Source organism: Cervus canadensis, chromosome 32, assembly GCF_019320065.1.
Source record: "Cervus canadensis isolate Bull #8, Minnesota chromosome 32, ASM1932006v1, whole genome shotgun sequence".
In the NCBI taxonomy this organism is placed as follows: domain Eukaryota; kingdom Metazoa; phylum Chordata; class Mammalia; order Artiodactyla; family Cervidae; genus Cervus; species Cervus canadensis.
Genome location: NC_057417.1, coordinates 35,682,288 through 35,805,039, shown reverse-complemented (window position 1 = coordinate 35,805,039; position 122,752 = coordinate 35,682,288). Strand labels below are relative to the sequence as shown.

The 122,752-nt window shown below is 50.0% G+C and overlaps 5 protein-coding genes and 1 pseudogene across 6 annotated transcripts; 1 reads left to right on the top strand and 5 right to left on the bottom strand.

Annotated features, from left to right (window-relative positions):
* Positions 1–2,008: 2,008 nt before the first annotated feature.
* On the bottom strand, positions 2,009–10,704 carry NAGPA (N-acetylglucosamine-1-phosphodiester alpha-N-acetylglucosaminidase). Its single transcript, XM_043456302.1, has 11 exons — positions 10,546–10,704; positions 9,987–10,442; positions 8,889–9,028; positions 7,822–7,930; positions 6,648–6,776; positions 5,989–6,194; positions 5,837–5,884; positions 4,659–4,787; positions 4,369–4,500; positions 4,219–4,282; positions 2,009–2,801 (listed from the first exon to the last, which is right to left on the bottom strand). The coding sequence occupies exons 1-11, from the start codon at positions 10,629–10,631 to the stop codon at positions 2,591–2,593; spliced, it is 1,710 nt and encodes a 569-aa protein (XP_043312237.1). The 5' UTR covers positions 10,632–10,704; the 3' UTR covers positions 2,009–2,590.
* A 789-nt stretch (positions 10,705–11,493) lies between these two features.
* Positions 11,494–25,863, bottom strand: C32H16orf89 (chromosome 32 C16orf89 homolog). The gene is made up of 8 exons (XM_043456107.1): positions 25,650–25,863; positions 21,858–22,007; positions 20,565–20,715; positions 18,726–18,843; positions 16,277–16,412; positions 15,170–15,274; positions 14,486–14,572; positions 11,494–11,845 (listed from the first exon to the last, which is right to left on the bottom strand). The coding sequence occupies exons 1-8, from the start codon at positions 25,855–25,857 to the stop codon at positions 11,715–11,717; spliced, it is 1,086 nt and encodes a 361-aa protein (XP_043312042.1). The 5' UTR covers positions 25,858–25,863; the 3' UTR covers positions 11,494–11,714.
* A 3,637-nt stretch (positions 25,864–29,500) lies between these two features.
* ALG1 (ALG1 chitobiosyldiphosphodolichol beta-mannosyltransferase) lies at positions 29,501–43,533 on the top strand. 2 transcript variants are annotated; one of them, XM_043455861.1, is made up of 13 exons: positions 29,501–29,745; positions 30,715–30,792; positions 31,121–31,224; positions 32,421–32,569; positions 34,790–34,879; positions 35,510–35,620; positions 36,356–36,477; positions 36,630–36,668; positions 36,977–37,036; positions 38,182–38,292; positions 39,757–39,871; positions 40,732–40,807; positions 41,929–43,533. In XM_043455861.1, exons 1-13 carry the CDS (start codon positions 29,538–29,540, stop codon positions 42,058–42,060), a joined length of 1,395 nt encoding a protein of 464 aa, XP_043311796.1. In that variant the 5' UTR covers positions 29,501–29,537; the 3' UTR covers positions 42,061–43,533. The 2 variants fall into 2 exon arrangements, with proteins under 2 accessions (XP_043311796.1, XP_043311797.1); XM_043455862.1 differs by lacking the exon at positions 29,501–29,745 and adding an exon at positions 29,827–30,099.
* Positions 33,221–33,857, bottom strand: LOC122433523 (annotated as a pseudogene).
* EEF2KMT (eukaryotic elongation factor 2 lysine methyltransferase) lies at positions 42,704–54,328 on the bottom strand. The gene is made up of 8 exons (XM_043455863.1): positions 54,038–54,328; positions 52,003–52,065; positions 50,584–50,664; positions 49,897–49,998; positions 46,594–46,727; positions 46,215–46,510; positions 44,906–45,055; positions 42,704–42,964 (listed from the first exon to the last, which is right to left on the bottom strand). The coding sequence occupies exons 1-8, from the start codon at positions 54,131–54,133 to the stop codon at positions 42,864–42,866; spliced, it is 1,023 nt and encodes a 340-aa protein (XP_043311798.1). The 5' UTR covers positions 54,134–54,328; the 3' UTR covers positions 42,704–42,863.
* On the bottom strand, positions 54,324–92,451 carry LOC122432909 (ectonucleotide pyrophosphatase/phosphodiesterase family member 7-like). The gene is made up of 6 exons (XM_043455209.1): positions 92,202–92,451; positions 73,321–73,466; positions 64,521–65,147; positions 60,110–60,347; positions 58,638–58,727; positions 54,324–54,574 (listed from the first exon to the last, which is right to left on the bottom strand). The coding sequence occupies exons 1-6, from the start codon at positions 92,449–92,451 to the stop codon at positions 54,324–54,326; spliced, it is 1,602 nt and encodes a 533-aa protein (XP_043311144.1).
* Between the last annotated feature and the right edge of the window lie 30,301 nt (positions 92,452–122,752).

Genomic DNA, 122,752 nt, shown 5'->3' with positions numbered 1-122,752 from the left:
TTCCCGCTTTCATGCCCCTTTGCAGCTTTTCATCAAGGGGTGAAGCTTCAAGAAGCAGCTTCACATCTCTGCCTGGATCCCTGTCTCCACCTTGATCCCAAGCCTGAACTTGATCCTGGAGGATGAGGCATCAGAGCTATGTCCGCAGCTGTGGTCACTCTAGACCAGGGCCCACACTGGCCCATTAGCAGATGGCAGAGACCTGAGTGAGCCCAGCTGGACTCACTGATTCTAGTCCAGGTTAAGAGAATCACCAAGCTAACCCTAGAAGCACGAACAACTACTGTTTTTTTGTGAGAAGCAATGACTGGTTGTTATTTTAAGCCACAAGTTTGAGGCTGGGTTGTGGTGCAGCAGTAAATGACCACTACTGTTACTGGGGCTTCCCAGGCGGTAGAGAACCTGCCTGCCAACGCAGGAGACATGAGACACAGGTTTGATCCCTGGGAAGACCCTCTGGAGGAGGATATGACAACACAGTCCAGTATTCTTACCTGGAGAATCCCATGGACAGAGGAACATGGAAGGTAGTCCACATAGTTGCAAAGAGTTAGATACGACTGAAGTGACAGCACATTTGGTGAGGGCCTGCTGCCTGGCTTGTCGACGGCCACCCTCTGCCACGAGCTCACGTGGCCTCGTTCTCGTGTGTCGCGTTGCAGAGGGTGCTCTCGTCTCCTCTTCTTGTAAGGTCACCACCCTCACGATCTCACCTAAACCTCATTTAATGAAACCAAACGCCCCACCTCCTAACACCATTGCACAGCAGGTCAGGGTTTCAACATAGAAACCTCGGGGGATGCAAACACTCAATCCACCACGCGCCTGGATCTACTTGAGGACCTGCTGGAAGCAGCAGCAGCTCCCCCCATGTACTCTCCGCATAAGACTGCCAAGCACACAGTGGGGTGTATTACGAGGCAGGGTGTTGCCAGGCACTTCCTAAAGACCCTGAGAGGCCACAGGTTACAAACTAATCTCACAAGGATGCAGGTCACAGGCAAGGGAAGCCAACCGCTGGGGCTGCGATGAGCTGGAGAGGACACACTCAGATGGGGACCGGCCACTCTTGGCTTGGACAACTTATCTCGCTGCCTCTGAGGGCGTCCTCCGATGCTGGGACGTCAAGCTTTTTAAAAAATATTTGCTCATTTGGCTGCATCTGGGGTCTTAGTTCCCTGACTGGGGCCTGAGCCTGCGTCCCCTGCATTGCCAGGTGGATTCTTAACCACTGCAAGTCCTTCTCTCACTCTTTTCAAAGAGAAACCAGAAACCAGAATTCTGGAGTTGTTCCTCTCTTGACTTGTAACTGTTGGTAACTAAATTTTACTAAAAAACACAGAGCAAAGTCACAGAGCGCAGTCCAGACGCCCACAGCCATCACCTGGGAGCTCGGTGAGAGCGGCAGAGTCTGGAGCTCTTTCCAGGTGATTCAGTGAAAGTCAACGTCACTTAGTTGTGTCTGACTCTTTGCGACCCCATGGACTATACAGTTCATGGAATTCTCCAGACCGGAATCCTGGAGTGGGTAGCCTTTCTCTTCTCCAGGGGATCTTCCCAACCCAGGGATCAAATCCAGGTCTCCCACATTGCAGGCGGATTCTTTACCAGCTCAGCCACCAGGTGATTCAAGGACACTTGAAAGTGAGAACCCCTCTGCGTGTCTGCTAAGTCGCTTCAGTCGTGTCTGATTCTGCAACCCTATGGTCTGTAGCCTGCCAGGCTCCTCCGTCCATGGAATTCTCTAGCCAAGAATACTGGAGTGGGTCGCCATACCGTCCTCCAGGGGATCTTCCTGACCCAGGGACAGAACCCACATCTCTTATGTCTCCTGCATTGACAGGTGGGACCACTAGCGCCACCTGGGAAACCTCTGGATTAAACAAAATAGATCAGGGAGCTGATGTGCCATGGGCACATCCTGACTCTGACTCTGGTTAAGCAGTCCCCCACGTGTTAAGGCCTAGGAGCCCCTCAAGTCCACGACTGCTAATTCAGATAAGGTTCATTTATTATATCAATTTATCAATTTATTCAAGTGGTAGAAAAACCCTCTCAGCGGCAGGGCAAAATAGAGAGCCTGTAAACATGATTTCACCCCTCCTCCCTTCTAAGGAGCTTCCCGTGACAGGAAACACCATTCCAGTGGGCAAGTTCAGTGGTGAAGTCTGTAAAAAAGGGTCCCGTGATGTGGCTGTTGTCTCTTCAATCCACCCCTCATCCGAGGGGAACGGCTGGACCCTGCCACTTGGCTGCAGCATGGTCATTGCGAGCTCCGTTCACAGCAGCTCCGGCCCCGGGGGGCGGAGGCTCTTTGGCAGCAACGGGCAGGCCCTGGGGCGGGGGGCAGGCCCCGTGAGCAGCAAACACAGGCAGGCGGGGACAGAGGCTGGCCCTCTGGGAGTGCTGGATTGCATCTGCCACGGCAGGTGGCCAGGGCGGGGCTGAGGCACGTTGCTGTCGGAAGCCTGGCTTGGCACCCAGGTCGCGACTACCCGGATGGGTCGGTGGCCTTGGGACTTCCTCTTGCAAAAGTCAGAGCTCCTGGAGATGAGCCTCAGGAACAGGACACGACCGGCAGTGGGAGGCTTCAGTCCTTGAAGGGGTTACAGGAGTCACCCAGCTGCTCCTTCTCTGCGGCCGGGGGCTCCCCGTTCACCTCCTGCAGCGGGTGGTAGACGTAGGCCCCGTCCAGGTGCCGGCTCCGCGCGGCCCTCGACCCCAGGAACAAGGACACATTCGCCACCGTGCTGAGCAGCAGGAGGAAAGCCAGGGCCAAGGTGATGGCCAGCCAGGTGGTCCTGCGGGTGGGAGAGAACCCGCAACAGGGATGCTGGATGCGATTCGGGCTGAGGCGGCGCTGGAGGGGCTCCCTCCTTCCCCCCGCTTTGCTCCTCCTCCCAGAACAGGCGCACAGCATCACGGGCCTCCAGGGACCACACAGCGGGGAGCAAACAGGCCTACTGGGGTGAGGAGCGTACCCCACACACGTTCCGGAGCAGTGCGGACAGTTTTGTGGAACAAACCTTGCCTGATATCAGGCTCCCACCTTGCCTGGTACTTCAAGAGGAGTAGGGAAAAACAAAGATTTTGATGTGCTCCTCCCTGGGTTTCAGATGCTGCTAATAAATGTTATATTGTACATGCCACAGAAAACATAGCTGAGGACCTAATCCATCCCAAGAGGCAGCAGTCTGCATCCTGGGTTCCCGAGGATGTTGGCAACAGAGGGTGGGCTCTCTCCAGGATCCTCAAAGCAGACAGAGCAGCGAGGACCCACACCCCCTCTTCCCAGGCAGGGAGCTGGTGGGGATGTGGCAGGGTAGGGGTGGGGGGAGGGGGGCGGTCCTCCAATGATCTTTCTTCATTCGTGTCATCTTGGTCTGAAATCCTCAACGCAGAAGAAGACACACGCTGACTGCCCGGGGGGTGGGGCCTGCAGCCTGTCCCTCATCCCCCCGCAGCTCCCCCCCCATTGCTGCGGGACCCCGTGATCTCATACCTGAGACCTGAGCTGGGGGTGCAGGGCTCCTGAGCGCCCCCATCCCTGCTCCGGTGCGTTTCCCAGCACACCACCCGGGGCTGTCCTCCCAGCCCTCACCTGATCACCAGGTCAGGATCTCCAGGAAGGACCTGGGATCTGAGTTTTGTGATGAGCTCCCAGGTGCTGCCTCCAGGCCAAAGCCAAGGGGTTTTTCATTCACACCCACACCTGGTTTCCACCTGGAGGGGGTGGGCCAGGCACTGCCCTGGGCCATGGGAGGCGACAACCATGTAGAGAGGTTCTCCAAGGGGGGCTCCCAGACCGACAGCACTGGTTCTTGAATCCAGCTCTGTCTTCTAATACACGCCCCCTACCTGGACGTCGAGTTGAAGACCTGCGCTAGAAAGTAAAGGCCCCACACGAGGGGGAACACGCCCGGGGGCCAGAGAAATGACGTGAATTGCTCAGAGCTTCTGCACCAAGAGCTGAGAAAGCAGGCCCACACCCAGCCCCCTGGACTCCGCTGTGGGGGTGGCCAGGGTCCTCGGCGTCTCCCTGGACACTCGGGGGGCTGCATCAGCTGGGACTCTCCCTGAGCTTAAGCTGGAGAATCGTCGCCTGGTGCCCAGCAGCCACCTCCTAGCCCTGCCTGGGCCCAGAGCAGAGGCCACACCCTGAAGGTAGAAGGAGGCGCTTCCTCCCGCCCCTGCCCCTGTTCCAACTGAAGCACCTACCTGGTGAAAAGGGAGAGTTCTCCTGCCCTCACGGTGACCTCGGGAGGTGGGAAACACTCCTTCACTGCAAGAGGCCAGGGAGAGGCTGAAGGCTGGGAGAAGAGGGGTCTGCCCTCTCCTGCTCCCGGGGGGGCCCTGGGAGGTGCCTACCTCGGGAGAAGAGGCTGCTCAGGGTGGGTGACCAGTTGACACTGCAGTTGCCAGTCTGGGGGTCGCAAGGACACTGGTGCTCACACTTGCAAGGGCTCTGGCAGCCTGGCCCGTACCAGCCGAGCGGACACTCTGCAGGGAGGAGCCAGGACAGCGGTGGGGGCCTCGGTGGCCAGGCCTCTCTCTGCACTGCTAGGATGCGCCCGGGTGTGGGCAGAGCCGGGCTGACGCAGAAGCGCACCCCCCGGGTGGGGCTCCCTCCAGGCTGATTCAGGGACCTTCCTGCTTACCCTGCACACAGGTGTCTCCAGTGAAGCCAGGGGGACAGGCGCAGGTCCCCTGCACTGGGTCACAGGTGGCTCCATTATGACACTGACACTTCTGGGCACAGTCTTCCCCGAAGAAGCCACTGGTGCAAGCTGGGGTGGGCGAAGGGGGGTCTCTGTCAAACCTGGCCCTGCCCTCCCATCCCAGGCTGGGGCCCAGGGGATTGCAAACACATCTTCAGCACTCCAAGCAGCCCTATCGGCTCACGTGTCCGTCCAAAAGGCGGTTCCAGAGAGCTTGCCACGTGGCAGGCCTGAGGCCATGGCCTCATGGAGCCTCTGCTCTGTTTAGGGAGAGGCTTCTGGTCTAGGCAGCCAGTGAGCCAGAAGGCATGTGTCACAGGATGAGTGAGGACACACGCGCTGGAGGGAGGGGAGCGGGTGCGGCAGCAGCGAGCACCGAGGTGGGGAGGTAGAGGGGCCTCTGAGGACCTGATCTGCAGGCCTGGAGGGTGGGGGGTGGGGAGGGGGGCATGGCCGGAACACCCGGGGCCTGGCATGTCATGCTGAGGAGTTCAGACTTTTCACTCAGTGCCAAAGAAAGCCACTAAGGATTTAAGCCACGGGTGACAGTAGTCCTGTAGGACACATCTGAACTGTGTCCTCCCAGAGACAGGTTCCAATTGCAGAACCTGTGAACGTTGAGTTTATTTGGAAATACGGTCTCTGCACATGCAATTAAGGATCTTGAAATGGGGAGCCTTGGGTCCGTGTAAGAGAACGGAGGGGGAGACTGGACCCGAACAAGGGAGGAGGCTGTGCCTGTGAAGTCAAAGTCAGAGACTGGGCTGAGGCAGCCACAAGCCAAGGGACGCGGGGGCCACCAGGAGCTGGAAGAGGCAGGGAGGATCCTCCCCCAGACCTTTCAGAGTCAGCGCGGCCCTGCTGAGATGGAGTGCTGCCCTCCAGAACTGTGAGGGAATAAAGGACTGTGTCCATCCTGAGTTAGTGGACTCTTGCTGCAGCAGCCGCAGGATACTGACATGGTGATTTACACGTGGGGCGAAAGCGTGAGACAAGAGCGAAGAGACTAGCGGACCAGGAGGCGGGGATGAAGGCAGCTGAGGCTTGCAGCTCCCAGGATCGCCCCTGCCGAGAGCCCCACGGGGTGCCAGGGAGGAGGCTGGCCTCGGGGCTATTACCTTCACTGCAGTTGGACCCTGTCCATCCAGCTTCGCAGCGGCAGCCAGCTGCCAAGACAAGACCGAGAAAGCCAGGTGAGGGCCGGGCCGGGCTGGGGCCGTGAGAGCGGGGCACCCGGGCTGGAGCTGCCTCCCGCAGAGCCAGCACTCACTCTCCGTGCAGAGCCCGTGCTGGCTACAGTTGGCGGGGCCACAGTCCAGCTCGTCGCAGGCAGCACCCCGCCAGAAGCGCCCCGTGCACTGGCAGTGCCCCTCCACGCAGGTCCCGTGGCCGCTGCAGTCTGGCGGCTGGCAGCGGGGCTCGTGCACACACACCACGGTGGACACGCGGCGGGGACAGCGCCACATGTTGTCCTGGCTGCAGGGGGACAGGAGCGTCAAGAGAGGCTGAGGTGCTGGCCACCCCTCAAGATCACCCACTGCAGGGCTGAGGGCTGCCTCTCCTCATCGTCTCTTCTCCAGCCTTTTATAGGTTCTTCCCACCCCAGGGCCTTTGCACACACTGTTCTGGGCCCAGAAGGCTCTCCCACTCTCGCCCAGTCACCTCCGCACCGTCCAGCTCTCAGCTCATGCTTCTCTATCCTCAGGTCTTTCCTCATCATCACCCGCCCCTCCCATCGGCCCTGGGCAGTGCTGGTACGCTATGTATACCACTTCCTGTAAGCAGCAAGAAGCAGGCATCTCAGCTCCTCTTGCTTCTCTACTGAACCCCCAGAGCCTGGCAAATGACAGGCACTCAGTATTTGTTGAATGAGACAGCCGGGGACAGGCCTGGCCTTGGACCTCAGCAAGGGGGCTCTGGTGGGCTTACCAGTGATCAGACGGGTAACTGGCCAAGGTCCCGTTGAGCACGAAGGTGGCAGAGCCTCCTCCATCCAGGTTGATGGCGTTGACCACGTCCTGTTTCAGCAGGAACTCCGCCATCTCCCACAGGTTAACGCTGTGGCACAAGACGAGCGCTGCTGACCTTGTGGCATCTGCTTCCAGGTTAGTGCACCTTACTTTCCACAGTGGACAGTATCACACACCCGCTATGGCAGGCAAATTTCTAAGTGCTCCCCCAGCTCAAGTGGCCTGTCCCAATCCTTGGAAGCTATGACTGTAACCAGACATCATCCTCATGATTGTGTTAGGATACACAGCATAACCGTCCACATGTGGGGACCCTGTCCTGGATGATCTGGGTGGGCCCAACGGAATCACAGGAGTCCTTAAAAGCAGAGAGCTTTCTCAGGCTAAGGCAAAAGACGAAGTGAGGGAGACTGGAAATATGAGGGGGTAGATGGATTTGACACACCTCTGCACCCTGAAAATACACAAGAGGAGGGTATACACATGAGGAGGAACGTGGGCGGCCTCATGAGTGGGGAGGCCCCCAGACAGCAATGACGCAGAGACCTCAGTCCAACAACTCCAAGGACTGCATTCTGCCAACAACCTGAGTGGGCTGCCAAGACAATTCTTTCCCAGAAGCTCCAGATAAGCCCCCCATCTGGCCAAGAACTGGATGGTTTCTGTGGGACACCCTGAACAGGAGAACCTAGCTGAGCACTGGTCGCTCTCCACCGACTCCCGACCTCCAGAGCTCCGATCTAGCAAATCAGTGCTGCCTGTGCTAATCTGTCACACAGCACACTCACTTTACAGAGGAGGAAATGAGCCCAGAGAGGTCAAGTAACTTGTCCACTGCCACAGAGCCAGCATATGGCAGAGCTAGAATGGGAACCAAGGTCTACTCCCGGCTTTGTGAGTAGATACTTTGTGATAATTTCGTTTCACCCCAACCAGAGCTCAGGAGAGATGAGACCCTAAGGAGACTGAGAGCAAATGTGAGGAAGGTGATGAGTTCGTCGAAGTAGAACAGACCTAGGGACCCTCTGCCAGTGGGAAGACAGGGGACAGGTGGGTGTGACGATCCCCAGGGAACACCTGAGGGTCAGAGAGGCAGCTGATGGTGGGCTGAGGCTCCTCAGAGCAGGACTCACCCCCGCTGCTCCGTCTGCCCATCCACGTGCAAGAGCACCAGCTGCCCCTTCCGGTCGTGGCCCACGGCTGTCCTGGCTGAGATCACGTTCACAAATCTGCTGAAGGAACCTGAAGGAGAGGCAGCCTGGCTGATTGCCTGGCCCTTCAGGAGGCCTTCTGGGCTCTGCCTGCCACTTCCTGCCAGCCCGACACCACTCTCCACCTCTGGGTCTGTGCACCCAGCTATCTGCCTGCCCCCTAACCCCGTCCCAGTCCATCTCCACAGAGCAGGCAAACAGTTGTTCTTCACTGTAAACCAAGCAAGGTCAACCTCCAGGTGAAAACACTCCAACGGCCTCCACTGTCCCAAGTTCAAAATCCAAATGCCTTACCGAAGCCTGGCATGACTTCCCTGGACTGCTTACTCTACCCCATCTCCTGGCAGTCTCCCCGCAATTCCATGCAGACACTTTCTGTTCCTTCTGGCTGACTGGGCTTCTCCCCAGCTCTTCCCATGGCTTGCTCCTTCTGAGCTACGTCACCTCCTCCACGAGGCCTTCCCTGACCGTATAATCTAAAACAGCCTGTTTAAACATCTAGGCCATGGCAGACCTTCCCTGTCCCAGTATTTCACATCTCAGTGGTTCTCAAAATTCAATGTCAATCAGAATCACCCAGGGAGCTCCTTAGAACACACACTCTTGGGCCTCACCCCAGGGATTCTGATGCTGTGGCTTCAAGGCAGAGCAGGAGGGACTGAAGTTCTGAGTTTACAACAAGATCCTGGGTGACGCTGATGCTGCTGGTCCACAGACACTTTAGGAACACTCCTCTACTGTGCCTTGTTCATAGCTCCATTCCTTCAACTTCTGTCTTAGCACTAACCACCTCTTTTTAGTATACTATATATTTATTTCCTTTCTTACACATTTCATGAAGCAGGGATCCCCACTGATTCCCAATACCTAGACTGGAACTTGTGGAAAGACTTCCCCTACCACCCCACCTATCCAGGTTTTCAAAAGACTTATTGCCAACACCCCCACTCATCACCCACATCTTATGGTACTCGGCGCCCCCTGCCCACCTGTCTCTTGAGTATCCTCACACTCAGCCGCCTGACTCTCATTAATGTAGATGCTGCCACTGCGAATCAGCCACACGACCCCACTCAGCAGCTGCACAAACGGATTCTCAGTGTCCAGCACCTCCTCTTCAGACAGGTATCTGGAAATAGGGAAGCAGTGAGATTCAGTCAACAGCAGTGGCAAACTGTGGGTAGTGGGGGTCCCCATCCCCACCCCCTGCCTGGCTACTGGATTCCTCCTGATGCCCAGGAACCTGCCTGATCCTAGAAGCAATCTTTGAAAACAGTCCACATATCCCAGTCCACACTTCATTTAACAAAAACAACCAACCCCAATAGATCTCAAGCCCACCTATAGCCCTCAATCTCTCAGGCCATCACCCCAGTCAAATTACCATCTGACACCTGCAACAGCCTCTTAACTGGCCTCCTTGCTTTCCACTATGGCTCAGCCTATTTAGTGTCTGGCAGGATCAGATCAAGCTCTTAAGTGACCAAAATCAGTTCTGTCCTCCTCTGATACTTTCCTCCTTCCTTCCGTCCCTCACACACCAAGCCCCTCTGCACCTCTGAGCCTCAGCACCTGCTGTCCCTTCTGACAACAATGCTCTTCCTCCAGTTTTGACCCTGGTTGACCTGTGATTAAATTTCACATTAATTTTCTCATGTGATTAAGGTCACCTTCTCAGACCAATCCTTCCTGATTACCTTCCCTAAACTCAACGCTCTATTTACAGTCACTTCATCCTGTTCATTGCTTCACTGCTTATATACAATGTAAATTAACTTAATTATCTCTCTGGATTTTGTTGAATTTTTCACCAGTAACGGAGGCTATGTGTGTCCTCTTTTGAAGGCAAAGACTGTTTGCTTGTTCACAGCCATACCCCCGCTGCACAGCACACAGACCGACACAAAGCAAGCAGCATACCAAACTGAAAGACAATAAACTCTACGAGGAAGGTACTACCTTCCCCTTCCTGGAGTTGCGGAAACGGAGGCTCAGCGTGGTTAGGCGACTTGAATACAGCGGCACGGCTACATCTCGACTCTCAGGCCCTCTGCCCTCAACAGTTACCGGACACCCTGCCTCCTCACCCGGTGACCAGAGTCCCGTCGCGGCGGATCCCGAACTGCGCGTTCTGCAGCCCCCCGGCGCTGCTCACCCGCCGCCCGCCGCTCACCACGTTGCCCAGGCACTCGCCCGTCTCCATGCGGAAGAAGCCGCCGTTCTGGGCGACGGTGCAGCCGGCCGGCCGCGCCGTCTCCTCCACAGTGGCGCGGCGCCTCGACTCGCAGCCGCCGGATCCTCCGGGTTCCAGGACCGAGAAGGTGCGCAGGGGCTCGGGCGCTCGCGTCAGATGACCTGGCACCGCGCGGTCTGCGAAGTACGAGACGAAGGTGCGCACGGAGGGGCGGTGGGCGCTGGCGGTCGGGGCGGCCGGCGGCCAGCTCTCGTGCTCCAGGCGGCCGGCGTGCACTCTTGTGCAGTCCCGGGGGAGGCGCGCGCGCGCGCGGGAGTAGGGCAGGAGCACGTCGTCGTCGCGGGAGGCCCTGCGGGGAGGGGGGGCACACGAGAGTTCGGAGTGCTGTGCCTCGGGCTGGGGGACCACCCCCCCCACACAACCGGACTTGCCCCCGCGAGAGCTGTACTCACCCCGAGCCGAAGTCGCCGGATGCCTCCAGTAGGCAGCCGCGCAGCCCAATGAAGAAGAGAAGGAAGCGACCCATGGAGGACGCCATGTTGGAGTCGGACCTCCGGTCACGTGAGCCTACCACACGTGACCCAGGGCCACGCACGGTTGACAGCTCTTCGCTCTGAAGCATTTGTACTTCTTCGGATATCGCGAGATGTAGTCCTGCTAACTTGCTGTGTTAATTTTTTTAGAGGGGGCGGGGTTCTGGGATGGCGGGAACGTTTTACGTTGTTGTAATATTGAAGTCTACGGGAAAGTTGACAAAGTAGTGTAAAGAACCTCTGTGTACTTTTTACTTGTCTTTACCAATTGTTAACGTTTGCGCTTTATTCATAATACACATTTTTGGAACCATTTCAGCCAAGCTGTGGACACCATGAAGTGTAGACACGTCTATGTACCGCACTATGTACTGCACACTTTATGTATCCTCTGTGAGGATTTTCTTACATAAGCACGGGTCAAGTAAAATTAGGATGGTTCCTACCAATAAAATTCTATTAACTAATCCACAGGTCACATTCAAATATTTCCAGTTGTCCACGTAATTTCCTATATAGCTAGCCAAAGGCAGCGTCCCGGGTTAGGTGGCCTTTTGGTGCCTTTGTGACGCACAAGGCATGCAGGAGCCAGCACAAGTGTTCAAGTGCCAAAAATTCATCAGCAGACAAGTTGGTCTGCTGCCAACTTCCCGGAAACCCTCTGTTCTCAATGAACCAGGAGTTGCGGGTGGCAGGCAGTCTTTGGCAAGTTTCTGACTTTTACTCTTCCCCCTACTTAGATGTCTGTCGCTCCATTGCCAAGTTGTTATAAGTGCAATGTGCGTGCATGCGTGCTGTCACTTCAGTTGTGTCCGAATTGGAGCCCTAGAAGTCTGAAAGGCTGAGAACCAAGACCCAACGCCCAGCTCAACTGCAGTCTACGTTTATTCATCTGCTCTCACACCTGGGTCCATCCCGGCCCCACCTCCCCAGCCCGGCTCCCCGGGGCGAGGGGGACAGCGGCGACCCCGGGTTCTTTGCTTCAGCTGCTTCCGCCTTAGGATGTGACCTGCACCCCAGGACTTAAGAATAAGATGGACTAAAGGTGTGGGCTTCATCTTCCTGGTGGTGGCAGGCGTGAAACTGTGTCAGTGGCCGGCGGGTGGTGTCATTGTGGGTGGCCGCAGCTTCCCCTCTGCTGGGGGGTATTCCGCCAGGACATAGAGGAAGCCACCCAGTGCTGCAACAGCCATGGCTGTGTTGTGGGAGGAGCAGCCGTCTGGGGAAGACAGACAGAGGTCCCGTTGTGAGTCCAGGGAGGGGGGCGCAGCAGGCAGTCACTGATCCATTGTGAGGACTTCTCAGATATTCTCTCGGCCAGCCTGGTGTCCCCAGATCTCCCTTGCAGGGCTGGGCACCCACCTGCCAACCTCCGTGAATGTTGGCTGCTAAAGTCTCCCCTCTGGGAAGAAATGTCTTCAGCCAGTTGGAACCTCCTCATCTGGGAGGTTATGTTTTGTCTGAAAGACTTCCTTACATGGGCAGGGGTGACTCTATGTTGTGATTCACCCTCCAGAGCCCCTTCCTGGAGGCCACACCCTGGTCCAATTCTTTCCACCTTCCCCTATGCTCAGGACCTGCGTGAGACCTTCTAGAACAGCACCCAATGGCCCCATTTCACAGATGGGGAAACTGAGAGACTGGGAGCAGAGCTGAGATCCCAACCCTGGAGACTCTATAGCTCATTTCTTCTATTTGACAGCCTCCCTCAGTCCTGCCTGGGGCCCACCTGGTCCCATGTTTGCCCAAACAGCAACCTGGGCCAGGAGCTCCTTTGACATCATTTATAATGTCCTCTTATTTTGAGTCCTCTGAGCTCAAAATGAGCTGTCCACCTTTAGTTTCTGAGCAGGTTGGAGGGAGCCATGATTTTCCTTTCCTCTGGAGAAGGGAAGGCCCCTCCGAGGGAGAGATAATGCAAACTTCAAGGAGCCTAATTACTAACCCTGGCAATCCATGCTTACTGGTGACCTTCATAGGAAAAATGTGGGAAGCACGTTGCATGATGATCTGAAATTAACCCCCCAAAACCCCTATGAATGAGGCATGGCTTGGTTCCCGTTTTATAGATGGTGAAACTGAGGCTCAGAGAGATTGAGCAACTCCCACAGCAAAGAAAGGCAGAAGCTGATTTGAACCCAGACAGTCTGACTTCGAATCCGGTGCCCTTAGTCAACAGGTGTGCATGTCATAAATGAAAGAAGGAACATGCCTCTCCCAGCTTCCCAGGCTGCTGGTCAACCTGCAGGGGCCCCAGGAAGGACCTCAGGCTGTGAGATTTCTGCAGCTCCCTCTCCAGTCCTCAGGACGGGCCTAGTTTCCAGGTGTCAGTCTCGAGGGAGCAGCCAGATCTCCGGAAGTGCACAGCAGGTCCCCTACCGCTGGCTACAGGCAGCCCGAGCCCCTGGGTCAGGCAGACCTTGCCAAGGCAGGGGGCCCCGGAGGTCTCATGAGAACTCTCCCCCCACCCCGCCCAGCCTTTGGTGGCAGCTATGAAACAAACCCATCATCACTCTCCTCTCTTGTTACTTGCAGGTAGATGATGAAGCCATGGTGGGGTTCCTGGGGAGACGTTTAGTTGTTGGAATCATTCCCCAGTGTGTGCTGGACATCTCTGTGCTGGCCGGCTCACCTCCCTTCCTGCTCTTGCCTTGCAGTTATTTTAATTTTTATTAATAATCATAAAAGAAATCTTTTTTGTGCTCAGTGGCTTCAGTCATGTCCAACTCTTTGCGAGCCTATGGACTGTAGTCCGCCAGGCTCCTCTGTCCATGGGATTCTCCAGGCAAGCATGCTAGAGTGGCTTGCCGTGCCCTCCTTCAGGGATCTTCCCAACTCAGGGATCTAACCTGCACCTCTTCTGTCTCCTGAATTGGCAGGCAGGTTCTCTACCACTAGCACCACCTGGAATGCATTAATAGTCATAGCCCGTTCTCTGTTTCTCTACACTCATGCACTGGCTACATAGCGAACTCATCTCAATTAGGACACATTTGGCAGGGAAGGGGGCGCTGTTCATAGTGGCTCCAGGGAAATTCTCTGGAGGTCCAGTGGGTTAGGACTCTAGGCTTTCACTGCCAGGAGCCCTGGTTGGAGACCTCGTCAGGAAACTAAGATCCCATAAGCCATGTGGCACAGCCAAAGAAAAAAAAAAAAAGAACCCCAGGATGACATGTAAACTGGGAACACCAGGACTGTGCTTGTCCCTTGTCCACTGGCTCAAGGATCCCGCTTCTGCCCTTCTTTGCTCCAAATCCCAGTGCACCAACCCCTCCAAACTATTCAATACGTTCACCAGACTGCCTTGCCCACCACAGGCAGGCACAGGTGGGATGAGGGGAGAAGCTGGGTGTCTCTCCCCCCCCACCCCCATCTTCTTTGCATCCAGCCTCCACAGGCTCCGCTCCTCCCACGGTCCCTCCAGCTTTGCCTCCAGGGAGGATGGGGGCGTCCTGCAGTGGCTAACCTCTGTGTTTTCTTACCTTTTCTGTTTTCAGCTCTTGCAGCATCTCTGAGATGAGTTCCCTATATTCAGTTCCCTCTGCTGAAGTTCCCAGTTCAGGGTCTGTTTTCCTGAGTAGACTTTGACCGAGAGGGTTACCTCAGTGACGTTCAGTGTGAAATACACTTAAACATCTCTTTTATGTTCCCTTCACTGGAGACAGCATCTCTGGACTCCCCACTTTCAAAGAGGAGGGCATCAGCGATTCCTACCCTTCCCTTCAGCTCCCAAACACAAAGACATTCCAGTCCGGCCCCTTAGTGATGCTGGCACCCTCAGTGATCCTTGAGGGTGAGCTGTGTGTATCTCTTCTAGGCCCTCTTGACAAGAAGAAGGTCCCTTGGGTATTTTCATTACCTGCAAATTGTTTTTCTCGCCTCTTCACTCTTCTCAAAAAATGCTGTTGGTACTGAATGGCTTCAGGTAATTCTTCATCTTCAGCAGCTGGGAGAAGAGTACAAGGTGAACTTCTCAAGATGGATTTTTTTTGTATTTCTGTTTTCCCTTTTTTCAATTGGGGTATGATTGCTTTCCGATGTTGTGTTAGTTTCTGCTGTACAGTGAGGCAATGGGTTTTAAACATTATTGGCTGGGACTTTCCTGGTGGTCCAGTGGCTAAGACTTTGAGCTCCCAGTGCAGGGGGCCTGGGGGTTCCATCCCTGGTCAGGAAACTAGGTCCCACCTGCCACTACTTAAAGATCCTGCATACTGCAACTTAAGATCCCAGGTGTGGCAAATAAGACCAGGTGCAGCTAAATAAATAAACTCTGAAATAGCTATTGGCGAAGCCCCCTCCTCTTCACAACATCTCAAGCAACACAGGTCTCCTGAATCTGGAGGCACTACTGGAAGTTTCCACGAGCACCTGTCTGCTGCCACGTCCCCAACATCTGTGTGTCTGTGTGCATGGACAGGCATGGTGCATGTTGCACGTCCCTCTCCACACCCCTAACACCACGCATCCTTTCCCCACCTGGCGTGGAAGCCTAGCACCCTCCCGCCCCACGCCCACTCCCAGTCAGGGAGGAATTGCAGCTCACCTGGCTCCCCGAAGCACCCTTCCCGAGGCTTCTGCCAGCTGAGAATGGCCTGCAGCCACCGGAGCTTGTAGAAGTCGGAGAAGCCACTCATCCCACACAACACGACTGGAAGCAAAGACAGGGGACCCTCTGCAGGCCTGCCTCCCAGGCCCACCTCCTCCCCCTCCCCAAGGCCACCATGGTGCCATCTGCTAGAGAGAAGCAGCACCAGGAGGTGGGCACTCAACACCGTGGCTGGGGCTTCCCTGGTGGTGCAGTGGATCGGAGTCCGCCTGCCAATGCAGGGGACACCGGTTCAATCCCTGGTCCAGGAAGAGTCCACATGCCTCGGAGCAACTAAGCCCATGTGCCACGACTGCTGAGCCTGGGCTTGAGAGCCTGCGAGCTGCAACTACTGAAGCCTGTCCCTACAGCCCGTGCTCTGCAACAAGAGAAGCCACTGCAATAAGAAGCCTGCAAACTGCAATGAAGAGTAGCCCCAGCTGACTGCAACTAGAGGAAGCCCTTGCCAAAATTTAAAAAAATGAGTGAAGACCCAGTGGAGCCATAAAACAAAAATGAACAAACCCCACAGTGGCTGGAAGGAGGCCCTGAGGGCCTGCCTTAGTGAGCAGGGGCCCCCAGACCTGAGTCCTGCTTCCACTTAGGGCCTCAGTCAGGGCTGCTCAAGAGTCAGGGTCAGTACGGGGGCCTGGACACCCAAGCAAAGGAGCAGTCACCCAGGGATTCCTCTTTCAGTCTCCTCTCTCAGGCTTTCAGGGTCTGTTTGCCAGTCACATAGTCAGTCTGTCCAGAGCTCCACCACTGGGTCAGCTTTTGGGGGCAGGAAGCAGTCAAAACAGTGGCAGAAAAAATACAGAATGCGCACTTAAATTTGAGTTTCAAAAGAACGATGAATTTTAAAAAAAGTTAAGTATAGCCCATGCAATGTTGGGGATATACTTATACCAAGAGTGTATTCATTGTTTATCTGACATTCAGATTTGCCTGGGCGTCCTGTATTTTCATTTGCTGAGCCTGGCAGCCCTACTGTGTTTGTGTGTGTGTGTTTGCCTGAAATCAGGGACACCCTGCAGCTCTGTTGCTAGAGTAGAATGCGGGGCCCACTGTTCTCCATGAAGACATCCCGGGTCGGGTAGGCATATCCGATGGCATCAGCTCTCCGGTTCAGGTCCATCATGTTGGCACAGAAGATGTTCATGTAGTGCTGGCTCTGGCGGAACAGCCCTTTGGTGCATCCCCTCTGGGGGAACAGAGAGACAAGTCAGAGAGTGGGTGGCAGATGCACGCTCTGTTACAGGGAAATACCTGCTATTCTGAAATGGTTTTGCAAGTGGCTGCCTTTGACAGCTGAAGGAAATGGCAACCCACTCCAGTATTCTTGCCTAGAGAATCCTGTGGACAGAGGAACCTGGTGGGCTGCTGTCCATAGGGTCGCACAGAGTCAGACACGACTGAAGCGACTTAGCATGCATGCATGCCTTGGAGAAGGAAATGGCAACCCACTCCAGTGTTCTTGCCTGGAGAATCCCAGGGATGGAGGAGCCTGGTGGGCTGCCGTCTGTGGGGTCGCACAGGGTCAGACACGACTGAAGCGACTCAGCAGCAGCAGCAGCAGCCTTTGACAGCAGATCTTTCTTCTTTTCCCCCAAATTTCTTCCCCGTCTGCGCTCCCAGCCCATGGGAGACTTAGTCACCGAGGGACCGAGAGAGCTGGGTTCAAGTCCCGACTCAGCCACTTAGGAGCTGTGGGACCTCTACCACCTAAGTTAACCTATTATGAGCCTCAAGTGTCTTCATGGGGAGAAGAAAGTGATGCTGCTGGGAGCTGCACCAGAGGGGTGCTGGCATGGGGGGGGAGTGCCTGACACCAGGGGGCGCTCTAAAGCTGTTAGCTGCTGTCACTGCAAGCTGATTCCAGCCTAACCGCACTGTGGCAGGCAGCTACAGCGCTTCACAAGGAAAAATAACTACTATATGGCCCAGCAATCCCACTACTTGGGCATACATCCTGAGAAACCCACAATCCAAAAAACGCACATGTGCCCCGGCATTCACCGTAGTACTATTTACAATAGCCAGGACATGGAAGCAACCTAGGCGTCCATCGACAGATGAATGGGTGAAGAAGGTGTGGTAAAAATATACAGTGGAATAGTACTCAGCCATCAAAAGGGAATGAACGTGAGTCAGTTGTAGTGAGGCGGACGAAACTAGAGCCTGTTATACAGAGTGAAGTAAGTCAGAAAGAGAAAAACAAATATCATATATTAATGTATACATATGGAAATCTAGAAAAATAACACTGATCAACCTGTTTGCAGGGCAGGCATAGAGATGCAGGCATAGAGAACGGACTTGTGTACTCAGCCGGAGAAGGAGAGGGCAGGACAAACTGAGAAAGTAGCATTTACATATATATGCTATCGTGTGTAAAATAAATAGCTGGTAGGAAGCTGTGTATAACACAGGGAGCCCAGCCTGGCATTCAGTGATGACCTAGAGGGGTGGGCTGGGGGGAGGGGAGGAAGGCTCAAGCGGGAGGGGACATATATATATATATAATTATGACTGATTTGTGATGTTGTGCAGCAGAAACCAACACAACATTGTAAAGCAATTATCCTCCAATTAAAAAAAAAAAAAAGAGCCTGGGCCGCAGATTGGTTTCACCACACTGAGAAAAGGATGGGTGATGAGAACACGCTTTAAAAACTGCTATAGCAATATGTCAGACTAATTTTCTATCTGCTGAATCTAATAATCACAACAGTTTTCCTTGTAATTAGGCTTTTGTTGTATTTGCAAAAACACTGGGCTGTGACAATTTGCAAATAAATAATAATAAAAAAATCTATTAAAACCAACAAGTCCTTTCTTGATTAAGAATTTCTGGGCATTGAGTAACATTTTTGAATAGAGATAGCAAGCCCTGCTTTGTATATAAATAAATATATGTGTAAAATGAGTATTTAGCGAGAGTTCCCTGGCAGTCTAATGGTTAGGATTCTGTGATTTTACTGCTGTGACCGGGGCTCAGACCCTGGTCAGGGAACAGGGATCCTGCAAGTCATGTGGTGAGGCCAAAATAAAATAAATTAAAATGAGTATTTAGCAAAATCTGAGTGCTTGGGATTGAAAGAGTGTTGGGCACAGGGAGGTGATGGTGGGTCTCTTTTGGTCTTGGCTTGGTTTTCTGGAAGCAGCTAGTGCCTGACTTTGTTCTAAGACCTTTTCCATCTGTTGTTTACCGAGCTACTTCTGCGGCTCCTCTCCCAACCCCTCTCTGTTTCCCTGACGCCCTGTGGTCCAGTTCAGCATGCAAAGCTCTTTGTCCAACAGAACCTCAACACTACCACCCCCAACCTCTCCACCAGTTTGGTTGGACTTCACGGCTGATGAATGGCATGCTATTTCCCACTCCTGATGTCTGAAGCACAGGTTTAAAACCCGCGGGTTTTCCTGGTGTGAACGTGCAAAGCCACACTGTCAAGAGCGCCTTCCAGTCATTCTTTCTCCTCCTCCGGCTGTGGCTGGGCCCACACCGGGCACTTACCATTCTGGCCGAGAGGAAGAAGAGTAGCTGGTGGGACAGGCAGTAGCCAGAGCAGCCTGGCCTGGTCATGAAGGTCCTGCAGAAGTTGGAGAGCCGGCAGGGCTGGCTGCTGTTTGTCCTGCAAGACAAGTTGTTCCAGGCTATTAAGAGCGTCCTAAGTGAAGCCTGGGGGCCTGGAGCCTTCCCGGGTCCTGATTCCCCCTCTAGTTACTACAGCCCCCAGCAGGGTCAGGCCCGCAGCTGAGCCAGATAAACACGTGTCCTTTTCTGGACTGGCTGAATCGGTCCCTCCGTCACAGGGGAGGTGACACTGGAGCCGTCCTAGGTTGGGGGAGGCACCAGGGGCTGTGACATCCCATTTCTCCGTGGGACTCCCCAGTACCATCTTTCTCAGAATTGCCCTAAACAGCAGACCCCTAGGCCTGGTCTGTCCCCCACACCCCCCGTGCCAGGCCTGCCCCATAGAAGGGATGGGGCAGGTCCCTCATTGCAGCAGAGCCCCTCTGCAAGCCCAACTGTGTCCTGGCCCAAACACCTCTATGAAGGATGCTGAGACGGTGGGGGCCTGGGCACCTGCTGCCTCTTCTGCTCATGGGTTCCATGGATTCCTGCACCTAGCACTGGCCCTGGAGGGTTTCCTCCAAGCCCAATGCACAGCAGGATAAAACGGTGAGCTCAACAAGGCTGGGTCCTTCTTTCTGGGACTTACAGCCCTGTCCTGCTTTTTGGAACCGGTTCTCTTAGCCGGATGCAGTTCACATTTGTTCTGTGGAACCATGAAACAAGCGTGAACTGGACCTGGCTAGGAGAACTAGCCACTGTGGGAGGTCAGCTTCCTGCTATGGGGTCAGGGAAGGTTCTGGAAGCAAGATACTGGAGCTGGCCTAAAGTGTGAGCGGTTACTTAAGCACAGGGGCTGGGGTGAGGCAAGCGGGAAGGGAAGAGATACCACAGAGGCGACTGCTGGGCATGGGCAAAGGCCTGCAGTGGGAGGGAACAGGTGCCTCTGAGGGTCTGAAAAGAGGCCACAGGGGCTGGACCAGAGGAGCCTGGGGACCTGAGAGGGCAGAGGAAGTGCTAGTCATTCAGTCATGTCCAACTCTCTGCGACCCCCATGGACTGCAGCCCGCCAGGCTCCTCTGTCCATGGGATTCTCCAGGCAAGAATACTGGAGTGAGTTGCCATTTCCTCCTCCTGGGGATCTTCCCGGCCCAGGGATTGAACCCGGGTCTCTGCATTGCAGGCGGATTCTTTACCGTCTGAGCCACCAAGGGAGGGCAGAGGAGTCGAGGCTTTACCTGAGAACAAGGAAGCTTCACACTGGAGTGGGGTGTTCAGATGTGCTTTTTTGGAAAGATCCCTCTGGTGTGGGGAGACCAGTCAGTTGGGGGTTGCAGGGCATGGAGGTGGGTGTCTAGAGTGGGCCGCAAGCCTTTGATGGAGGCAGGGGGCCGACTCAGAGATGGGGGTGGGACGAGGAACAGCTCTCAGGGGAGCTGGCACCTAGTTTTGCCCAAACCCCTGGGGTTTTGGGGGCTTCCCAGGTGGTGCTAATGGTAAAGAACCTGCAGAAGACATAAGAGACGCAAGTTCGATCCCTGGGTCAGGAAGATCTCCTGGAGCAGGGCATGGCAATCCACTCCAGTGTTTTTGCCTGGAGAATCCCATGGACAGAGGAGCCTGGTGGGCTACAGTCCATAGGGTCACAAAGTTGGATATGACTGAAGTGACTCAGCACGGCACAGCACTGGGGCTTTGGGAAGCAAGTGGGACCAGAGGCCTGGCGGAAGGCAGGCGCTTTGGGGTCTTCAGGAAGTGAGGCAGGTCCAGGGGACCCACCCGGTTCCCAGCAGCTGCACCAGGCACAAGTCACTGAGCTCCTCTGAGAAGGAGTCCTCCTGCTCAAAAGTGGGGTAGACCAGGGAGGCCTCGGTGCGGGTCCAGGCACGTGGAAGCTTCCAAAACCCAGGTTCGATGGTCAGCTGGAACTCTGGTGGAGAAGAGGGAGTGGGGGGAGACACAGGAGCAGTGAGCCATGCCATGGTTAACCACCCCCCAGGCTCCTGTGGTTCTGAGCCCAGGAACTGGCTGTCCCTCCCCTGGCAGCCCTGACTGCACTCAGGTGCCTTCAGGGCTCTGAGCATTGCCTGAGGGTTGAGTATTGCATTTGAAACATTCACAAAGCTCTTTATCTGAAAAAAAAAAAAAATCACTAGGAAAAATGTTGGGACAGGCTCTGAGTAAATCTACTGCACCCCATGGAAGCTTGAGACATCTAGACAGGGTTAGTTGCCTCCTTTGGTTCTGTTAGAACATGGAGCTCCTGCAGAACCAACCCCAGGATAAGCCAGGCTGGGATGGTCTCAGGGACCAGGCCTGGGAGAGGGTATATGCTCAGTAGCTAAGTTGTATCTGACTCTTTGAGACCCCATGGACTGCAGCCAGCCAGGCTCCTTTGTCCATGGGATCTCTCGGGCAAGAATACTGGGGTGTGTTGCCATTTCCTTCTCCAGGGGAGAGGGTGGAGCACCCCACATACAGAGAAGCAGGCCGATGCTGGGGAGGGCTGGGGTCTCTCATGCTGTCTGGCCAGTTATCTCCCCACTTACCCTCATGGACCTGGGAAGGGGAGCCTGGGAGGCAGGACTGGACCACACGGGGCTGGTTTATACCCCCCACCGCCCCCACCCAGGAACAACTCAGGCCAGGGCTTCTAGGGTGGGGCCCCTTGGTAGGATGACTCCAGGCTGACGAGGAGACAGAGGCTCTGCATTCTAGGGCGAGAAGAAAGATAGTGGCAAGATGCTAATGTTTGCCATGCAAAGGGCCAGATTACCTTTTAGATCTCGACCCTCCCTCTCCTCTGGTCTGGGATGGTCCTTTGCCCCTAAGCCTGGACATGAGCTGAAAAAGTGAGGGAGAGCCACTCCCTACCTTCCACCTGCCCTCCGTGGGTGGGAGAGGCCATCTCAAGCTGAAGTCAAGGATGACCGAACACCCGCAGGGGCAGCTGGTTACAGGTCCTCCCAGGCCCTCCCTGACGCCAACTGAAGCCGCAGCAGGTGGTTTCAGTGGGCGCCCCCAGAAGCTGTCTGTGCTCCTGAAGAAATGGGACTCCACCCACGCTCTTACCTCTCAGGTACTTGGGGTCACTCAGGTTGAGGTAGAAGATGGAATCGTGGAGGAGAGGAGCCAACTTCTCCACCAGCTTGCCCACACGCAGGCCGAGTGGCTGCAGCTGGGAGTCCCGCGCCCACTTCTCCTGAACGCCTTTGAGCTGCACTGCAAGGGGGAAGCAGAGTTCATTCATCCCAACACTGGATGAACCACATGGACAGGAAAATATACCCCCAGTTATAATGCATACCGAGCTCTCTGCTTCTTCCAGCTCTTGAGGGGAAAATATTTGCTGAGTTTATTGGAAACTAGGCCTCTGGGGAGCTCAGCTGGGTACTGGCAGGGTGGGGAGTGGTGGTCAGAGTGAGGGAAGGTGGTGGCTAAGAGCTTGATTTCTGGAGGGGGGCCAGGGTTCAGGTCCTGGCTCTAATGCTTTCTCATTGGGTGACCTGAGGAAGTCATTTAATTTCTCTCTGCTTCACTTTCTCCATCTGTAAAATGGGAGTCGTGATATTCCTTCCTTCTTGGAGGATGGGGTTATAAAGATTAAATAAGCAAAGGCATGGCACTAGTGGTAAAGAACCTGCCTGCCAGTGCAGGAGACGTTAAGAAATGTGGGTTCGATCCCTGAGTTGGGAAGATCCCCTCTAGAAGGAAATGGCAACACACTCTAGCATTCTTGCCTAGAAAATCCCATGGACAGAGGAGCCTGGTGGGCTGAGGTCCATGGGGTTGCAAAGAGTTGGACATGACCAAAGCAACTTAGCCCTAATGCATATAGAGGACTTGGCATTGTCCAGAGTGCAAAGAAAACACTTAATAATGTTTAGTGATTATTATTAGTTATAGAGACTTGGGCTTTGTGGTCCAGGAGGAAAAAATGAGGGAGAGACTCAGATTGCAGAGTGGAAGGCTGCTGTGTACAATTGAGCAGGTTGTACACTGCACAAGGGCTACACACATTCTTATCATGGGTTTGTACATGTTTTAAGACAATTTTCCAGCAGATGTCAGTCAAGTGACTCCAGAAAGGTGGTACCTTTTTCTAATTCTCACAGAGGTGCCCTGTGGACTAGCAGTGGCCCAGGAGGGGTGGGAGAGGATGGGGTGGCTGGAAGAGAAGGTCATGGGGTAGCCAGAAAGAGAGGAGATATGAGAGGGAGCATCAGTGCAGAGCTGAGAAGTGAGATGCGGTAGGGCAGCTGCTGTCAGGTTGGGCACTGCGTGGGGGAGAGTGGACAAGGTTTGAGGAGGGTGCTGAGCAAGTCTGGCAGGATGATGGGCTCTGTAACACCCCTCCCCCGACTCCACTCCTCTCTGAACTGGAACCAGGCAGTCTAGTTCTGAAGCCTTGTTCTAGATCGTTTGGCTGAACCTGTGGATAGAGAGTCCCAGGAGGGTTGCTGATTATCAAAGAGACCAGGTGAGCCCAACCTGACCTCATGGTGATCCTAGGTCCTTGGGCTTGCTCCTGTTTCTCCCTGCATATGTGGCAGCTGCTGCCGCATTCTGGAACCCCCTTGAGGCAGCTGGAAGCAGCTGGAGGGACCCTTTGCTCTCTTAGGTCAGTGTCTGCCTGTCCAGCCCCAAGCAGAGAGGACCCGGGAAATCAATGGTCAATCTCTTCTTATTGGACCCCTCCCAGAATGTGAACCCCCCTCTCTCTCCCAGGAAGATTGAGAATGTAGGCAGGATCCTTAGAAGGAGGGCTGTGGTAGCCAGCTCATTTCCCATCCTTTCGGCCCCCTCCTGCTTGGGATGGGGCCAATCTGTGAAACCAACATAAAACTGGGGAAATGGCAACATGCGACTTCCAAGTGTGTGCTCATTTGCTCAGGCTCCTCTGTCATAGGATTCTCCAGGCAAGAATACTGGAGTAGGTTGCCATGCCCTCCTCCAGGGGATCTTCCTGACCCAGGGATCAAACCTGCATCTCTTGCGTCTCCTGCATTGGCAGGTGGATTCTTTACCACTGAGCCACCTGGGGAGCCCCTGTGACTTCCAACATTAGGTTGTAAGAGACACCAAGGCTTCCGCCCGGCTCTCTCTTGGGCCACTTGCTCTGGGTGAAGCGGCTGTTGAGCTATGAGGATGCTTAAGCAGTCCCTGGAAGAGCCCACGTAGTGGGGAACAGGGGCCTCCAGCTGCCAGCCAGCGCCAACCCACCAGGCCTGTGGGTGAATGGGGCAGCTCTGCCAGCACGAGGGAAGCCTCAGATGATCACAGTGCTGGCCACCATCTGGATGGGAACCTCACGCGAGACCCCGAGTCAGACCCTCCCAGCCAAACTGCTCCTGGATTCCTGACGAACAGAAGCCAGGAGATAATTGTTGTTTCAAGCAGCCAAATCCTGGGGCAGTTTGTGCAGCAATAGGTTATTGCAGGGCTTCCCAGGTGGTGCTAGAGGTAAAGAATCCACCTGCCAATGCAGGAGATGCAGGTTCGATCCCCGGGTTGGGAACATCCCCTGTAGTAGGAAATGGTGACCCATTCCGGTATTCCTGCCTGGAGAATCCCATGGACAGAGGAGCCTGGTGGGCTACAGTCCATAGGGTTGCAAAGAGTCGGACACGACTGGTGTGACTTAGTACACACGCATGCCAATGCAGGGGACACCAGAGATGCAGGTTTGATCCCTGGGTTGGGAAAATCCCCTGGAGAAGGAAATGGCAACCCATTCCAGTACTTTTACTTGGGAAACTCCATGGATAGAGGAGACTGGTGGGCTGCAGTTCATAGGGTCACAAAGAGTCGGACAGGACTTAGTGACTAAACAGCAACAAAGAGGAGTTATAAGACGCGACGAGGGTTACATGAAGGAGACCCGCACCCTGATCCTGGCCTGGAGGGGAGGGGACCAGGGTCTTGAGGATGCAGCCTGGGGGTGGGGGTCAGGGGCGTGGGGAGGACACAAGGAAGCCAGAGGCAGTGAGGCCACAAGGACACAGTGCAGAAGGTCCCAGAGCCCCACCTCCTGCTGGGATCTGGTGTGTGAAAAGTTGTCGTGGCAACACAGATGGGGTGACACAGGAATGGGGCCAGCCAGAGCCTGGGATTTGTCACTGGGGTCAGGGAGGGGCTCGCTGAAACCCTTGGTGAGTGTGGGGGGTGGCTACCTGTTTGCCTTGGCCTATCTCCAGCCCCCTCCTCGGGGATCTCATATCCTTCAAAGCTGAACAAACACTTGGCTGTTTTCTCGGAGCCTTCAGGCGGCTCTGGCTGGATGTAGGGGGAGCCAGGGCGGGCACACTCATGGGCACACTCCCTCTGCTAGCTTCGGTCCTGGCATGTCTGGAGGGGGTGTGCTTAATAGCCCAGTTGTGACCCCAAATACTGTAGCCTGCCAGAGTCCTATGTCTACAGGATTCTCCAGGCAAGAATACTGGAGTGGGTTGCCACTTCCTACTCTAGGGGATCTTCCCGACCCAGGGCTCAAACCCACGTCTCTTGTGTCTCCTGCATTGGCAGGTGGGTTCTTTACCTGCTGAGCCATCGGGAAGCCCTGGCAAGTCAGGAGGGAGGGATTGACAAATGAATCATTTCCTCCCTGGAAAATAATAATTTCCAAATCTTTTCTTGAGTGGCCTCTGAATCCTTCCTGCTTCTTAAAAGAAAAAAGTAATTGATCACAGAGGGTCTGTAGATACCTCAAAAGGGGCCAGCCGCCCTCTGCCCCTCTTTCCTTATAGTCAGAGCATCGTATTTGGGGACCAGAAGGTGGGCTGGTCCCGGGGTGCAAAGCGGGCAGGTGACAGGCTGAGAACTGCCTTCTCGGTGGCCAGTCCAGGGCAACCAGAGCGCACCCACCTTCTAGCATCCGGAACCCCACCACGCCGTCCAGGTTGATTTCGGGCAGCCTCTTCTTCAGGAAGGACGTGGCTCTGTCCAGCGCAGAGAGGATGAAGCCCGTGATGGTGGCCTTGCCCTCTGGGGTGTCTGGTGGTGGCAGCCTGGAGGGCTGCAGTGGCGGGGCCGCCAGCAGCAAGAGCAGGAGCGGGAGCCCTGGGCTGGACATGGCTGGTCTTCTGAGAGAGGCTGCTGGAGCGCTTCAGCCCCGGGCCGGCCCGCCCCATGCGCCCGCCTCCCACCTCCTCCCCCTCCACCCGCAGAGAAGTAGAGGAGTGGCCAGGCGGGGCTGATCCTGCAGCCTGGAATGGCCTGGGCAGAGGGTTTGGAAAGGGCAGCTGCCAGGGACTGATTTCAGGGATGGGGGTGGGTGGGGTGGGGTGGGGAGGCAGGGGTCGGAGCCTCACAGTCAGGCCAGCCAGCCCTGCACATGGAGCCAGCTGGCTGCAGGCTGGGGAGAGGGGCCATCCTTTCCTTCTCACCCCTGACTCTCCAGGTCCACAGGTTACATCTCTGATGGAGCAACTGCAAAGTTGGTTTGGCTTTATTTTGCTTTGTTTGAAATAAGTTTGAAATGAAAAGATGTTTGCCCCCAAGGAAAGCCAATTCTTTGCAACCCCATGGACTGTAGCCCGCCAGGCTACATGGGAACATATCCAGGGTATGTTGCCATTTTCTTCTCCAGGAGATCTTCCCCACCCAGGGATGGAACACGGGTCTTTTACATCTTCTGCATTGGCAGTCAGGTTCTTTAACACTAGTGCCACCTAGGAATCCCTGACAAACCTAGACAGTGTATTAAAAAGCAGAGACATCACTTTGCTGACAAAGTGATGAATATAGTCAAAGCTATGGTTTTCCTGGTAGTCATGTACAGATGTGAGAGTTGGACCATAAAGAAAGCTGAGTGCTGAAGAATTGATGCTTTCCAACTGTGGTGTTGAAGAAGACTCTTGAGAGTTCTTTGGACTGAAAGGAGATCAAACCAGTCAATCCTAAAGGAAATCAACCCTGAATATTTATTGGAAGGACTGATGCAGAAGCTGAAGCTCCAAAACTTTGGCCACCTATTGTGAAGAACTGACTCATTGGAAAAGACTCTGATGCTGGGAAAGACTGAAGGTAGGAGGAGAAGAGGGTGACAGAGGATGAGATGGTTAGATGGCATCATTGACTCAACGGACATGAGTTTGAGCAAACTCTGGGAGATAGTGAAGGACAGGGAAGGATAGTGCTGCAGTCCATGGGGTCACAAAGAGTCAGACAAGACAGAGCCACTGAGCATGCACACATCACATATTTATTGACTTCTTTGGCTATTCCAGGTCTTAGTTGCGGCACATGGGCTCTAGTTCTCTGACCAGGGATCGAACCCAGGCCCCCTGTATTGGGAACACAGAGTCTTAGCCATTGGACCATCAGCGAGGTCCCTGTATCTGTGCTTCATGTAGAAAAAGCTTAAAAAAAAAAGCATAAGTATTTCTTTATTCCTCAAGAACCAGTATTTCCTCCCTTGGGTGTGCCATTGAGCACAACTATTCCGGGAGAAGCTTGTCACCATCATCACCTGTTAATCCTTACAACAAACTCCTGACGTGGGTGTTATTCTTGTCCTCTTTTATACCGTAAAGTCTGAGGCTCTGGGGGGTAAATGACTTATTACAACCCACTGTCTCACAGCTAGGGTGGTACAGGGGTTCACGCTGGAGTCCCCGTAACCATTGGGAAATCCCGCCAGGGTCCAGCCTTGGTATCTGGAAGGGAAACAATACTCTCTTGATCTACGGAAGGATTGAATTTCACGTGTCATGTTGGCCAAGTAGGCAAGCAGGACAAGCAGGCCTGGCTGGTGTGGCATCTTGTTCCTCTCTCCCTAGAGAAACGATCCCAACGCCTTCCCCAATGGGGGGTTTACTCTTCCAGGACAAGGCATTTGCCGGGGTGGCTGGTCCTTAACCTCTTAGATCATCAGAACAAAAGGGGGCCTCTCAGATGTGAAGTCCCCTCCCTTAGTTCACAGGTCGGGAAAGCCAGCTGACAGAGAGGGATGTGCTTGATCCCCTGATCAAGGACACCCTGAGGCGGGGGTCTCCGGATCCCAGCCCGGTCCCACCACAGACGGTGCCTGGAGGGGCGGGGTCCATGTTCTGGTCTCATGACCCCAGCAAGACAACTGAAGGTGGGGCCTCCCTGGAAACTGGGGGGTTGAGGCTGCCCGCAGACAGCCCATCCCTCCATCTACACAGATTTACTCCTCCTTCCTCACCCTCTTCTGCCCGGGTTTCAAGCCCTACCTCAGCCACACACTCACTAAAGGGTGTGACCTTCAGGAGTCACAGAGCTATTGGGAGAAGCAAATGAGCTCCGTGCCACATCCTGAGCTGGGTTCTAGGGTCCCTGGTGCTGCTCTGTCTGGGTTTTCATTGAGGGAGGAGGTGCAGTGTTGATTTTTTTGTCCAACACGTGAGTGGGTGGGGGGGGGGGACGCCTGCAGCAGGTGGTCCCTGTGCCTGACTCTGCGTGTTCTGGGGCAGCTCCCAAGGGGAGGGCAGTGGGGTGACTTCAAGGGGACCCCTTTTAAAGTCAAAACGCTGTCACAGAGACCCACACAAAACTCTTTAGTGTGGTTACTTTGGGAGGTGAGACAGGAGGGTTAGTGAAACTTTCCCTTGTTACAATGGATCAGTTCTGTTGCTCAGTCGTGTCCCACTCTTTGCGACCCCATGAACTGCAGCACGCCAGGCCTCCCTATCCATCACCAGCTCCCGGAGTTTACTCAAACTCATGTCCATTGAGTCGGTGATGCCGTCCAACCATCTCATCCTCTGTCATCCCCTTCTCCTCCTGCCCCCAATCCCTCCCAACATCAGGGTCGTTTCAATGGATACTTAACATCATTATGGTTTTTTTTCCTTCCTTGTCCTTTTTCTCTCTCTATATATATATTTATTTTTCTTCTTCTTATTTTTTTGGATATGCTATGCTGCTTGTGGAATCTTAGTTCCCCCACCAGGGATTGAACCCTCAGCTCTCAGCAGCGAAAGGGCGAAGTCCCAACCACTGGACCTCCAGGGACTTCCCTACAACAGGTGCTGTGCTGCCGTTTCAGTCACGTTCGACTCTTTGCGAACCTATGGACTGTGGCCCACCAGGCTCCTCTGTCTATGGGATTCTCCAGGCAAGAATACTGGAGTGGGTTGCCTTGCACTCCTCTAGGGAATCTTCCCGACCCAGGGATAGGATCTGCATCTCTAAAGACCCCTGCATTGGCAGGCAGGCTCTTTACCACGAGTGTCACCTCAAGTACAACATACATCCTGAAAAATGAGTAAGCTCGCTGCTTGAAGAATTTTCCCAAATGGACCACACCCACCTTAGAAGCACTCAGATCGAGAAACCGACCACGACACGCCTCCCCACCAGCTCCCAACTGCCCCCACCCCAACTCACTCCCCGATCCTCCAAAGCAGATCACCCCCTGACTTCATACAATAAAGAGTCGTTTTGATTTTTATATGATAGAACCAGCTGCTATGCATTCTGGCATCTTGCCCCTTTTCTTAACATTATACAAGGTTCAAACGAACTGTTATTTCACTATACTGTAAATTATCTTAGAAATTTGAAGAAAGAAAAAATGTTCCTAGCTCCCTACATAGTAACAACTTTACCCTAATACCACTAAAGCTTGGCTCCCTGGGGCTCCTCGGAGGTTCCGCGGGCCGGGGTGTAGGGAACAGGTTTTACGCCCCTCTTGTCTCCGCCCACGTCGGAGGCTCGGTCTGCGGCTGCGCACTGCACGCCCGGCCGGCGGGAGCGCGGTCACGTGACGCGGGCCGACCCGCCAAGATGGCGGCCTCCTACGTGGCGCTCTTGGCGCTGTCGGTGTTCCTGCCGCTGCTGCTGCTGGTGGCGTGGAAGCACTGGCGGCGGGGGCGCGCGGCCCGCCACGTTATTGTCGTGGTGCTGGGCGACGTGGGCCGCAGCCCCCGCATGCAGTACCACGCGTTGTCACTGGCCAAGAGCGGCTTCTCCGTGACCCTCTTGGGGTTCTGCAGTGAGTGCCCGGGGCTCCGGGAGGGAGGCTGCTCTGTCAGCCCCTGACTCTCGGCTTTGACCATCCCAGGGGGCGGGCCGCGGCGGGGGCGCCCGCTTTCTCTCTCTCCTCCCTCGGGCAGCCCTCCGAGACTGTTACGGCCTGGACAGCTGTTGCCAGGTTTCTGCATCTCCACCCCCGCCCCAGCCTGGATGTTGCTAGAGACCTAGGAACAGTCAGCATTAACCGAGCGCCTGCCATATGCCAGGACTGTGCTAAGCTAGATGAACTCAGTGCATAGTCTTACTTATTCCTCCTAGTAAGTGGAAAGATGGGACTGGAATCCAGATGGGTGTGACCCCAGGGCCAGTGCTGGTAAGCACATCTCTGAGGCTGTGTCTGAGCCGACCGGCAACTTATCTCCATTCCTCACCCTCATTGCAGAGCTCTGCAGGCAGGAGATGTTTCATTTTCTCAGCATGTTGAGCTTTTCCCCTTAGTGTGAGGGGGCAGAGGTGTCTGCTCCTCCATCTTCCCCCACGCTGACGTTTTCAGAAGGTAGCTCTAAACATACCCCATATCAGGGGAAAGCAGGAATAGTATCGGTTGCCTCAGGTCCTTGTTTAGAGTCTGCTACCCCAGGGTGAGGCGCGGGAGTGGAACTTCCTAGAGGTCTCCCTGTGATGTGATAATTCCATCATCCAGGAAACCTAGGTCAGCTTGAGTGCCTGCCGTGTGCCTGGCATTGTGTTAAGTTGAAAGTGGATAAGATTCCGACCCTCCTCCTGTGGTTGGTCTAGAGAAGTCTGGACAAGAACTGGCCTCATTCTCTGTTTTAGCTACTGAGGATCAGAGAGGTTTGGGGAAAGTCTTACTTTTCAAAACACTCTTCCTTATTCAGACTGGGGAGGGGGTGAGGGGTGGGGCAGGATCATCAGACTTTAAATTAGGTTGTCTTGTCCAGCATATTAAAGAGGACATTCTTTTCAGACTCCAAACCCCACGATGAGCTCTTGCAAAGCGACAGAATTCAGATTGTGAGTCTGACAGACCTTCAGAGACTTGCAGGTAGGAAGCACTCGATTCTGTGTGTGTGTGTGTGTCTTGGTGGGGAGGAATCTGCAAATTACCAAGAACCCCTTTACTAGTGGGGCTTCCCAGGTGGCTCACTGGTAGAGAATCTGCCTGGTAAGGCAGGAGATGCGGATTCAGTCCCTGGTTGGGGAAGATCCCATGGAGAAGGAAATGGCAACCCATTCCAGTATTCTTGCCTGGGAAACCCCATGGGCAGAGGAGCTTGGTGGGCTACAGTCCCTGGCGTCACAAAGAGTCAGACACAACTTAGCGACTAAACACCAACAGCCTTTACTAGTGACAGCTCTTTTCTGTCTTGCAGTCGGGCCCCACATTCTCCAGTATGGAGTCAAAGTTGTATTCCAGGCAGTGCACCTGCTGTGGAAGTTGATGTGCGTGGAGCCAGCAGCCTACATCTTTCTCCAGGTATGTGTCAGCCCCGCCTCCCACTGTGAGAACCACTGTTGATAGTTTTCTTTACTTTCTAGTCTTTTAACAATGTACAAACTGGTAAATGAATTGCATATTCATGTGTGTGTATGTAAACTTTTAAACACTTGAGTAGGAGCCTGTGGTCTGTGTCCATCCTGTTTGATACCCATCCTTTCTGTTTTTCAATGTCATTGCAGATAGTTACTTATCACATATCTAAGTGTTTTACATGCATAATCTCATTTAATTTCTCACAACAATCTTAAGAAATAGGTTCTTGTGTTATGTACACATAGAGATGAGAAAACCTGAACCCAGAGAGGTTCTGTAAATAACAGATTGTCACACAGCTGGGAAGTGCTGGAGTGATTTGAACTAGGTCTTCATTCTAGTTCTGAAGTTATGGTCTTAGCCTCTTACCGTCACTGCTTTTTAACAGAAAAGTTTCTTCTTTTAATTGACTGTATTGTATCCCAATGTGATATATACACTGCTGTATTTATTTAGTATCATCTTAATAAACACTCAGATTCTTCCTGTTTTTTGTTTTTTTTTTTAACATATCTGGCAAAGTGGCTAAGAGCATCAGTGAACATATGTCTTTTGCATGGGTCCAGTTTCTCTTTTAGGATAAATTCCTAGTAAGGGAAGTGTTTGGTCAGAGTCCATATACTTTAAAATGTGATTACTGGATAGTCCTAGAGTAAGGTTGGGTCATTTTATCCCCCACCCAACAGGGAGGCCTTTCCCCCCTCATCCTCACCACCACCGGCTATCATAAGTGTTATGAGTTTCCATTCTGACAGATGAAAAATGGTACCTCCTTGTTCCATTTTTCATCTCCTTGCGTATCAGTGCTCTTGTACTTTTTATGTTGATCAATTTTCTTTTTAAATATTTATTTGGCTGTGCTGAGCCTTAGTTGTGGCATGTAGGATCTAGTTCCATGACCAGGGATTGAACCAAGCCTGCCTGTAGTCTTGGCCACTGGACCATCACGGACAACTATCTGATCAGCTTTCTTTTTTACGACTTTTTATACTTTTTGGTGAAGAAGTGGGTCTTCTGCTTATCGATTTTTCAAGAGTTCTGTAAACATAATCGACTCTCTGCCATGTATGTTATTTTCACTTGGTTTATTCTCAACCATGGTCTGGTTCCTCTTTTTCATTCAAGTCTCTCTTTCCCAGAACCCTCCGGGCCTGCCCGCCATTGCTGTCTGCTGGTTCACGGGCTGCCTCTGCGGGAGCAAGCTTGTCGTCGACTGGCACAACTACGGCTACTCCATTATGGGTCTGGTGCATGGCCCCAGCCACCCCCTCGTTCTGCTGGCCAAGTGGTGAGGGTCTGGAAGGAGGGTGCCAACACTGACCCCAAACTGCAGTGGGAAGAAGGGCCAGTGCAGAGACCTGGGGAAGCTGGTCCCCTGTGTGCCCTGTAGAGGCGAGGGCAAGGCTGGTATATTGGGGTGACGCTTGTAACCAGTGATAAAAACAGGCCTGAGCAAAGGAGGGCGTTTGTTGGCCCATGAAACTGAGAAGTCTTGAGAAATGGACTTTGAGTACAGAAAGGGAGTCATCAGGACCCTGTTCATCTCTCTCTTTCCACACTTCCTTCTGGAGGTATTTCTCAGGTTCTGGGAGCCCCTTGCTCCCATCCGCATCCCTTCCAACTCTGTGGGGAGAGCAAGCCTGACTCCTGCTCACCTGGTGTCCTCTGACCCCCACTGAGCCTGGAACGCTTCAGGACCCTGTGGTCTCAGGCTCAGGACAAGTGCTCAGCCAGAGAGCTGGGGTCCCTGGTGCACGCAGACCGGATCCCCAGATGCAAAGTGGGGGCTGCTGTTGACAGCTGGGCGTGTGGGCCACAGTCTGTGAGCTGGGGGGAGGGAAGAAGGGCCTCGGGAGCAGGTTGTGCTTGCAGGAGGAAGCAGTGCCATGTTCTTTTCTTTAACAAATCCACACTTTTATTTATTTACTTTTCAGTAAGTTTAAGTCCTTGAAGGGTACAGTGTCACACAGATTCTGTGTCCAGCGTTCTTCGCAGGAAGGTTGCTTCAGAATTTGGCAGAAACCCTGCTACTCATGTTTCCATGAGCGTGAGTTGTCTTTCCCCAGATTACTCTGGTTTTGTGAGGTTCTCCACCAGGCGTCACTTGTTCTTTGCTTTATACACACAAGCACATCTCTTGCCTGGATAGAATTCAGCTTCATCTCAAGCACATACACCTTCAGTTTTCGGGATAACTGTGTGCTCCCTCTGGTTCTGTAGACCCTGCTTACGGCCTGCAAAAATGGCCTTGGACCACCACAGCCTACCAGATATATTGGTCACTTTAGAAGTCCTGTTCCAGCAGGCTTCCACAGGGTCCAGGATGGCTGAAAGAGCCAGGGCCGGGTTCTGAGCCCGAGTTCTACCGCCTGCCTCGGTATGGACTTGCAGCCTTGAGCCATCGGCCGGCTGCGGCCTTTCCCCTGGTGGGTCACTCGTGGGTGGTAGTCACGGCGGCTGTCGGTGCACTGGCTGCATGCCCGGCCTCAGCCTGTCCAGACTGCACTGCTGCCCAGGGAGGGCGTCCTGTGACTGCTCTCCTTTTACAAACCAGGAAACTGGGGCCGGGGGCCCATATGTCACATGCCACACAGCTGATAAGTGTGAGTGCCAGCCTTCCATGTCTGGGACAGACTTCCTCTGGAGCTTTCCCTGCATCCTGAGTGAGGACCAGGCCTTGGTTCACACACACATTCAACAACCCTGCTCGTTTCCAGTTCTTTTCAGTTCTTCTGGTCACTAAAGCTCGTGTCTCAGTATGGAGCTAATCTGTGGATAACGCCTTTCTGACATTTGCTAGGGCTTCCCAGGTGGCCCTAGTGGTAAAGAACCCGCCTGCCAACGCAGGAGACCTAAGAGACGTGGGTTTGATCCGTGGGTTGGGAAGATTCCCTGAAGGAGGGCATGGCAACCCACTCCAGTATTCTTGACTGGAGAATCTCCGTGGACAGAGGAGCCTGGTCAGCTACAGTCCATAGCATCGCGAATAGACAGGACTGAAGCGACATAGCACGCCGCACGCGCAACATTTGCTCAGCTCCCTTTGTGACACAGTGGGAGCGAGCCTCAGCCCCACAGCCTTTGCAGGGAACAGTGCAATGTGGCTGAGATTTAATGATGAGGCCTTTATTGTATTTCTCCTTCATTTTATGGCAGGAGAGACTGGATTTTCCCTTCCATAGTGGTAATATGATTTCCCTCGAAAGTAATTGTGTTTAAGCTGAAAAGCAATCTGATTTAAAGAAAGATGTGAAGGAAATAATAGTACAGGTGGTGGAACTCAGTGCCAACACTGAGTGAAAAGCAATCTGATTTAAAGAAAGATGTGAAGGAAATAATAGTACAGGTGGTGGAACTCAGTGCCAACACTGGGAAGGCACCTTGCCAGTGACCTGATTTGAGGGACCCCAGCTCTGCAGCCTCTTCGATATCAGAAGGTTTCGAGACCCGCGGCTGGTGGTGGTGCTTGGCCCAGGGCTCCAGGTTGAACACTGATACTTCTCTTCAGGTACGAGAAGCTTTGCGGACGCCTGTCCCACCTGAACCTGTGTGTGACCAACGCGATGCAGGACGACCTGGCTGAGAACTGGGGCATCAAGTAGGGGTCCCTTCCAGCACCGTGACTCCCAGCTGCTGTGTCCTGCTGGCAAGGCATTGGGAGTTCTCGGGGGTCCGGGGAGTGGTTGCTCGTTTGGGGGAGCTGAGCAGGGAGGAGGCTGGAGTTTTTTTTGCCAGCCAGCCAGGCGGTCCAGGCAGTTTTGGTGTTGAACCTTCTCTCTGTGCTTCTCCCAAGTAATTCTTTTTTAATTGGATTTTTTTAAACTTTGGGGTTTTTGTTTTGTCTGGTCACGCTATGTGGCAGGTGGGATGTTAGTTCCCCAACCAGGGATTGAATGCAGGGCCCCTGTGTTGGAAGTGTAGTGCCCTAACCACTGGACTGCCGGAGGAGTCCCTCTCCAAGTCATTCTGAAGTTTACTGTTGAGACTTGGATCTCCAAGCACCCTTCTTCTGGATCCTTCTGGGTTTTATTTTCTTTAGGCCTTTCTTTGCCCCTCCCTAGAGCCACCCCACGGAGAAGGCAATGGCAACCCACTCCAGTACTCTCGCCTGGAGAATCCCAGGGACAGGGGAGCCTGGTGGGCTGCCGTCTATAGGGTTGCACAGAGTCGGACACGACTGAAGCGACTTAGCAGCAGCAGCAGAGCCACCCCAACGATCTCATTGCAGAGCCGTGACCGTGTACGACAAGCCAGCATCTTTCTTTAAAGAGACGCCCTTGGACCTGCAACATCAGCTCTTTATGAAGCTGAGCCGCACCTACCCTGTGTTCAGGGCCCGGTAAGTCTGCTATCTTCGGCTTTCAGGACCTTGTTTTATGTTCGCTGCTGACTTGGGGATCCATCAGACCAGGGGTTGGCAAACTAGGACTGCAGGCCTGCTCTGTTTATTTTTATAAATAAAGTTTTATTGGAGTGCAATGCGTGCCTTCATTTACATATTGTGCGTGGCTGGTTCCGCACTCCAAGAGCAGAGCTGAGCTCGGCAGCAGAGCCCATGTGGCCCCCACAGCCTACAGGGTCTACTCCTTTAAGGAGGTGTTTGCCCTGCACTAAGCTGTGGGTGTCCTTACCCTCCTGCCGGGGTTCCTGACCCTGTGGCAGGGTGTGTGCACCTGTGTGTTCTCTGGGTACCTCCTGGGGGGTGAGGAGAGCCTCTGTGAACAGCCCTCTGCACACCTGGTCTTTGTTCAGTAACCTGGGGGCCTTTAGAGGGGGTCACAGCACCCTCGTCTTAAGTCGAGGGGGTGATTTGAACAGTAAGCCCCCTGAAGGCAGGGCTGAGTCGGTCTTGTCTGCTGCTGTGGGCTCAGCATCTGGTGACACATAAGTAATAGGGATAAAGAGAGAAGGCAGGTGCAGGTCGGCGCCCAGGCCCCGGGTGGTCAGGCCACCTGGTGACTCGGATGTGGCCGTACCCCGACCACTGCCTGCTGGTCTCGCTGGCGGGAGACGGCTGTCCCAGGGCCCGAGAGCCTGCTCTGTGGCAGCTCATGGGCCCTGTCTGCTCCTTCAGCTCAGAATCCTCGGACCCGGGCATGGAGCGGTCAGCCTTCACGGAGCAGGATGCCTTGAGTGGAGCGGTGACCCATCTCTGCGGGCGGCCGGCCCTGTTGGTCAGCAGCACGAGCTGGACAGGTCTCAGGACTCTCCCGAGCACGTGGGGCTCCTATGAGCATCAGTCCTGCACCCCTACGTATTCGGGGCCCCTATGAGAAGGGGAGCGCGCTGAGCTGGGTGGGGAAGCACCTAGAAACCAACTCATGACACTCAGTTCTCTTTTCTCGTAGAGGACGAAGACTTCTCCATCTTGCTGGCGGCACTAGAAAGTAGGTGTGTGGCTGTGGTCAGGAGCTGGGCTTGCCGGGGTGTCCTCAGCTGCGGGATGCTCTCTTGGTCTTGCGTGGTGCCCTCGGCAGAGTGTTCCAGGGCCACTGGGCGGGCCAGCCTGAGGACACAGGGTGGTGGTGGGCCCGAGTCCCTCTTTGGGTCAGTGAGTGACCCACCTGGCCTTGAAGCATCCCCTCCAGGATTGTGTGGCTGGGAGCAGTGCCCTGCCCTCCACCCCTCCCATTAGCCTGTTTCTCACCCAACTACCTGGTCTTGATTTCACGTATTAATTTTTTTTTAAATGCAGAATTTGAACAGTTGATCGACAGTGGGGAAAGCCTTCCTTCTCTGGTTTGTGTCATAACAGGTACCCACCCGGGAGCACCCCTGTTCTGTATTAGATGGGGCGCTAGAGGGGATAGAAGGCCCTCCCCACGTCAGGCCTGTGATGTTTGCTGTCTGGTTGATCCTCACCCTAGCGCTCTGATGTGTGGTTCTCTCTGCCAGCTTAACAGAGGGGCAGGCTGAAGATCACAGGGTCTTCATGGCAGGGCACAGAATCTAGATTTGAACCTCAGATCAGGTGACCTCAGGGATACTGAGCTTTTCTACTGCACAGTGGTTTTCGAGCGTCTTCTCTTAGAAAATAATTCTCTTTCTTTTTTTTCTGGCTGTGGTGGGTCTGCGTTGCTATGCAGACTTTTCTCTGGTGGCGGGGGGCGGGGGCTGCTCTCCAGCTGCGGTGTGCAGGCTTCTCGTCATGGCAGCTTCTCTCATTGCAGAGCACGGGCTCTAGGGCGTGTGGGCTTCAGTGGCTGCAGCGTGAGGGCTGAGTAGTTCTGGCCCCCGGGCCCTAGGGCACAAGCTCAGTAGCTGTGGCACACGGGCTTAGTAGCTACACAGCACGTGGGATCTTCCTGGATCAGAGATCTAACCCATGTCTCCTGCATTGGCAGGCGGATTCTTTACCACTGAGACACTAGGGAAACCCTCTTTTGTTTTCATTTTTAAACGAGCGTCCGCTGTCCAATGTAAACCTGTTTCCAGTGCAGAGAGAGAAGCAGAGGAGGTTTGGTTGGAGGAGGAGGGCCCTGGGCCAGCAGCCCTGCCTTGAGCACCCCTCTCCTCCTGGCCCCCTGGACCCCCAGGGGTGGCAGGGGCCCACTGCTCAGGCTGTGCTGCCTGGGGGCCCTGGGGGTCCTCGGTAGGGCACAGGGCAGCCTGTGTGAGAAGCTGTCTCGGTGACAGACTCTGATGACTGGCCAAAGTTTGTCCCAGACACATTCCCAGCCTGAGGTCCCCTGGGCACAGGTTGCTAGGGGAAGGGCCGTGGTGTTAGCGGTCAGGGTGCACGCCCCCGGGGGGGTGTTTCTGGAGGGCGCCAGGTTGGGGGCCTGTTGGGAGCTGCCGAGCATGGGCTGCCTTCTCACGCCCTCACAGGGGCTTCCCAGGCCTGGGGCTGTGGGTCGGGGTGGAGGGGCGCCCAGTGGGTGACTGCATTTCCCCTGCCAGGCAAAGGGCCTCTGAAGGACTATTACAGCTGCCTCATCCATCAGAAGCGTTTCCAGCACATCCAGGTCTGCACCCCGTGGCTGGAGGCTGAGGACTACCCCTTGCTTCTGGGTAAGAGTGTCTGGTGGGAGGCCTGCAGGAGAAGGGAGGGCTTTACAGGGGAATACCCGAGAGCAGCGGGCCTCCTGGGGGCTCAGTGGTAAGAACCTGCCTGCCAGTGCAGGAGGCAGAGGTTTGATGCCTGACCCGGGAAGATCCCCTAGACAAGGAAACGGACACCCACTCCAGTATTCTTGCCTGGGAAATGCATGACATTTCCAGAGGAGCCTGGCGGGCTGCAGTCCATGGGGTCACAGAAGAGACCCGACTTAGCAACTAAACAGCAACAAACAACCCGAGGGCTGCTGCTTCAGTTGTGTCCGACTCTGTGCGACCCCATGGACAGCAGCCCAACAGGCTCCTCTGTCCACAGGATTCTCCAGGCAAGAACACTGGAGTAGGTTGCCATTTCCTTCTCCCAATCCAAGGGCAGGGGACAGTTTTTCTGAAAAGGGCCAGATGGTAAACGTTTTACTAGCTTCTTTTGCATGTTCCCTGTTTTTATAACTCTAAAGATTTAAAGCCATTCTCTGCTTGGGGGCCCTCCACATGCAGGCCTCAGGCTGGGATGGGTCCTGGCCAGACTCCTGGAGACAAGGCAGTTTCCTGGTGCACCTGCTCCTCCCTGTCTGTTTGCCATGGTCCTGTCTGAGTGCTCTGGGGCTCCACGCCACCCAGCTGAGTCCTGCTGTTCCCATGGGCAGAAGGGCTGGGCTGGGCTGGGTTAGGGCCACTTCCCGTCAGGGAGGTGCAGAGACCCAAGAGTTCAACAGTGCGGACTTGGCTAGTGAGGACAGCCGCCCGCCTCTTGCCATCTTGATCCCTCGGGGAGAGTTTGTTGGCTCCGTGCTGATTGATCTCAGCATCATCATCTCGGGCGGGCCGTCCCTCTGCAGGCAGGAGCTCCCAGGGCGCTGAGTGATATGAGGGTGCATCCTTGGTTCTGTCTACACAGTGACAGCTGTTTTTCTGTTGGGTCTGCTTTGGGTTCTTTCTGTAATTACTGTGATAAAACACAAACAAATACATGCCATTTTCCCACTTTCAGTGGTGTGCAGTTCACTGGCACTGATTACATTCACGGTCTCTTGTGGTCACTGCCACTGTGTCTTGCCAAGACATTTTCATCACCCCGAGCAGAAACTCTGAACTCAGTAAGCAATAATTGCTGCAACTTCTAAACCAAATTGTGGTTAAGGAGAAAACGAGGGTCCGTTTATATAAAAACGTTGGTGACGGGCCCAGAGTTCTCAGACAGGGCAGAGCAGACAGGAGCAGCAGGTGGGAAGCACCCCTGTGTCCCTGCCTCAGGCCAGGCCACTCGGCCAGCTCCAGGCATCCGGACGCGGGCTTGGGGGCGTGATTGGCGCGTTTCCTCTCCTCCCTGCAGGCCTCGGTACACGGCCCTGTGGCTGCGTGGTCACCAGGCGTGCAGCCGGCCCTGACCTCACCCTCGCCCTCACCCTCACCTTGCAGGGTCTGCAGATCTGGGCGTCTGCCTGCACCGGTCCTCCAGCGGCCTGGACCTGCCCATGAAGGTGGTGGACATGTTTGGATGCTGCCTGCCCGTGTGTGCCGTGAACTTCCAGTGGTAGGAGCGAAAAACCCAGTCCCCCGGGGTTATATTCTCACATCAGCAGCTGGAGGGGCGGCAGGGGTGGCGGGGAACCAGCGTGGTTAGAATTGCCGGGAAACCTCCTGGGAGGGTGCCGCTTCTGATCTGTGCAGCTCAGCCACCCCCGGGGAACAGGAGCCCCTGTGGTCCCCGTGGGTGGGCTGTGCCCCACCAAACGGAGTGCCTTCCACTTTGATGCTGAGTAAAAATGATGAATCAGATACTCTTTGGGGGCGTGGCATGGTAGCCAGAATTGCTCACCCCACTCACAGGGACTTATTTCTCTCTCTGTCCCTTTTGTCTCAGCTCACGTAGTTGGGTTCGAGTCAGTTGAATGTGTCTATTTCTGTCTCTGCTCTTCTTGGAAAAGATGGGCAGGAGAGGGTAGTGTTAGAAGAAGTTTAGGTGCAGTGGCCCCACCATGAGCAGAAGGGCCAGCTTCTAAATGGGAAAGCCAGGATGTTAGACTCTGGGTTCACATCACGTTGGGATCAGCCCCTGATCAGTTCTGAGCCTGCCTCCAGTGTGGTTGCCTTTTACCTGATTTCTCTGCTGTGGGATTAAGAGAAAAACAAACAAACAGAACTCATCAAGAAGAGCGCACACAGCACAAAAAGCCCAGATGCCCCTTCACTGCCTCTCCTTCCCCAGATCAGTGTGCATTCTTAACACGTGTCCTTCCAGGTTGTTCTTCAGTTCAGACACCGGAGTCTAAGGACAGGCGCCCTGAAGGGAAGGACAGACTGACTGTTCCTGACCCCTGGCTTAGCCCGTGGGTGGGGTGGGTTCTGTTCTCCTCCTGAGAGCTCTCATACCCCCCGCCATTCTCTCTACAGCTTACACGAGCTTGTGAAACACGGGGAGAACGGGCTGGTCTTCGAGGACTCGGAGGAGCTGGCAGCTCAGCTACAGGTGGTGTTGTCTGTCTGCTGCACACCGGGGCTCGCAGGGCTTCAGTGATTTGTTGTTCCTGCCGCTGGGCGGGTGGGCCTGGGCTCGGTCTGGCTGAGGGAGCAGCAGTCTCAGACGCAGGCCCCAGTGGGCCTCGGCAATCAGGGCTCGCCCCATCTGCCATCTGGGTGTATGGAGCTCACACCACACAGATGATGCTAGAGCTGAGTGGACTGTGCTATTTAAGGGGTACTGGATGGAGGAGGGAGAGGGAGGCGTGAGGGGTGCTTCCTGGACCAGCCTTGCGAGATGGGTGGGCGTCTTCAAAGGGTACTTATTTCTTACTACAAATTACAAAAAGTAATACGTCATCATTCTTGACAATTGAGCCCAAAGGCAAGAAACTTTGGAAAGGCCCAGAAAGAATTTTAGACTTTGCCATAGTCTGTCAGAACAGCTCAACTCTTGTCATGTGAAAGCATCCAGTCTGTGAATGAAGGGGCGTGGCCATGTTCCAGTAAAACTTTGTTTACAAGTTTTATTGGACAAGCGAGGGCCGCAGGTGTCCCCCAGGCTGGCATTTGCAGACACCTTAGTTTAGCAAGGTTGGTGAGAACACAGGCGTCGCCTGGATCTCAGCACGTGGGCAGGACGGTGCTCGGCAGACGGCGAGGGGGTGGTGCTCCTGGTGGGAAGAAGCGCAGAGCCTGGCGGAGCAGGGGTGGGGGCTGTCGCAGGTCACCGGATGCGGACTGTGTGGGTGTGAACGCTGCTGCCGTCAGGTCGGAACCGCAGGGGGTGGAGTGGGCTGGGGCCAGAGGGCTCCCCTGTGTCCTGTGGGAAGGGGGGGCTTGCTGGGTCGGGGATGGGGGTCAGAGGTGATGAGAAGGGTTATCATCAGGTTTGGTGGGGAAGCTGGGCCAGAGTGGGAGTTTCGCTGGAGACCCCGGGACGCGGGTGGTTCTGCAGGTGTTGGGGAGGAGGGAGGGTTTCAGTAGGATGACGGGGGCGGGGGCGGGCGGTGTCTGGCAGCTGGGTTTGGGGTGTGGCTGGGAAGGGGGAGGAGGGGCAGCTCAGGGGGTGGGGACCTGGGGTGGGACCGGGAAGCCGTGACGAGGTAAGTTCTCATCTCTTTCTTCCAGACACTTTTCTCGAGGTTTCCCGATCCTGCTGGCAAACTGCACCAGTTCCGCGAGAGCCTCCGGGAATCAGAGCAGCTCCGCTGGGATGAGAGCTGGGAGCAGACGGTGCTCCCTTTGATCTCGGCCACGTGACCCCTCGGGCCAGTGAGGTGTCCTGTGCCCACCCGCCTCGCCTTTCCTCTTCCCAGCAGCCCGCCCGCTCCTGTCCTCGCGGCTGGCGCTGCTGGCTGGATGCAGTGGAGTGGCGCCGCCTGGTGGACGGCTGCTGGAAAGACAGCAGTGGGCACTGCCTGGGGAATAAAGCTCACGTTAACCAGGGGTTGGTGGCCCAGGAAGCTGGCTCAGCCTCCTTTCTTCTTTGGAGGCTCTGAATTCCTTCTCTCTTTTCTTCTGTCTTCTGTGAGTCTCCCCCCCGCCCCCCCCCCCCCATAAACTGAGGCGGGTGGGAATAACTTTCCTGTTATTTGCTTGTGGCATCTTCAAGATCGGTTTTGTCTCCTGCATTTGCCAAGTCGTGTCCCTGATATTTTGACTCCTGCCTTGAAAACAGGCACCGTAGGCCACCCGTGCCCCACCCCTGGCCCCGGGAAGGGACCCTAGTATGTATCCCACATGCAGCATGGCTCTGTGAGGGACGTGTGTCCAGGTTGGGGAAAACACACTTGGTATATGTTTTTATCTGCACAAATGAAATGCTTCTGTCTGAGCCAGAAATTTCACTTCTGACTTAACGGCGATTTGCTTAAGAAATAAGCCAGCTGGCAGAGAGAGGGTACCCACACACTCCAGCAGTTTATATTTTGTTAGAACACTTTATGGCTCCAGATTCAGAATTTAACATCTTTTGAACATTCAAGTCCAGTGGAAGTTTTATCAGATTCTTTCCAGGACAGTGGTTTGATTTTCAGGTTGCCCTTCAGAACCATCTGTAAAAACTACAGCGTTAGTTTCAGAATCGCCATCTCTGAGTGCTCTTCGTAGGGAAACAGTTTCTGGTCGTGACGAGGCACCTCTTCCCACAGGATTCCAGCCCGGCCTGGAAACAGAACAGATGCATCTCAGGGTGCTGGGGTTGGGGGCGGGATGCCACCCTATCAGGATGGGGCTTTGGGACAGACACCGGAACCAGCCTCCAGGGTGGGACCAGGAACCCCCTTGGTAGGCAGCTCACAGCAGCGAGGTTTCCTGTGTCTGCCCACTGGGCTGTGTGCGTCCCTCGGAGATCAAGGCCCTGTTGGTTCCCCGTCGCTCTCTGCCTCTGTGCTCCACCCTCTCACCGGGCACAGCTCAGTAGGAGCCGAGGGGTGAACCCACGTCTGCCTGACCACTCAGCCTGGTGCCTTCAGAGGCTGGGCCTGTGTCAGAGGGGCTTACGTCCTCTGTAAGCACGGATGTCTGACAAGTCCCTGGCATGGGTGGTTTTGTCATCAGTTTTTTATGAATGAAAAATCAGTATTTATAAAAAGGAAATACTAGACATACTGTTAAGTTTCATGATCCTGCTGTCCAAGTATAACATGTTAATAATGTTAAATAGCATGTATGAAAGTCCCCCGTGTGTATTAATGTGGTTATTTTTAAAAATAAAAATGGGCTGTATATGCAGCATGTATGTGTGTGTCAGTCACTCAATCGTGTCTCACTCTCTCTAACCCCATGGACTGCAGCCCGCCAGGCCCCTCTGTCCATGGAATTCTCCAGGCAAGAACACTGGAGTGGGTTGCCATTTCCTTCTCCCATATGCTGCACACATATGTATACATATACAGCACATACAGTATATGTATATACTCTATATGCTGTTTAGTACTCAGATTTCTTCACTTAAAAATACAGCCTGGAGGGGACTTCCCTGGTGGTCCAGTGGCTAAGACTCTGCGCTCCCAATGCAGGGGGCCCAGGTTCCACCTCTGGTCAGGGAACTGGATCCCACAGACCAGAACTAAAGATCCTGCGTGCTGCAACTAAGACTTGGAACAGCCAAATATAAAAATATTGTATTCAAAAATACAGCACGGATATTTTTTCTTATAAGCATCTGAAAAAAGATTTCATTATTCTTTGAAGCCAAACACCCTGTCAGTGGGGCATGGTGTACGGGGGGTGGGGGTGGGCGCTGGTCATCTCTCTCGGCAGAGGCAGCCGTGGGAGGGCTTTGCTTGGTTTGGGGGTGGGCTTGGGGCTGGTGCAGGGCTCTACACGGCTGTCTGGTCTGTGTGGGAAGCCCTGATGACACCTGGCACGTGGTTGGGGATCGCAGGGCGGGGGTTGTGGGGTGGCGGGTGGAGACTGTGAGCTGGGTGCCTGGGTCTAGTCCCTGGGTGCCTGGATGATTACTTAGTCGCCCTGTACCCATGTTTTTCTGGGTGAGACAGGATGACAGCAGCCCTATGCCTCCACCAGGTGCTACAGGGGCTGACACAGGTCAGGTCTAAGGACAGCACCCCTGCCCCCGCAGCCGAGTCAGGCAGATCCCCTTTCTCTGAAGCACCGCGACTCTTCCATTTACTGTGTGCTTGATCCAGTGATGGTGGCTGCCGCTTCCCCGAGGGCCCCCTGCCTGCCAGCCCTGTCCCACCTCCGAGGGGGATGTTTCCGCTATACAGTGAGGACCCGGAGAGGGTGGCCCAACTCCCGTCTACCCTGATACCAGCTGGCGTCCACCGCCCTGTCCGTTTCACAGACAAAGAAAGACTAAAGGCTCTCAGAACCCCTAAACACACAGTAGGACTGCTGCTCTCAGACTTCCAAGGACACTGCATAAGCTGCCTCCCTCCTCCCCTGCTGACCTGGGCGGAGGGTGGAGGTGTCTGTCCAGCACACCATGGTCTGGGGCTTCCTGGTTTGTCTCCAGGTTACCCCCCACCCTTCTCTTACTTTCCTGGTTTCTGCCCTCCCTGGAGTACTGTGTGGGGCCAGTGCAGTGACGCTGCAGGCCTCTCAGAGACAGCAGCCTGGCCTGGGGCCTGGGGCTCACCCAGCTCCGTGGTGAATAGCTGGCACGTCTCTGGGTTGCGGATGGTGAAGGCAACGTAGGCATCAGGAGCCCGCTGGTCCTTCCTGCAGGCTGAGAGCTTCCGCAGGACCCCGACCAGGGAGAGGACCGTTTCAGGACAATACAGTACGTCTGTGACGGAAACCCAGGTTACTGGAAGGGCTCTCAGGATGAGGGCCTCCGTGCTGACACTCGGGAGATGAAGGCCCGGAAAGCAGTGGTTTAATTAGGTTTGTGCTCTTGGACGGTAAGAAAATTACGTTGGGTAAAAACAGAAAACCTTAGCAGAGCAAAAAGGCTGCTGAAAGACACTACAACACGTGAAAAATATCCAGGACTCACTGGCGTTCCTTTACAAGAAAAAAAATCCATTCTTTGCCCGTGGCCTGTTTAGAAGATGCTTAATGAAGCAAAGCTGAGTCTGCCCCAGGCTTCTGGTTTCCTTCCTGTGGGGACAGGCCCCCTCCCGCCCACCAGCTGGGCCCGCGGGGGTGCGCTGCTTAGACTCCGTGCTCTGCTGCCCTCAGTCTGGGTTTCAGGGCCGTGCCGGGGCCCGAGTGCAGCACCACTGGCCAGACAGGCTGGGTGAGCTCGGCGGAGGAGGACAGGCCTGTTGGTGGCCAGGCCACACGCCACTTTCCTCAAGGGCCCCGTCCTTGCACCAGAAGTGGGTGGGCCCTGCTTGTGGGGCTCTTTTGTGGACCCAGGACAGAGGCATACAGGCAGCGCCCTAGGCATCAGAGACGCACAGGTGTGCACGGAATGGACGTGGGGCCCCCAGAACCCCTTCCCCGACCCGCGGCCTGGCCCAGGGCACACAGAGGAGTCAGGATCAGGTCGTTGTCCATGGTCCTGGAAAGATGCGGCTGCAGTGGCCACTTCCGTCCCCATCTGAAGACAGGGGTGTAGGTGGGGCCGGCCCCCTGGGGCTACTCTGGCTTTCTCGTCTTTGTTCTGGAAGAGACTGAGAGGCCTCCCTCAGGCTGCTGGAGAGGGACGTGAACTCTGGCCGCTGGGCTGTGGCCTGGCTAAGACTGGTCCCACTGGTCTGGTGCCTTGGGGCCTGTTCTGTTCATTGCACACCTTGCCAAGCAGAGATGGTTCCTCCATAGGATGGACCGTTCGCGTGGGAGGGCGCGTGGCCTCTGTCTCAGACGGGGCGGCTGCGGCCTCGGGGCACCCAGGAGGCATGCCCTGCGGTCACCCTGGAGGCCCTTACAACCCAGGTCTCACCATTCCTCCCGCCAGGCGGCATCCACTGCCCGCGTCCCTGCTGGGAGCTGGGCGGTACCTGCGGCAAGGACGACATCCGGCTGGAAGGCTGCGAGCTGCGGCGCCGTCACTGTGTCCCAGTCCAGCCGGGCCACCGTCACCCGGGGGCGCTCTGCCTCGGGGGTACGGGGTCCCGGGTGCTGCGCCCGGGCATCTGTGCCTGGCGCCAACGAGAAGCCGTTGAGAAGGACGTTCCCTCGCAGCTGCTCCAGGACGCGGCTGTGACAGTCGCTGAAGACGTACGCACTGGGCCGGCATGCCTTGCAAATGGCCAGGCCCGTGAGGCCGGCCCCGCTGCCCAGCTCTAAGGCCGTCCTGGGAGGTGGGGAGAAGGCGCTGTGGCCACGGGTGCGTGGCAGCAGACCCTCCTGGGGGCCTGGCCCTCGCTCCCAGCTCACCTGTGAGCGAACACCGCTGGGTTCTCCACGGCCCACTCGGCCAGGTAGAGCGCGGCGTTCCACGTGACCAGGCCAGTGGTCCCATGGGACACGATGGCGGTGCTCTCGCAGAGGGTGACCGAGTCACCTGAAGGCTGGGTGGAAACCAGGACAAAGAATTACTAATCCAGCAATCAGGGCGGGCCTGGGAGCCTCGGGGACCACGTAAGAAAGTAGGACTGGAGTCTAAACCATCACATTTAGACATCACGGAGCCGCTGGCAGGTTCTGAGCAGGCGGGTGATACAACCCTCATGTGCTCAGCGTGTCGGTGGACAGAAGAGGGAGGCAATGTGGCTCAAGGAGGACCCAAGCCAACAGGCATTTTCTGGAAAAGCCCAGGCGCCCACCTAGGAGGGAATTGGCCTGCTCTGGTAGCGGGGGCAGTGAGACACCCGGGGCGAGGCCTGTAAGGCCACTAGAAACACTCAGAAATGTGTGATAAATGAGAGAAATCAGCATTTCAGAAATAAAGGCTGCTCGAAGGAACGCAAGAATAAAAATAAAAGATAAAAGGAAAAAAAAAAAGATAAAAGGAGATAAACCCTTAAGTATAATTGCTCAGTCGTGTCTGACTCTTTGTGACCCCATGGATTGTAGCCTGCCAGGCTCCTCTGTCCATAGGATTCTCCAGGCAAGAGTACTAGAGTGAGTAGCCATTCCTTTCTCCACGGGATCCTTCCAACTCAGGGATCAAACCTGGGTCTCCCGTATTGCGGGTAGATTCTTTACTGTCTGAGCCACCAGGGAAACCCTTAAGACAGGACATGAAAAGCAGTGAAATTAAGACATTGTCACAGGTTCAATCATTTCTTCCCCAAATTTGTATGGTGAAGTCCTAACCTCTGGCACCTCAGAATATGACCTGTTTTTGGAGATGGGGCCTTTTTTTGGCGATGCTGTGTGACTTGTGGGATCTGAAGTTCCCTGCCGGGGGACTGAACCCTGGGCCCTCGGCAGGGAAAGCACAGAGTCTTAACCACTGGACTGCCAGGGAACTCCTGGAGATGGGGTCTTTACGGAGGGAATCAAGTTAAAATGAGGGCATAAGGACACACACGCAAGGAGAAGACGGTCGTCTGAGGCCCAGGAGACAGGCCTGGAGCACATCCCTCTCTCTCAGCCTCAGAATCAGCCCTGCTGACACCCCTGATTTTGGACTTATAGCTTCCAGATCAACATTCAGAAAACTAAGATTATGGCATCTGGTCCCATCACTTCATGGCAAATAGAAGGGGAAAAAGTGGAAGCATTGACAGATTTTTTCTTGGGCTCCAAAATCACTGAGAACAGTGACTGCAGCCATGAAATTAAAAGATGTTTGCTTCCTGGAAGGAAAGCTATGACAAACCTAGACAGCATATTAAAAAGCAGAGACATCACTTTGCCAACAAAGGTCCCTATAGTCAAAGCTATGGTTTCTCCAATAGCTTTGACTATACGGACCTTTGACTATATGGACATGAAGTCATGTACAGGTGTGAGAGTTAGACCATAAAGAAGGCTGAGCACTGAAGAATTGATGCTTCTGGATTGCAGTGCTGGAGAAGACTCTTTAAGGTCCCTTGGACTGCAAGATCAAACCAGTCAGTCCTAAAGGAAATCAACCCTGAAAATTCATTGGAAGGACTAATGCTGAAGCTCCAATCCTTTGGCCACCTGATGGGAAGAGCCAACTCACTGGAAAATACCCTGGTGCTGGGAAAGACTGAAGGCAGGAGGAGAAGTGGACAGCAGAGAATGAGATGGTTGGATGGCATCATTGACTCAATGGACATGAGTTTGAGCAAGCTCCAGGAGACAGTGAAGTACAGGGAAGCCTGGCGTGCTGCAGTCCATGGGGTTGCAAAGAGTCAGACACAACTGAGCAACTGAACAACACCAAAGTGACATGATCTGCAACGGACTGAAGTCCTACTGGAATGACGGGAGACCAGTTCACCCTCTTTAAAGGGGAAGAGTCAAGTCTGTATCCTGCCTTTCTTCCACAACCAAGTACGGACAAAAGGAGGCATTTCCTTACAAAAATCTCTCCAGCTAATGAAAACAAAATGATTCAGAAAGTCACTCTTTTACATCCTCCAATAAATTAATGGGCCTAAGCTTTAGGCATCCATAAGTGCTACTACGAAGCAGATAAAAACAGGTGATTAGCCTTCCGGGACCTATGCAGTGTTCTTGCTAAGGGATCAAACAGACAAGCGTCCCAGTGAGCCTCCGAATCCAGCCTCCAGTTTGTGGGGAACAGAGGACAGAGGAACAGGCTGAACAGCATCACATGTGTGCAATGAAGGCCAGCCTGCACAGAGCTGTCCAGCCCAAACCGCCAGGGAGAGGAGGAGCTGGGGGAACTGAGGATGAAGGGAGGTTTTGAGCCAGACCTTGTTAATGGACAAGACTAAGTGCAGGCGTCTAGAGTTGAGTGCACGGGACAGCGATAAGACCTCTGAGTGATGACTCTGAAAGGGAGGGAGGGCGGGCTGGGATGGAGGTGGGTCAGAGGGGGGCCTTGTGGGCTGGCTGCCAAAGTCCTCGGCTAGACTGGCAGTTACCATGGTGGCCGCCTTGCAGCAATTTGATAATCTAATTCTTTGCATGGCTTTTTGTATCTGTGTTTATAATAAAAGGTTAAAGAACAAACAAAAATTGTTGTGTGCAAAACGGATGTTTGTGGGACAGGAAGTCAGACGACCAGCCAGGAGGCCACAGCATTTATCAGGCTGGTGATGGTGGCAGTGGACAGCAGGAAAAGACTGCCGTCCTGCAACAGTAGTAGGAATGTATGCATGCTACGTCGCTTCAGTTGTGTCCGACTCTTTGTGACCCCATGGACTGTAGCCCACCAGGCTCCTCTGTCCACGGGATTCTTCAGGCAAGAATACTGGAGTGGATTCCCATGTCCTCCTCCAGGGGATCTGCCAGACCCAGGAATCGAACCTGTGTCTCTTATGTCCCCTGCACTGGCAGGCGCGTTCTTTACCACTGAGCCACCTGGGAAGCCCACATCTATCCATCAAATATTTATTGACGTCTGAGCACCAGGTCGCTGCTGTGCAATTCACGTGTGTTACCTAATTTAACCCCAGGCACCCAATAAGACAGGTGATATCTGCGGAAAGGCTTGGTTTATAGGTGGGGAAACCAAGGCCCAGGAAGGTTAACTGACCTCGTCAAAGACCACAGAGTGGAAGAGTCAGGGACTGAACCCACACGAGGCTGACGGGACCCTGACTTAACCGTGTGTGGAGGGTGCACGTCTCCTACCAGCAGATAGCTCCGGTGGCAGTGGGTGGGCTCCTCGGCCGTCAGGACCTCCGCCAGCGCCTGGTACAGCTCATCCGATGGTTCTGTGTGGGCAGCCTCGTGCTGGGGGCGGGCAGGGAGAGAGCATTCGCGGGAGAGTCAAGTCGACCCTTGTGATTCAAACCAAGGTTCCACCTCTTCGCTTTTATTCTGACTTGTAAAAATGGCTGGAGGATTTTCACCACATTTGGAGGGGAGATTTGGGATGTGATTGACTGAATATAGGTCACTTGGTGGGGGGGGGGTTGGGGGGATCTCCGAGAAGGGTAGAGAGGGTGCAGGTGAGGTGCGGTGTAGGGCAGCAGGAAGCAGGTGGGGTTTGCCACACTCAGGGGCTGCCTGGGTAGGACTGGGAAGGTTCCGTGGGGCGGGGGGAACCAGGACCACAGAGGAGATGCTGCCACTGCTAAAGACCCCTGGAAGCAGACAGGAAGGACCCTGGACTCTCCCTTCCTCCCACTCTCCACAGTGTCTCACTGATGGAAGCCCGCTGGGAGCAGCTGCCCAGGGAGCCCCCTGCTCTACGGGCGTCTGCAGAGTAGGAAAAGAGAATGGGGTGGATCTGAGCTGCAACAGGCAAAGTCCACCTCTGAAGAGCAGGCTGGGTCCCAGACGCTGCCTACTGGGTGGACAGTGCCCGTCACTGACCTTTCTGATGAGCTCGGAGAGAAAGCTCCGGACATACTTCACTGATGGTGGGTGCTTCACACACAGAGGGTGCTTCACGGTCTGTGAGAAGGAACACAGTGTGGGTTGCAGGTGAGACTTCGTCTTAAGTCTCCCACGGGCTTCGAGTGAATACAGGGCAAACCCCAGTTACCCGATCCCTGGATTTCTGGCCCTGGGTGATCCTCATGCAACTGAAAGAGTTTAAGATATCAGCCCTTTCCTAAAAATATTTCTCCACTATAGTGGCACAGGAGATCAAACCAGTCAATCCTAAAGGAAATCAACCCTGAATATTCACTGAAAGGATTGACGTTGAAGCTGAAGCTCCAATACTTTGGCCACCTGATGTGAAGAGCTGGCTCATCGGAAAAGACCCTGATGCTGGGAAAGACTGAAGGCGGGAGGAGAAGGGGATGACAGAGGATGAGATGGTTGGATGGCATCACTGACTCAATGGACATGAATTTCAGCAAACTCCAGGAGATACTGGAGGACAGAGAAGTCTGGCATGCTGCAGTCCATGAAGCTGCAAAGAGTTGGACACAACTGAGTGATTGAACGACAATGCTGGCACAGACCACGGCAGTGTTTCTAATGCTCTTTCTGGGCAGGAACATGGAGCATATGGACCCAAGCTAACACCCTGCTATAGACTGAATATCTGTGTCTACCCCAAATCGACATGTTGACTCTAATACCCAAGGTGATGCTATCAGGAGGGGCCTTTGGGGTGTGATTATGTTATAAGGGTAAAGCCTCCATAAGTGGAATTAGTGCCCTTTTAAAAGAGTCCTCAGAGAGTTCCCTCTGCCCCCTGAGCCATGTGAGGACATGGCAAGAAGACAGCCCTCCATGAATGAGGATGTGGGCCCTCAAAAGACACTGAATCTGCTGGCGTCTTGATCTTGGACCTCCCAGCCTTCAGAAGTGAGAGAGAGAAATTCCTGTTGTTTATAAACCATGCAGTGTGTCATGTTCTGTTATACCAAGACTAAGATACCCCTCAGTATGTCCAAACCCCACCTCCAAAAAGCAGGGGCCCACCCACAACTAGAAAAAGACTCGGTGGACAAGACATGCCTGCTTATTTTCCCTTTAAAAGTAAAGACGAAAGTCTCTGAGCAGCGAGCAAAGGCTAGATGTACCTACAGCTGTCATCCCCATTTCCTCTGTGGACGCTTTTAAAAAACATCCCCCAGATTCTCTCCTCTCATGCAGCGTATTGTGTATTCTGATGTCTTTATCTAAGAAAACAAAAGAGCCTGAGTTGTCTGAGGCGCTCACGCCAGATGTAATGTCTTTCTTTTTAAAGGATACACGTGCACCCAGGGTGCTTCTGTTACCTCTTCACGGGAAAATCAGGCCAGTGATGCGTTCCAGGGATTCTGTGATTCTTACCTTCTGCAAAATATCCAGCAGCAGCTCAGAGCCTGACGAGTCCCTTAGTTTCTCTTCTAGGCTCTATCCAAAGAAAGAGAGGTGCTTAAGAGAGAGAAATCTCAAGGGCGTTATCACAGGAACATTAAACATGCAATAGGACATGTTGGCAAAGTGCTAAGTGATCTCTCCCCAGGGACCTGGGGCCAAATGATGCAGAAGCCACAGGCAGCTGAAAGCCTGACCTTGAGAAGTCCTGAGTTACACCTGGATGAGTCACAGAAAATGTCAGAAGACAGGCTGCTGGTTTGCATTAGCCATGGCAGCTTAGTCTCACCTGGGTCTCACAGACCAGCTCTGTGGCTGAACTGGTCAGCCAGGAATTACGGGGGGGCCATGGCCTTAACACCTGACGGGCTCCCCGAGACCTCCCCGTGGCAGGCGGGCTGCTTTATTCCGCAGGTCCCAGCTCCTGCGTCACCTCCTTGGAAGGCCTTCCTGACCCCCAATTTGATACATTTGTTTTATTGACTTTACAGCCAATGTCATCTCCCCGTGCTTTCTTGCTTATTCATTTACTTGTTTATCCTCTGGCTCTCCCATCTGGGCAGGGCCTTGTCTGTACACTGCTGATCCTGGTGCCTGGCTTATGCAAGGCATTCTGTAAACATGCGGTGACAGAATGAAAACACGAGCTAACCCATATTCATGTAATCCTGGGACTTCCTGGTGGTCCAGTGGTTAAGAATCCAAGCTTCCACTGCAGAGGGCACGGGTTTGATCCCTGGTCAGAGAACTAAGATCCTGCCTGCTGGTGATGAGGCCAAAAAACAAACAACCGCCCCCCCACCCCCACATATTCATGTAATCATGACAACAGTCCTATGAGGTTATATCATTATAACCCCATTTTACTAATAAAAATATGAAGGTATAGAGAGACAAAGTCACTTGTCCAGGGTCACACGGCTTGTGGAGAGTCAGCCCAGGATTCAAAGCTGGCAGGCTGTCTCCCAGATCTGAGCTCTGACTTTTCTAGTCAAACCAATGACAGCAATAGTCCCCACCACATGGGTGCTGTGGGTGAGCCTATGCCAGCACTTAGCATGGGCCTGGTGAAGAGTAAGCACTCATTTCACGTAAACAATTATAGGCGATACGCATGGGCCTCACAGATGCTGTTATGGTTTAAATTTTGGGTTAAAAAATGTACATATTCCTTTCTGACGGGAAATGATCTCCTAGGATGCCAAATGATTTATGTCAGTGAAAGAACACAGATGACTGATCTCCCCTTTTAAGATGGGGCAGACCTGGGGAGGGCTCTGTGTCCAAACTGAGTCATCCCAGTGAGCTCACCGCACGTAAATTATGAAGGACGCAGTGTCATTAGAGCCCCTGCCTTGGCAGAATAAAGCTTCTACCCCGGCCCTGAGCCTGTGTGCAAATGGCAGGTCCCTAGGGCAGGGAGGTGAGCTCTTCTGTCTCTTTTCGGGACTGTTTTGTACCTCCCTGCCTCTTCCATCAGCTGCCTCTGAGAGGACCTGTCCAAAGCTGCTGATACACATGAAAAGCTGGAGGCCCGAGAGGGCCTGTGACCTGGTCACTGAACTCAACACAGCGAGATCTCCCGCTGTCCTGAGCAGCAGCAGCTGTTACCCAATGGCTAGGATAACAGGCTAAAAAACCTTTTTTTTTAACCAACTGTACATGACCCTAAAAAACCCAAAGAAAAGGAGAGCTGGGAGGAAATCTCACATTCCTCCAATTCGCGGGGCTCTGTCTGCAAAGGCGGTGAAGGGCGGCGAGGGTCCAGGGGAAGACGGTGCTGAGGGCTGAGAGCAGGGTGGGCCCAAGGGCGCACCGGTGGAGCGCCTACCCCCTCGCCGCCAGCCCGCGCGGCCCCGGCGATGCCGGGGGACCGGACGTGCTGCTCGGACCAGCGAGGTAGCAGAGGCCATCACGTGGCAGAGAGGGCGGGGGTATGAGTCCGCAGCCCCGCTGACTGCGAACCCCCGGCGCTCCCCACCCACCTTCCGAGCCCCTTGCCGCCCACCTGCCAGGGGAAGGAGCGCAGTGCGCGCGCCGCCAAGAAGCGGCGCTCGAAACCCCGCAGCAGGCGCGCGGCATCCGCTCTCTCCTCCGGCGCCATGGTGGGGCGGGGCCGCGGCGTTGCCCCGGAGACTAGGCGGGAGCAGGGCTGTGATTCGAGGCGGCCCCCGGTGCGCGGGGCCGGGGTGGGGCTCGGGGCGGGGCCAAGAGCCGCTCGGGCCCTGGGAGGCGGGGCGCAGAGCTCAGGAGGCGGGGCTTAAGGAAGGAACCTGTTCAGGAGGCGGTGCAGTTCAGCAGGTGGTTCGTGCCGTGGTGGGCGGGGCGTCGAGGGGAAGTTGGAGGCGGGCTCTGGGCCTTGGAGGTGGGGCCACGGCGGAAGGGGGCGGGGCCATGACTTCGATGAGGGCGGAGTCAGACTTTGGCGCCAAGTTTCGCTGGGCGGGGCACCGAGGGCTCCCGGGAGAACGTTCAGTCAGGCCGAGGGCCAGGTAATCCTTCTCGTTGTTCCAGCACTTTTTCGACCGTCTTTTTGGCAAGACCCCTACGGGTAGAAGCGTCGTCCCTTGAGCCTTATCCTAGCCCTCCCCCGACTCCTCTGGGACTGTGGCTTCAAGCCCAGCCTCGGGTGCGAGGGTCGCCTCAGGGCCTGTGGGCTCAGCCCGCCGCTGCCCTTTCTCTCCTTGGCCAAGGGCGCTGAGGTGAAGGTGTTGGTTTGCATCTTTACCTCAGCCCTGCCCCGTACACAGAGGGCGAGGAGAGACCGAGGAGAACAGCAGGCCCCTCCAGGTTGGTCGGTGGCAGTTTTAATACGTGAGGGAGCTTGCTTAAGAGGCTTGTGTTGGGCAGCCAAGGTGAATAGTCCCTCACAGCCTCCTGGCAGAACCCTAACTGTATGTGGAGGCCTTCACAGGGTCCAGTCAGCACACGGTCCAGTGTCTCCTCAGCGCCTCGCTCTCTCAAGGCTGCATTCCTGAAACAGCTTCTACTGTGGGAACCATGGGCAGGCCATACTTCTAATGGCGGGAGAGGGATGAGGAGGCCCTGGTTGCCTGGATGCAGCTAGGAGGCTCGCCTCATTACCCAACCAGATTCATTTGCCAGATGCCGAGACGCTGAAGTTTGAGGCAGAGAAGGGATTTATTCATGAGCAGCCACTCGACATGAGGAAACAAACCTCAAACCTGCCTCCCTGTGGACAGGTGGGCGAGGGGCTGTGGGGTGTTTATGGGCTAAAGAAGCAGGATGGTCTGGCACCAAGGTGGGCGTGGAGTGAGGTGATTGGAAATAAGTAAAAGGTGAGGTCATAGTTTCATGCAGGGGCAACTAAACTATAGGCTTCTTCATTGTTCAGAAAACAGCAGATTCTGATGGAGTTTTTGACCCTCTGACATCAAAGGTCACCAAGCTCCCGCATGCCCAGTTGGAGGGTTGGTGGTCCTAATCAGTCTTAACCGGCTAGAACTAGACACAGCTGACTCCAACTTCCTGGAAAACAACTTGGGTGAACATCTTATTGTTTAGGCTTGGGGGGACGTGAAAGTCATTTGTAACAACAAATAAAGTGAACAGTGAAGGCAGACTATAGGTGTGATGGGTTTAACCATGATTACTCTGATTTCATTGATTTCTCCTAACAGATAGGAACCCTTGCTTCCCCATATCCCAATTAGGGTCTGTCTCTAACCCACAGAGTTCACCAAATATTTTTTAAGCATAAACTACGTTCCTGGTAGGGCTTCCCTGGTGGTTCAGTAGTAAAGAATCTGCCTACAATGCAGGAGACCCGGGTTCGATTCCTGGGTTGGGAAGATCCCCTGGAGAAGGGAATGGCAACCCACTCCATTGTTCTTGCCTGGAGAATTCCATGAACAGAAGAGCCTGGCAGGCTACAGTCAATGGTGTCACAAAGAGTCGGACACGACTGAGCAACTAATACCTCACCTCATGTGCCTGGTACTATCAGGCACTGAGGATGCAACAGTGAGAAGAACCAGGAGTGGTTCCCTGCCCTCCAGAGGCTCAGGGTTTCATGGGGGAAATAGGTATTGAACTAATTATCACACAAATAAATATAGAAGCACAATGGCAATATATACAGTGCCAGTGAGCACATGGAACTATTAGGGCTTACAGTGGAAGCTTTGACTCTGCAGGGAAAGGAATCTGGAAGAAGAGTCAGAATGGTACACAGGTGGGGATGGGGAAGAAAAGAAAAAAAGTTACTTCCATTTGACCTTATTATGTCTTGAGTAAAAAGCAGGACAGTGAAAGGCACTGGTGCTGCCCCTGGAGTTTGAACTGTGTTCAGAGTCTAGTAAGTTTACCTTCATAAATCTCTTGAAATAACTCTATTTGGAAGCATCTTGGGAGCTAATTTGTTAAATATGCTTGCACAATGCAGTTGATGGGGACAGATGAGTCTTATTACCCCTTTCAGATGAGAAACACTTGAGCCCTGCTCAGCTATGAGAACAAGAGAGGAAAATTAATTCTAATTGAGTGCATTTGTTCTCTTATATATGTTCTTCTACAAGAACCAAGTGAGCACAGGATCTGACAAAAATTCTTTTATTCCATCAACAGTTGATTAAAGTAAAGAGTGTGAACTGTGGTTATTGCTGTGTTTTTACAAGGAATTAAAAGTTTCTGGGTCTGAGATGTTGCATAAATCCTCTGAGTCACAGCATCCTGGGGTAGAAACATCTGATGTAAGATATGGTTGGATCTTGGTCCTGAAGGAACGATGTTAGAGCTCGGTCAGGTGTACTGGCTTACTTGTGCTGTTTTGGTCAGCTCTCTGCCTGCAGTGGAGAGTGGAAACCAATGGGTATGGGTCAAACTCATGAATACCAAGCTTTCTATTAACACACATAATAGCTATTAATTACCTTTCCTCTGAGGAACCAAAGGACATACAGGTCAATACCAGAGTAAGTGATGCTGCATGATATTATACTAAGATATTAATAAATCTAGGCTTGTCTAGCCTTCCTGATGCCATAGATGGGAGGCAGATTGCGGACGGCCCTGAGTGGGCCACACCACTGACCTGCACACAGACGATACTTTTATCTTTGTGTGTGGGCTCTTGGGAGGGACAAAGGTCATAGGTAATATATCTCACACCTAAACTTGGAAGGATCAAGGCATTGAAGGGATTTGTAATGGCCCATGGACCTCACAGACGTGGTGTGTTCAGGTGTTAGTGAAGATTAGGACTGCTATTTAACATAGAAAGTGAAAATTCCAGTGGTATTGATGTAGAGAGAAGCTTTAGGATATATCTAAACAGTCCTTTCAGTGGCAGAAGACATGCATATATGCATATACTATAGTAAAGATTCAACTGCTGGATTTGAGGCTTTCTTTAATAATGGTGATGATGGTGGATGATGAAAAACTAATACATTTTAACTATATGAAATGGTTATCTTTTAGAAATTATGCTGTGGGAATGGCCATTCAATCAGTACCTTGAGGTTTTTCCTTTCTCTCTTCTATGGCTAATGGTTTCTGCAGAAAAGGACCAATTGATTTCTTTCTAAAATGTTGCTTCAGGGTATAGAGACTTTTGTAGGTCATGTTTCAACTTATAGGAAAATTTTATAGTTCAAATATAAATTACATTAAATGTGGGCTTTGTAATGGAGTTAAGGTTAAGTAAAGTTCTGACTTTCCTTAGGCTGTTTATGGTGTTCAGGAGGCCTCCATGCTGTTGAGACAGGAGCTCTTTGAAAGCAGAGGCATGGTCAGGATTGAGTGTCACAAGGGATGTGAGAGGCTCAGTCTTCTGATGTAACTATGGAGATGTAGAAAGCAGTGTTCCTGGACCACTGAGTGCTTTTGTTGATGGCAGGACCAGTGTTACGGGTTGAACTGTGTTCCCCCGAAAGGATGTGTTGGAAGTCATGACCCCTGGTACTTAGGAACATGACCTCATTTGGAAATAGGGTCTCTGCAGGTGTAATTAAGTTAGGAGGAGATCATACTGGAATACAGGCGGCTGTGAATTCCATGATTGGTGTCCTTTTAAGAGGAGAGAATGCCATGTGAAGACAGAGATTCAGAGCGAAATTGCCCATGTGATGGTGGACGCAGAGATTGTGTCTACAAGCCAAGGAATGCCAAGGATTGCTGGCAACCACCAGAAGCTAGTAGAAGCCAGGAAGACTTCTCCCCTACACATTTCAGAGGGATCAAGTGAATACCTTGATCTCATACTTCTAGCCTCCAGTTCCACAAGACAAGTTTCTATTGTTGTAAGCCACCCCAGTATGTGGTACTTTGTTATAGCAGTGCTGGGAAACGAATGCAACTGAAATGTAGTTTTTGGTGCCCAATGCAAAGTGAAAATGGGGCCTTTGTTAAAAATCAAGATTTTTGAGATCAAACCAAGCTGGGGGCTCTTCTGAGTCCTGGTCTCTGTATCATTGCCCAGCCTGCAAGTTCACAAAGATATCCCTGGTTGCTGGGTCCTCAAAGTGTTGGACCCCAACACACTCAGAAAGTGGTTGAAATGGGTTATTACAGTGTGAACTGATCAACCACAGAAAACTCTCAGACTACTCACGTCTTTTTCCGACAAAAGACTGTGAATGTCACACCAGCGACAAACAGAACCACAAGGACTCCTGTGACAACTGTGAGACCGATCGCTGTATTTTGGAGAGCAGATGCCCTCTTCATCTCTGCTCCTGTTAATAAAAAATCAGATGTTTTTAAATGATCTGATTAAGAGGCTGCTCCTGGGTCTCTGGGAAGTTTCCTATCCAGGCACTGGTGAATATTAATTATGGAAACGAAATGTACATTTAACTCAAGAAAGTGCTCACTGTAGAGAAATCTCATAGGGCAAGTCATTGAAAGCCGATTTACTAAATGACCTATTCGCCAAATGACCCATTTGCCTAACGACCACTTTGCCAAATGACCAATTTGCTAAAAGCCAATTCGCTGAAAATCAGTTGGTGGGATGTCCTGCTTATCAATAACGGATGATCAAACACACTTCACCCCAGCCTCCCAGGATTACGTATGGGGCAGGTGTAGGGGCCAAAGGGTTGTAGCAAAATTCTAAAACTTAAAAAGAAATTCTCAATAACTTAGAGAATTGCCATTCATTTAGTTTTCTGCAGAACATCCTGTTTCTAGTAAATTCACTTGAAGGTTGTGGGTCTAGTTTTTAGTTGCTCAGTTGTGTCCCCGACTCTGTGACCCTCATGGACTGTAGTCTGCGAGGCTTCTCTGTCCATGGTATTCTCCAGGCAAGAATACTGGAGTGGGTAACTATTTCCATCTCCAGGGGATCTTCCCAACCCAGGGACCAAACCCAGGTCTCCCACATTGCAGGCAGATTCTTTACTGTCTGAGCCACAGGGAAGATTGTGGGTGGTGGCTTGGCAGAAGGGAAGAGTGCAGGGAGCTGTTCCTTGTACTCCATTTCGATTGAGTGTGGTTGCTCTAAGCATCTGATGGAATCACTGGGCACTGAGTCTCCCCACAGAAGAAATGCTGGTGAGTGTTTGTAAACAGCTGAATTCCCAGAGATGCTTCCTTTCTTCCTTTATATCACCGATATTTAGTTTTTTGAAGTCTTAAGGATTCTCAACCTCATTTACAGGAACCCTCGCCCCCATGTCTAGCCATGAGAAGAGCGCTAAAGCTTTGTTCCTCTCCTGTGAGCGGCTTTCCTCTGGGCACCAGCATGCACAGAGTTGCTGAAGGAAGGCTGCTTTTCAGAATCTACAAGGGGTATCTGGTGGAGGAGGGGCAGACTCTCCATGCTTTCTGAGGCTCAGAAGGATTACTGCTTGATTTCCTCTATGGAGAGCCTTCCTTTTTGCCCCGTAGGCACTGTATAAAATGTCACCAACACAGTGAGGGATTTCCTCCTTCACATGCTACCTGTTCACAGCCGCTGATGATAATCTTGTGCTGGGGGCACTGAAGCTGCCAGGAAACAGGATTGTTCTGCTTGATGTTTCCCTCATTCAAAAAACCCCTTTTTGAATCTTTTCTATCTCAGGACAGAACAGACCACACTACCAGTCTCTTGGCGGTGGCTTTTGTGTCTTACCTGTGTGCGGGTCGTAAGTGTCTACCAGCATTTCCTGGGTAACTGCCAGGGAGCCGTTGTGGGGCTCAGGGGTGACCCCCAGGAGCTTACACATGAGGGGGTAGATGTGGATGCTGTCAAAAGGCTCGGCCAGGTGGTTCTTCTTGAAGTCAGGCCCGAAAGCTCTGAATATGGTCTTCATGTCCATGTAGACATTATCAAAACCATGATCTCCTTTGTTGAAATATAGTATAAATCGCTGAAAAATAATAACAAGGAAACAGTCATTTAAGGTTCCAGTCCTCTGAAAGAAAATTTTCCCTTAGTTAATTCCATAGTTGTTAGATCCAGGAAATCTTTGAGCACTTAAATGACAAGGAAGGACACTGCTCTCTGCAGTGGCAGAGAGGAGTAGGAATGGAAGATCTTTAAGGAAGAGAATAAAGCTCACAATTTCCCTGGTGGCACAGATGGTAAAGAAGCTGCCCGCAATTCGGGATTCCTGGGTTCAGTCCCTGGGTCAGGAAGATACCCTGGAGTGGGAAATGGCAACCCACTCCAGTATTCTTGCCTGGAGAATTCTGTGGACAGAGGAGACTGGTGTGTGGGGTCACAAGGAGTCAGACACTACTGAGAGACTAACACTTTCTTTTTCAAAGAAAATCACACCTGTTAGAAGCAGTAATAAGATAGTAATACTGACAGTCCTAACAGACTCAAATATAGAGGGCTCACTGTGCACCATGAACTGTTCTTAATGTTTTATAAAGTGAAGGCTCTATCCTCATCACTGCCATTTTGCAGATGAATAAACTATCCTGAGTCATGAAGTAGCCAATGCTGGAGTAGGTCTTTGAACCCAGACTGGTTCTATAGCTAGGAGCATTTATTTTCTTTTTCAAAAATATTTATTTATTTATTTGGCTTTGCCAGGTCTTAGTTGTGGCACACTCCTAGTTGGGGCTTGTGGGATCGAGGATTGAGTTTGGGCCCCCTGCATCGGGAGCTCAGAGTCTTAGCCACTGAACCAACAGGAAAGTCCTCAGGTATATTGTTGCTTATGGCACAAAATTGCGTATATATTTTTTTGGGGGTGGGGGAAGAGGAGGATTAAAGAGGAGGGTATCAGGACTGTAGGTAATTGTTTAATGAGTACTAGATAGACTTTTGTCTGACCCCTTTCAAGTGACAAAGTAGCATCAGTCACACCACAGCACTGTTTGTATTTTCTTATTTTCTGAGAACCAGCAGATACTCTGGTGTGTCAGACATGTGGTCTCTGTGTACTGAAAGGTTGGTCTCATGGTTGCCTTGCTTCCTGTCTGCTCAGCTCAGGCTCCCTCCCCTGGCTAAAGAAACCAGTCCAAAGGCATTTGAGGCCATGCTGTGCTCTGGTGCTTGGTCACTCAGTTATGTCCAACTCTGCAACCCCATGGACTGTAGCCCTCTAGGCTCCTCTGTCCATGGGATTTCCCAGGCAAGAATACTGGAGCAGGGTTGCCATTTCCTACTCTAGGGGATCTTCCCCACCCAGGGACCAAATCCATGTCTTGTGTCTCCTGCATTGGCAGGCGGATTCTTTACCACTGCACCACCTGGGAAGAACTTGATGCCATGGGGCAGCCTGTTAAGAACAGTTAAGTGATCCCAGGAATGGCCTCATGTTCTTTGCAAGCTCCCTAATCCTAAGAGAGAAGAGTCACACCCACTCTGCTCTGCACATCAAGGCAGGCAGGTGGGTGGGAATATGAGCAGTGGACTCAATTTAGAGCATTGAGACACAAGATTTTCTGTCTAACAGACAGTTTGCCAGAAGATTAAACTGATCACTGCATCCCATCCCTCAAACTATCTGGTTGGTCATGCTGGGAATATGACTGCCCAATTGAATGTCTTATCGTCTCTCTCAAACTGTGACATCATTAACCAGATTTACAAAGAGGTCAGTGCTATGTAAACTTCTTGGCAGGGTCTTTGCTCCAGGCCATGTGGGGGGCTTACAAAATACCAGTTAAGTTTTGTGTTTTACTGTAAATTTTCCACCAATATTAAACAACCTTATGAGCTTTCCCAGACCTGTTATACTCTAGACTTTCAGCAACCTAAGAGTATACAGATTGCAAGCATAATTATGATGTTTAGCTTCCGTTCACAGCCTTAGACAAGGATTCTTCAGGTTGTACCCGAGATGGTCTTCTGTCATGTGATATTGAAGCATCCCTTAAACTTTGTTCTGTCATGAATTATTGGTTGGTAGTTTAAAAAAAAAGACCTCATGTATGTCTCACAATTAGCATTGATTTTGGTATTTTCTTCTTTAGGCTTCTTATTTTTTTCATAACAACTGTGTTGAGATATAATTCATATACAATGCAATGTATCCATTTAAAGTATATGATTCAATGGTATCTAGTATATTCACAGAGTTGTGAAACTATCATCACCATCAATTTTAGAACACTTCCATCACCCCGAAAAGAAAGCCTATACCCTTCAGCAGTTACTCCCCAATCTCCCTACAACTTCCCTTGGTCGTAGACAGCCACCAATCTATGCTCTGTATCTATAGATTTGTGTATTCTGGACATTTCATTTAAATGGAATCATACATGTCCATCAGCAGATGAATGGATAAGGAAGCTGTGGTACATATACACCATGGAATATTACTCAGCCATTAAAAAGAATTCATTTGAATCAGTTCTAATGAGATGGATGAAACTGGAGCCCATTATACAGAGTGAAGTAAGCCAGAAAGATAAAGACCAATACAGTGTACTAACACATATATATGGAATTTAGAAAGATGGTAATGATAACCCTATATGCAAAACAAAAAAAGAGACGCAGATGTACAGAACAGAGTTTTGGACTCTGTGGGAGAAGGCAAGGGTGGGATGTTTCGAGAGAACAGCATCGAAACATGTGTATTATCAAGGGTGAAACAGATCACCAGCCCAGGTTGGGTGCATGAGACAAGTGCTCGGGGCTGGTGCATTGGGAAGACCCAGAGGGATCGGGTGGAGAGGGAGGTGGGAGGAGGGGATCGGGATGGGGAATACATGTAAATCCATGGCTGATTCATGTCAATGTATGGCAAAAACCACTACAATATTGTAAAGTAATTAGCCTCCAACTAATAAAACTAAATGGAAAAAAAATAAAAAAATAAAAAATTCTAAAAAAAAATAAATGGAATCATACAATATGTGGTCTCTCCTATTTGACTTCTTTCACTGAGCCTTATGTTCTCAAGGTTCATTCAAATGATAACGTAGCCTTTTAATGGCTACATAGTATTCCACTGTATGGCTAGACCCTGTTTTGTTTATCCATTCATCAGTTGATGGGCATTTTGGTTGTTTCCACCTTTTGTTTATTATGAATAATGCTGCCATGGGCATCTGTGTATAAATTTTTATGTGATCAGGATTGCCTTTTTTCTTTTGACTATATGCAAATAGGAACTAGAAGGTGTATTTTTTTGAGGGGGGAGGGCTATTAACTTCTTGTTAATCTCTGCATAATAATCCAGCACATAGGCTTGGGTTTGTACATCAGCCTTACATTTCTAATACCAAATCACTCCTCTTCAGCTTTGGTTTCTTCCTCATTATAAAGGAAAGATAAGAGAATTAACCTTTAGGGTTGTTGCTGCTGCTGCTGCTAAGTCGCTTCAGTCGTGTCTGACTCTGTGACCCTATAGATGGCAGCCCACCAGGCTTGCCCGTCCCTGGGATTCTCCAGGCAAGAACACTGGAGTGGGTTGCCATTTCCTTCTCCAATGCATGAAAGTGAAAAGTGAAAGTGAAGTCGCTCAGTCATGTCCGACTCTTAGCGACCCCATGGACTGCAGCCTACCAGGCTCCTCTCTCCATGGGATTTTCCAGGCAAGAGTACTGGAGTGGGTTGCTATTGCCTTCTCTGTTAGGAAAACAAAAAATAAAATGTTTGTGTGTGTGCGTGCTCAGTCGCTCAGTTGTTTCTGACTTTTTAATGGTCCTACGGACTATAGCCTGCCAGGCTTCTGTGTCCATGGGATTCTCTAGGCAAGAATACTGAAGCACGTTGCCATTTCCTCCTCCAGGGAATCTTCCCGACTCAGGGATCAAACCCACATCTCCTATGATTCCTACATTGAGGTAGATCACTGAGCAACCAGGGAAGCCCAAACATGAAATAATTAATGTGAAATTTTTAACACAGCCCTAGACACAACCTTGGCCAGAGATATATATCATTATTGTTGCATAATGGTAACATGGAGCAGGGTGGGTAGGGTGGGACGTGGGGAGGTGGGGAACACTCAGAACACAGTGGGTTACGACTAACTCATCATGCATACACTTATGTTTTAATTTTTTTCAGAACAGTCCTTCCCTATTGGCTGCCTTCCAGATCCAAGATGGACTCTATTTTAGAATCCACTCACCCCGCTGATGCTATAACCAGAGTCAGCATACATCACGATCGGCAGGACCCGCTCATGTTTGGCAAAATGGAAGCGTTCTGGAAATTCCTCCTTCTTGTACACATTGAGGTGAGGATGAGCATTCTTCAGTGCTTGGTAAACGGCTTCCTCTTGCCCCAGTTTGGGCAGGAGCATCCCAAAGCCGCCGTAGTCCACAATGTCAAACTGGACCAAGTCCTTGAAGCTGATGTAGTTGCTCAGGAGGATCTCGGTGATGTTGGGCTTCTTTTTCATGGTGGTCATGCCATGGTCTGAGGTGATGATGACATTGAGGTGCTCAGTCAAGCTGTGCCTCCCAATGGCTTCCAATAGGTACCCGATGGTTCTGTCGATTTGCTGAATCATTGCCCTCCTTTTCTCCGTGTCAGGTCCATAGAGGTGTCCCACGCTATCCGGCTCTCCATAGTACAGGGTCACAAAGTCAAAGTCTTCCTTGGTGAACCAGTTCATGACGATGTCGATGTTCTGTCTCCACTCTGTCTCGTTGCCATTTGGGTGGGTGTATGACTCCACCAGGGACCGCTGGACAGCCTCCCCTTGGTACCTGGCGCCTCCCCCAGGATAGTGGAATGACGCTGTTTTCCTCCCCTGCAAGTGCAAGAATAAAAGTCTGTTAGAGCCATTTCTTCTGTCTTTCTCATCATGTGCAAAGCCCAGCATGTTGGCAGCCCTGTCCCAGTCCAGAAACATGCATAGAAAACATGTGGGCCCATGTTTGGAGGCAAATGGGGTTGGGCTTCATTCCTGGCATCACCAGGATCTCCTGGAATCTAAAACACTGACAACTGTGAGACGTGCCCTTATTTTATGCACTCTACGGAGAAAAATGCTGCCAGTGAAACCTCTGACACTTCAGTGACTGGAAGATGCATTCCAATTTGGGATGGAAAAAATGAGAAAAAAAAGTTCCTTAGACTGGAGGAGAAATGGTACTTTCTAAACTGGTGATGGTGAGTGAGTTCTTTAATCTCGTAGTGCTTCAGTATTTCTACCTGTAAAATGCCAAGAAGCTGATGGGACTTTCTTGAGGATTAATCCAGGTAGCTTTAAGATAAAGTGTTGGGCATTGTGTTTTGGCACTTGGCAGGCACTCTTTTCATTGCCTCTAGACCTAACAAGCCACCACAAGCCTTCCCTAGTGTGTCCAGTGTGTGCAGTGGACAGTAAATATGTTGGCCTGCCCAGCGCCCACTCCACTGTCTGCAGGTTTGGAGCATCTGACATCCCCTGGAGGCTCTCCTCCCTGCTCTTGCTCCACGCCTGGTTTGGGGTGTGTTGGTTCCACATCAGGCTCCGGAAGTGGGGTGTGGCTCTGGGCTGGCCAGTCAGGGAACACTGTGTCCCCTGGCCACAGCAGTTGGTTGAGCCTTGGGCCTGTGTCCCAGCCAGAGTCAATGAGACCTGGGGACTCCTCCTGGGGCTATTAGAGATGAAAGAATCTACCTAGCTGTCCCCATCTCTAATGTTTATAGAATTTGGGGTGTTTAGAAAAGCAGAGGCTGTCATCTTATTCCCTGTGCAGATGTCTGCTTGATGCCAGACCCAGAGGCAGACAACAGAACAGTTAAAGGTGTGCTTATTGCTGGATTGCCTGGGTTTATCTTTTCTCTTTCATTTGGATTGTGTTACCCAAATGCTCTTCACCTCTGTTACCTCATCTGTAAAGTGGGGTTGTTAACGCCACCTCATGGGGTGGTTGCAGGGACTAAATGCACATAGAGTACATTGGTAAGCATTCAGTGAGCTCAACTTTGATCTTTCCTGGAGAGGAACAAAGAGCATTGGGCTCAACTGCACGGTCAGGTGAAGAGGGGCAGTGATTATTTCCTCCAGTTTCTGTCTCCTGAGGGGCATTGAAGGTGGAACTGAAATGTGCCTGTAGACCCCATGGTTGGAGTCTGCAGAAGGAAGCTGAGACTGGTCATGGCAGGAGTGGCTGCAGCAGGGAGCGTGGGATTCCTCACCTCTGAGGAAGGTGGTGGGTGATCCATGAAATTCTGCTGAATCTTGCAAGGCCTGACCTTGCTGCTTGACCTTGAATCTGTTGTCAGTGGCCCAGCCACCTTCACCCTCTCTGTCATGTTGTGGGAAACCAGGCAGGGCACTAGATTACAGCCAACAGAAAAAGAGCCCTGGCCTCCTTAAAAGCCGTCATGGGAGGAGCTGCTTGTCTCTTCCCTGTCCTTGTCTCCAGTGGGTAAATCAGGGAAAGAGGGGTGGGGTGGGGGCTCAAGAGAGTGGACCATGGGTCACGTTCCTTCTTTCTCAGGCAGCTGGGGCCACCAGAGAGTCTGTGGTGGGGTAGGGAGCATGCTGGGGATCAGAGCTTTGACTCGGATCTGAGATGAAGGTTTTACCATGAGCAGAACTGAGTCTTCAGACTGAAAATGAGGCTGTGTTAACAACACAAGTAATTTCAAAGTCATGAAAATATTAAGTGATAATGCTCCTCAGCAGAAAGGTGTTTTTGTTTTTTGACAAAGGCTGGTAAAATTGTTAGGAAAAGAAAATAGTTTTATGTACACTTGCCAATGAGTTAACAGTAAGATGGACCCATCTCACTAAATAGGTTGTTGTAAAGCAGCTCCTCAACCAGGACTGGGCACATAGTAGGCACTTGATAGATTTCTGGTTCCATAAATGACTGACCTGCTTATTTGGGGAGCAAGTACTTTCCTTCATCTTGGCTGTTAACTTGAGGGCTGTTCTGTGCCTCTTCTAATTTTAGTATATGTGTTGCCGAAGCGAGCACTGTGACTCTTCTTGTATCACCCAAGATTTAGATATTCTAAAAAACTCTCTACAGTTCAATGGCTTTAGTAGAGCCAGGAGAGGATGCTGGTGTAATGGTGTCAATCTGGTATAGAGAATAAATTATGGGACGAATTGTGGGATATTAGCACCTGGGTCATGGCTATGTGGCCTACAACTGGGCAGAAAAGTATAACCAAGCATAATATCAAACTTACCATGTACTGTTTGAGAGAGAGAAGCAGGTAAGCTATTTGGAAGTTGGAGGGGATGCCGTTGGAGCCCCACCCACATCCCCTTATTGGGCCTGTGCACCCACATCTATTTCTGTGAGAGTGGCTGCTAATGTCTCACTGTTCCTCCATGTTCTGGAAAATCCCTTTGCCAAGTGGCCAGACCTGCCTCACCTGAGTAGGTAGCCTTTACTGCTCCTTTATCCTCAGCAGCCCATGGCCAGTGACCGGCAGCAGGACATAAAGCCAGCTCCCTGGCTTCAGGGTGGGATAACATGGGATGGGGGTGAAATTCACGTTCCTGTGCTCCTGGGGGATCAGGCTGAAGCTGGTGTTCAGCAGAGGCCACATCTCACTTAGCTTCTTCTCTCGCTACGTCAATTTTCCTTACTCCCATCTCCTGAGAGCTCTCTCTCTCTCTGTTACATGCGCTGCATCCCTGCCTCAGGCTCTGCTTTTAGGAGGCTTGACCCAAGACAGAAGTCCTAACACTAAGCGCTTTGCACAGTTCCAGAAGCTCTACTGTCCATAGCTGTAGGTGAAATATTGTCCCTTCTGCCCTCCAGCATTCATTTCCTATTTTGGGATCCGGTTTTATTTTCTCTAAAGCATTTTCCCCAACCTGAAATTACCTTACTTTGCTTGCTTTGAAAACTATCTAGTTCCCTCCTCTAGAAAGTGTGGCTGTTCTTGTTGAATGCATTTTTCCTGGGACCTAGGACAGGCCTGGCTCAGACTTAAGTGCTGACTGCTGATTAAGTACATGCTGAATGAATACATGAATCACATCTCCTTTTAGGGGCAGAAAACACACCTTCTTCTCTCTTGATTAACTTATGGAAATAGTTTCAGAAATGCTTTCTCTTTTGGGTTCTAGTATCTTATTTGTAACCTCTACAGGTAACACATTTTCCTTTCTGATAATAGAATTTCTATGGTTGCTTTAACTTGCAAATCCTCTAATATTTATTTATTGCATTTCTGATTGGCATTAGACATAATTCTCAGTTTTTAGTGATGGTAGTTTGTTTAACTCTAAGTGTAAATTGACTTTTCTCTCAAGCATGGATTGACTGGAAGGATGAAACTTCTAACGTTTTGTAGAACACAGTTTGGCTATTTTTATTATTTAGAATAAGCTGACATTGACATTGTGAGGGACTTAGGCAGCACTGCATATTAGTTAAGTTCCTAGGTATTTGCCTGTTAAATCTCAGATGTTCCCAATTGAAATTATTTTCTCGTGCTATGTTCTTAACACATACTCTTTCTTTAAAGGTGTCCAGACTGTAGTCTTAGGAAGCTATGGTTTTTCTCACTTGGTCCCATAGAGATTGTAGGATTTATGATGCTTTGTGAAATGAGCTCCAGAGAGAAATATATATGTAGCATGTGCATACACACACATACATACACACACACTTGACTGTTTATTTGGGATCTACGATAATCAAAAGTGTTATTTTCAACAAATACTTCTGAGAAACAATCTGAGCACTTAATTGGATGCAAAAGAGTGGGTATTTACTATTCTACCCTTTAATTAGCATAATCAGTGTTTCCAGAAGCAATAGCAATTGGAAAATCGCTAGTTTTATTAGGTGCATTATTCTTCCTTAGTGTACTATTGCATCAGTGTGGCTATTACTCTTAAGCTGCTGCTTTAAAACAAGAGTTGATACTTCTTAGGGCAAAGCCTGAGTGTTGGGCTTTGTATAGAATCTACAGAACTCTTCAGGGCTTCCCTGGTGGCTCAGACAGTAAAGAATCTGCCTGCAATGCAGGAGGCCTGGGTTCGATCCCTGGGTCGGGAAGATCCCCTGGAAAAGGAAATGGCTACCCACTCTAGTATTCTTGTCTAGAGAATTCTGTGAACAGAGGAACCTGGGAGACTATAGGCCACAGGGTCGCAAAGAGTTGGCCACGACTGAGCAGCAAACACTTCGCAGAACTCTTCAGAACCAATCATTAGTGACGGAGTTTTAGTTTGGTTTTCTGTTTTGTCTTGTCTCTTCCCTTATTGGACAGAATTAATATCACCAAGGTGTATAGGTTTTAGGAAGGCCCCTGAAGTGTTCATCCCATTGTACTTTGATGGAGAGTATGTTTAGTGGTTTAGGGAAAGGAGTTAGTTACATGTTCTCCAGAATGACTGACTGGAAAGAGATGGACTCCATGTATTGAGTTGGTCAAAAAATTTGGGTTTTCTGTAATATCTTATGGAAAAACCCAAACAGACTTTTTGACCAATCCAATATTTGAAATCAGAAGTTGGTTCTGAGTGATTTCATTGCTCTTCTGTGTTCTGGAGGCGTCACTGAACAGGAATAGAGAGGGCCAAGAGTCTGTGTTTTACCCCCTCCCATGCCCTTTTGGAGGTCAGAGTATTATTCTTAGAACCTTTATGATGTGTGATGGAGACACAATTTGCACCAGTACTGGGATGCATTATGTTTCTATTAATGCTCTTCTAAGCAAAAACTGCTGGCACCCTCTTTCTCACAGCTTTTCCAAGTTTGGAAGCTTTTGTCTAGGAGATCTGGCTGACACTGAGAACCTTAGCTGCCCTCCCCACTGTCTCTCCAAATCCCCTCCTGGTGGCAGCCTACCGTGGTCCTGTTACAGACTCTTCGCAGACATGAGTATCTCACCCACACCATTTCACATCTTAATACTCTCTGTGTTTCCTCCATAAGAGGAGAAACATGCCCCTAGGTTTTCATGGCTTCTCAGGTGGTACAGTGGTAAAGAACCCACCTGCAATACAGGAGACCCAGGTTCGATCCCTGGGTCAGGAAGATCCCCTGGAGAATGGAAGGGCAACCCACTCCAGTATTCTTGCCTGGAGAATCCCATGGACAGAGGAACCTGGTGGACTATAGCCATGGGGTTACAAAGAGTTGGACACGACTGAGTGACTAACACTTTCACTTTCCTGGGTCTCACAGATATAGCTGCCTGCCTTTCTCTGAGAATTAGGACTTCTGAACTTGGTGAAACACCTCAGTCATTGATCAGGTTCCGTTATCCCAGAAGCTTGTTTAAAATCCCAGCCTGCTCTCTGGAACTTCCCCAGTGGTCCAGTGGTTAACACTCCCAGTGCAGGAGGACCTGGGTTTGATCTCTGGTCAGGGAGCTAGATCCAGCCTGCTGCAACTAAAGATCCTGCATACTTCAACGCAGATCCTGCACACGGCAGTGAAGATCACGCATGCCGCAACTAAGACCCAGTGCAGGCCAAAAAAAAGTCCCACCTTGCTTTCAGTGGAGCCTCTCCATTCATAGCCTGACCGTTAGGGAAGTCCTGATGGTGTGAGGATATACTTGTGGACTGTGGAGATTGGATGCAAAGGTGGTTGAGAATCCCATCTCATAGGCATCATCTGCCAAGAGACGCTGATTCTCATGAATCTTGGTGGACTCTGGCAGTGTTAGTATCACTGAAGAAAAACATTTTAGTCCTATTAAAGGTTAATGCATCAGTATCCACAGAGCCTGCCTGGAAGAGACTCAGAAGAGGGATGGATTTTCCCAGTGATGGATACAGGGTGGGCTGCCCTCCTGCAACCCTGCCTGGCAATGCAAATGTGCCCACCCAATGGCATTTGGCATTTGTCACCCTGTTTTGGGGAGGGGGTGCTGACCTGGGACCACAGGTTTGCTCTGATTACAGGAGATTTTGTGCCAGCTCCTCAGGGAGTTGGCTGAATGGCCTTCCTGGGCAGGATGTGATATACCAACTTGACATTTGCTTGCCAAGCAAGTGGTGTGTTGTCAGCTGCCTGGCCCTGCACCAGATCCTCATTTTGCACAGCCACTTATAATTCAGCAAAGAGGAAAAGCACTCTGATTATGAATTGAGCAGGAGGAAAAAAGTCCTGCAAATAAATGACAAGAAGACAAGAACCATGCATAAGAAAGTGCCAGGAAGGGAGAATGCCACCAGAAGCCTCATGCCGGTGAACAAATTCTGTAGCAAGAGAGGCTCTGGGTTTTGAATAGTGAATTAATCAGGGCTATACAGACATTCTTAATAGTCAGGCAGATACAAGAATCACTCTGAAGTCCATGACTAAATGCTTTGGCCACAGAAGAAATATTATGTCATGGTGAGAGTTAAAGAGTTGCTGAACCCAGAGTGAGTTCCAATCCCAGCCCTGCCTCTCACTAGTTTTGTGACTTTGAGAAGTTATGGTGTCACTTGGTGCTTCAGTTTACTCATCTGTTAAAGGGGCATAACCTTAGCACTACCTCTGCTGCTGCTAAATCACTTCAGTCATGTCCGACTCTATGTGACCCCATAGACGGCAGCCCACCAGGCTCTGCTGTCCCTGGAATTCTCCGGGCAAGAACACTGGAATGGCTTGCCATTACCTCAGGGTTGTGATAAATTAATATACGTAAAGCTCTTAAATCAGCCCCCGGCACATAATGACTATTACGGATGTTATTTTTATTGGAAGGACACAGTTTATTTGCGTGGTCTATTCCTCAAAATTTAAAAATGTGACAGATTGGGGAAGGAAGCTAGAGCACAACAATTAGGGGGAGAAAATGAACCTGAGGTAGAGAAGCGTTATGGCCAGCCTTCTGTGGTTCTTCTAGAGCTGTGTTGTCCCGTATGGGAGTCCCTCCTGTGTAGTATCTAGATTTAAATTGAAACTAATGAAAATGAAACACAACAAAACATTCAGTCCCTCAGTCTCACTCGCCACATTTCAAGGGCTCAATTACCACCTGTGGCTCGTGGCTTCCGTGTTGGACCATGCGGAATAGAACATGTCCATCATCACTGAATGTTCTATTCAATAGTTTTGGCCTAAAGCTCTAGTGACCAGCTGAAGTCCTGCTAAAATGCCTTAGCTTCCATTCATACATTTCGAGCAGTGAGCGCTAAGCAACTCACGTGGGTTATTACAGTTAGTCCTCCCAATGAGCCTGTGAAGCACGAACTCGGACAACCTTCATTCTAAGGGTGGGAGCAAATGAAGCAGAGAGCAGAGGTCATTGCCCGAGGTGAGGCAGCGGGAGAAGGGTGGGGCTGGCTGGATCCTGCTCTGGGAGTCAGAGTCCACAGCCTGTGTTCTGAGCTGCTGCAGTCACAGCCCTTGGCCGTGTAGAGTGCACAGTGTAGGCTGGGAGCACAGAGAGGAAGGGTCAGGACCCAGGGAAGCTTGGAGCCAAGGCTGATGTCTTGGGGGAAGAGGAGGAGGATCTGTTCTGGAGTGATGACTTTGGAAGCTCACAGAGAAACACAAAGCTGGCAATAGGCATGGGGCTTGGAGTTCAATGTGCAATTGATTTCTGCCTTTTTGGAGCAATAGTGAACGGGTGCTGGGATAGTAATACTTTCAAGGGAATGTTCTCCTTAGAGTTTTTCATGAATTGAGTGGTCAGCTTCGCTCCTAAGGACTTTCATGCCTAAGCCAGAGGCAAGAGAGGAGATATTTATTAAAGAGCGGCTGGGTCCAGACCCTATGAACCCTGGAGGTACAGTCGAGATCATGCCAACTCTGCCCTCATGGGGACTTATCCATCCATAATAGCTAAAACTTGCTGAGATATGCATAAAGTACACATTGCATTTAATCCTTACACCAACTCCATTAAATGAGCACATTATCACAATGCCTGTGCCACATTTAGGGAAACAGGTGCTTAGAGAGATTAAGACCCTTGCTCAAGACCACGCAGTTTCTACCCCCACCCCCACCCCCAACATGCCTAGGAATGAGAGGTGACGTCCCAGGAAGTCAGCCCAGGGTTTCTGGCGATACCTGTCTCTGGGCTGTGATCCAGAGGGGGAGAACGCCATTGTCCCACCACTCAGTCTTGTTCTGTGTGGTCTTGAAGGAGTACTTCGAGAGTGTCTCTGTGTTGAACATCATGTTGTGAATGACTCCGTGATCTTCGATCCAGCGACCTTGGGAGTGAATAAAGGAGGGAAAGTATTGGTAAGTTCTGTGAATGCTGCTGCCAGGGGTGTCCACGTGTTCTTAAGATGGCTCTTCCCAACATCCTTCTGGTTGGCCTACTTAATTCAAGGGCTGACCCTGTGGGCTTCAGACTTGTTTCTCTGGAGTGCAAATGTTGGCAGCCACAAAGGAAGGGTCATTATATCTCAGACCTGCCAGATTGGATCTGCTTCCTGGAACATACCTCACAGTCCTGGGGGAAGCTGGTGTTGGCTGTGGAAGCTGATGAGGGAGGCGGGAAGCAGGGCACAGGAAGGCCAAGTTCCTCGGGTTATTCTGTGTCCAGAAGCTAAGAGTCTGGGATTGGGACACTTCCTGTGGGATGGTTTTCCTCATTGGCTTGTGATGACCTGATTTTATAAGAAATCTCCAGTGGGCTTGAATCCATGCAAACATCCCAGGGTTTCTCCCAGGATTCCCACAGGCTTGGCTGTTTGAGGGAACCAAGGGAATCAGGAAGGATTTGATTTTTTTGGTTTGTTTAAAAAAAAATTGTTTTTTTTTTTTTTGCCACATGGCACATGGGATCTTAGTTTCCTGACCAGGAATTGGACCCATGCCCCCTGCATTGGAAGCACAGAGTCTTAACCACTGAACTGCCAGGGAAATCCCAGGAAGGGTTTCTAGACTTGTCAGCAGATGGAGGCAGACTTACTTCTCTCTGTTTAAGGGAGGAAGGCAGGTACTGAGGAATGTGAGTAAGCTAGGTTGTTGTTGAAAACATAGGGACTGAACCAGATATGGGAAAAAAAACCCCTGTGATGTTACTTTGTACTACGGAAAAGGGGACTGCACATGAGGGCCAGTCTAAAGGGGGGTTGAAAGTTTCAAGGGGAGAGCCGAGGGTCCATGCCCCTCTCCTACTGGGACGATGAAGCCTCTGGGTAACCCTGCTGATCATAAGACAGCAATGATTCCTGCCATGTCCACAGTAAGAAGGACAGTCTGTGACTGGGACTTGTGGTCATGGGCACAGAGAAGGGAAATGCTCTCTGTTGGGTCAGAGTCACTGCCAGACTGCTGGTGGGTAAAGTCACCCTAGGGTGGCCAAGGCCAAGGCTTTCTATGGGGAAGAAGCAAAACCAGTTGTGGCTTTATCGTTTCTGCCTTGCAGGCAGGCCTGACAGCCAGCCAGGCGTGGGGTCACCAGAAATAAGTTGTGCTGCTGCTAGGGACTCGGGCCTGGAGGTGTCAAGATTCCTGGTCAGGGATAAGGTCAGACAGTTGACAGGTGAAGAGCGTGGACTTTGAATCCATGAGAGCTGGGTTCCCCTCCTGACTTGGCTTCTGAACTTGCTGTGTGCACGTGAACAAGCCTTGGTTTGCATGTGTAACAAGGGTAGGGTCTGTGTGAAGGAATCACAGCACACGTTCACCGTCACGCCATATACCAACACACTTTTTCAGAGTACTTCAGGAACATTAGCTCATGTGAAGCTCCCAATAGCCCTGCAAGGTGCGAACTATTATATCCCTGATTAGAGCTTTCCCTCTTTGCTGGGAATGGAGGCACAGAGTTTGTTCAAGGTCATGTGGCAGAGCTGGGGGTGGAACCTGCGAGGTTTAATTACAACTCCCTGCTCCCCCTACCTCCAGGTAAAATTCACATAAAACACGAGTGATGAAGAAGCCACCTGCCAATACAGGAGATGTAAGAGGCATGAATTTGATCCCGGGGTGGAATTCTTCCTAGGTCGGGAAGATCCCCTGGAGGAGGACATGGCAACCCACTCCAGTATCCTTGCCTGAAGAATCCCATGGACAGAGGAGCCTGGTAGGTTACAGTCCATGGGATTGCAAAGAATCTGACACAACTGAAATGACTTAGCATTGGCAGCAGTGACATAAAACTAACCATTAACATTTTAAAGTGAACAATTCTGCAGCTTTTAGTGCATTCACGATGTTGTGCAACCAGGACCTCTTTCTAGTTCGAGTACATTTTCATCACCCCAGAAAGGGACCCTGCCTATTAGCAGTCACTCTGCAGCGCTCCACTCCACACCTCCTGGTGGCCCCTAATCTGCTTTCTACCTCTATGGATTTATTTATTCTGGACATTTCATAGAAGTGGACTCATTCAGTATGTGGTGTTTTGTGTCTCGCTTCTTTCACTGAGCTTCATGTTTCCTGGCTTCATCCCTGTTGTAGCATGGATGTATACTCCATTCCTTTTAATGGCTGCATAATATTTCATTGTCTGGATAGACCAGAATTTGTTTATTCATCCATCCGTCAGTTGGTACACATTCGGGTTGTTTCTACTTTCTGGCTGCTGTGAATAATGCTGCTATGAACATTCATGTACAAGTCTCTGTTTGAGTCCTTTCTCTCAATTCTCTTGGGTAAATACCTAGGAGTACAATTGCTGGGTCATACGGTAACTCTATGTTTAACTTTTTGAGGAACCACCAAGCTGTTTTCCACAGTGGCTGCATCGTTTTACCTTCCCGTTAGCAATGTTCAACACTTGCTATTTTCCTCCTTTTGATTATGTCCAGCATAGCAGGTGTGAGTAACTCACTGTGGTTCTGAATTGCATTTCCCTATTGCCTGACAATGTTGAGCTTTGCAGCCTGTGAATACTGTGAGTGAGAGTACTCTGTTAGAAGCAGGTAGAGGTTTCATGGGCAAGAATCTTTGGAGCCTTACAAATAAATAACAGAAGGCTTCTGAAATCTATCAGGAGCCTTCTTGTTACAGCTTCCTGATGACTGAGCCATGTCATCGCAGCAGACGACATGGAAGCACAGACATAGACAGCCAGGGAGCTCTCTTTTGCCTTTATTTTTTAAAGAAACCTATAATATCCTGAATCCTGTTCTATGTGACTCTCTTCACCCAGGAAAGAGCAAATCACGTGGAATTACAAATGCCTACCATTTCACCCATTCTAGTGTCTCTCCATGGTATTGACTACCATCAACATTCGAATCAATTGAGTTGCTTGTTATAAACACAGATTCCCGGGTCCCCATTCTAATCCTTGCTGAATATAGAGCTGTGGGTGGGGGCCAGGAGTCTGCATTTTAACAACCTCTCTGGGTGGTTTGAGTGCACACTGATATGTCGGAACCACTGGTTCAGGGACTGTTAGTCCTTCACACAGGCATGTGGATTAGTTCCAGCAGACTGCCCCTTGCTCCAAAATCTGGGTTGACTGTAGTCCCACACCCTCTTCCCTAAGGGACCAGGGAGCCCTCAGACTCTGGATCACTCTGGTGTCTGGGGAAATGTGGGGGTGGGGGTGTCCAGAGCCACTAGGAGGACATGGGAGGAGGGATTGGAGGAAGCCAGTGCAGGAGATGCAAGTGATGCGGGTTGATCCCTGGGTCAGGAATCCTGGAGGAGAGGATCCCTGGGTCCTCCCCTGGAGGAGAGCACAGCAATCCACTGCAGTATTCTTGCCTGGAAAATCCCATGGACAGAGGAACCTGGTGGGCTAGAGTCCATAGAGTCGGAGAGTTGGACACGACTAAAGTGACTTAGCATGCACACACACACTGCAGGCACAGAAGCTTTCTCCTCCTGCATCCTACACATTCTGGCTTCCATGCCCTGGGACCCAGAAGTCAGTTATAACATAAGTTAAGTAGGCTAACCAATCACAGCATCCATTTCTCCCTCAAAATAATATTACCTGAGTTTCAAACAACTACCCTAAAATGAGCTTGGGGAGCATGACCCTTCCATTCTGTGGCATGGCTCATTCCAGTAATTGTACAAAAGGAATTGGCTCCGTGGTGTTTGGGTTATTCCCACCCTGACACTTAAAGGCAACCCAGCCAGTGGCCGGGGACCACTCATCACCCAGCAGAGGTTTCCATTGCCCTGTCAGTTCCTCCTTCTTGCTGTTCAGACCTCTTTATCCTTGTCAAAGGCCAATTCTGGAACGGGAGCAAAACGAGACAGAGGAGAGGGGAAGCTAGGAAACATGCCACTGCTGGGAGCAGCCAGCATGGTTTTACTTGAATTGCATTTTCTCTGCATTATACTCTGGGGCTTCCCAGGTGTCGCAGTTGTAAAGAATCCACCTGACAATGCAGGAGATGCAAGAGATACAGGTTTGATCCCTGGATTGGGAAGATCCCCTGGAGTAGGAAATGGCAACCTGCTCCAGTATTCTTGCCTGGAGACTCCCATGGGCAGAGGAGTCTGGTGGGCTATAGTCCATGGGGCCGCAGAGTTGGATATGATGGAGTGACTGAGCATGCAATACACTCTCTGGAGACAATTGGGAGGACCTGGCTGGGAATACTGCGTGAAGGCAATAAACGCAGTTATCTGTGCCTAGACTTCCAAAGCCTGCTGGTTTCACATGATGCTGCACAAGCGGAGTGTGTGTGGGGCGGATGGCTGGGTTTGTAAGCCCTTGATCTCTCTCCGGACCTCAGTTTTCCTGTCTGTAGAACCAGTGGGGTTAATGGTTTCCAAGGGCCTTCCAGGCTCCATCATTCTGAGAGTCTGTCATCGCTGTCATTTCAGTATCTGGAGAGGAGGGTAATTATGCAAGTGAAACAGGAAGTAGGATGAGCTCTTCTAGTGAATGGGATTCCTGCTGCTTGCTAATTACACTTTAATTAGGGTACAATGCAGACTCCCACGCTGTATCAGTTATGGCAAGGTGCATGTAATTCACCCAGCTGAGCGTTTCAGGTCTGGGAGCAAACCCAGCTAGATTCAACTCCTTCCCCTGGTTCTCAGGGACTGATGTGTATTTATTTCTCAAATATGGTTTAGGAAACCAGAGTTGAATTCTATCCCTTCTTTTCTCCCCTTCTCAGATATTTTGAACTAAGTACTGTGGTAGACTGTCTCATGGTATTTATACTCTAGGGGGCGGGAGAGAGTTAAAAATAGAATGTGTTCTGGGTGCTTCTAATACTCACAGCTATTTTTTTTTTTTTTTCTTGGAATTCCTCTACTAATAGGCCCTGCTAACAGACATGTCTAGGTATGCCATGTTTGTCCCAAGTCTCCCTTTGTTCAGTTGGTTGGCCAGAAACCCAATTCTCTCTTTCTTAAAATTTGAACCAAAAGACACAATAACTAATCAGCTGGTGGTAGGCTCTGCTGTCTCCCACAATGAACCAGAAGTGAAAAGAGAAAAGTGGTCACGAGTGAGGGAAGCAGAGACAAGAAAGCCCACGGGGCAGATAAGAGAGACCACAGGGCTTCCGAGAGCCAGAGGAGGAAGTTTGGTCTCTATAACTGCAGCTTCTATTCCCCAGTTGCCTCGCATTTGGTTCCCATGATCGTGAGTTTGCCTCTGAAGAGCCTTGCCTTGCGGTCCTTTTCCTTGTGCTGGTGTGAATGGATTTCTGTTTCTTACAGCTGTTACTTCCTAATGTGGTTGAGAATAGGGCTGTGCCTCATTTATTTTGGTGTCTCCCTGGCACAAAGTGTAGACCTTTGCCCATAGTAGGCATTCAACAAATGTTTGTTCGATTTAATCGAACAAATTCCCTCCCACCCTCTGCCCCAATAGTAGACAGCCAGCACTAAGTGAACAAGTAGAGAGCAGACCTTGATTTAGTCCAAACTCAATTTGGGGAAAAAAATTACTGTAGTGGGATGAAAATAAGCCTATAAAGAATAGTTAAAATCATTAAATAAGCCTATAAAATAAACCTTTAGTGGAATTAAAGTAAAATGCATAACTTAATATATTCAATAAGAGCATCCCCCTGCCCCCAAGGGGCTTCCCAGGTGGCGCTAGTGGTGAAGAACCCTTCTGCCATTGCAGGAGACATAAGAGATGTGGGTTCAATCCCTGGGTCAGGAAAATCCCCTGGAGGAGGGCATGGCAACCCACTCCAGTGTTCTTGCCTGGAGAATGCCCTGGACAGAGGAGACTGGCAGGCTACAGTTGCAAAGAGTTGGACACAACTGAAGGGATTCATCATACATGCATGCCCCCAAACATTTGCTCAATTCCTACCACAACTTTTCAGGTGCAATAGTAACTATCTGCTAATAGATTATATGGGCATAGATACACTTTGTCGTGCATTCATTTATTTAACAATATTTTAAGGACCTACTGGGCTTCCCTGGATAGCTCAGTTGGTAAAGAATCTGCCTGCAATACAGGAGACCCTGGTTTGATTCCTGGATAGGGAAGATCCCTTGGAGAAGGGATAGGCTACCCACTCTAGTATTCTTGGGCTTCCCTTGTGGCTCAGCTGGTAAAGAATCCGCCTGCAATGTGGGAGACCTGGGTTCAATCCCTGGGTTGGGAAGATCCCTTGGAAAAGGGAAAGGCTACCCACTGCAGTATTCTGGCCTGGAGAATTCCATGGACTGTATAATCCATTGGGTTGCATAGAGTCGGACACGACTGAGCAACTTTCACTTTAAGGACCTACTGTGTATCAGTCAGTAATTCCTTTGAACCAACCTACCATATTAAGCTATAAACATATCTTCATTTTCCTCCCAATTCGTGGGGTCCAGTGTTTCGTTAAGTTCACATTCCCCAAACCAAAGAAGAAAGGTCTTCTTAACCAGCTGATATGAAATCAATGAGGAAGAACAGCCTTTAAATGAAGTCAACCAACCACCTTAAATCAACCCAGTGCTCCAGTCTGGAGCAAACAAGCTCAGTCAGACCTACAGCCAAGACACTGGTGGATAAACAGCCCTCAGTGGGGCTCCAAACCACATTCTCCCCAAGTCTACAAACCCAGAGTGCCACATGGATGATCCACTGGACCTGTAATAAAAGTGCTGGGGATGAGAACGGGTAGCTCAGTGTACCATTCGAAACTTAAAACCTCATCACTCCTGCTGCAGTCATGAGGCTTGACCCCAGCAAGGCACCCCACAATGGCAGCCCTTTTCTGGACAGGGAAGTAAGACCCTAGCGTCCATTTTAGTAAACTGCTCTTTCTCATGTGACACTGCAGATGAAAGGTGCTGACTGCTTCTTTTTTTGGCGTTGCTTTTTAATTATGACCGTCAATAAATCATTCTGTCCCTGAACAGGGCTTGAGAGTGGCCTGAAGGCAGATGCACGATTCCTCAGGAACTAGGCCAGTGGAGAACAGCTTTCTCACTCCCCACCTCTTCCTTTAATCCTCTGTCAGAAACAGAAACATTCTCTCTCCAAGAAGCTGGAAGCGGACAGCTGCACTTGCGTTTCATCTGGGAACCCTGTTAGCACCCAGTTCTACCCTTGACCTGTCTTACTGGCCACTGTCACAGAAACGGGATCTGTCCTCTGTTCTGCATTTTTTCTCAATTAATTTTCCCTTCTTACTGGTGGAGTGGCCTGAATGGTGCCCCCCACCCCTCCTCAAGGATATGTCCATATTCTTATTCTTAGAACCTATGCTGCTGCTGCTGCTGCTAAGTCACTTCAGTCATGTCCGACTCTGTGCGACCCCATAGACGGCAGCCCACCAGGCTCCCCCGTCCCTGGGATTCTACAGGCAAGAACACTGGAGTTGGTTGCCATTTCCTTCTCCAATGCATGAAAGTGAAAAGTGAAAGTGAAGTTGCTCAGTCGTGTCCGACCCTTAGCGACCCCGTGGACTGCAGCCTACCAGGCTCCTCCGTCCATGGGATTTTCCAGGCAAGAGTACTGAAGTGGGGTGCCATTGCCTTCTCAGTCAGAACCTATGAGTGTTGTCTTATTTGGGAACAGAGTTTCTGCAGATGTAATTCAGTTCAGGATTTTGAGATGAGGAGATTCAAAAAGCTGAGATCATGGCATCTGGTCCCATCACTACATGGCAAATAGATAGGTAAAAAATGGAAAGAGTGGCAGATTTTCTTTTCTTGGGCTCCAAAATCATTGCGGATGGTGAACTGTAGCCACAAAATTAAAAAGATGCTTGCTCCTTGAAAGGGAAGCTATGACAAACCTAGACAGCATATTAAAAAGTAGAGATATTACTTTTGTCAATAAAGGTCTATATAGTCAAAGCTGTGGTTTTTCCAGTAGTCACGTACGGATGGGAGAGTTGGACTATAAAGAAGGCTGAGCACCGAAAAGTTGATGCTTTCAAATTGTGGTGCTGGAGAAGACTCTTGAGAGTCTCTTGAACAGCAAAGAGCTCAAACTAGCCAATTCTAAAGGAAATCAACCCTGAATATTCATTGAAAGGACTGATGCTGAAGCTACAATACTTTGGCCACCTGATGGGAAGAGCCAACTCATTGGAAAAGACCCTGATGCTGGGAAAGATTGAGGGCAGGAGGAGAAGGAGATGACAGAGGATGAGATGGTTGGAGGGCATCACTGATTCAATGGACTTGAGTTTGAGCAAACTCTAGGAGATAGCGAAGGACAGGGAAGACTGCATGGTACAGTCCATAGTGTTGAAAAGAGTTGGGCAGGACTTAGTGACTGAACAACAAAAACAATCTGCATAGGCTGTAAATGCAAAAGCAAGTGTCCTTATGAGAGGCAGAAAAGGCACAGATAGAAAAGGAGGAGGCAAAAAAAAAAAAAAAAAAAGAAAAGAAAAGGAGGAGGCAATGTGACCACAGAGGCAGAGATTGGAGTGATGTGGCCACACACCCAGAAATGCAGACAGCTATTAGAAGTGGAAGAGGCAAGGAAGCCTTCTCCCTTAGAGCCTCTGGAGAGGGCCTGGCCCATTGGCACCCTGATTTTGGACTTCTGGCCTTCAGACTTTCTGTTGCTTTAAGCCACCCAGTTTACAGTACTTTGTTGCAGCAGCTGCAGGAAACCAATACACCTGAGTCCTCAGTCTCAAGTGGTCCCAGCTTCTTCTCTCACTCAAGGCCTTGGGATCCCCGAGCAGTCATGATTTTTTGCTTCACTGCTCTGGTGTTTTGGGTTAATCCTTCCTCTGGGTGACGCATGGATCTGCGGCACTGGCAGCACCTGGGAGCTTGTTGTTGTGTAGTTGCTAAGTCATGTCTGACTCTTTGCGAACCCAGGGGCTGTAGCCCGCCAGGCTCCTCTGTCTATGGGATTTCCCAGGCAAGAATACTGGAGTGGGTTGCCATTTACTTCTCCAGGGGATCTTCCTGACCCAGGGATCGAAACTGTGTCTCCTGAATTGGCAGGCGTGTTCTTTACCCCTGAACCACCTAGGAAGCCTAGATGATTCATATACACGTTTAAATTTGAGAAGCTCTAGTAGGATAAACTGTACGGTGACAATTAGATCTCTTCTTTACCTGCAAGGATTCTAGTTTATTCATGTCAAATCTGTTAAATATGAAGTGGAAGTTTTGTAGATACAAACCAAATGCTTATGATAGAATGGCATGCCAATGTGTTATGCATGCAGTGGCATGATGTCTGAAACTTGCTGTAAAAGATTCAAGGAAGGAAAGAAGGAAGGAGGAAAGAAAGGGCCTTGGGTGGGGACAGTGGAGGCCAGGTGAGGTGAAATGTGGACACATTTTTGCAGCTCGGTGCCGGGTACACAGAACTTCATTGTGAAATTCTCTCTACTTTTTCTGCAAGTTGGAAATTTCCACAATGAAAAGTTAGGAAATGCCTTGTTTTCCCAGCCATCCTTTATCTTTAGTTTTTTCCCCATGAATCCATTTTCATCCTCTTATGGAAATGGCTGGTGTTGGAGGGACACCTTTTCTATCTCAGTCTGTGGTTTTCTTTGCTTTGCTTCTTCATGTTTGTGGGTTTTGCTGGCTTTCAGGACGTTTTTGTCAGAGCGTTATTTCTGGGGGAGCAGGATGGGAGCTAATGAAGGTTTATGGCATCATCTGACTGGGTTTCCAACAACATCTGCTGGGCTTGTGTTGTTACTGGCAGCAGGAATTTGATTTCGTTTCTCTTTCCCTACCTCTCCTACCTCTTTCATTCAGTCTTTTCTGTCCACTGGCTAGAGTATCATGTATACGACCTTTGGGCCTCTGATTTACATGTGATTTGCATATTATACTTCTAGTTCACAGGTTCTCAATTAGGGGGATTGTTTTACCTCCTAAGAAACATCAGGCACAACTAGGAGAGGGATGCTGCTGGAATCTAGTGAGTAGAGGCCAGGGATGCTGCTAAACCCTCTACAATGCACAGGACAGGCCACTCCCCAAGACAGTGATCTGGCCTCAGATATCAATAGCAGGACAATGAGAAACCCTGATCAAGTCTTAAAGATCATCCAAGTGGGGACTTTACTGGTGATCCAGTGGTTAAGATTCTGCACTACCAATGCAGAGGACCTGGGTTCGATCCCTGGGCAGAGAACTACAAGTCTCAGCAAAGACTTGGCACACCAAAAAAAAAAAAAAAAGAAATCATCCAAGTGCCTTTGGCCACACTTTTTTGCTTTGTCTCATGAAGGAGAGGTGGACTCACGATTGACTGCAGTATCAGTGAGGAATATTTACTCATAGGTTGATTTTGGGATAGAATGTGATTGCTCATTTGTGCAAGCGGTGTCCTGCACGCCTCCAGGGGGCTCCACCCATATAATGTTAATGAAAACAACCCCCTCAGAATTGTGCAGCACAGAGTCGACACAGCCATAAGTGGTTGCTCCAGTTTTGGGGTTGCCTTGGTGGTTCTGAAACCGAGAGAGACTTTTTATTCTGGCCGCCAGAGGCCCTGGGAATGCTGTTGAGTGTCATTTCAAGAAACGAGGAAATGTGGAACTGTGAGGACCTCACTTGCTTTATTTTAGACCTTCATTCCTGGTGGTTCAGACAGTAAAGAATCTGCCTGCAATGCAGGTGACCTGGGTTTGATCCTTGGGTCAGGAAGATCCCCTGGAGAAGGAAATGGCTGCCCACTTCAGTATTCTTTCCTGGAGAATTCCATGGACAGAGTCGTCTGGCGGGCTAATGTTTACAGGGTTGCAAAGAGTCGTACATGACTGAGAGACTAACACTTCCACTTTCTCACTTTCACCTCATTATAGAGCATCTTCTTTCGCCCCCAGGCCATGTCCATTTGACTAGATCTAAAATGGTCAGATTACAGTATTGTGGCTTTCATCTGAAATGTGGTGGTGATAGCTTCTTATTTTCAGTCAGTTCCTTGGGAGAGGAAATACATGCTGCCATAAGACTTCCTATCCACCCACTATTTGCTTGGCGGGATTTCCTTAGTTTCAGCAGCATAACTTAATCTTGCTGGTCCTCAATCACTTTGCAATAAAAACTGAGATTGCAGAAAATGTTCATTGTCATTACCAGTGATGGAGCAGTAAGTACAGGCTTCTGGAGAGAGAGAGGGAATTGTGTGATTTAAACTAGCGGAATGAGCTGCTCGCCCCCAGAGAACGGCTTTTCATTTCAGCAAGGTCTGAGGGAAACTATGGCAGAGTTCAGGGACACAGAGGGACAGAGCTGGGAGGTGTGGTCACTGAATCCACTGGGCACTCCTGCCCTGTGGACCGACCCATGGACGGAGTTGGGATTTCTTGGGACTCGGTCTTGGGTCACTGACTGCAACCCCACATCCCCACACCATGGGGCCCAGGCTGGGTGGTAGATCCCTGAGGTTCATGCCAGTCCTTCTTCTGTTGCTTCTCCCTCTGATCACAGTCCCTGACTTTCCACTGGGGACCCATCAGTCCCCCATGGGTGACATGGTTTGTGTCAAGCTTGCCATTCCCCACCCTGACCTGGGTGTGAGCATGTGATTAGCATCATTCCATCCCCCTGGCCACAGAAGTTGGTTCTGAAGAAGCAAACCGGTCCAGGGAGAGTCAATCTTGGGAATATGGGTTTGGACGGTGCTCCTCAAAAAAGATATTTTGGAGTCCTAACCCCCAGAGCTTCAGAATGTGACCTTATTTGGAAACAGGGTCATTGCAGAGGTGAGGTCATTAGAGAGTAGGGTGGGCCCCTAATCCAAGTGACTCGTGTCCTAATACGACAGCCACGTGAAGACAGAGACATAGGAAGGACTCCCTGGGCTGGATGAAGGGCTGGAGGGATATACCTACATGTCAAGGAATGCCAAAGATCACTGGCAAACCCCGAGAAGCTTGGAGAAAACAAAGGATTCCTACTGCTTTCAGAGAAAGTATCGCTCTTGTTTGTTGTTCGGTTGTAAATTGTGTCCAACTCTTTGTGACCCTGTGGGCTGCAGCATGCCTGCTCTTCACTATCACCTGGTTTGCTCAAATTCATGTTCATTGAGTTGGTGATGCTATATCTAACCACCTCATCCTCTACCGTCCCCTTCTTTTTTTGCCTTCAACCTTTCCCAGCATCAGGGTCATTCCTAGCGAGTTGGCTCTTTGCATCAGGTGGCCAAAATATTGGAGCTTCAGCTCAGCATCAGTCCTTCCAATGAATATTCAGGGTTGATTCCCTTTAGGATTGACTGGTTTGATCTCCTAGCAGACCAAGGGACTCTCAAGAGTCTTGTCCAGCACCACAGTTCGGAAGTATCAATTCTTTGGCTCTCAGCCTTCTTTATGGTCCAACTCATATATGTACATGACTACTGGAAAAAAAACCATAGCTTTATTGTTCTACTGACTCCTTGATTTCAAACTTCTGGCCTCTAGTGCCATGAGACAATGAATTTCTGTTGTTTTAAGCCACATGGTTTGGTGGTGCTTTGTTATGGCAGCCCTAGGAGATTAGTAAAAGTATTTACAAATTAGCAGTCTTCCTCCTTCAGAATCATCATCACCACCTTTATCTAAGCAACAGAGAGGGTCTCCTATGGATGTGGACACTGTGCTGTCCAGCCTCCACGGTCAGTCAGTGTGCTCTTTGGCCTTAGGGGTTGGGCCTTGATTCTGGGGTTTTCTGGGGCCATGCTGGGGCACCATCCCCTATTACCTGTCACCTTTCCACAAAGACCGATGCTCCCCCTCTGGCTGTTTGAGCCCCATCCATGACGTAATCATGATAGGCAGGATTAAGACGGTCTCAGGATTGATGCCCCAGATATACACGCTTGTTAGAATTCCCTTCCCTTGCACATGGGTGGGACCTGCACCTGGCTTCTAACCAGTGGACATGGAAAAGTTGAAGGGATTTTGCAGAGGTAACTAAGGGCCCTAACCAGTTGACTCTGAGTTAATCCAGAGGTGATTATCCTTGCTGGACCTGACCTCAGCAGGTGTGCTCTTAGCAGAGACTCTGGAGGAGATCCTTTCCTGCCGGTCTTGAAGAAGCAAGCTGCCCGGGTTCTGCAGCTGTGGGGAAAGGAAGTCTTCTAACAATTGCATAACCTTGGGAGAGGACCCAGAGCCTCAGATGAGACCACCCCAGCTGGCATCTTGACTGCAGCCTTGTGAGACCCTGAGCAGAGGACTAAAGTCAACCATGCTCAGAGTCCTGACCATGGGATCTGAGAGAAAATAAATGGGTGTTGTCCTAAGCTGCTGAGTTTGTGTGGCTGTTATGCAGCCACAGAAAACGAATGCGGCATTCCATTTAAAGGAACGGTCAGGTGCTGTGGCCAAGACTGCTGGGTGTGTGTGTGTGTGTGTTCAAGGAGGTGGGGGTGATGAGAGGAGCAGGGTAGAGCCAGATGGGAAGAAGAAAACTACCCTTGGAGGAAGTAATAGCCCTTTGAATGAGGGAAACAGCTTGATCAACATGCAGCCCTGCCCAGTGCCCGGCCCTGCGGGACTGGAGGGAGAATGTTACCCAGGTCTTAGGAGCCTCCATCCTGCCCAGAAGTCCCACTTGCAGGCGGTACTGGGGGCAAATACTTGGAGGAAAAACACACCCTTTGTAAGGATGCAAAGATTTTCTGATGTGGAATGATGATGAGGTGGGATATTTTAAATTAATAGCTTTATTTTTAAAATACTCTCTCCTGGGACTTTCCTGGTGGTCCAGTGGCTAAGGCTCCATGCACCCAGCTCAGGGGGCCTGAGTTCAATCCCTGGTTAGGGAACTAGGTCCCACATGCTGTATCCAACAGTTCGCATGCTGCCACAAAACATCCTGCATGCCTCAATGAGAATCAAAGATTCCATGTGCTTCAACTGAGACCCGATGCAGTCAAATAAATATTAAAAAAAAAAAAAACAAAAAACAACTTCTCTCCTTTAGTCTTTCCTTCATTCAAGCAGTCAGCATTTCTGTTTCCATGTCCCGAGGAAAGGACCCCATGGGAGAAAGTGGAGAAATCAGAGACTGCCTTTGGCTTTGGGGTTTCACATACTAAGCCTCTTATGGGAGCCACAGAGGAGTTGGGGTGTAGAGAAAGGTTTGGGGGGGGGACACACGGGAGTAAGAACAAATCTCTCCCGTCTGATTCCCTGAGAAAGGAAGCCCAGAGGCAGAAAGATCGCCAAGGAAGGGTCTCCTTGTCCTTGACCCTGGTGGAGTGGCAGTGAGAAGGAAGCGAAACCTCCCAAAAGATGTGTGGGGTTTGGGAGCAGAGCGGGCGGGAGCCTGAGGCTGTGTGTCAAGCCCTACAAAGATGGCCAGACCCTGGAGACCCATTAGTGGGAAGCTGGCCACCATCTACACTGCCCGGCTCCACAGGGATGCTCCAACGGTATTTGTCGGTTGAAAGGATGAACAGAGTCCTAACAAACTCTCCAAGACTTTCTTCACCAGCATCAGGACAACTGACGAGGGATCCTAGGTCTGGGATGAGGGCCCAGATACCGCACATCTGACAGCCCCCAGGCACGAGGAGGCCCTGCTACTCAGAGTTCTGACCTCACCAGCCAAGTCAGCTACGTCTTATGCCTGGGCCACGGCCTCTCCCTGCCGCGTGCTCCCTGCCTGGGACCGCCTGGCCCCTAACCTCTTGGCCTCTGTCTGGGAAGCTTGAAGGAGTGGTTGCTTGCCTCCTTGGGCTCCGTGGAGCCCCTGTGGAAGCAGCCCCTGGTGCAGCTGAGCTGAGCAGCAGGACAGCAGCGTCGTCTCCTCACCCCTCTCCTGAGTTAACTGGCCCTGAGGTGTTCATAAGAAGTCCAGTTAATTAGTCGCTGGGCCCAGAGAGCCCCTTTCATCATACTTTGTGTCAGGCCTACCCCCTGGAATCTGAAGAGGTCTTCGGGTGCTGGCAGCACCAATTTTTATCCATTATTTTCTCTATTACGGATGATGCTTTTCCACATTGGAGTCAGACAGGGGTCGGCTTGAGCCCAGCTCACGAAGACAAATGCTGGTGCTTTTGCTGGGCCCGCGGGGGCCTCCGTGTCGTTAATACAGCGTAGTCGGGACGGCTCCCTGCTGCCTGGGAGCTCCGAGGATGTGCGACTTTCAAAGGTGTTTGGGATGACCACTTAACTAGAAGGAAGAACACCAGACGGCTGTAGGCATACCAAAGGCAGGGAGTGAGGTCCAGTGTCTGGGACCATCCAGGGCTGAGTTCAAGTCCTGCTCTGCCCCTCGGCAGAATGTCTGCTGCGGGACCTCAGGAAAGATTTGTACATTCATGGGCCTCGGATATCTCACCTGTTCTGACTTCTTATCACTGCTGTGAGTCTCGAAGGATATGATGATTGTGGTGCTTGCTGAGCATTTTTGTAAGCCAGGTTGTGGTTCAGTCACTTAAGACAGGGGTTTTCAGCTGAGGGCCAATTTGTCCCCCAGGGGGTGTTGGGCAATGTCTGAGACATTCTTGGTTGTCACGACGGGAGGAAGGGACATTCCTGGCACCTAGATGGTGGAGACCAGGGATCTGCCCAACATCTGACACTGCATAGGATGGTCCCCACCACAGAGGGCCATCTGGTCCCAAATGCCAATAGTGCTGAGGCTTCAAAACCTGTTTTAAGGCAGTGACCAGCTCAATAGATGGCAGGTTGGTTATAAATAAGAAGGACAGAAGAACATGCTTTTTTCTATAAAGGGATGAATTTATGTATATAGGCACTTTATGGACCTATAGTACTTTATAGGCAATACATATACATGGTCCAAGATCTAAAAGGTACACAGAATGTACAATCCAAAGTTTCCCTTCCACTCTGTCCCCTTCCTGGAGGAACCAGTGTTACCAGTTCCTTGTTTATTTCTTTAGAGGTTCTCTGTGCATCTATAGGCAACTATATGCACATATACACACACATATGCACACAAATATGCATGCTACACATATTCTTTGCATCTTGCTTTTGTCACTTAATCCATCTTGGAGATAACTTCCTACCAGGGACAAAAAGCTTCCTGTTTTTCTTAGTTAAAAAAAAAAGAAAAATATTTTTGGCTGTGCTGCACAGCCTGTGGGATCTTTAGTTCCCTGACCAGGGATTGCACCTGCGCCCCTTGTAGTGGAAGTGTAGAGTCCCAACCATTGGACCTCCAGGGAAACCCCTTTCAGTTTTTCTTTTAAAGGTGACAGAGCATGCCATTCTATGCATGTCCAGTATTTCATTTAGCCACTCCCCTCTGGATGGATAGGTTGTTTCTATTTTCTTTCACTGTTGCAAACTAATGTAATGAATAACTTTGTATGTGTATGATTTTCCACAAAGCAAATTAGTAATGGTAGGATAGAGCCCTACAAGTGGAATCACCAAATAAGAAAGTTTGTGTGTTTGTAATGTATGAGATGTTGCTAAATTACCCTCCATTGAAGCTGTAAGGTTTCCATTTCCTGCTGGCAGTAGTGTTGGGGTGATTTTGTAATTTAAAAAAATTTGCTCTCACCGTGTGTATCATCTCATCAGAAGCCTTCTGGGGATCAGTAAAAGGTGAGCATGCCTTACAATATTTTGTGCCCCTTGTATTCTCAGCGCTCAGGGACCCAGAATCTGCCCATGGGAGATCTTTTAAGTGTTATGAAGTTAATGCCGCTGGGAAGCAGAGAAAAGTGCTCTTTCGTTCCTGCTTCCTGGTGCTAATAGTTCCCAAATGACTTGCGTCTGGAAGAGTTTACATGTAGGGAAAATCCCTCTCAGCAAATCTCCCTCTGAGTGGTTGCTCAGCTTTATTTTTCGAGTTTCTGATTCAAGGGTCCCTTTGAGAGTTGGGTGGAAGTCCCCGCAAAAAGGCACCAGCAGTTTGCCCATCATGTCAGAGGTTCCCAGAGCTGCCCTTGGACCCCAAAAAGTGATTTTCTGGCTGTGTGTTGGGGAGTGAGGTTCACATTACTAGCACCCCTCCCTGCCCTGCGAGAGGGGTCTGCAGATTCCCAGTTCAGAACGAGCAGAGCCAGTCTGTGTGTCTGGGGCCACCCTGGTCCCTCGTCTGGCTTCTCCCTTCCCGCTTTCTGACCAAGTGGCTGAGCAGTTACTCAGCCTTGTGGAGTTGTTGTTTCCTCACTGTGGACCGGGGACAACACTTGCTTTGCAGTGTTGTCCTGGAGATACCCACAGCAGAGCCTGTGGTGCAGAGCCTGGCAGCAGGCTCACATTTGAGACGGGAGCTGCTGTTAGTCTAGTTACAGGGGGCCCCCGCATCCTGCCTGCCCCCTCCTCTGCCTCTCAGTTAGACTGGAGTCTCCTTGCTCAGTGGCAGCTGGCATTCCGGGTGCATCACGTTCCTTCTTGTCACAGAGACCTCGTACATGCTGTTCCCTCTGCCTGGAACACTTGTCCTTCCTCTGGACTCCCGAGGTCTCCCTCTTTTTATTTATTTATGTTTGGCTGTGCTGAGTCTTCACTGCTTCTCATTGTGGTGGCACACGGGCTCCAGGGCGCACGGGCTTCAGTGGTTGCAGCACGTGGGCTCAGGAGTTGCGGCTCCCTGCCTCTAGAGCACAGGCTCAGTAGTTGTGGGGCATGGGCTTAGTTGCTCTGCGGCCTGGGGGATCTTCCTGGACCCGGGATTGAACCCGTGTCTCCTGCATTGGCCGGCAAACTTTTTACCACTGAGCCACCAGGGAAGCACGTGGGATCTCTGATCTTCCTTGCAGCATGCGGGATCTTTAATTGCGGCATACAAACTCTTAGTTGCAGCATGTGAGATCTAGTTCCCTGACAAGGGGTTGAAGCCAGGCCTTTTGCTTTGGGAGCACTGAGTCTTAGCCACCGAACGACCAGAAAAGTCCCCCAACATCTCTTTCACTGGCAGCTCAACTGCCACCTTCCTCCAAGAGCCCTTCCCTGTCTCTCTGATTTCAAGTCCATTTGCCCTTGCTGTCTTCTCCCAGAGAGGCTGTCCTCTTCCATCTTGGTGCCTCTCTGACTTGTAATGACATCTATCAGTGTGTTTACTTCTCTGATGTCTGTCTCTCCCATTGACCCACGTGCTCCAGGTGAGCTGGAGGGACCAGCTTGGGCAAGACCCCGAGGCAGGTGGGGGCTGGTTGGAGGCACGTGCAGGGGGCCTTTGTGATCTGGAGGGAAGCTTGTGAGGGGAAGAGAGATGAGAGCGGGTCAGGGGCCAGGCTGTGGGGACCTTCTGGGTCTTTGAAAGACAAAATTTAACTTCTCTTCAAAGATCATACATGTCCCTCCAGTGCACCAGCATTAAGCAAGCTACCTGATCTAACTGATTACTTTAGGCTTTAATATTTTATTATTCTCAATAAAAGTCTTTTAATGATTTACTGTATACAAGATCATCGGCCATGATATGAAAGGCAGGGTGGAGGGTAGGGTGGGCCTGGGGCATCGGGGAGATGCCTTTGGAGGCTGCAGCCATGGTCCCCATCCTGACTGCAGGCCGTGGGTTCTAAAGACAACCCTGTGCATCCCTGAGCATGCTAAGCGAGCACTTCTTCCAGGGAATGATTCCAAGACGTGTGGGCTGCCTCAGTCTCCCCAGAGGTGACAGAGAAGCAGCTCTCTGTTTCAGGGAGTGGTGGACACCAGGCTTCTGCCGGCACAGTGGCCTGGCTGCGGGGCAGAGCTTACCCGAGATGGTGGTGAAGTGGGATGGGGAGGTCATGGTCACGAAGGGTGGCGTGAGGTACTTGGCTTTGACGCCCTCCTGGGCCAGGCGGTCCATGTTGGGGGTGTCCACGTCCTGGTCATAGTCCCAGCGGAACCCGTCGAAGGAGATGAGCAGCAGCTTGCGGAAGCTCTTGGTCCCGGGGACGGGGTGGCCGCTGGCCCAGCCCAGCAGGACGGGCAGCAGCAGCATGAGGGCCCGGGGGCCTGTCATGTCTCAGCGCCTCCCACGCTCTCACCACTGGGGCCACAGCCTGCTCCTGTTTTCTCCCTTTTTTATCTGCGGATGAGCAAAGTCCACGTTGATAATTCTGCCCCAGCTCCATTGTGGACCAGAACACACCTGGAGCCGAATGAGATGGCACACCTCTGACATGATGGAAGAGTTCTGGGGGCGGGTGGTGGTGGTGTCTGTACAACACTGATGCGCTTCACGCCACGGCCCCGTGCACGCTAAAATGGTGGAAACAGTGTTATGTGGATCTTACCATGATATAAAAAGGCAGACCACGTCAAATGTTTTGAACTCGTACAGATTCCACTGTTGTGAACATTTGGAGAACAGATTAGATGGGTGCTTTCCTTTACTCGATATAGCCTGTTTTTTTTTTTTTTGATATAGCCTGTTTTTATAGGGAGAACAAATTACTGTTCATTATGAAAACAGCCACCGTGGATTGCATGCCCACGAGGTCTGGGAACTATACATACATCATCTATTCTCTCCCATTTAATTTTTTTTGAAATTCTAGAAAGGTTATTAAGTTGAACATTCCCCATAGGAATTAAAAAAAAAAATCACTGTGGTCCAATACACAGAAGATAAAATTCACCATTTTAACCATTTGAAAGAGGACAGTCTCAGCGACATTTAGTCCATTCACAGGGCTGACATTTAGTACACTCACATTCACCACTCTCTAGTTTCAGACTGTTTTCATCCTTGCATGTTAGCAGTCACTTCTCATTCCTCCCTCCCCCCGGTTCCCAGCAACCAGTGATCTGCTTTCTGTCTGTTTGGATTTACTTATTCTGGACGTTTCATATAAGCAGAGTCACACAGCATCTGGGCTTTTGTGTCTGGCTTCATTTACTGAGCACCATGTTTTCAGGGTCTCGTGGCGCTGCAGCATGTGTCGGCACTTCACTCTATTTTATGGCTGAATAATATTCCATTGTATGGATGTTCCACATTTTATACGTCCGTTCACCAGCTGACGGACATTTGGCTTGCTTCCACGTTTTGGCTGATGTGAATAGTGGTGCTGTGAACATTTGCATATGAGCTTTTGTTTGAATACTCCCCACTTTCCATTTAATTTTTACAACATATCTATGAGGCAGTTTTTACTTTGTACTCGAATAAGCAGCTCAGAGAGACTATAGAACCTCTCCAAGTCCACCCAGCAGAAGTGAGGCTGTGACTGTCATTTTTATACTTGGCTACATGTCTGCTGCACACAGGAATATAAAATTCCCCAAGGGAACAAATGGATGTGAACAGGCTTAAGCATCTATCCCTCCATCCCACATTTATTGAACACGTTCTATGTGCTATGGGCTTTCCCAGTGACTCAGTGATAAGGAATCTGCCTGCCAATGCAGGAGGCACAGAAGGCGTGGGCTCGATCCCTGGGTCAGGAAGATCCCTTAGAGGAGGAAATAGCAACCCACTCCAGTATTCTTGTCTAGAAAATCCCACGGACAGAGAAGCCTGGTGGGCTACAGTCCACAGGGTCACAAAGAGTTGGACACAACTTAGCGACTGAGAACGCACATGATAGATGCTAGGTGCCAGATACACACAAGCTCAGATGCAGGGTTTGCCTGTGTGGCTCAGAGTCCAGGGAACAGGCAGGCAGATAAAGGGGAATCCCGCCGCAGGTGCACACTGGAGGTGGGATGGGAGCGCAGGGACAGGGCCTCACCTGGGGAAGGCAGACAGAGGAGGCTTCCCTGGAGGAGGTGCTGCTAGACTTGGGTTTCGCAGGCTGGGAGGAAGTAGCCTGTTGGTAGCATCTAACCTCGGGTGCTCATCTGGATGTGATAACCATCTCCTAACAGACCTGCCTGTGGCCGCTTTCTACAAGTACACGGATGACATTTACCTTTTCTGCTTTGAAGGATCTGTGAGTTGTATAAAGCTGTCACCAGTGGACTTTCCAGTGACAGGAGGTGACAGTCTGCTCAGGTTTTTGGGTGAAGTTTTAGAAGGTTTTTGTCTTGATGTGGGTGGACTGCAGGCAGCATATCAGACCCAGATGAGGTGACCCATTTCCCTCTTCCTGAAACTGCCTGAGAATTTTGATCCAGGTGTTTGCTTAGGTTGACTTTTTGGGGTGAGGATGTGGAGCATCAGGAGAGCTCCACTTTGTATTTGCATAACTTGGCCTCTCTTATTAATTAGCATGGTGTTTTGTTCTAGGATGGAATTTTGTAGAATTTTGTGATGAGTATGCAGTGAGTTGAGGGTGTTTTGCAGCCTGCAGGCCGGGCTCACAACTCTGCTCTGGGCTTACATTTTACACTTGGGGAAAATCTTATAACCTCTCTGTGCATCTCTCCCCTTCTCTGTAAAAAAGGAATAATGATATATTTCCTGAAGTCATGAACCTCCGATGAAATGATGTATGTTGACATGAATGCTTACTGCTCATGGGATATCCACCTGCCTCCACCCCCGCGCCTGCCACTCTCCATCCCCCTTGTAATCATGGCCCTTGTGTTTTGAATGGAAGCAGCACGTATGACTTCCAGCCTGAAGCTTTTAAGAATTGGTGCATAACCGCCTCACCCTGTCAACTGCTGCCACAGGGACTGTGGAAGCCTTGTGTTGAGATGGTAGAATTTCCATCATGCTGGGTTTCTGAGTGATCAAATACATCATAGTTCCCAGCCAACCCATGGTGGATGTGCAATGTGAGAGGTCAGCCTCTGTTGCCAAGCCACTGAGATTTTGGGATAATTTGTTACTATGGTATAACTTAGTCTATCCTGTTAATGCATTGGTCCTTAGTACTGGTTAAGTGTTCAGCAAATGTTGTTTACTTTTTATACAATAATAAATCACCACTGATAGCTTCCATATCTGATCTAATGATGCCAGTGATGCTATTTTGTGCTTGGACAAGTTGGACTTGGCACTCCCTCCAGCACATGGAAAGGACAGATGACTGAGGGCCAATAAAGCATCATTATCTTTAGTTTGTGTCCCTGGATATCCTTGGTGGCAAAGAACAGCGTATGCTGCTCTGGGAAAGCCAGGCCTGGAGGAGAGCTGCTGTTGACGCTGGGATCAGGACTGTCCCAGGCCAGGCGTTCTTTGGTTCAGAGAGAACCAGGAGTCCTTGGTCTGTAGATTCTTGGCGGGAATGTGAATATTTGTTCTAAGCGGTTTGGCCCTTTGAGAATTTTTTGTTAATCATTTAGGCCCTTTTAGGAGCAATCCACATACATCTTAACATTCTGGAAATACAGAAAACACGTAAGAAGCAGCCAGCAGTCATGCAGCAACCCACCATGTCCCCTGAATCTTCCCCAAAGTGCCGCCTTTGGTGCAATCAGCAGAGACTGGCGGAGGTGGCTGGCTAGAGAGAGTTCTAATGGTGGCCACCGTGATGCTTATCGTCACAGCACTGATATCTCGCTTTCTCTTTGTAGAGCTCTGGTTTGGAGGGTTTAAATCCATCATCTGTTTTAGCAAATATTTATTGAGCACTTTGGATGTGGTGGAGGATGAGATATGGAGGAGAGGGCAAATCTTGTCCTGGCCACTATGTTTTCAAGCTGTTCTAGCACTCAGCTGTGGGTCATGCAGGCTTGAGGGTCCTCCAGTTCCAGAAACATCTCCCACCCATGCCATCTTGGATTAGATTCTTCTTTGCTAGCCCAGTAGAGCTATCTCTGACTCTTACTTTCTTTTGCATGACATTTATATCAGTCACTGGGAATTTGTATAGAAGTGCAGTGCATTTTGTGGAACTTTGGTTGCAATCCCATTAAACTTTGTTAACAAATTAACATATTTATGACATAGTCAGTGGAATGGAGATGAGGAAATTTCCAAGCACATTTTAGGAATCATCCCAGCAGAAGGTAATGGTCAGAACTCTTGGTTGCAAATGACACAAACCTACCTCTTACTAGGGTAGGTAAGAAAAGGGACCATGCTCTAGTCCTGTTTTCCCTCAAAGCAGATCCTGAAACAAGGATGGGAGTGCAAGTGGCTTATTTGGGCATATCCCCAGGGAGCACCCATGGGAGAGTGGGGGAGTGACTCACGGCAGGGAGGAAGGTCAACGTGGGGAGTTTCAGTCTGGGGTGTATGTAGTACGAGAACAGTTACTGCCAGTGTGCTGCGGACATGGCATCTGCTTGAGGCCTTTTTGGGCATGATTCCCCAGATCATGGAAGTCACTCTGCAGAAAGGCAGGGTCGCAGTTTGGCTCCAGGAACTCACACCCCAGATCTCTCTCCCCATCTCTGTGACTTTGTCTGCATATTACCTCAGTTTTCTCTTGCTTGGGACTGGCTTTCTCCAAAAGTGAGGAGTGTGGCCACAGAAGTTCCTCTTTGTCTCACTCCGTAGTTCCTGTCATCACAGAGTATGACTGTCTTTTCCCAGTTCCAGTTAGGAAAAACAAACCTGAGGGAAGAACTCTGATTGGCCTGTTTGGGTCAGATTGCCGTCCCTGGACCAATCAACTGTGTGGGGGCTGGGAAGTGGGGGGTGGGGGAGGGTGGAGTCAGGTAAGAATGTGGTGTGTGTGCTAAGTTGCTTCAGTCGTGTCCAGCTCTTTGCGAACCCCACCAGAACCATGTGACTGTGGTAGGAAGAGACGCAAATCTCAATAGAAGGGAGGGTGGTAGGCTGAAAAAATAAAAGAGATATCTGTGATGAAAGGAAAGGATTAGGAGATGTATCCTTTTAAACCTGTTGATGATTGAGGCTTGGAACATTTCTTTGAATATAAAGCCTCACTCTGGTTCTCTCAGCTTGATTTAGCAGCAGGGAAAAACCTAGCACGGGCTGAACTGCTTACTATGGGCCGGCTGTTGCTGCAGATTCAAATACTTAGCGATTGATCCAAAGATCAATTACAATGCTTCTCAAGGGATGTAAACTCTGATGGGGTCTGCTTGTGATGGGGCTGAAGTCAAGCAAGAGGAGAGCTGGCATGCAGGACACTCTCGTTTCTTTCTTCCGTTGAGTACTGTCAAGTTCAGGGTCTGGCTGGCAACAGACATACCTGGAGGGATGGTTGCACATAAAGGAGTGTGTGGGTGTGTTAGCTGTTTTCCAAAGATGAGTGCAACACCCTCAAATGCCTTTTTGCACGCTGATTGCAAATTCTTCATTAAGAGGTGGAGTTTATTTCCCTCTTTTTGAACCTGTGCTAGCCTACGACTTGCTTTGATCAACAGAATGCAGCTGAAGTGATGGTGTCTGACATTTGGTCCGGTGTCTTGAGAACCCTTGAAGCTTCCCTTATTTTTGCCCTCACGGAAGCCAACACTAAGTAAGCCCTGGCTCTCCTGCTCAAGGGGCCGTGTGGAGATGGGCTCTGGAGGACTAGAGGGCACATGAAGAAAAACCAAGTTCCCGGCCACTAGCAGCACCATCTGCCAATCACATCCGTGAGGCCATTATTGACCTTCCAGCCCAGCTGGACCTCCAGCTACATATAAGCCCAGATGAAACCAGCAGAGGATATGCCCAGCCAAGTCACAGAATCACAAGAGATAATAAATGGTTCTGGTTCAAAGCTACTAAGTTTTGGGTGCTATAGAAATAGCCCATGAGGGTGTGAGCTTGTGGGGCACGCAGATCCCATCTGATGAAGATCTATGAGTTCCTAGGATTCAACTCAGAGCCAACTTATGTCCTCAATGTCCTTTTTGTTTGAGACTTGTATGAAAATTTTCTTTGACGACAATATTTTTAGAGCAGTTTTAGGCTCCCAGCAAAATCAGGAGGAAGGGACAGAGATTTCCCATATGCTCTCTGCTCCACAAATGCCTCCCATCCCTGCTGAGTGGCACATTTGTTATACTCGATGGACCTGCACTGGCACATCATAGTCCCCCAGAGTCTATAATTTTACAGTTCACTCTTAGGGTTGTCCATTGTATGGGTTTGGGGTGAATTCCTGTGAAATTTTCACCGGTTTGAACCATCCTCAGGGAAATTCCAAAGCTCAGAAATTATTTTGCCTTCTAGAATCTTTCACATATTGTTGAGCCCTGGAAATTCCAAAGAAGGATCTGAAATGAAAGAAAAGTTTAAAAAAACGTATTCCTGTGGCTTCACTTCGGCAAGATTCACGTTGAGTGTTCAGTGAAGTGCTTGTGTTAAGCCAGATCATGTTTTCAAAGACTCCTTCAGCCTCAGGATTGGCAGGATTCGAATGGCCTCCCAGCATCTGTGACTTATCTGCAAGGGTTGGTTCAGCTGGAAGGGACCCAGGGCTCTTTGGGTTAATATGCTGTTTCCTTAAGACAAATGCCACATTTCATCCACTCCTTGAAATCTTCACAAATACAACCCCAGAAGCATTGAAAAAATATTAATATTCCTTTAACTGAAGATTTTTGGAGAACACAGAAAAGATTATCTTTTTAAAAAATCAGCTAATTAATTTGGCTGTGCCAGGTCTTAGTGGCAGCACGTGGGATCTTTCCTGCGTCATGCAGGATCTTTTTTTGCACCATGTGGGCTCCATCGTTGTGCCTTGTGGACTCTAGAGCATACAGGTTTAAGACTTGTGAGATCTTTGTTCCTGGACCAGGGATCAAACCCTCATCCCCTGTATCGCAAGGCGGATTCTTAACCACTGGACCACCAGGGAGGTCCCAAAGAGATTATGTCCTACATCACATGGTCAAGCCTACATCTTTCGTAAAGTTCCTCTCTATGGCCACATCACTCTTCCTCCTCCCCATAATTTCTCCCTTCTGCTCTCTGTTGCCATAGCCCCTTCTCCAACCTCACCCTGCCTTTCCAAACCTCTTCAGCTTGTGTGCTTCCTTTAGCAAAATCTCTAGCTAAACCTGCATGTCTCTGTGGGACCTTAGTCCCCTTGACACACGTAGATATTCAGCAACATCATCTTCACTGCTCCAGGCAGCCCTTCGGGTGTGGAGTCCTGCCAGCTGGAGAGCTCATCCTTATGAGCAAGGACAAGCTGAACTCTTGTCCTGTAGCTTTGAATTTATTGCTTCTTGTTTGATATCTTTGTTGTTGTTTTTCAGTTGCTAAGTCACCCCAACATTTTGCGACCCCATGGATTATAGCACACCAGGCTTTTCTGTCCTTCACTATCTCCTGGAGTTTGCTCAGACTCATGTCCATTGAGTCGGTGATGCTCCCTCACCATCTCATCCACCGCTGCTCTCTTCTCCTTTTGCCCTCAATCTTTCCCAGCATCAGGGTCTTTTCCAAAGAGTTGGCTCTTTGCATCAGGTGGCCAAAGTATTGGGGCTTCAGCTTCAGCAGCAGTCCTTCCAATGAATATTCAGGGTTGATTTCCTTGGATTTCCAGTCCAAGGGATTCTCAAGAGTCCTGTCCGATTCAAAAGCATCAATTCTTTGGTGATCAGCCTTCTTTATGATATCTTGGGCCATGCTAAAGAAATCAAATTCCTCTTTCTTACAATAGATTTTGGAATACATCCATATTCTGTCTCTTCCCTCCCTCCTTCCCTCTCTCCTTCCTTCTCTTATTCCCTTTCCTTTCCAGAGCAGGGATCGGCAGACCTTTTCTATGATGACCCAGATACACCTTGCAGGCCTGACAGTCTCTGTCACAACTACTCAGTTCTGCCACTGCAGCGTGATAAGCAGCCATAGGCAATATGTAAACAAATGGACGTGGCTATTAAGTTCCAATAAAGTTTTATTTGTGGAAGAAAATGGTAGCTCGCAATTTTCCTGACCCCTGCACCAGCATGTTCTCTCCAGACTTAATATCTCTAACTCTTTCAACCATTGCTTCTTTGGTGTATCTTTGATTTTCTTCTCCATTGTGGCAATCATATTCTGAATGCCTGTTTGTTTGTCCACCTCTCCTAAAATGTGGCCCTGAGAACAAGGTGCATACTCCACGGATGTGATGATGTCACACTCTCTCCTACTGTGTTTTGAGCAGGAGCAACTGTTACCTTTGTAAATTTCAACCTCGTGAAAATTTGGTGAGACATCTCTGAGAAGCATGTAAAACTATTCACCCACGGGCTGGTAGGAAAGAAAACAGAGACATGACCTGTCAAGCATGAACTTAATATCTGATGTACAAAGATCTCTGACTTGTCTGAGATTTGAAGGGGGAAGGGCATATCCACAGAAAACAGTCTCTATCCCCAGGTGAGGAACCAGCAGATAACTGTGCAAGCAGAACTTTCTGAGAACAAAGACGAGGGAAGGGGTGGTGCGAGAAGAGTGAAAAGGTCAATAATTAAGGCCATGACTGTGCTGGGAGAGTCGAATGAAGAAAATTAGACTGCCAGGCGTGAATAACGAGAAATCTGATGGAATTAGCAGTGCAGAACAGACACTGAAAGCTTCTTTATTCCTCTCATACTCAAAAGTTTTTGCTTAGGCTGGATGGGAGAGGAGAAGGCAGGTATATTGAGAATCCTGTTTCACTAAGTATGGAAGGGAGGTTTTGGAAAAGGTCTCAGAAGAAAGAGATACCTGGGGGCTCGTTGGAAGTCCACAGAGGCTGAGCCGCATCTTGGCATGTTGCAGGGTTGAGAGGGAGGGGGATGGCATTCGATCACGTCTTTGCTTGTCCAACGTAATCACTCCTTAAATGTTGGCTGTTCTCACAGCCTAGTCCAGACACTCTCTCCTTCTCCCTCTGGACTTGCTTCTAGGTGGGTCCATCCACTTCCATTGCTTTATTTGCCACTCCTTGGCCGATGACTCCTAAAGGTTCATTTCCAGCTCACACTTCTCCTTCAAACACCAGCTTATGCATCCAATGTTTTTCTTGCTTTTTTCCCCTTGTCAGCAGTCGACATCTCATGCTTAACACATCCAAAGTCACCAAAGTTATACCCTTGCTTTTCCTCCCCCTCCTGCCCTGTGCCCCAGCCGTGTCTCCCATTCCTTAAATAGCACATAGGCTGTTCAAGGCAGTAAACCAGGCATTGTCCTCTTTTCCCCTCTCCCCACCGTCAGCAAGTCCTGGGATTCTGAACGTGATCTCAACTTGCCTATTCTCTCCATCTTTGCTGCCACAGTCTCAGCCCAGGACATCATATCTCAGCTGGGCTACAGCAGCAGCCTTGGAACCGGTCTTCCTGCCTCTGCTCACAACCCTCAGCAATCCATTTCCCACCTGGAAGCTAACGGGATATTTGGGTTCCTGCTTTGGCTTCCCACTGTGTGGAGAATAAAATCCAGACCTTTGGTCTCCTGCAGGCTCCTGCCCAGCTCCCCACCTCCTCCTGCCTCCTCCCCTTTTCCTACTTTCTTTCAGTCACACTGACCTCCTTTAGGTTCTTTGGACTCAACAAATTTTTCCCACCCCAGGACCTGTTGTTTTAGCCTGGAATGATTTTCCTCTGCTCCTCTCTAAACTAGCCTCTGATCATCTTTAAGTGTTAGCTTAAATATCTGCTCCACGGGCTTCTCTGGAGATCTAGTGGTTAAGGCTCCATGCTTCTAATGCAGGGTGCCCAGGTTTGATTCCTGGTCAGGGAGCTAAATCCTGCATGTCGCAACTAAAGATCCCACACGTGGCAACGAAGATCCCATGTACTGCAACTAAAACCTAGCACGGCCAAATAAGTAAATAAATGTTTAAAAAAATGTCCACTCCATAGAGGGGTCTTCCCTGACTCCCTTTATAAAATGGGCTCCTTGTTATTCTCCACCTCAGCCTCTTGCTACTCTTCATGGACTTTCCTATTTTTCATTTGTCTCCCCCAATAGCCCATAGGCTTCTCAAGGGTGGGGGCACACCTACCTTGTTCATTGTTTTATCATGAGCACCCAGCACAGTGCCTAACACATGATAGTTGCTCGATAAAGAAATCTAGAGTGAAAGAGTAAAAAAAAAAATGGAGAGCTACTTCTCTGAACTATAGATAATGAGATTAAACACTTTGTGTTTTCCTTAGTCAGACATTATGTGCAGTTGGGGATACAATAAATGATGATGATGACAACATCTGTGTCTTGCCTGATGTTCTTCGCCAACCGCTTAATTAGTCAGTTGTGCCTCTTTTGACAGTTCTGTTTCCAGTCTAATGATTTGTTGCTTTTATGGCTGTTGGCTTCGTTTGGGTTCATTAGCCTGACAAAGGAACAGATTTTATTGGTATTTACTCTGTTATTCACAATGTCATCAACTTAAAAATTGTCTTAGTCTTTGGTAAGAAGCCCTAGTTAGGGCAGTGTATTAGTCAGGATGGTTTGGTTTATGCTGTTGTAACAACAATCCCCAAATCATAGTGGCTCAGTGTACCAAGGTTTATTCTCGGTCATGTTACATGTCTGGTGTATATCTAGGCATTTTAGGGGGGGTAATCTGTCCATTCTTTGGAGAAGGCAATGGCACCCTACTCCAGTACTCTTTCCTGGAAAATCCCATGGATGGAGGAGCCTGATAGGCTGCAGTCCATGGGGTCGCTCAGAGTCGGGCATGACTGAGTGACTTCACTTTCATTTTTCACTTTCATGCACTGGAGAAGGAAATGGCAACCCACTCCAGTGTTCTTGCTTGGAGAATCCCAGGGATGGGGGAGCCTGGTGGGCTGCCATCTTTAGGGTTGCACAGAGTCGGACACGACTGAAGTGACTTAGCAGCAGTAGCAGCTGTCCATTCTTAGACACTCAGGGTTGCAGGCTGATGGAAGGTCCATCTGTATATGTCTCCTTGATCACTAGTGCAGGGGAATCACATAGTCTTCCACTTGGAAATGATACACGTTACATCTGCTTTTGTTTTATTGGACAAAAAAATCACATGGTCATGCCCAACTTCCATGTGCCTGGAAGGAGAGCCAAAATATTTGTGAACAGCCTCACTGACTACTCTTCAGTTACACAGAAGAACTCACTTAAATATGGTTACTTATTTTTGATTCCCCTCAAGTTTCTTTTCTTTAATTTTTATTTTATATTGGAGTATATTGGAGTGTAGCTGATTAACAACGTTGCAGTAATTTCAGGTGTAGAGCAGGGCGACTCAGTCCTACATGTACGTGTATCCATTCTCCTATCCAGGCCTTCACGTTAACACTGAGCAGAGTTACAAGTCTGAAGCAAACTGTGACCCACTAGCCTTCAGAAGATATGTGTATTTCCAAGCTATGATCAGGCACATGCATGTTTCAGAATGTCAGACTTCAGAGGTTTGCTGGAGGACAGTTTGGTGTGATGGTTAAAGTAGCTTGGGTTCAGGTGCCATTTCTACTGCTTGTTGGTTGTGTGACCTTTGGCAAGTGCCTTTACCTTTTTATGCATCATCAGTAAAGTGGAGGTAACAACAACAACAGTAGTAATGTCATCTATTCCTAAGGGGATAGCCCAGTAATGGAGACATTTGGGCTCAAAATACTGTTTATTATTATTTTTGTTGATCTGGGGGGTTAGTTACCCAATTTTGTCAGAATTAAGAGTACAATACCTTGAAACTCTTGGTTGGGATTTCTCATTGAAGGAACAGTTTTCTGAAGAGCAAGGCTGAGGGGGAGGGGCAAAGCTTAGTGGGTGTCTTAAAGATTGTGGACTTTATTTGTTGGACTTGGGAATCAGTTCTAGCTCAAGTGCCAGATAGCAAGGCAGCCTTCAGTAAATTCCATCGCTTTCCTGGGCTTCAGACTTATCTGCAACAAACGGAGTTAACAGCATCCATTTTTCAGAGCTGAGATAAAGATGATTAAGAGGGAGTGGAAGTAACTTCCACTGATGGTCAAAAGGGTTAGTTTTGTATTAAACTAACAATTTAGTTCTGTATTACTGTAGTTACTTCTGTAGTTACTTCTGTATTAAATTTCTACTACTGTTCAACACATTAACACAAACTCGGCAGCTTAAAATAGCACCAATTTTTTTACCTTACTATTTCCATGGGTCGAGAGTCTGGGCAGGACCCAACTGGGTCACACAGGCTATAGTCAGTGTGTGAGCTGAGGCCAGGGTCTCATCTGAGGCCTGGGCTATTCCTCCAAGTGTTTTCAGTTTGTGGGCCAGATTCAGTTTCTTGTGGTTGTGGGTCTGAGGCCCTCAGCTCTTAGAGGCTGCTCCTCTCCATAGGCAGCTCGCAGCATCCCTCTCTGCTTCTCCTTGAAGGCCAAGGGGGTAGATCTCTCTAAAATTTCACCTGCTCTAAAGGGCTTCCCTGATTAGATCAGACCCACCCCATCATGATCTCTCTTTTAGCTCCAGGTCAACTGATTAGGGTCCTCAATTGCATAAGAAAATCCCTTCCCCTTTACCGTGTAACCTAATCGCGGAGTCTGACCACCCTCAAGGAGAGATTATACAGGCCATGGACACCAGAGTGTGGGAATCTTGGGGGCCGTCTTAGAATTCTGCCTACCACAGCTTCCTTCCTCCCAGATGAGCAGATGTGGGTGGGGAGGAGGGATTAAAACAGATAAGTGCCACCTAGAGTTCGAGGGAGCCTGGTGTCGGGCTGGGATGGAGGCTGAGAGGCAAGTGTGAGAACTTTGTCCAGCTTTGTCGGGACTACACTCTCCCATCCAGCCACGACCGAGGTAAGACCTGGTCATTTAGAATCTTTTTTCTCTCTTCCTCCTGAGGCAGTGTCTGCCCCCACCCCCCAGCCCTCCCTCTCCCTATTCTAAGACCTAGCAGCCATGAGTTGGAATCACGAGGCGCCATGATCAGAGATGCAGCTGAGGAAGAGCTGGGGCCACAGGAATAGAGCAGCACCCATGATGCTTCTTCTCAATGGCTCCGCAGTGTGCAGGCCAAGGGAAATAAGTCTCGGATGGAATAAAACCCAGAGAGAAGATGAATTTTAAGTGGTGGTTTTTGTTTTTTTTTTTTGGAATCTACCAGATGTCAGAGGCTCTCTGAAACAACACAAATGCTGTCTCAGTTCCACAGAAGGAGGCTCAGAGAAGCTGGTGTGAGGTGCTGAGAACCAAATTACCAACCACCTGTGCAGAAAAACAGTCTCTTTGTGCTCATAGGGCCATGGGGTACACTCGATAACAAGCCATATAGAAGTCAAGGTCGGCTAGACACAAAAAGCCACTCACCCTGAGGTCTCTAGATCCTTCTCAGTGAAAGCTTGAGTGTAATGAGGTCGTCGCCAGGGAGCAAGCCGAGATGGTCACCCCGAGACCCCTTTGGGCCTGTGGCAGATGCTCACAGCTCCACTAATGGAACTGCAAGGGAGGAAACCCCTGGGGAAGTCTTGATTGTCTCCAGAGCCCCCCTCCCTTCCCTCTGCAAATGCAGCTCCTTCTGCTCTTTGAAATGCACTCAGTACCTGGCAACGTCTGTCCCACAGAAGGGACAGGAATCGCTCGCTTGTACATCACTGCCAGGCAGGATGGAGGGGGACCCTCCCTCTCTCAACAAAAAAGGTGGCATGACAGAGTAAGATGGAGCGTCAGCTTGGATTATGAAGGATTCTTCGGATCGATATAATTCCAAAGGAGGAGGGAGGGCCAGCCTGGGGTGGGAATGACAGTGATAAATCCCGTGTCGCTCGTGGGATACAGATTGGAAGAAGCGTTTGTCCTCGCCCGATGCTAAATGGGCTGCCTGCGAAGTGAACTAAAATTCGGAGCTGGGAAACAATCACAAAGGCCCATGTTATCATTGAACTTGTTGATAAATGTTAATGAGACAGGATCAAGCACCGAGATGGGGCAGTATTGATCAAGAGAGGAAATAAAAAGTGCCGAGCAGCTCCCGACAATCTAGGCATCTTGTTTAAAGATTCTTGTGCCACAGCATCCATCCTTGAAATCTGAGCTGTGATACATGTTATTGCCAGCCCCTCTTCTTCCCCACGCTCTCCCTTCCGTTCATTCTGTTTCTTATTCATTCATTTAACAAACGTCTGAGTAACTACTACACATTCACAGGGTGCTGCATACTAGAGTGAAAATAGTGGACAAACTTGTTCTGGGAGTTTACAGACTGTGCTAGGAGAGATACTGTAAAATGCAACTTAAAGACATGGTGTGTGACTTGGGAAAAAACAAGGGTCCCTTAAAGGGGGACTGGGGGTGAGAAGGCTTCCCAGGAGAAGTGATGGCTGGGCTGAGACTGAGACGGGGGCCAGGAGGAGGATTGCTGAAAAGCATCTCCGAGAAGGTTCAGGGGACAGAGCAGAGCTTCTGAGGGTTGTAGTGGGCAGCTGGGGTGGGCAGGGGGAAGGGTAAGAACTGAGGTGGAGGGGAGTGTGATTAGTGGTGAGCACTAACCAGAAAAGATATGTCTGAGTCCTAACACCTGGCACTCATGAATGTGGCCTTATTTGGAAATAGGGTCTTTGCAGGTGCAATCAACCCTGAATATTCATTGGAAGAACTGATGCTGAAGCCGAAGCTCCAATACTTTGGCCACCTGATGCAAAGAGTTGACTTATTGGAAAAGACACTGATGCTGGGAAAGATTGAAGGCAAAAGGAGAAGGGGATGGCAGAGGACGAGATGGTTAGATAGCATCACTGATTCAGTGGATGTGGATTTGAGCAAACTCTGGGAGATAGTGAAGTACAGGGGAGCCTGGTGTGCTGCAGTCCATGGGTCGCAAAGAATCAGACACGACTTAGTGACCAAACAATCAAGTTAAGATGAGATCTCACTGGATTGGGAGCAGGGAATTCTAATCTAATGAGCTGTGTCCTCAAAGGCAAAGGAGAGGGAGGTTTAGGTCTGGAGACACAGAGACACACGGAGAAGGGAATGTGCAATGGAGGCAGAGACTGGAGCCATGCAGCTACAGGCTGAGGACACCGGGGCTTGCTGGAGCCACCAGCAGCTGGAAGAGGTGAGGAAGGAGTCTTTCCTAGAGTCTTCAGAGGGGAGCACAGCCCTACTGACACCTGGATTTCAGACTTCTGCCTGCAGAAACGTGATAGAACAAGTTTCTGTTGTCTTAAGCCAACTTGTTTGTTATAGCAGCCGTGGAAAACTAAAAGAGAGGGGTGGAATGTGTAAGGGGGTAGACCTGTTCCTCCAGTTTCCCCCGAGAAGGAGAGCCATATGAACATCAGAAATGTGATATGGGGAGTTGATGACATTGTTGCCCTCAGGGGTTTGGTGGGGCTGGGGGCAAACAGAGGCCCAACCTAGAGCGATGGCCACCCCTCAGCTTCGTCTGACTGTGCCACGTAGTCTGGTTTTTCAGTAGAAGTTAGAAGTCAGACTTTTTAAAAGCACGTGGAAATCCTCATTTAAAAGTATTGGCAGCTAGTTAACCAAAATGAAAGACCACTGTGGAGGCAAAACCCAACAGGTATGCAGCCCTGCTTTGGACTGTGGTCTAACTATCTGAGACCTCACGACAGAAGTTTAAAAGTAAGTGAAATCAGGACTTCCCTGGTGGTCCAGTGGTGAGAAATCCACGTTGCAAGGCAGGGGATGCAGATTCGACCCCTGGTCAGGGAACTAAGATTCCCACATGCCTAGGAGCAAGTCAGGCCATGAGCGGCAACTAGTGAGTCTGTAAGCAGCAACGAAAGATCCTGCATGATGCAACAAAGATCCTGCGTGCTGCAGCTAAGACCCAACGCAGCCCAAGAAATAGATAAATGCAATACAATTAAAAGGAGCTTAAAAAAAAGTGAGTGAAATCATCTATGTAAATTGCCAAACACAGCTCTGTTTGTTTGGGGACAGTATAAAAATGACTGATTTCCCATTAATATGGAAAATATATACTGAAGAAGAGCTGGGTGTGGTCTCCAGGGAGACCTAGAGTGAATCTCTTGGAGACGTTAGGTCCTTACCCCCCGACCCCTAAACTTTCTGAGGCAGGGTCACTGAACATGGAGAGGACTCCAGGCCTTATTCGGAGGACAGCGAGGACCTCAGACTTTAACGTGTGCCTACAAGTCACATGAGGATCTTGCTAAAATGCAGATTCTGATACAGTGAGTCTGTGGTGGGGGTGGGGGGGAGGTTGGCGGGCAGGGGCTGAGGTTCTGCATTTCTGGCGAGATCCTGAGTAGGTGCTGTTGATGCTGCTGCTGGCCAGAGCACCAAAGTTTTCAAGGCTGTGTGCACATCAGAGGAGAAATTCCTCAGCTCTGATGTGCACTGAATGTAGCCTGTCTGCCCACTGTCTGGAGATGGATGGGGGATAAGCAGGCAAGGTGGGAACTACTTTCACTCTCAGAAGCAAGGGCTAGGGAGTGTCATCACTCAAGGTGACAGAAAGGTTTGGAGAAGTTCCTCTTGCTGCCTTTGGCTTAGGAGATGGAGTGGGAAAAGAGTGAATCTGAGACAGCGAACAAAGGCATCTGGAGAGCTGGTTACCTTCCACAGACCAAATTCCAAGTTCGTCCTGGTGGAACGCTGCTGTCTTTCTTTCTCACCCTGGCCTGTGGCATCTGGCTGTTCTTCTCATGAAAACATTTTTCTTTGCATTCCTGGAAAAATTGGATCCACCTTCAGGAAGTACAACTTGCATGGCCAGCACTTACTCAGCAGATAACCACCAGCCTCATTAACCCTGGTTCATTCTCAATGGTTTTTTTTTTTATGGGAGGGTAGAATTGGTGGTGGTTGTGGTGGTGGAAGAACATGAATTATTCTTTGGTAATTTCTGTGTATGTCAGGAACACAGTCATTTATTTTGCTGAGTCAACACAACTGGTGTTCCAAGTCCTGTTTGTTGGTGGTGTTGATGTGTGCATGTATATCATGTGAGTTCACGTGTACATGTTGTTGTTCAGTCACTCAGCTGTGTCCGACTCTTTGTGACCCTGTGAACTGCAGCACATCAGACTTCCCTGTCCTTCACTGTCTCCCGGAGTCTGCTCAGATTCATGTTCACTGAGTTGGTGATGCTCTGTAACCATCTCATCCTCTGCTGTCCTCTTCTGCTCCTGCCCTCAATCTTTCCCAGTATCAGAGTTGGCTTTTCACATCAGGTGGCCAAAGTATTGGAGCTTCAGCTTCAGCATCGGTCCTTCCAATGAATATTTAGGGTTGATTTCCTTTAGGATTGACTGGTCACATGTATGTGCTCATTTTAAAAGCTGAGTAATGATCTCTTCTTGGAAGTGTCTGTTACCCACGTAGTGTTGCCAGGAGATCTGAAAACTTTTGTTTTGTTAGCACCTTACCTCTCAAAATGGGGTCCTGTGTTCCACCTGTATTGAATCACCAGGAGAACTTCTTAAAAATACAGATTCCTGGGCCCCACCAGGGACTGGCTGTATTAGAATCTCTGGTGCCAGAGCCCAGGAACCTACATTTTATCAACCCTCTCTAGTGTCCCTGGTGCACAGAATCTAGAGAATCAGTGCTGTAGGTGACTCACAGGATCCTTTCTGCATGTCTGTGGGGTTGTTGTCTTGCTTAGGCTTGTATTTTACATTACCAAGCACTCATGTTTCTCAAGGATCACTGGGTTGACATTTATAAATGAACACTGTGGCCCAGTGGAGTGATCTTTGCTGCTCATCTTCATGTCCTCATGTTCCATCACCAGTCCTGGTCACCAGCTGGGGTCTCTTGTCTCCCCTACTCCCTCAAGGCCCTGCAGTTTGCAGGTGGTAGAGTCAGGAATCCACCGGCTTCGAAGTCTGCTCTCTTGTCCACTATAGCATGTGGCTTTGCAGACACTCCTGTGAGCACAGAGCTTCTTCCTGCTCCCATGACCACCTGCTTGCTCAGCCATGCAGGGGGTAGACCAGATACACCAGACAGTTATCACACCAAGAACATCCTCAAGCCAAACACAGGAAGCTTCTTTCCACAACCCAGCTTCCTTCCCCTTCAGCAGAGAAGGTGTGAAGACTTACTCCAGGTTGTTTTCCTCAGTTTCCCACTGTGCCTGAGCTCATGTTGCACACGACAGGCACCAGCTCATCACACCTCCTGTATTGGCTTCCCCACTGTCTTGCATCCCCACTCCCCATTCAGTGCTTCTGAAGATCATCTCCCAGATTAGCTACTTATGTTGTTGTTTAGTCGCCAAGTCGTGTCTGACTCTTCATGACCCCATGGACCGCAGCACACTAGCTTTCTCTGTCCCTCACCATCTCCCGGAGTTTGCCCAAGTTCATGTCCAATGAATTGGTGATCCCATCCAACCATCTCATCCTCTGTCACCCTCTTCTCCTTCTGCCTTCAATCTTCCCAGGAATCAGGGTCTTTTCCAATGAGTCAGCTGTTCACATCAGGTGGCCAAAGTATTGGAGCTTCAGCTTCAGCATTGGTCCTTCCAAAGAGTATTCAAGGTTGATCTTGTTTAGGATAGACTGGTTTGACCTCATTGCAGTCCAAGGGACTCTTAAGGGTCTTCTCCAGCACCATAGTTCAAAAGCATCAATTCTTCAGTGCTCTGCCAAACCCTTATCTCAAGGGGTCTGCTTCTGGGACATCATCTCATTTAATTTTAAGCATATTGTCTCATTTAATCTTCACATCAGCCTTGCCCAGTAGGAATCATCATGCCCCACTTTATAGATGAAGTGGAGGCTTAGAGAATGAAAGCTACTTGAGCTAAGCCAGGACTGGGACCCAGGTCTGTTGGCTCCAAGGCCCAAGCTCTCAGCTTGTACTTTGTATGGTGGAGTTTTTGGGTAAGTGGTGGGTGGTGCATGGTGTGTATTGGGTTGGGCAAGTTCTGGTTTTCTCTTGCCACGCCCCGCCCCTCACCCCTCCAACTGAGAGGGTGTGCATCTTTAAATTCACGATACAGGTGGAGAAGGGAAGAACGCTGACATCAGGCACCACGGCCTGTGTTGAGCCAGTGTGCCTGCCTGGAGCCTGGCTTACTTGTGTCCAGGCCTTTTGATAATGACTTGGGCTGAATGCAGAGCAACCCCCTGGCAAAACAGACACTTTCTGGTGGAGCCCCCCCACTCCCCACTGCTCTTGACCTAAGTACTGCCTTCCTTCCTCCTCCCCTCTGCCACCCCTGTGAGCTGACCTCTGGGTACCAGCAAAATGCTTCTGTTAAAACCTACTTTTCCTGGTGGGAAGGCTTGCAGGGGTTTTGTGTTGATCGATTTTGAGTCTGTGATCTTGTTTGCGGCTGTCTGGGTGGTTCCCAAGGTCTGCCTTCATGTTATAATTTTGCACTTGAGCCCACAGGCTATTCTGCCAAGAGCAGAATTTCTATTTTTTTAAAAAAAGTAAATAATCAACCGCTCCAGAATGGTAATAAACTTTCAGAGTCTCCTGAGGTCCAGTCTCTCACTTACTGATTTGATGAATTCAGCAAGTTCTCGGGCTCCACAGGTATGAGGCAGTGAGGCCACATACTCACCTGGCAAATATCTATGGAGTATTAATATGCACAGGCCTTTGTGTCATCACAGAGTCGAGATGTGCTGTTGTGGAAAAGAAATGGTGATTTGAGAGAGAATAACAGCGGGCCAAATTTTATCACTGTTACTGGGTTTGTCATATAGATTATTACAGAATTTATAAATTTCATAATTAAATCATTATACATCTTGTAATTATTACCTGTAATAATGATTATAGATGATTCTCCACACTTAGTCATATAAAGCACACACACACAAATAAGTAGGGTTGTATTGCATATATTATTCTTCAATTTGCTGCTTCTTTTAATTTAGAGTATATCATCAACCTCTTTCCAAGACAATGCAGAAAGACTGCCTCATTTAAAGAAGTCCTTATGACAGAGACTTTCAAACATATGCAAAAGTAGAAAGAATAGTAAGATAAATCCTCCTTTGCCCAAGTCAACAATGATCAACTCTTGGCCAAACATATTTCATCTAGATGTCCCTTCCATCTGCTTCCCCCTTCTCATATATTTTAAAGAAAATCCTAAATATTATACTACTGAATTTATAAATATTTCACTATAGCTTACTCCTTTTTAACTATAGTGTATTATTCACTGGTAAATACAGTGCCACTTATTTATCGTGTCTCCAATCAACAGGTTTTTCAGTTCTGTTTAATCTAGGTAAAGGCGCATTTTCTAGTTGTGTGAATTAAATGAAAGGTGTTTTTTCCTCCTTTGAAGGGGCCCTTGTGCTGAGGACTCAGACTCTCCGGACGTGTGTAAAACGAAGGCTCACTGTGTTGCTGCCTCTTGCCATCCCAGGCCCAGTGGGGAGGCAGGAGTGAGTCTGAGCCAGGCGGGAAGGGGAGGAGGTTTGCCAGCTGTGGGTGGCGGTGAGGTGGCGGTACCCCCGGCCTGGGCAGGGAGGCACAGCACTTTCACCAGTGGGTCCAAGCAGGTGTTAGGGACACGGAACAGGTTGGAATGTTGTAGCTTCCCGGGGCTGCTGCCTCAAATCACCACAGTTGAGGGGCTCAAAACAACAGAAATATATTCTCACGGTTCTGAAGTCCGGAAGTATGGAGTCAGGGTGTTGGCAGGGTCCTGCCCCCTTGGAAGGCTCTAGGGGAGAATTCTTTCATGCCTCTTCTAGGTTCCGATGGCTCCTGGCATTCCCTGGCTTGTGGCTGCATCACCCTAATCCCTGCGCCCTCTTCATATGACCTTCTTTCCTGAATACCTGTGTGTCCTTTTCTTATAGGGACGCTGTCATTAGATTTATGGCCCACCCTAAAATCTTATCTCAGTTCTTACCTTAATTATGTGTACAAAGACTTTATTTCCATATAAGGTCATATTCTGAGGTTTGGGGTAATTGTGATTATTTTGTGGGGGGTGGGGTGAGGGGTTACTCTTCAGCAGCCTACCACATGGATTGTCCTGGTATTTCCAAGTGCCCAGGCAAAAGGCTAGGACTTTTCTGAGGCTGACTGGGTGCTTCTGTGGCAGCCAGGCCACAGAGCGGTTAGGACACATTCACCCTGAAGCAACCAAGAGCCTAGCACGTGATGGGGAAGATCCATAGGAAGCCTGGAGGTTGGTGTTTCTAGGGATGGTTTGGACATTTCATGATGTATGGGCTCTGGGTTGGGGGTTCTGCAATTCTCTTGGCCTTTCCCGCATGGTTATAAGATAGCTGCTATTGCTCAAGCAGGAAAACTGTTATAGAGCTCCATTCAAAGGTCTGGGAAGAGAGAGAGGAGAAGAAGGAGGCGGAGGAGATGGAGGCGGAGGAGGAAAAGGGCTGGAGACGGAGAAGGAGGAAGAAGGGGAAGGAGAAAAAGGAGGAGGAAGGAGAGGAGGAGGAGGAAGGAGAAGACAAAATGAGATTAGTTTTCTTATGAAGGGGGAGACAGCTTTCACAGGAGACTTCCCTCTGCATCTCATTGGTCAAGACTGGATCACGTGGCTGCCCCTAGCTGTAAGGGAGGCTGGGAAAGCAAACATCTCTCTTGCTCAACCTCTGTCGATGAAGCTAAGAGAGAAAGAGTGGAGGAGGGGCCTCTACCCATGGACCAACAACCCCACACCACAACTCTTCCAAATAAATTTCCAACTGACACATTATTCTCTTCTGTTTCACTATATTCAGTTTCCCTGGTGCAGGAAAGCGCTATCATCTTGTTATCTCTCAAAACCTACGGGCCTCTCCTCACATCAGGGGTTGTTTCATTACAAGGCAGCCTCTGTTTGGAGGGCTTCTGTCCCAAGAGGGGATCTTTCTGGAGAAACCCTATTAAATCAATAACTTCAGTTGTTTTTTCCCTCCACAATTAGGACAGTGTTGAAATGCATATCCTGTCCATAAATATTTGTACACCAGAGACTGTATTTTGGAAGGTTGCATTTCCTGATGTGGGATTACTGTGCTGAATACCCTGTACTGTCTTGATGGGAGCTTCTCTAGGGCTAGATGCAGATCCCACTTGCTCATCCTCAAGCTGACGGTAGCCCGCAGTTTTCAGGGAAAACCAAGCAGGAATATGCATATCTCTCACTTCCCTCTCAAAACCATTATCTCAGCCCCGGCGTGCCTTCCCTGTTTTGGCAGCAAGGCTCTCTGATGACTTTGAAGCTGTTGTGTACATTATTCATACATCTTTTTATATCACCTACTGTGGCACCAGCTGGGGACAGCAAATACTACAAACATGGCACCAATAAAAAAGAATGTGTAATTAGTCTTTAAAAATTCCTTCTTGTCTGCCAAGAGCAGCACGTGAGGGTGGAAAGTGAGCAGCTGGCTGGTCCTGCTAGTTTTGAGGCGACTTTACTCCAAAAGTAATGAGACCATCACATCCAAGCCGTTTGCTGGGTGTGTGGTCCAGGACTCATCTGGCCGGGTTTGGACTCATCCAGGAAAATCTTGACTTTGTCATTGTCAGGGCCAAGATTGAAGTGAAGAAAGTGCCAGTGTTAGTAGCTCAGTCATGTCTGACTCCTTGCAACCCCAGGACTATAGTCTGCCTGGCTTCTCTGTCCATGGAATTCTCCAGGAAGGAGGATATTGGAATATTGGAATGGGTTGCCATTCCCTTTTCCAGGGGAATCTTCCTGACCCAGGGATCAAACCTTTGTCTTCTGCATTGCAGGCAGATTTTTTACCATCTGAGCCACCGGGGAAGCCCAGGCCAAGGCTGACCTCAGGTTATTTCAAGGGTCCAGTCTAATTCTGTCCAAATCTTTGTCCATCCACATGGGATATGTTCATGTCATACCTAGGAAACCCCAAATTACTAGATTTATTTGCTTTATAGGGGAAACATACATGGGTCCAGGAGATGATGGGATGAGTGGTTGAATCACTGAATGGAGGCCCAGCAGTGCCAAGCATCAGCGGTGCCTCAGTTTCCCCATTTGGCAGAGTGGTTAGTAATAATATCAGTCTCATAGGGTTGCCCAGAGGAATAAGTGAGCTAACACAAGTAATATATTCTGAAGTGTGTCCGGCTGGTAGCAAGTGCTGAGTCAATTTTCTCCTGTCTGTTTCTGGGTTGTGAGGAGCTCCAGTCTGGACCTGGCTTGTAGTCTTTGAGCTTGGGCGTGCCTGCAGCTGCCTCCTCTCAGTGGTCCAGGAGATCAGGCTGATGCTGCGGGCCAGGTGCAAAGGGGAGGGGAGAGAAAACCTCCAGGGCCTGATAGCACTAGGCCAACCTTTGTTCTCCAGTCAGCTCTCCACCACCCTGATTCCAAGCACGATAAAAGTGAGGCTCGATGAGATCTGAGGGTACGGGGTCACGTAATAATTGTAGTGCGTTTTAACATTAATATTCAGATTAGCATTGGAGTGAACTTGGATAATCAAAAACTTTTGAATCCACCTCCACTCCCCTTTCTCTGCTAGGCCTTTACAAGGCTGAATAGCTTTGAAATGGCCATCTATTTGCATAATAACTTCCATAAAGCTAATCATTTTAGGTCTGGAAGCATTTTTGCCTGGGACTATTACAGTCTTCCACTGGTTCCCTGTGTGTGTGTGTGTGTGTGTGTGTGTGTGTGTGCGCGTGCGCGTATGTGCTCACTCAGTCATGTCCCTTTGTGACCCCATGGACTTTAACCCACCAGGCTTCTCTGTCCGTGGAATTTTCTAGGCAGGAGTACTAGAGGGGGTTGCCATTTCCTATTCCAAGTGATCTTCCTTGACTCAGGGATAGAAATTTTGTCTCTTGTGTCTCCTGCATTGGCAGGCAGATTCTTTACCGCTGTGCCACCTGGGAAGCCTCCTAGCTGATGTATAAAATCAGGGGAATTGAGGATTTTTTTAGGTCGAACAAGGGGTGTTGCAGAGTCTAGCTATGGCCCACGTGGAGCATGGAAGAACAGACCAGACTCCAGGAAAGGTGTCTTTGGCCTTGTTCCTTCTGCCATTTTGGGATGTGTTGGGGGAGGGAGAGGAGCCCTGAGGAGACTGGAGAAGGTCTGTAGTGTGGGCTTATTTATTATTTGGGAGAAATATCCCAAGTCAGCCCTGAAAGGGGCCACTGACCAGCTCCCTTTGTGAGTTGGTGAATGCCCTGTAGTCAATGAAATCTGGTCAGATTTTCCTCCTACTTCTGTCTGTTTCTCAGTCAGGAGCCCCACCCATTGAGTAATGATCACTCATTTCCATGCTTCTTGAGTTTATTATACATGTAAAAATAATCCAAACCTTGAAAATCTGCATGTCATGGTAATGGAGGGAGGGTTTTAAATTTTTTGTTCTTTTTAAAAAATTTATTGATTTGTTTGGCTGCACCAGGTCTTAGTTGTGGCCTGTGGGATCTAATTTCCTGACTAGGGATTGAACCGGGGTCCCCTGCGCTGGGAGTGTGGAGTCTTAGCCACTGGGCCACCAGGGAATTCCCTAGGGAAGTTTATTTTAATTGAAATTTTATTGTTTTCCCTAGCCAGAACATTCAAATGGTACAAAACTCAAAAAGGTATTAATACAAAGGGCTGAATGTGTGTGTCCTGTCCTGCACCACCACCCCTCAAATTCTTTTGTTGAAATCCTACCCCCTAATGTGACGGTATTAGGAGGTGGGGCCTTTGAGAGGTGATTAGGTCATAAGGGTGGACCTCTGCTGGATGGAACTAGTGCTTTTACGAAGCAGACCCCAGAGAGCCCCTCACCTCTTTCTGCCATTTGAGGATACGGCCAGAAGACACCTGTCTGTGAGCCAGGAGACACCAGATATGCTGGCGCCTTGTCCATGGACTTCCTAGCCTCCAGAACTGTGAGAAAGAAATTCTATTCTTTGTAAGGCACCCAGCCTATGGATCCTGTTATGGCAGTCTGAACGGACTTAGACAGGGGGACACATGGAAGGGCCCACTTCCACCCCTTTTATTCTGCCTCCAGTTCTCCCCACAGACAATCAGTTTCTTGTCTCCTTCCAGAAAGTATATTTATAACTATATCTACACCTCTACATACCATCTCCTATAAATGAAGCTATAAACCTGTTTTGCATCTTATTTTTTCCATGATGTGTTGGTTTCCTCCTGCCGCTATAACAAATCACTGCAAACTTAGTACTTAAAACAGCACCAATTATTTTTTGTGTACATTTGGAGGCCCAAAATCCCCAATGGGTCTCCCTGGGTTAAAACCAAGTTGCTGCCTTGCCTTATGCAGCTTCTAGACATGCCTGTGTTCCTTGTCTCGGGGCCCCTTCAAACTCAGCAGTGCAACATCCTCAGATCCCTCTCTGCCACTGACCCTTCTTTTTCCCTATTGTAAGGTCTCTTGTGATGCACTGGACTCACCTGGATAATCCAAAATAATCTCCTGATCACAAAATCCTTAACTTAATCCTACGTGTAAAATCCCTTTTACCGTGTGAGGGGACATATTTTCAGGTTCCAGGAATAAAACATAGACTTTTTTTGGGGGGGGCATGTTATTCTGCCCATCACATTTTATCTTGGAGTTTGTCTCATGTTAGGACCTAGAAAGTTCTTTACCTTTTATCTGCTGCACAGATCTATTCCATTGTTTGATGGGCTATAATTTAATTAACCCCCTCTTTTTTGGAATATTTTATTTATTTGGTTGCTGTAGGTCTTTGTTGTGGTATTCGAGGTCTTTTAGTTTTGGCCCATGGAATTTTTTTAGTTTTGGCATTCGAATTCTTAGTTGCAGCATTCAGAACCTAGTCTCCTGAACAGAGATCGAACCTGGGCCCTCTGCATTGACAGCATGGCGTTTTAGCCACTGGACTACCAGAGAAGTCCCAAACCAATCCTCTCCTGAAGAACACAACTTGTTTCCAGCGTCTTGCTCTTAGAACCAGTGCTACAAGGAATAACACTTTATTTGGCACTTTCGCTAGTGTATCTGGTGAATTTCAAGAGGTGGAATTGCTGTGTCAAAGGGAATGTAATTTTATTAGATATTGCCAAATTACTCAAAAGTGGTTAAAAATTTATTCCAGAAAATTTCAAATATCTAGAAAGTAGAGTAGCTTAATGCCTGCTGTGTATCTGTGATGCCATCCAACAATTCCTAGCTTGTGGCCAACCTTGTTTTATCTACACCCCCACTCCCACCCCTGTAGCCTCTGTCATACAGAAGTAAAACCCAGACATCATATATGCCAAAAGAGAGATTTTATTTTATTTTATTTTATTTTTTTTCAAAAGAGAGATTTTAAAGTTTTAAACATGGTAGCATTTTTTTTCTTTTTTCTTAATTTATTTTTAATTGAAGGATAATTACAATATCATGTTGGTTTCTGCCATACATCAGTGTGAATTAGCCATAGTTGTACATATGTCCCATCCCTCTGGAACCTCCCTTCCACCTCCCACCCCATCCCACCCCTCTAGGTTTTCACGTAGCCCTGATTTGAGTTTCTTGGTTCACACAGCAAGTTCCCACTGGCTCTCTCTCTTACATGTGTTAGTGTATGTATTTCCATGCTACTCTCTCCATTAGTCCCACCTTCTCCTTGGCACGCACCTCCCCTGCTCCCGACCCCATGACATACGTCTGTTCTATGCCTGCATCTCCATTGCTGCCCTGCAAATAGGTTTGTCAGTACCGTCTTCCTAGATTCCATACATATGCATTAATTTACGGTATTTGTTTTCCTCTTCTTGACTTGCCTCACTGTATACAGTAAAAGATGGGAACATCTGTTAATGAGACTCCTGTGTGGGATGGAACAGAGAAGAGAATCCTTCACAGATGTTACATTTGGAACACCTGTGTTCCTAGGACAGTTCCCCACCCCCCGCCCCACCTGGGAAAGCCTGGGCATTTACTGTTGTTGCTGCTTGTTGTGGAGATGGTGGCCCATCCCATCCCATCCCACCCCCAGAGGTGGTTCATTTTCACCCAGAGGGTGATCTCAGAAATCAACGTTGCACTGCAGATTTGCAGAGATGATGTTCTGGAAGGTTGAGTGGCTGAGAACGAGCTGACTCAGCCTGCTGCTGTGGAACTCTGACACTGAGCGACTCCGGAACAATAAAAAAGTACTTTTGACCTGCTGTGTCCACATGTTATCAGCAAGAGAGAGCCCTCCCTGTTACACACCAGAACTTTGGTATCTTGCCTTATCAAATTTTCGCATCATTTTTTCTGAGAGTAATAAGCCCATGTAGGAAAAAACCCCAGACAATAAGGAAATAATACCCCCATTAACAACACAACTTTGCAATATTTGGTTCAGACCTTTTCTGGTTTCTTAAGAAACAACATCACAGATACAGTCAAGCCATCTCACCTGATCCCATATCCCTCCTTCCCAGAGGGAACCACCTTCTGAAAAGCTCCTTCCTGCACATGATTCCACAAGCACATGCTTGCCCCACAGGCTAACCCGTGTGGTGACTTCTAGCAAGGACACTGCCCCAGCAACAAGTTTGTATGTGGCCCCTTGGTATATGATGGGACAACTGACCTGAGAGCTAAAGAGATATAAATATACAGTTGGTTTCATCATTTTCTTTTACACATGTGTGTACATTATTTTGGGCTTCCCAGGTGGCTCAGTGGGTAAAGAATGATGCAGGAGACGCTGATCCCATCCCTGGGTTGGGAGAATCCCCTGGAGGAGGGCATGGCAACCCATTCCAGTAGAACTGCACGGAGAATCCCATGGACAGAGGAGCCTGGAGGGCTACAGTCCCTAGGGGTGCAAAGAGTTGGATCTGACCCAAGCGACTGAGCATGCATGAACACACATACATTGTTTTAACTCTTGTCTCTTTCCTATCTCTCAGTTGCAATTTGCTGCCGAAAGTTAAAATGAGTGTTGAGATAGCTCAGTGATTGACTTTTAGTTTCTGTCTGGATGCTCAACATAGCAAAAGAGCTGCCAAGGGGCTTATCTGTGTCTGTCACTGCACAAGTTTGCAAGTATGTGCATGCTTACCGTCCCCCGCCCCTGCCCCTGCTGTCCTGCCCGCCAGTAACACATAATTGCTCCTTCCATGGTTGTATTGCTGCACAATCCAGCTCAGTGTTTAGCTCTCTGGAAGAAATAAGAATGTTCTTATCAATTACAAGTTGCTATAAAAGTAGGTAGGGTTGAAATAAAGCTACCACTGCCTCCTAGAATGATATGATGAAAGTGAAAGCCAAGTAGCTGAATGAGTCCATGTGAAAAAAGACGTAAATATATAGTTTTGTTGTCTTTCAGTTATAGATATTTAGTTTCTATATATAAAATATAATTTCTATATATAATATATAATTTTATATAATATATAAAATATAATTTCTATTGTGATTTCTTCTTTAACTTACAGATTATTCAGAAGAGTATCTTTAACTTTCCAAATGTATGCTTGTGTTTTAACTGTCTTTTTACTGTCAGTTTCTAATTTTGCTGCATTATAGTCAGAAAATGTCATCTGTATGATGCCAGTTATGGGGGTTCGGTTGGGATTTCTCTTATGGCTTTATATGTGCTTAATATTTTGCATATGTGCCAGGCATGCTTAAAAGGAATATGGATGATCTGTTTTATAGGACGATCTGTTTAATTTTTAAATATGTAGTCAAGATTAGCAGTATAATTGAAGTCTTAACTTCTTCCTCTGTCGTTAGATCTCTCAGAACCTTATGTGTTAGTCAGGATAACACTAGACAGTTCTGTTGTGACAAAGAAATCCTGGAAAGTCAGAGGTTTCCCACAATAACCATTTAATATCACCCATATAACAGTCCAGTGCAAGTCAGGGGCCTTTTGGTGGCCCTCCTCCAACAGTGTTTCAGGGATCTGGGGGGTTTCCATCCTGTAAGTCTGCCATCTCTTGTGGCCATGTGGATGGGAGAGAGAGGAACCATGGAGAGCCCACACTTGCCTTTAGTTACCTTGGCTCAAAAGCAACATGGGATCTCTTACATTCCTGTTGGTGGAAATGCAGTCACATGGCAATCACAAGGGATGCTGGGAAATGTAGTCTTCCTGCATGTTCAGGATGTGATCATGGAATGGTAGCACTTGAAGGGAGCCTTGAAGACCCTCCTACTCCTCCATTTCACAGACAAGAACAATTGGGTTTGAGAAGGGAAGTCATTGGTTCCACTGCTTAGTGGCAGGACTGAGATCAAGGCTGCAATCATTTCACCCTTCTGCCATCATATTCTTCCCCATCTCCACTCTACTGAGTTCTTAAATTTCCCTCTGCAGACCTCCCAATACTGATAGTAAGACAGTGATTAATCTGTGCTTCTAAAGAAAGTCCGTTACTAGTTGGCCTCAGGAACAAGAAATCTCAGTGGATAAAAAATACCAAGTAGTAGCACTTATGTGAATGGCTCCCAAATTAGTCCCTTTACTGTTTTTTTCCCCCCATGAAGTGTAGTTGCAAGAAACACACTTAACCTGAGATGAAGCACATATTAGAGCAAGGTTCTCTCCATAGCATTATCTATTACTCTAATGAGCATGAAAAAGGAGAGAGAGGACGCTCTCTCTCTTGAGCTATTATTACCTCCACTATAGAGTTGACATACACAAGCTCATTATTGCGTTATGTTTTATTCAACAAAATAACTTTAATGTTGTAGCTTAAATTGAATTCGCTAAAACATCTTCATCTCCAGCATAATGTGCCTCAAGTGTCTTCTTGGTGCCTGCATTTTCTCTAGAATTATAGTGCTGAAGCTATGGAAATGGTGAAATTGTATGCAATCTGCAAAACAATGTGGCTATAACATGGTAATTGGCCTTCCACATAATTAAAGGAACATTTCCTCATCAGAGCTGTACCATCAGAGACCCAAAGGCTATCGTTGTACAAATCATCCACTTAGGAAAACCTTTATTCCCAGTAGCCTATAAAAATCTGGTTATGCAAACAGATTTGCTTATTCACTAACATTAATGGCTTCTTACAGTTAAAAAATAATCAAGGTTATTGACCTATACTCTGCCTCCCCAGTGACCAAGCGTCATTTTTATTTTGACGTTTGGGAGCTTTTTGACTGTGAAAATTATACACAGCTTGCATCAAGACAGAGGGAAGGAATCTCAAAAAACCAACAATGTGTGTATTCCCAGCCTGTTAATCAATGGAAAATCACTTCAACTGGATTAGGGTCTTGTACCTGGCAGAAAGGCTCTTATAGACAATGGAATTGGATTCTTACACTTGATGTGACACCCTCTTGAGTCAGATCAGATTTTTGCTTGATAGACACTTGCCAGAAAATTGCTTCAGGGTCTGTGCAATAAGTTGAACTCCTGTTTTTTAGATTTAATTTTAAAAAAGGCAGGATTAAATGTTTTGAGTTATTTTGAATGTGATATTTAAATATGGTCCTGAATAATTCATACTGAGGAAACCAACAATCAGTGGGTCTTTTGGGGACGGTGTCTGAAGGTTGGTTGGTTTTAATCACAGGTCCCTTCACTTGTCCCCTGGGTTCTATTCTTATTCCTCTGAACCTTATTCTGGGGGATCACCTACTCCCAGGGTCCTTCTGTTGCAGGAAGAGGGACCCCTTCCAGGGCCTGAGAGTGGGCTCTTATCTAACACTTGGTAATCAATTGTCCAAGGATAAACAACCATTGACAAA

Bases quoted from the DNA above. Each gene is read 5' to 3' on its own strand.
- ALG1 (XM_043455861.1), top strand. From the start codon at position 29,538: ATGGCGGCCTCCTACGTGGCGCTCTTGGCGCTGTCGGTGTTCCTGCCG. The intron at 29,746-30,714 runs GTGAGTGCCCGG...CATTCTTTTCAG, and splicing joins GACCCTCTTGGGGTTCTGCA to ACTCCAAACCCCACGATGAG. The intron at 38,293-39,756 runs GTAAGAGTGTCT...CTCACCTTGCAG, and splicing joins GGACTACCCCTTGCTTCTGG to GGTCTGCAGATCTGGGCGTC.
- EEF2KMT (XM_043455863.1), bottom strand. From the start codon at position 54,133: ATGGCGCCGGAGGAGAGAGCGGATGCCGCGCGCCTGCTGCGGGGTTTC. The intron at 52,066-54,037 runs GTGGGCGGCAAG...TTCTTTGGATAG, and splicing joins TGCGCTCCTTCCCCTGGCAG to AGCCTAGAAGAGAAACTAAG. The intron at 45,056-46,214 runs GTACCGCCCAGC...TTTCCGTCACAG, and splicing joins GGATGTCGTCCTTGCCGCAG to ACGTACTGTATTGTCCTGAA.
- C32H16orf89 (XM_043456107.1), bottom strand. From the start codon at position 25,857: ATGTCCAGCCCAGGGCTCCCGCTCCTGCTCTTGCTGCTGGCGGCCCCG. The intron at 20,716-21,857 runs GTAAGAGCGTGG...CTTCTCCACCAG, and splicing joins TGACCCCAAGTACCTGAGAG to AGTTCCAGCTGACCATCGAA. The intron at 15,275-16,276 runs GTGGGCCCCGCA...CTTTGCTTCCAG, and splicing joins GGATGTCTTCATGGAGAACA to TCGTGTTGTGTGGGATGAGT.
- NAGPA (XM_043456302.1), bottom strand. From the start codon at position 10,631: ATGGCGTCCTCCATGGGTCGCTTCCTTCTCTTCTTCATTGGGCTGCGC. The intron at 6,777-7,821 runs GTGAGTCCTGCT...CTTGTGCCACAG, and splicing joins GGGCAGACGGAGCAGCGGGG to CGTTAACCTGTGGGAGATGG. The intron at 4,788-5,836 runs GTAATAGCCCCG...CGCCCACCCCAG, and splicing joins AGGGTCCAACTGCAGTGAAG to CTTGCACCAGTGGCTTCTTC.
- LOC122432909 (XM_043455209.1), bottom strand. From the start codon at position 92,451: ATGACAGGCCCCCGGGCCCTCATGCTGCTGCTGCCCGTCCTGCTGGGC. The intron at 65,148-73,320 runs GTATCGCCAGAA...TTGCACTTGCAG, and splicing joins GGATCACAGCCCAGAGACAG to GGGAGGAAAACAGCGTCATT. The intron at 54,575-58,637 runs GTGTGACATTCA...TTCTACCCGTAG, and splicing joins TGTGGTTCTGTTTGTCGCTG to GGGTCTTGCCAAAAAGACGG.